General features: G+C 44.6%; 1 protein-coding gene, 2 long non-coding RNA genes and 1 pseudogene across 3 annotated transcripts; 1 reads left to right on the top strand and 3 right to left on the bottom strand.

Annotated features, from left to right (window-relative positions):
• Positions 1-1,718: 1,718 nt before the first annotated feature.
• LOC135271847 (uncharacterized) lies at positions 1,719-12,540 on the bottom strand. The gene is made up of 2 exons (XR_010339979.1): positions 11,922-12,540; positions 1,719-1,787 (listed from the first exon to the last, which is right to left on the bottom strand). It is a non-coding gene; the product is annotated as an uncharacterized LOC135271847 (long non-coding RNA).
• Positions 12,541-18,105: 5,565 nt separating this feature from the next.
• On the top strand, positions 18,106-23,041 carry LOC105727846 (ankyrin repeat domain-containing protein SOWAHC). The gene has a single exon (XM_012467994.3). It carries the CDS (start codon positions 18,106-18,108, stop codon positions 19,708-19,710), a length of 1,605 nt encoding a protein of 534 aa, XP_012323417.1. The 3' UTR covers positions 19,711-23,041.
• Positions 23,042-27,661: 4,620 nt separating this feature from the next.
• On the bottom strand, positions 27,662-95,661 carry LOC135271846 (uncharacterized). Its single transcript, XR_010339978.1, has 3 exons — positions 94,803-95,661; positions 35,947-36,012; positions 27,662-28,431 (listed from the first exon to the last, which is right to left on the bottom strand). It is a non-coding gene; the product is annotated as an uncharacterized LOC135271846 (long non-coding RNA).
• Positions 75,880-93,795, bottom strand: LOC105710145 (trinucleotide repeat-containing gene 18 protein-like; annotated as a pseudogene).
• Positions 95,662-109,203: the final 13,542 nt, after the last annotated feature.

Genomic DNA, 109,203 nt, shown 5'->3' with positions numbered 1-109,203 from the left:
AAGCAATAGCCACTGGATGGACTTGTCACTGAAGATTACTAGTGACTCCGACAGTAGTCTCTGGAGGATTAAACACAATTCAAAAAGTCTATGAGGAAGATGGAATAGACTGTTAGTACAGTGAGAGAAAAACATTAAAAGGAGGGTAGTTTGTCAAATTAAAATTTATCAATATCGTTGATATAAGGAGAAAGGGGGAAAAACAAGAAGAGAGACTACAGTTATTGGAGCACAGAACTAAAGGAAATTATTTAATCTTATTGAATTACTGGCCAGGCATGGTGGCTCATCCCTGTAATCCCAGCGCTTTGGGAGGCTGAGGCAGGTGGATCACTTGAGGTCAGGAGTTCAAGATCAGCCTGTCCAACATGAGCAAGACCCAGTCTCTGATAACAATACAAAAGTTAGCCGAGTGTGGTGGCACATGCCTATGATCATAGCTATTCAGGAGGCTGAGGCACGAGAAATGCTTGAACTGGAAGGTAGAGGTCGGATGAGCCGAGACTACGCCACTGCACTCCAGCCTAGGCAACAGAGCGAGACTCTGTCTCAAAAACAAACAAACAAACAAACAAACAACAACTTGTTGAATTACCCATGTTTGTATTTGTAATTTCCTTTCTAATTGAAGTTTAAAACTCATCTCTTTCAACAAATTACATTTACTTCCTCTTTTTAAACACAAATTTCAGTATGAATTACCAAAGCCATACCTGCAGGCCCTTATAAGCATCAGGTCTAATCTTGCATTAGGGAGGCTTCTGGCAGGACCACCCAAGGGCTCCCTAAACGCTACCATTCACAGGAGTTCTATGCACCCACCATGTTCTGCAGTGTGCTCAAACAACAAATCACAGCCGGGCATGGTGGTTCTACCTGTAATCCTAGCACTTTGGGAGGCCGAAGCAGGCAGATCACTTGAGGCCAGGAGTTCCAGACCAGCCTAGCCAACATGGAGAAACTCTGCCTCTACTAAAAATACAAAAATTAGTCAGCTGTGATGGAGCATGCCTGTAATCCCACCTACTTGGGAGGCTGAGGCATGAGAATTGCTTGAACCTGGGAGGCATAGGTTGCAGTAAGCTAAGATCACACCATTACATTCCAGCCTGGGCAACAGAGCAACACTCTGTCTAAAGAAACAAAAACAAACAAATAACGAATGAAAAAAGAAACAAGGCCAGGCACGGTGACTCACGCCTGTAAACCTAGCACTTTGGAAGGCTGAGGTGGGTGGATCACCGGAGGTCTGGAGTTTAAAACTAGCCTGGCCAACATGGTGAAACCCCATCTCTACAAAAAAATCCAAAACAAACAAACAAACAAACAAAAAAACAATTAGCCAGGCATGGTGGCAGGCACCTGTAATCCCAGCTACTCAGGAGGCAGGAGAATCGCTTGAACCTGGGAGGCGGAGGTTGCAGTGAGCCAAGATCACGCTACTGTGCTCTGGCCTGGGCAAGAGAGCAAGACTCTGTCTAAAAAAAAAAAAAAACAGAAAAGAAACAAAAATATTTCCTTAATGTCAGATTATGGATACTCAATTATTCAATCCATCATCGACTTTTCACTTGAATCAACAGAAAAATTAATTCACGTTCACAGTAAGTACAAACAGAAGTCTTTATCAGAAGAGTCTATGAACACTCCAAACAGTTATTTTAAAATCATAGAAGCATTTAGAGTACAATGTGGTATCTATTTAAGGACATACTCACTCTCTGTTCATCATCAGATCCTTGTGAAGACATACAAGTAGTTTTCGTTGCCATGTGAGACTGAAAGAGCTGAAAAAGGAATACAAAGGCTTAAAAGGAAACAGAAACATTTCCCGCAAAACCCATTATCTAAATAATATATTTACATGAATAAGGTGTTACAATATTGTTGTTATCACCAAGTTTTGACTCGTAGTCTACACTATTGAATTGCGTTTGAAATTGTGGCTTTCTTAATGGATAGGTATCTACATAAGTAAATAACATATAATATTCAACATATGCAGTAATACACTTACACACAAAAAAATTGTAAGAAATTAGTAAACTCCCATTTACAAGTAGGGAGACAAAGAACTTTATTTTTACTTAAGTTGCTTTATAGGATTAAAAAGGGAAAATAAGCTATTTCATTTTTAAAGACACTCTAAGAGCCAAGAAGTCCCTCAAAATTAGGTATGCTCCACTGCAGTGTGGCAGGGGAAATATAAATGTCAAGAATGCTACAATTGCAGAGTGGTGGGGAAAGCAGGGATTTTATAATTTGAACAAGTACCTTAGTCACCAATTAAAATAAAAATAATCATTTATAGAACTCATATTACATGTCCATATCACTATGCTAGCTAGCTCATTAAGTTCATTTTCTTATATAATCCTTACAATACATCTGAGCTATACATATTATCATTCTCATAGCCTAGATGAAAGAATTTGGATTCTCTATTTTTTTTTTCTTCAAATATCTTTTTTTTTCTTTTGTGTTTTAGGTTTTGGGGTACATGTGAAGAACATGCAAGACTGTTGCATAGGTGCATACGTGGCAGTGTGATTTGCTGCCTTCCTCCCCTTCACCTATATCTAGCATTTCTCCCCATGCTCTCTCTCCTCAACTCCCCACCCCCCACTGTCCCTCCCCTATTTCCCCCCAACAGACCCTAGTGTGTAGTGCTCCCCTCCCTGTGTCCATGTGTTCTCATTGTTCAACATCCGCCTATGAGTGAGAACATGCGGTGTTTGATTCTGTGTTCTTGTGTCAGTTTGCTGAGAATGATGGTTTCCAGGTTCATCCATGTCCCTACAAAGGACGCGAACTCATCGTTTTTGATGGCTGCATAATATTCCATGGTGTATATGTGCCACATTTTCCCTGTCCAGTCTATCATCGATGGGCATTTGGGTTGGTTCCAGGTCTTTGCTATTGTAAACTGAGCTGCAATGAGCATTCGTGTGCATGTGTCCTTATAGTAGAACGATTTATAATCCTTTGGATATATACCCAGTAATGGGATTGCTGGCTCAAATGGGATTTCTATTTCTAGGTCCTTGAGGAATCGCCACACTGTTTTCCACAATGGTTGAACTAATTTACACTCCCACCAACAGTGTAAAAGTGTTCCTATTTCTCCATATCCTCTTCAGCATCTGTTGTCTCCAGATTTTTTAATGATCGCCATTCTAACTGGCGTGAGACGGATTCTCAAAGGTTGAGTAATTTACCCAAAATCATACAAGCCAATAGGATTTAGACACAGGTCTGATTTGACTGCCAAGCTGGTGTTCCTTCTACTGCCTCAAATTATAAACCAAATGGATATTCACTGTTCACAACAGTACAGAATGAGGAAAGAGAGGTACAAGAGAAACTGTATTAATTTCAAGGTACTGCTATCCTACTTCTGAATATAGTACAAGATACTGAGGAAATGTGACATTTTTAAAAAAGTAATATTACTATGAATGTAGTAAGAAAAATTGCAAATGGTGTCAATGAGAATACACTCTTGATTCCCTAGTCAGCTCCCTTGATTCCCTAGTAGCTCAGCTCTCTTTCCGAGAGGCATCAGACCCTTAGGCATCCTTCCAGAGAGAGACTGTGCATGTCTAAGCAGGCATCCTTTGTTTATATAAATGGTAGCTGTCTGCTGCTCTGTGCTATGTTTTTCTTTTTCGCTGAATCTCTCCTGGAGACTGTTTCGAAGTACTATTTAGAGCTACCTCATTCTTTCTACAGCATAGTGTTCTCCTCTGTATACCATATTGTGGTATATATGGATGCTCTTCTTTGAGACTGTCCTATTGTCTGTAATTACAATGAACGGTGCTGCAACAAATGTCACTGCAATAAAAGAGAGAACTTGGGTGCTCCCACCACCTTGCCCTGATTGTGTGTGGGCGCACAAACAAACACACACACACACACACACACACAGAGTGAATGAATCCCATACAGATACAACAGTGTACATTGTGACTGCATTTTATATATGCTAACAACAATCTTCTGCTGGTACACTTTGATAAAATAGGCTGACTTTGTGACTGAACACTCCACATAATAGTGTTTTCTTATTTCTTTTTCTTTTTTTGAGACAGAATCTCGCTGTCACCCAGGCTGGAGTGCAGTGGTGCAATCTCAGCCACTGCAACCTCTGCCTCTCGGGTTCAAGCAATCCTTTTGCCTCAGCCTCCCAAGCAGCAGGGATTACAGGCATGCACCACCACGCCTGGCTTATTTTTGTAGTTTTAGTAGAGATGGGGTTTCGCCATGTTAGCCAGGCTGGTCTCAAACTCCTGACCTCAAGTGATTCTCCCACCTCAGCCTCCCAAAGTATTGGGATTACAGGCATAAGCCACCATGCTCAGCCAACGGTGTTTTCAAATCCTAAGTTTTGCCAACACAAAATGATGTTTGTCAGTTGGAAAATACTCCTATTTAAAAGCACACAAAACCTCAGTGAGGGATATCAAGGTCCTGGCTGTATTTTCACAATGTGAAAAGCAAGAAGTATGAATGATACAAAGCACATCAGAGACTAGCCTGATTTTAATTCCTGGCCTCAGGTTTTAGCTTGTAACTACACATATACTTCACTTACACCCTGCCATTCTGAAAAGTCCCCCTGTCTCAGTCACCATGTGGTGCATAAGCAGTATCAGGTCCCTCTACTCTGCAGGATAGAAAGAAAGTGAAAGCCCCTGGAAACAAACAGTCGTGGTTATAGAAATTTGCAGAAAGAGATCACTGAAGGCAAGAGTCAAAGAAGAAAATAACTTTGAGCCAGGTGCCGTGGCTCACACCTGTAATCCCAGCACTTTGGGAGACTGAGGGGGGTGGATCACGAGGTCAGGAGTTCAAGACGAGCATGGCTAATATGGTGAACCCGTCTCTTCTAAAAAACACAAAAATTAGCCTGGCAAGGTGACGGACGCCTGTAATCCCAGCTACGCTGGAGGCTGAGGCAGAAGAATTGCTTGAATCCGGGAGGTGAAGGTTGCAGTAAGCTGAGATCACACCACTGAACTCCTGCCTGGGAGCCAGAGCAAGACTTCATCTCAAAAAAAAAAGTAGAAAGAAAATGACTTTGAACTGAGTCAGGAAAGAGGTACAGCTCTAGATGAGACATTTAAGGTAGAAAAAAATCCCTAAGCACCAGAAGACAGAATTTCACACTTGGAGAAAGTAAACAGTAAGTTTAAGAATTTGATGGAGGCCAGGCACAGTGGCTCAGGCCTGTAATCCCAACACTTTGGGAGGCTGAGGCAGGCAGATCACGAGGTCAGGAGTTCAAGACCAGCCTGGCTTGAAAATACAAAAATGAGCCAGGTGTGGTAGCATGTGCATATAGTCCCAGCTATTCGGGAGACTAAGGCAAAAGAATCGCTTGAACCTGGGAGCCATAGGTGACAGTGAGCTGAGATCTCGTCACTACATTCCAGCTTGGGCGAGAGAGTAAGACTGTGTCTAAAAAAAAAAAAAAAAAAAATTGATGGAAAGAAGCATTCACTGATCTCAGCTGCAAAGTTATAAATGATGTTAAAAGGAACAGATTAGGGACAATACCTTAGTGACAGACTGAGTAAACCGGAAATGTCCATTTAGAGTCTGACTTTCTGGTAAAGGTTAAGAGGTGTCACAGAAAATGTCTGGCTAGGGGCCCTCTTCAGAGCCCTGCATTATATACACTGAGTAGGAAGGTAGAACATTCCATATTTGAGATTAATTCTGGACCTAACATACTACCTGATCGCCTCTGAGCATCTGTGTCTACTACAAGTAATGCACCACACATATAATTCACTGAGGCTGTATTATTTTGACTTGCCAAGTATAGAACTTTAAGGAAAATTAAACTTTCATTTTTATTTTATTTTAGAGACAAGGTCTCCTTCTATTGCTTAAGCTGGAGTGCAGTGGCACAATCACAGCTCACTACAGCCTCCACCTCCTGGGCTCAGGCGATCCTCCCACCTCAGTCTCCCAAATAGCTGGGACTACAGGCATGCACCACCACACCTGGCTGAAAATCATACTTAAAAAATGACTGGTGGCCGGGCGCGGTGGCTCACGCCTGTAATCCCAGCACTTTGGGAGGCCGAGGCGGGTGGATCACGAGGTCAAGAGATCAAGACCATCCTGGTCAACATGGTGAAACCCCGTCTCTACTAAAGATACAAAAAATTAGCTGGGCATGGTGGCGCGTGCCTGTAATCCCAGCTACTCAGGAGGCTGAGGCAGGAGAATTGCCTGAACCCAGGAGGCAGAGGTTGTGGTGAGCCGAGATCGCGCCATTGCACTCCAGCCTGGGTAACAAGAGCAAAACTCCGTCTCAAAAAAAAAAAAAAAAAAAAAAGACTGGTAAGAAAGTAGTTTTTAGTTTTTAACATAATGATGGCAATGATAAGTTTTGGTAAAACGCTGCTTAGTGTTGATAAGTAAAATCTGCTTAGAAAAATATTAGAGGCTTTATACTCATTTACCATTAAACTTCAATAAAATATAGGTTAAACTTCTGTCATTAATATAAGTTCATATCAAATATCTGCTTTTGTTTATTCATTTACTGTGTTTCTGAACATCTGACAAAAAGCCTACTTAAAATATCAGTGGATAAATATTTTGATCAAGAAGTTTAAATGAATCACATACAAGTAATATAAATCATTGTTTCAAATATTTTCCACTAGTACTACTTGGCCAGTTAAATTTCCAAAACAAGTTTAACACTGGAAAAGGTTTTTATTTTTTTCAATTTAATTATTTATTTATTTTTGAAACAGGTTCTAGCTGTGTCAGCCAAGCTGGAATGCAGTGCCATGATCTCGGCTCACTGCCAAGATCCTCCACCTCTCAGACTCAAGCTATCCTCCTGCCTCAGTCTCCTGAGTAGCTGGGACCACAGGCGCATGCCAGCAGGCCTGGCTAATTTTTTTGTTTTTTTTTTTTTGAGACATAGTTTCGCTCTTATTGCCCAGGCTGGAGTGCAACAGCACAATCTCGGCTCATCACAACCTCCACCTCCTGGCTTCAAGCAATTCTCCTGCCTTAGCCTCCCAAGGAGATGAGATTATAGGCATGTGCCACCATGCCCAGCTAATTTTCTATTTTTAGTAGAAATGGGGTTTCTCCATGTTGGTCAGGCTGGTCTCAAACTCCCAACCTCAGGTGATCTGTGTGCCTTGGCCTCCCAAAGTGCTGGGATTACAGGCATGAGCTACCACGCCCAGCCACGCCTGACTAATTTTTTTGGAGAGATGGGGTCTCACTCTGTTGCCCAGGCTGGTCTCACACTCCTGAGGTCAAGCAACTTGTCTGCCTCAGCCTCCCAAAGTGCTGGGATTATAGGCGTAAGCCACCGTGCCCAGCTGGAAATGATTTTTAATAAACTAGCAGGGAAAATAAGAATAGGACAAGAGTTGGCTGAATCCCTCTAATGGCAAACAGAGCTCAGTATAAGGCTAAGAAACACTAAATTAGAAAAAAATTTAAAATCTGCAAATAGAATCCTGGCCTGCTCTATCATTGACCACCTACTTAGTATGTGTAAATCACTCAGCTGGGCTTGACGGTCTCAACAGCAATAAGATATGGCCCTTGATCTTGTGACTGTGTCTCAGAGAAACATGAATGCACAACAGGCAACCACAATCTCGTTTCAATGCACAAGGAGGTAAGGAGACTAACCATCTCAACCCACCTTTGACTACATAGTCAATTTGCTTTTTCTATAGCTTCTATTTTAAAGATATATATACATCAGGCACACACAAATCATATATAAATCTACACACCTACTTTCCAAAAGGAAAAAATCCTATACAGTAATTTAACTCCTAGCAAAGTCTACCATATACTTTTTAAAAAGTTGTATTATCTATGAGTCCTAGAAAGAAGCGCCAAACATGGCATAGCTGGAGGAAGGTCAGGTACTCCATCTTTAAAATCTCAGTTTGGGCCAGGCAAGGTGGCTTATGCCTGTAATCCCAGCACTTTGGGAGACCACGGAGGGTGGATCACTTGAGGTCAGGAGTTTGAGACCAGCCTGGCCAACATGATGAAACCCCATTCTCTACTAAAAATAAAAAATTAGCCAGGTGTGGTAGCACACACCTGTAGTCATCCCAGCTACTCAGGAGGCTGAGGCAGGAGAATTGCTTGAACCTGGGAGGCGGAGGCTGCAGTGAGCTGAGATCGCGCCATTGCACTATACTCTGGGCAACAAGAACAAAACTCCATCTCAAAAACAAAACAAAACAAAAAAAGAGACTCAGCAAGATAAGACAGCGGCAAGTTGACCTCCAGTGCACATGGCCTGTTTGCATCTCCCTGGGAGGCTGTCAGGACAGCAAGGCTTAGGGTTGTCCAATCCCATCAAAATAGTGCCTCCATTATACCATCAAACTCCAACAAACACAAAAGTTAGAAGATAACTGCAAATTCTACTACTTAATCTCAAAAGATCATCAAGATGGGGAAATTCTTGATAGTAGTTCATATAAAACAGAGTTAACAGTCTCAAGCTTAACAAAAGCTTGCACTATAACAATGACAGTTTAAATTGCAAATGCAATCTTATTTTAAAATTACTCCTAATTAGAAAATTATTTATTATAGAAAAAATATCATTTCTAATTTCTGCTGTTTTAGTAACACTGCAATGAATACTCCCATTTGAACTGTTTTACTAACACTACAATGAACTTTCACTCATGGCACCCAAAGAGGTACACCATTCCGATTCTCCCTTCAAGCAATACCTAGTCCTGTGCCTTCAAAGAATGCAGTTCACTGACGGTCTCCACCTGTAGAGCCTTCGGAAACTGCTGCAATATAGACCCAAGACCACTTTCTCCCTAGGCAGCTGGTAGGTGAAGACTGGGCACAGTAGGGATGTCAGGGCTGCCTGGCCCAGACTTTGTCAGATTCGCATTGTTGTGCAGCTCTCACTGCCCAACTGGGCTTCCTCCCTTCTTTCCTTGAACAGCTATCAAGATCTGGATCAGGGCGTGAAAGTTTTCTCCCCGCCACCCATACTTCCTGCTTTCTCCTTCTTCAACTTTCACAGGCAACAGTCCCCCTGCCCCTCATCTCCAACAAATCTCCTATAACTGCTAGCTCCTCCTATGTGTCTGCTTCCAGGAGGATTCTAACCAACTCACCTGTATAACCATTAATTATTCTGTGCATCTGACAATATCTTAAATTCCTAGAAAATAATTCCTGTTCCAAGCATACTGCCAAACTGCCCCTCAAAAAAAGACTGGGCCTGCTTATATTTCTAATATTAGCAATGAGTTGAAAAAACACCACAAACTGTTTTTCCTCTGTTCTCACACAACACAGAATAATTTTGTGACCAAAAGTGGGAAGTTTTCCCCACCCAGCAAACAAGCAATCAGTTTTGCAGTGGCTACCAGCTGGGTGACCTCTAATTTAATTCTGACACTATCTGCTTGGCGATAGAGTCCAATCCCACAGACTGAGGGCAAGTCCCCAAGACTCTACACCCCATCCCAACCCCACTTCTGCTCAACGCAAGCCCCAGGTCATTTTCCAATGCTTCTGACAAATGGCTAGAAACCAGGGTTCCCATAACCCCCATCTCAGGTTCAATTAATTTGCTCATTTGCTCCATTTACCAGTTTATTACAAAGGATATTTTAAAGGATACAAATAAATAGCCAGAGAAAGAGATACACAGGACAAGATCTGGAAGGGTCCCAAACCCAGAGGCTTCTGTCTCCCAACACAGGGATGTGCGCAAGCCTCCATGTTTGGCTAACTACAAGCTCTCTGAACCCAGTCCTTTGCTCTTAAGGAGCCTCCATTATACAGGCATAATTGATAACCACTGGCTACTGGTGATCAATTAACTTTCAGCCCTCCTCTCCCCTCCCTGGAGACTGGGAGATGGAGCCCAACCCTTTAATCTTGCCTTGTTCTTTCTGGTGACCAGCTGCATCCTGAAGCGACCTAGGGGCTGCCAGCCACCAGTCACCTTGTTAGCATATAAAAGACAGCACTTTGGAAGTTTTAAGGATTTCAGAAGTTGTATGACCAAATACATATTTCACAATAATCACAAGTGTATAAAAGGGTCCATTTCATTATATATTCATCAGTACAGGGTATTAACAATTTTTAAATTTTTGTCAATTTGACAGGCAAAACTGACACCTTAATTTGACTTCTGGTATTTTTCAGCTTACTGGCCATTTCTAGTATATTTCCATAAATCACCAATTCAAGTTTTCCCACTTGCCTATCAGGGTATTACTTTCTTTATTAGTAAGAGCTGCTGGGTAAAACTCTTTGCTTGTCACACATATCATAAATATCTTCCTGATTTACTACTGATCTTTTCAGTTTTCATAAAGTCCAATCTATAAATCTTTTCCTATGACTTCTTCCTTAAATATAAAGCTCAAAATATCTTTCTACACTCTGAAGGTTAAAAAAAAGTAAATTTTCTTTTGTGGTTTCATGTCGTACAGATTAAGTTTTCTAATGTTCTAGGAGATACTTTCTAGTACTGTACGAGTCAAGGAAATAAGACTTTTTCCCAATATTGTTAGTCTATTGCAGCATAAGAGGATCAAGGAACAGCAAAGTATATTCATTCTGTCATATGAAAATGAACTTCCCAAGGGAAAAACCTGTACCTCGTGAATAGACTAGAGAGGCAGATTTTGAGACAAGGAAGGGAAATGACTGAAGGACTAGAGCTGCCTAACAGAGAAATGAGCTGCCTAGGAAGCACTGAGCTCAGGCCCTGGAAGGGTTCCAACAGCGGCACAGTAACCACCATCAATGCTACAGAGCTGATTTCTGTACTAAGTGGGTAACAAAGGTAACACTCTTCTAAGGTCTCTTTCAACTCAGATTTTATGACTATACTTGGAACAAACAATGAGAGAAAAGTATGTGATGTGAAGAATGCAAACAACTTACAGAAACTGCATGAACAGAAAGGGAGATTAAGGAAAGACACAATAAAATTGCATCTTATTGATGTGAAAAGACCCCACAGAACTAAATCTCCAGGTTTATTTAAATAAAAAGTAGACCGGGTACAGTGGCTCATGCCTGTAATCCCAGCACTTTGGGAGGCAGAGGCAGGTGGATCACCTGAGGTCAGGAGTTTGAGACCAGCCTGACCAACATGGTAAAATCCATCTCTACTAAAAGTACAAAATTAGCCAGGTGTGGTGGTGCATGCCTATAATCCCAGCTACTTGGAAGGCAGGAGAATTGCTTGAACTCAGGAGGCAGAGGTTGCAGTGAGCCGAGATGGCACCATCGCACTCCAGCCTGGGCAACAAAAGCAAAACTCTGTCTCAAAAAAAAAAAAAAAGTATTACTAGATGGCTCCCTTTCCTTGGAAAGTGAGCATGTTCCATGCAAGCTAGGTGACACAAAAGCCAATGAAATTTGAGAAGCCATTTATTTAACCCAGGAAAAGTAAATGAGAGAGGAGCTGAAAAGGGGAAGGCAGGCTGGGCGTGGTGGCTCCCACCTGTAATCCCAGCACTTCGGGAGGCAGAGGTGAGCGGATCATTTGAGGTCAGGAGTTTGAGACCAGCCTGGTCAACATGGTGAAACCCCATCTCTACTAAAAATTACAAAAAAATTAGCTAGGCGTGGTGGTGGGCACCTATAATCCCAGCTACTCAGGTGTCTGTGGCAGGAGAATCACTTGAACCCTAGAGGTTGCAGTGAGCTAAGATGGTGACACTGCAGTCCAGCCTGGGCAACAAGTAAAACTCCATCTTGGGAAAAAAAAAAAAGGAAAAAAAAAAGAAATGAGGAAGGCACAGAAATAAATACCCATTAAAAGGACTTAAATCTTGGACAACATAGGGAGCCCTGTCTCAAAAAAAAAAAAAAAAAAAAAAAATTTATCCAGGCACAGTAGTGCATACCTGTGGTCCCAGATACTTGGGAGACTGGGGCAGGAGGATCACATGAGCCTGGGAGGTCAAGGCTGCAGTAAGCTGTGACTGTGCCACTGTACTCCAGCCTGGGCAACAGAGCAAGGCCCTGTCTCAAAAACAAAAACAAGAAAACAAAAAAGCATTAAAAGGGCTTAAAGTTGATGAGGAACATTTGGGGAAAAAAGAATATTTAGGAATCAGTGTGAAGTCTATCCAAACTTATTGTTTTTCAATTACTCCACAAATGTACACAATATCATTTTAAAAGCCTTACATTTTAAGGACAGAATAACAGACCCAGGCATTGTGGATCAAAGCTGTATAAATCAATAACCTTGCAATTTAAATTTTAGTACAATTGGGAGACATACATACAACTAAAAATATGGAAAAGACACTCAGGATATAATGAAATCTGCATAGTCAGAGAAGGCACTGGCAAGAAAAGGCTTGAGCAGAGACTTGATGGAGAAACAGGAAATTTCCTAGCAAATAAAGACAAGACAGGCTTGGCCCAGTGACTCATGCCTGTAATCCCAGTACTTTGGGAGGCTGAGGCAGGTGGATCACCTGAGGTCAGGAGTTCAGGACCAGCCTCACCAATATGGTGAAACCTCAGTCTTCACTAAAAACTAAAAATGCAAAAAAAAAAAAAAAAAAAAAAAAATTAGCTGGGTGTGGTGGCATGTGCCTGTAATCCCAGCACCTCGGGAGGTTGAGACAGAATTGCTTGAACCCAGGAGGTGGAAGTTGCAGTGAGCCGAGATCGCGCCCCTGCACTCCAGCCTGGGCAACAGAGCAGGACTCTATCTCAAAACAGTAGAGGAATCAGCATGTGCCAAGCGTGCAAATATAATAAGGGAATACTATAGTCAACCCTATTCACATCAATTTGACAACTTGGAAGGAATGAATCAATTCCTCAAAAACCACAAATTACCACAACTCACCCAGTAAGAAATAATATAAACAGCCTGGTAACTACTGAGGAAATTTAAATTTGCAACTTTAAAACTCCCAAAACATAAATTTTCAAGCCCTGATAATTTCATTCAAGAATCCTGCCAAGTATTTAAAGAATTAACAGCAATTCTATACAATCTCTTTCAGGAAATGTAAAAGGAGGCCAGGCGTGGTAGCTCACACTTGTAATCCCAGAAATTTGTGAGGCTGAGGTGGGTGGATCACCTGAGGTCTCAAGTTTGAGATCAGCCCGACCAACATGGAGAAACCCCATCTATATAAAAAGTATAAAATTAGCCAGGAGTGGTGGCACATGCCTGTAATCCCAGCTACTCCAGAGGCTGAGGCAGGAGAATCACTTGAACCCAGGAGGCAGAAGATGCAGTGAGCCGAGATTTCACCATTGTACTCCAGCCTGGGCAACAAGAGTGAAACTCTATCTCAAAAAGAAAAAAAGAAAAGAAAAGAAAATGGAAAAGGGAACATTTATTCCCAATACATTTTATAAAGCTAGTGTTACTCTGATACCAAGACAAAGATAGTACATAAAACCTACAGAACAGAACTCTCGTGAACTTGATAAAAAGCATCTATAAAAAAACTCCTGCTACGATGAAAGACAGAATCCATTTCCCCAACATCAGAAATAAAGCAAGGAGGTCTGCTCTCATATTGAACATAGTACTAGAATCTAGACAATACAACACACAATACAAGAAGGCTGAAAAAAGGCTGATAGATAAAGGAAGAAATAAAACTGTTCTTATTTGTGAATAATACGACTGTCCATGGGGAAAATCCCAAGGAATCTAAAGGAATCCCAACTCCTAAAATAAATGAATTTAGCAAAGTCACAGCATACAAGATAAAATAGAAAAATCAACTATTTCTATATACTAACAAAGAATTTTGTGAATAATGAAATTAAAAAATAGTATCAGTAATAAATATTCAAAAAATTAAGTACCTAGGTGTAAATCTAACAAAATATACGCAGGAGTTATATGGTGATGACTGCCTAATGACAATAAAAGAAATCAAAGAATTAGCCAGGCGCAGTGGCAGGCACCTGTAATCCCAGCTACTTGTGAGGCTGAGGCAGGAGAATCACTTGAATCTGGGGAAGTGGAAGTTGCAGTGAGCTGAGATTGTGCCATTGTACTCCAGCCTGGGCGACAGAGTAAGACTGTCTCAAAAATAAATAAATAAATCAAAGAACATATTAAAAAATGAGGAGAAATATGTAGATGAGTTGGAAGATTCAACATAGTAAAGCTATCAATTCTCCCTAAATTGATAAACAGATTTAAAGTAATTCCTCTCAAAATCCCAGCAAAATTCTTTTTTTTTTTTTGAGACAGAGTTTTGCTCTTGTTGCCCAGGCTGGAGTGCAATGGCACAATCTTGGCTCACCGCAACCTCTGCCTCCAGGGTTCAAGCGATTCTCCTGCCTCAGCTTCCCAAGTAGCTGGGATTACAAGCATGCGCTGCCATGCTCAGCTAGTTTTGTATTTTTAGTAGAGATGGAGTTTCTCCATGTTGGTTAGGCTGGTCTCATACTCCCCACCTCAGGTTATCCGCCCACCAGTCTCCCAAAGTGCTGGGATTACAGGTGTGAGCCACAGCATCCAGCCAGTTAAGACAATTCTAAAACATACAGAAAGTTCACAGAATTAGAATAGCTAAAAATTTGTGAGGGGAGAAATAAAATGAGAGAAATCAATCTACCTAACTTCAGACTTACACAGCTACAGGAATCAAGACCGTGTGCTAATAGAGAACCCAGAAATAGACCAAAACAGACTCACACAAATATGCTCAACTGACTTTTGACAAAAGTGCATCAACAATTCAATAAAGGAAAGGGAGGCTATTCAACAAATACTGCTGGAGGAACTGGACGTCCACAGGCCAAAAAGTTGCCCTCAATCTAAATCTGACACCTAACAGAAAAATTAATTCAAAATGGGTCATGACTTAAATGTAAAACAAACTACAAAACTTTTAGAAAAAAAAAATAAGAGAAAATCTTCGGGATCCAAGGTTAGGCAGAGTTCTTGACACCAAAAGCACAATCTGTAAGAGGAAAAAATGATCAATTTCAACAAAATTTAAAATTTTGCTTTGCAAAAGACCCTCTTAGAAGATGAAAAGATAAACTACAGACTGAGAGAAAACAAAACCTGAGAAAGGACTAGAATCTAGCATATCTAAAAAACTTGAAAAGCAACAGAAAAAAAAACCTAGAAAACTAGAAAACAGGCAACACATTGGAAGGCTGAGATGGGAGGATTGCTTGAGCCCAGGAGTTTGAGACCAGCCTGGGCAACATGGTCACACCCCTGCCTCTACAAAAATACAAAATTAGCCAGGCGTGGTGGTATGTACCTATAGTCCTAGCTACTTGGGGTAGCCGAGATGGGAGGATCACTTGAGCCCAGGAGGTCGAGGCTGAGGGTGCAGTGAGCCATGCTGGCACCACTGCACTGTAGCCTGGCTGACAACATGAGAAATGCAAGTTAAAATTACCATGACGTGTCACTATACACCTATAAGAATAGCTAAATTAAAAATAGGGACAACACCAAATGCTGGTGAGGATGTGCAGAAACTGGATTTCTCATACTCTTCTAGTGGAGATGGAAAATAATACGGCCATTCTGGGAAAGTTTGGCAGTTTCTTTTAAAACTAAGCATGCAACTACCATATGACCCAACAAATGTATTCCTGGGCATCTAGCCCAGAGAACTAAAGACTTACGCTTACATTATGAGTTACTGTACATGAATGTTCATAGCAGCTTTAGTCCCAATAGCCAAAAACTGAAAACAACCTAGATGTCCTTCAAACTGTGGCACAATCATACCATGGAATACTACCTATCCAGCAAACTAGATACACGCAACAACCTGGATGAATCTCCGGAATTTTGCTGAGTAAAAAAAAAAATCCAATCTAAAAAGGTTACTAACTGGGTGATTCCGTTATATTAAGTCTTGGAATGACAAAATTATAGGAATAAAAAACGAATTACTGATTGGGGTTAAGGAGGAGGTGGGGCAGCAAAGAAGTGAGTGTGGTTATAAAAAGGCAATATGGGATCCTCCTGGTTCTGGGAACATCCTTTATCTTCACTGTACCAATCAATGACAATATCCTGGCTGTGGTATTGTACTATGGGTTTGCAAGATATTGAGGAAAGCTGGGTAAAGGGTACAGGGTTCTCACTATACTGTATTATTTCTTACAACTGCATATGAATGTACAATTAACGAAAAATAAAATTTAATTCGAAAATAAGTAAAGTTAGCCTCAAAGCAAATTAAGTACAATTAAAAAGAAATCTAACATCACCTAAATGAAGTGCTCTCTTCTGTTCAAGTGTGTTTGGATACGATCTCTATGAATCAGAGTTCATAAAACACACCTTCCTCACCAGCACCCCTCAATTTTCCCTTACTCACATGCACACAAACACAGCAACTGATACAAGGCGGTCCAGACTGAAAAACTGAGATTTCTTTAAATACACGATAGAATAAAGAGAGGGAGAAAAATCCTTGTCCAGGCTCTATAAAACAAACCAACGGTGTCACTTTGGACAGATCCGCTACTCTCTCAGCCTACAATCTGAACTGTTTCTACAATTTAAACTTCTCCCGTAGGAGGCTGCTTAGTGGAGTAGTTCACAAACTTTTTGGTCTCCAGTGTCCAAAGAGCTTTTGTTTACATAGATTACAACCAATGATGTTTATAGTATCAGAAATTAAAAGGGAGAATATGTTTTTAAGAATACACAAAGGCATACTCCATCGGCCCTCCAAACGGTGGTGAGATCATTCCACATCATGTAGCCTTTGGAAAACTCGATGTACGCGACCTTGGTACTATTATGAAAATAGCTGTAAACAAACTTTGAAAACCGCTGGCTTACTAGCAAGCAAGATAAATAAATATACAAAGGTAACTGATAAGGTTCAAAACACCGAACAAACGCATTGTTTTAGAGTACAAAAGTGTCACGGCGGGAAAAAAAAAAGGTTCAAAACTGTAATGGAGGAAAACTTGGACCACACCGTTTGGTAAAACGGGAGAGCTTCTGAAAAGCCAGGGAAGCCGGGCTTTCTCCTACGGTCAGGAAGGCTCGGAAATGCTCACAGCTGTAAAAGATGACCGCTACTGAATCCGTCCGCACGCGCCTTCAATACCGTTATCGCCGTGAGAGACCTACAATCACCGTTACGGATTTGACTTTTGGCAACGTCCCGACGCTGGCGCCGCGCCCCTCGAGTCTGGGTCCGACCGCGCCCAGGCTCCGCAGAGGATCCTCTCCCGCCCAACGCGCCCAACCGCCGCGGAAGCCGGGGCGGGCGGGGCCCGAGAGGGCGCGGGTCACAATCCCCGACCGGACGAAGCGACCAGCGGGCCGGGGAAGTCCCGCGGGGGCCGGGGAGCGCAGGACAGGGGCCCCGGCTTCGGCGGGACTCACCAAGTGCCGCGCCACCTCGGAGGATGCCATGGTCGCGGGCGGGGGTGAGGCGAAGCGGCGGTGTCAGCCCGACCCCGAGCTGCTGGCACTTGGCGACGGCGGCGGGAAAGCCGGAGGGCTGCACTAACGGGAGGGGCACGGGGTGGGACCGCCTCGTTGACAGTGAAGGGACAAGGGCGGGACCGAGAAGGCGGCCTCCGGAGGAGGGGGACGGGAAGGGGGGACGCGGGGCGGGGTCGAGGCGGACGCCCTACGGAACACGCTGAGCGTTTGGCGCGCGCGAAGCAAGCCCCTCACAGGGGCTGCCCTAGACGCCTTAGAGGACTGACCGTCAGTGTGGGGCGGGCAGAAGGAGAGCCGCAACTCCAGAAAGAGGGAGCGAGGAATGAAGGCGGGGACTGCAGAGCAGTGATTGCAGCCTTGCAAGGCCGGAAGTGGGCGGACCCTAGAGCGGGACCGCCTAGGTGGGTGTGGCCGAGACCTCGGGGAACGGAAGTGGGCGTGACCTGGTGGCGTGGGCCTGGGGTGGGGGTGCGGGGGGCGTGTCCGCTCGGGCGCGGCCCAGTGAGGCAGTAGCCTAGCCCTTCGGCCGCAGACGTGGAGGCGGGTGGCCAGCTGAGCTCGCCAGCCTCCATCGCCGTCGGGAGCCGGCCTCTGGGAGCCCGCCGCGATGGGACCGGGCTGAGCGTCCCGCTGGCGGGGCAACAGCGCGGTCCAGGATGGAGGGGTCGGTGGAGCGGGGCCCGGAGGCGGACCCGGGCCTGGAGGCGGCGCTGGGCCCCGAGGCGGTGCTGCGCTTCCTGGCAGAGCGCGGGGGCCGGGCCCGGCACGCCGAGCTGGTGCAGCACTTCAAGGACGCCTTAGGCGGCGAACCCGAGCAGCGCGCCCGCGCCCGCGCGCGCTTCAAGGAGCTAGTGAACGCAGTGGCCACGGTGCGCGTCGATCCCGCCGACGGCGCCAAGTACGTGCACCTCAAGAAGAGGTTCTGTGCGGGGCCGCCCGCGCCAGCCGGGGACCCGCCACGAATCCAGGTGACCGCCGAGCCTGAGGCCCCCGACGGCCCGGCCGTACCCGAGGTGCGCGATCAGCTCCCCGACGCAGCGGTCCCGGAGGCGCACCCTGGACGGGGCCTCGAGCCTGGCGACTGGGAGCCCCCGGCCGCTGCTCATAGGCCGCCCCTAAGCGCCAGGGCTCCCTGGAAGAACTCGCGGCGCGACGTGCAGCCCCTACCCCGGACGCCGGCCCCGGGGCCTGGCGAGGACCTGGAGCCCCCGCCTCATGGCTGCGAGGAAGCGGACAGGGGCAGCTCCCTTGGGGGGGCCATCGCGCCGAGGCCAGCCCGCCAGAATTTCCGCGACCTGGTGATGGGCAGCTCCCCGCAGCTGAAGAGGAGCGTGGGTCCCGGGGGCAGCAGCCCGGGCAGCTCCTCCGGGGGAGGACGCAGCAGAGGCGGGGGCGACTCAGACAGCACATCGGTGGCCTCGTCCGTGGAGGAGGAGAGCAGCGGCGGGGGTTCTGTGACGCTGGACCCCCTGGAACACGCCTGGATGCTCTCTGCCTCCGATGGCAAGTGGGACAGCCTGGAGGGCTTGCTCACCTGCGATCCCAGCCTGCTGTTCAAACGGGACTTCATTACTGGCTTCACCTGCCTGCATTGGGCAGCCAAGCACGGAAGGCAGGAGCTTCTGGCCATGCTAGTCAACTTCGCCAACAAGCACCAGCTGCCGGTGAACATCAACGCCAGGACGAGCGGGGGTTACACCGCCCTGCACTTGGCAGCCATGCACGGGAACATAGAGGTGGTGAAGCTGCTTGTGGGGGCCTACGACGCGGATGTGGAAATCAGGGACTACAGTGGGAAAAAGGCCTCCCAGTACCTGAGTCAGAGCATCGCGGAGGAGATCAAGAACCTGGTGGGAGCTCTGGAGGAGGAAGACGGGGAAAGCGCCGCGGGCAGCGGCGGTGGGCGCTGGAGGCTTTCAAAGGTGCTTCCCTCGCACCTCATCACCTACAAATTCTCACACCCCTTAGAAGATGGAGGAGACCATCATCACCACCACCATCACCACTCGGCTGAGGGGTGGGTCGGAGGCAAAGCCAAGGACCCAGGGCGCAAAGCCTCGGGCAGCTCTAGTGGACGTATAAAACCCAGACTCAACAAAATCCGCTTCAGAACCCAGATTGTCCACACCACACTCTCTTTCAGGGACCCAGAACAGCCACTGGAGGATGTCGAGGATGAGGAGGAAGTAGAGGAGGAACGATCTGTTAAAGGCCGCTCGTCCTCCTTCAAATTGAGACCAAAGTCTAATGTATTTGGGTAAAAATGGTTTCTTTTAGAAAGTGCAAAGATTTATTTGTCTTCGGAAATTCAATAGTAGGTGTTGTAAGTAAATGAGACTAGAAAGACAAGGTAAATTATGCATTCTTACTTGAGGGATTGGAATGGATGGGGTGGAGTTCCCTTCAAGCTAGCCTTTCGGGGAAAGTGAATTTCTTTTTCATAGATTCATTATACCTTGATCTGTGCCTCTTCTCTGCCCTGGAGTCCGTTTCTGGAGACTAGAAATTGACCTAAATTGAGGGGACAGAATGAATGAATGAGAGTTCCTTTACTTTAACCATTCCTGGATGCCTGCAAAGTTAAGGAATTGTGCACTTTTATGTATCTGATTTTATAAGGGGTTACTCTTTGAAGAGCAAACAAAAAAACACAAATTGTAATGAAACCGGTAGTATTTGTAAGTGTGAAAACAACTTACCGCCCCGTTTTGTTTTTTTTTTTACTAATTTGCATTTTAAGGTACTACTGAAGGTTAGATCAGAGTTGAAATGCAAAAATACTAATTAGAGAATGTGAATAAAATGAGAATCCCCTTGATATTCTATGTGTATTGTGAGTCACAGTTCAATTTTTTTTTAAAAGCAATTTCAGTTTTAATCACTGAACTAAAGAAACAGGCAACATTCACTTCTGTGGTATGGTTTCCACCGAACTATCTCTAACACCACTATTAAGGTACACCAGTGTTACGTACACTAATAACGGCACAAAATTTTATTTAAGGAAGATGATAGCACTTAGCAACCTATGGTACTTTTAAATAAAATGTTGCCTCTTGTTCTGATTCTCACTAATTTGTGTTACTATTCTAAAAGTTTGAATTTGCTGGGGTTTTTATTTTGAGGATCATATAACTGTTGTTCTATTTGGCATAACCATATTTAATGGTACTTAGAGCTGAATTACCTACAGAAACTGTTTCTGGTTTCAATAATTAGCACAAATTGGCCTAAGAATTCGTGAGCCCCTGTTTCTGTGAAGTAATTATTAAACAACTTAATGATTCTCACGTAAGATACACTTCATTTTAGTACATTAGTTGTTTCTATGACTTGTAGCAATGTTGCATGTGTTTAAAATGCTGAACTTAATTTTCCAACCTTTTCTTGACAATTAGATACCTGTCCTGTAGTTACTGAAAATCTGGGTAGAAAATCTATCGGGTTAAAATGGCACTTTATAAAAGGGAATAGAGAAGAGATGGGACTATTTCTATATTTAAATGCTGCTGGCTATTAAATTCCTTTGTATGTAAATGAAAAATGCCATTCATAAAGACTTATTTAAGTGTGATTCTTAATTATATTTCATTCATTTATATTAGAGTAAATGGCTTCATAATTACTTTAAAATTTAACCCACAAGCATATTAAATCTGTTTAAGATTAGAAACCATTTTTGAGAGGGGCTAATTTAAGCAAGTACTTCTCCTTTAGTCTTTGGGTCCTGCAATTGCAGAAACCTAAGTACCCACAGCCTACAGGATAAAGGAGTTCACAGCCTGCAGGATGAATGAACACATGTGTGAACTGCACAGAGCAATTCATAGAAATTTGTAACAAGTTTGTGACATCTCTGTCTAGATAGTCATTGAATTTGTATAAAGATGGATGAAAGGTCAGGTGTGGTGTCTCACGCCTGTAATCCCAGCACTTTCGGGGGCCGCGGCAGGTCGATCACTTGAGACTAGGAGTTCAAGACCAGTCTGGCCAACATGGCGAAAACCCAGGTCTACTAAAAATACAAAAATTGGCAAGGCTTGGTAGTGCACGCCTGTAGTCCCAGCTACTCAGGAGGCTGAGGCATGAAAATCACTTAAACCCAGGAGGTGGAGGTTGCAGTGAGCCAAGATCATGCCACTATACCCGACCCTGGGCAACAGTGAGACTCTTATCTCAAAAAAAATAATAATAAATGAAAATACAAAATATATAAACTATCCGTTTGTGTGCCTTTTGTAGGATTTTGGATATGAACTGAACTGTGTACATTTGAGAAGCACTTTTATGCATATATGTGGGTGAAAAACCAATCTAATTTTGTATAAATAGACTCCTGGAAGGTGAAAAGCAGTCATTGTTCTAAATCTATACATACTGCCTGTATCTAGTGCAGAAAAAGCTATAATGTCCCATTGAGGAATCTTAAATTTCATAGACATGTATAGCTAAAGTAACTCTAAAGAATAGATGCAGGCCGGCTGCGGTGGCTCACACCTATAATCCTAGCAATTTGGGAGGCTGAGGTGGATCACCTGAGGTCAGGAGTTCAAGACCAGCCTGGCAATCACAGTGAAAGCCCATCTTTAAAAAAACAAAAAAAAGAATAGATGCTTAATTGGCTGGTCACGGTGGCTCACGCCTGTAATCCTAGCACTTTGGGGGACCGAGGTCAGCAGATCACCTGAGGTCGGGAATTCAAGATCAGCCTGACCAACCAACATGGAGAAACCTGGTCTCTACTAAAAATACAAAATTAGCCTGGTGGTGCATGCCTGTAATTCCAGCTACTCCAGAGCCTGAGGCAGAAGAATTGCTTGAAGTTGAGAGGCAGAGGTTGCAGTGAGCCAAGATCCTGCCATTGCGCTCCAGCCTGGGCACCAACAGCAAAACTCCATCTCAAAACAACAACAAAATAATAGATGCTTCAGAATCATCAGAAGGTTCTGGTGAACAGTCAGTATTAATCTCTTAAGTGTATATTTTGGTTACTAATTACATAAAATCTATAATTTGCTAGGTCTTTAGAGATTGAGTCAATATGTCATTTACCATGGTTTTCCCCCCTAAAGGCTTTAACTTTTCTGATAAAACAATATTTTAAATTTTCAAAAACCCATCCCTGAGGGGAACTACTTCTAGCATTCCTGTCATGATGTGCTTGTGTACAGTAAGTAGCATTTTTGGCTACTTAATTCTATATTCCTTATTTTTCAGTTTCCAGTCAAGATTATAAAAAGCAAATGATTGATGTAATTTGATGTTCATAGAGTTGTGCTTACCTTTAATGGAAAAATATATGTCAGATACTTAGATGTTTATTGATATGAGACTATATGGTTAAAAAACCCAAGTATGTCCATATGTTTCTTATAAGGTACACTTGAAACTAGTGAGTGTCACATTTCTCTTTACTTTCATGATATGTAAAAATGCAGCTCAATTATATAACATGAATATCTGGTACTAGTTTTTTCATGCCTGAAATCTTGGAGTCTAGGTTGCCTTGTCTATTGTTTTTTTAAGTAAGTGATATTTGGGAGATTGTAAACTCTGTAAAGTTTGTTTTGTCAAAATAAAATGTTCACAGAATTTTTCTCTGAATTGTCTAAATTTCTGTCTGCCTTCAGGCTTTTTACATACATTGTGTTTTTCAGTTCACAGAATGCTTTTTGAAGTTTCAGTTTGACTTTTTTCCTATCCCTTAAGATTATGGGACATATATTCCTGACTTACAGATAAGAAAATGAAGGTTAGTGGTTGTTCAGTTTGTCACATAGTAAATGGCTGTTAGTAAGATTTTAAGAGTCAGTGCTTCCTCACAATGTTATCTTTTCTGCATGTTGAATTGCCACATTTTTAGCAAAACTCCTGTAGTTTGGCACCAGTGATGGAGGAATCAACTTGGAGAGAAGGTAATACCTCTACCACTACCTAGAAAAAAGCTGTATGGATTGTACACACACCATCTGCCATAAACCCTCCCTACTCAGGGCTGACTTCAAGACAAGTGTAGGAATACCTTTTTTCATTTCTCAACCTCTGTCAAGCTTTGAGAGTTAATGAATTAATTTCCTCATCAAGGCTGCCTGTGATCTGTATTTTTAGCAAAATTCAACTCTTGAATGGCAAAGGGATGTGGTACTCCTTGGAGTAATTGCCCACTGTAGCTCTCTCTGGGAGCTCCCACTACGATGGCTGCTGGGGTTTTTGCTGTTTTATGACAACACATAAAATATTTTTCAGGTTAACTGAAAGACTAGATAAGTATCTTGTTTTTCTAGAATGACTTCTTTCCTTAGAAGTACATGTCTTGGTTGGGCGTGGTGGCTCATGCCTGTAATCCCAGCACGTTGGAAGGCTGAGGTGGGCAGATCAAGAGGGCACGAGTTCGAGACCAGCCTGGCCAACATGGTGAAATCCCGTCTCTACTAAAAATACAAAATTAGCTGGACATGGTGGCGCATGCCTGTAATCCCAGCTACTCAGGAGGCTGAGGCAGGAGAATCACTTGAACCCAGGAGACGGAGGTTGCAGTAAGCCAAGATCATGCCATTGCCCTCCAGCCTGGGCAACAAGAGCAAAACTGTCTCAAAAAAAAAAAAAGTACATGTCTTAAAAGGATTTATTAAGCAGTTACAGATTTTTTTTAATTTTCCTAGTAAAAATTATTTTTGTTTTGCTAAGTCAAATAGTATTTTGGAGGATTTTTTTTTTGAGACGGAGTCTTGTTCTGTTACCAGGCAGGAGTGCAGTGGCACCATCTCAGCTCACTGCAACCTCTTCCTCCTAGGTTCAAGCAATTCCCCTGTCTCAGCCTCCTAGCTAGCTGGGACTACAGGCGTGCACCACCACGCCCAGCTAATTTTTGTATTTTTAGTAGAGATGGAGTTTCACCATGTTGGCCGAGATGGTCTCAATATACTGACCTCATGATCTGCCCGCCTTGGCCTCCCAAAGTGCTGGGATTACAGGCATGAGCCACCGCACCCGGGCTGGAGTTTCTTACATGGTTAATTCCAGAATTAAATACTTGGAATTTGCTATAAACCAGTATTTCTTCCATGATTACTCAAGTCTTCATAAATCACTGAATATTAGAGGGCTGGAAGATGACTCTACAGGAACTTGTTTCTCAAGATACAGGAGTCATGTGGTTCACATAACTACCTGCTTTTTCCCTGAAGAACACTATACTTTTTTTCTCAGTCTTTAAATGTCAGTTTCATATCAGTAAGTAGCTTTCTCATTCTGTTAATTTATAGCCTATTTTTGCACATCAATGCATTGGTAAGGAATGTGTAAGAAGTGTTCTACCCTTATACAGTGCCTGGCATGTTGAAGGTACTAAGTAAGGGTCTTTTAATGGAATACAGTAAATATTTTTATAGTGTTACATAATATGGATAATTCAATAACATGCATTTATGCTATGTGAATAAAATTTTTTTTTTCTGTTTTGTCTTGTTTTGTTTTCTGAGACAGAGTCTTGCTCTGTCACCCAGGCTGGAGTGCAGTGATGGGATCTCGGCTCACTTGCAACCTCCCCTTCTCAGGTTCAAGCAATTCTCTGCCTCAGCCTCCCGAGTAGCTGGAATTACAGGCACCTGCCACCACGCCTGTCTAATTTTTGTACTTTTAGTAGAGATGGGGTTTCACCATCTTGGCCTGGCAGGTCTTGAACTCCTGACCTGGTGATCCACTTGTCTCTGTCTCCCAAAGTGCTGGGATCATAGGCGTGAGCCACTGCACCTGGCCAATAAAGTTATTTTTTATATAACATGGCTCCTAAATGCCAGCCAATGAGTTCATCTGCAGCTCAGCCAAAAGAACAGCAAGTTATTCCAATCCTAAAGATAAAATCGGCTTTATTAGAATTTTACTTCATGAGAGATTTAAGAGATTTTCAAGAGTAAATTTGATTATAAGAAAGTTTCAACCAGGTGTGGTGGCTCACTTCTGTAATCCCAGCACTTTGGGAGGCTTAGGTGGGTGGATCACAAGGTCAGGAGATCTAGACTATCCTCGCCAACATGATAAAACCCCATCTCTACTAAAATACAAAAAATTAGCTAGGCGTGGTGGCGTGCGCCTGCAGTCCCAGCTACTCAGGAGGCTGAGGCAGGGGAATCGCTTGAACCCGGGAGGTAGACATTGCAGTGAGCCGAGATCACGCCACTGCAACCCAGCCAGGCAACAGAGCAAGACTCTGTCTCAAAAAAAACAGAAAGAAAGAAAGTTTCACCAGGAGTGGTGGCTCATGCCTATAATCCCAATACTTTGAGAGGCTGAGGTGGGAGGATCACCTGAGGTCAGGAATTCAAGACCAGCCTGGCCAACATGGTGAAACCCCGTCTTTATTAAAAATACAAAACTTAGCTGAGCATGGTGGCCCATGCCTGTAATCCCAGCTACTCGGGAGGCTGAGGCAGGAGAATCGTTTGAACATGGGAGACAGAGGTTGGAGCCGAGATCGTGCCATTGTACTCCAGCCTGGGTGACAGAGTAAGACTCCATCAAAATAAAAGAAAGCCGGGTGCGGTGGCTCACGCCTGTAATCCCAGCACTTTGGGAGGCTGAGGCGGGTGGATCACGAGGTCAAGAGATCGAGACCATCCTGGTCAACATGGTGAAAGCCCGTCTCTACTAAAAATACAAAAAAATTAGCTGGGCATGGTGGCTCACGCCTGTAATTCCAGCTACTTGGGAGGCTGAGGCAGGAGAATTGCTTGAACCCAGGAGGCGGAGGTTGCGGTGAGCCGAGATCGCACCATTGCACTCCAGCCTGGGTAACAAGAGCGAAAACTCCGTCTCAAAAAAAAAAAAAAAAAAAAGAAAGAAAGAAAAAGAAATTCATCTGGAAGAATCAACTGCTTTCACTATTCTGACCATTATTCTGGACCATGACACATGCTTTCAACCAAACTTGCCCATCTCACAAACATGATTTCGCTCTCAGACTGTTCCTTCAGGTTTCCATCTGCAGTCATCTGTGAGTTGTCTGGGGAATGTTGCTTGAGGTCTGTTCCTCTTTTTCTTCCCTTGTAGAGAAGTAATGAATAATCTAGATATCTGAGAATCTTATGATCTTGGTCTGATCATACCAAGTGCTGCTAAAGATGTGGTGCAAAGAGAACTCTCATATGCAGTAGGGGTGTAATTAGTGCTACCCTGGAGAGTAATGTGGAAAAACTACTTGGAAACTCAGTTGAAGACACACATACCCTTTCACTCAACTATTTCACTTCTCACCATGTACGCTGCTCCAACGGTAGCCTTGGGAGCAGCAGCATCCACTTCTTAGAAATGCAGAATCTGGCTGGGCATGGTGGCTCACACCTGTAATCCCAGCACTTTGGGAGGCCAAGGCAGGCACATCACCTGAGGTCAGGAGTTCAAGAGCAGCCTGGCCAACATGAAACCCCTTCTCTACTAAAAATACAAAAATTAGGCCAGGCACAGTGGGTCACGCCTGTAATCCCAGCACTTTGGGAGGCTGAGGTGGGTGGATCATGAGGTCAAGAGATCGAGACTACCCTGGCCAACATAGTGAAACCCCGTTTCTACTAAAAATACAAAAATTGGCCGGGCATGGTGGTGTGCTCTTGTCCCAGCTACTCGGGAGGCTGAGGCAGGAGAATTGCTTGAACCAGGGAGGCAGAGTTTGCAGTGAGCTGAGATCGTGCCACTGCACTCTGGCCTCGTAACAGAGCAAGACTCCGTCTCAAAAAAAAAAAAAATTAGCCTGGCATGGTGGTGGGCACCTATAATCCCAGTTACTTGGGAGGCTGAGGCAGGAGAATTGCTTGAACCCAGGAGGCAGAGGTTGTAGTGAATAGAGATTATGCCACTACATTCCAGCCTGGGTGACACATCTCAAAAAAGAAAAAGAAAAGAAAAAGAAATGCAGAATGTCAGGCCCCACCCACTGAATTGGCATATGCGTTTTAACCGACCCTGGGAACTCCGGGCACCAGCCTGGAGCTCTCAAGCTTGTGTGCATATGTGTTTGTTGCAGCATTGTTTGTAATAACAACCGATAAGGGAACAACCCAAAAAGCCAACGTATGGAGAACAGATAAATTGCGACGCTGTCATACAATGACATGTATAAAGCAGTTAAAAATAAAGGAACTAGAGCCATATATACCAGCATGGATTGCATCCAAAATCATAACATGAAGGGAAAGAAAAGCAAATTGCAGACTGAAATATAGAGTAGGATATACTGTATACGAAATGTAAAAAGAAAACAATATTTTGTTTCGTTTGGGGATACAAGCATGCTTAGACAGAGTATTGACCACAAAGACAAAATTAAGGACATGGTTACCTCTGGATAAAGGGGAGTGAAGTGGAGAAACTGAACTAGATCTGTGGTGTTTCCTTTCTTTAAGAAAAAAATTAGAGGCCGGGTGCGGTGGCTCACACCTGTAATCCCAGCACTTTGGGAGGCCGAGGTGGGTGGATCACAAGGTCAGGAGATCTAGACCATCCTGGCCAACATGGTGAAACCCCACCTATACTAAAAATACAAAAAATTAGCTGGGGGTGGTGGTGTGCACCTGTAGTCCCAGCTACTCAGGAGGCTGAGGCAGGAGAATCACTTGAACCCAGGAGGTGGAGGTTGTAGTGAGCTGAGATCGCATCACTGCACTCTAGACTGGGCAACAGAGCAAGACTCTGTCTCCAAAAAAAAAAAATTAGGGCCGGGGGCAGTGACTCACGCCTGTAACCCCAGCACTTTGGGAGGCCAAGCAGGCAGATTACCTGAGGACTGGAGTTTGAGACCAGCCTGGCCAACATGGTGAAACCCTCTCTCTACTAAAAATAAAATACTAGCCAGATGTGGTGGCAGGCGCCTGTAGTCCCAGCTACTTGGGAGGCTAAGGCAGGAGAATCGCTTGAACCTGGGAGGCAGAGGTTGCACTGAGCCGAGATCGCACTACTGCATTCCAGTCTGGGTGACAGTGAGACTCCATCTAAAAAAAAAAAAAAAATTAGAATGAAACATAGCAAGATGTTGAAATATGATTTTCTATGGTATGTATTTTCTGTGTTAGAAATATGGAATAAGGGGAAAAAAGAATTAAAATGACAGGCAGACCTTGGTCTCCCTTGCCATGACCTTCCTGTTCTTTTTTATTTTGTTGTTTCTTGACCTCACTGACAGTAGCATCTAGATGATAACATCCAACTGCCCCTGAGAGGGGCTGGGCGAAGTGGCTCAGGCCTGTAATCCCAGCACTTTGAGAGGCTGAGGTGGGCAGATCATCTGAGGTCAGGAGTTAAAAACCAGCCTGACAGACATGGTGAAACCCCATCTCTACTAAAAATACAAAAAATTGCCGGGTGCGGTGGCTCACGCCTGTAATCCCAGCACTTTGGGAGGCCGAGGCGGGTGGATCACAAGGTCAAGAGATCGAGACCATCCTGGTCAACATGGTGAAACCCCGTCTCTACTAAAAATACAAAAAATTAGCTGGGCATGGTGGCGCGTGCCTGTAATCCCAGCTACTCAGGAGGCTGAGGCAGGAGAATTGCCTGAACCCAGGAGGCGGAGGTTGCGGTGAGCGGAGATCACGCCATTGCACTCCAGCCTGGGTAACAAGAGCAAAACTCCATCTTAAAAAAAAAAAAAAAAAAAAAAAAAAAATTAGCCAGACGTCATGGCACACGCCTGTAGACCCAGTTTAGGCAAGAGAATCACTTGAACCCAAGGGGTGGAAGTTACAGTGAGCTGAGATTGTGCCACTGCACTCCAGCCTGGGCAACAGAGTGAGACTCCATCTCAAAACAAAATACAAAACAAACAAACAAAATGCCCCTGAGAAGGCTTTCTTTCCATTCTTAACATATCAGACAGAACTGGACTAAAGAGGTGGACATTGCTGGGCGTGGTGGCTCACGCCTGTAATCCCAGCACTTTGGGAGGTTGAGGTGGGCAGATCACGAGGTTAAGAAATTGAGACCATCCTGGCCAACATGGTGAAACCCCGTCTCTACTAAAAACACAAAAATTAGCTCGGTGTGGTGGCGTGCACCTGTAGTCCCAGCTACTGGGGCAGCTGAGGCAGGAGAATCTCTTGAACCCAAGAGGCAGATGTTGCAGTGAGCCAAGATTGAGCCACTGCACTCTAGCCTGGTGACAGAGTGAGACTTTCATCTCAGAAAAAAAAAAGAGGTGAACATCAGCAACATCGGCCAGTCAATGGGGAGGTGAGTCATTGGGGAGGTGAGGCTGCTGTGCAGCCTGGCCACTCGACTCCATTCCAGCCCACTTGTCCAGGGGCTCCTTCCAGAAGCTGGTACATTTCTTAGGCTTACAAGGATGCTACTCAGACCTGACTTCTAAGGATTTTCACTAGACTGGCTTCTGCCAAGCTGCCTTGCAGATGAGGGAGGTAAAAGTAAAGTGCATTTGCTGCCATTGTCACTCCTGCAGGCAAGTTGGCAATAGGGCCTTTCCTGAGAAGGGGAGCCCTTGTTGGGATTTTTTTTTTTTTCGGTTGAGATGGAGTCTTGCTCTGTCACCCAGGCTGCAGTGCGGTGGCACGATCTTGGCTCACTGCAACCTCCACCTCCTAGGTTCAAGCAATTCTCCTGCCTCAGCCTCCCAAGTACCTGGAATTACAGGCACCCATCACCATACCAGGCTAATTTTTGTATTTTTGCTAGAGACGGGGTTTCACCATGTTGGCCAGGCTTGTCTCGAACTCCTGATCTTGTGATCCACTCGCCTTGGCCTCCCAAAGTGCTGGGATTACAGGCGTGAGCCACCGCACCTGGCCCTTGTTGGGTCTTTAGCTTTGGGGTGTCCAGAATGGTGTGCAAGTGTCCAGTCTGCGGGAGTGGGCTGCTGCTGGGTGGTGTGTTCCCAGACCTGTGGTGAAGGGAGTAGTTAAGGAGTAGTTGTGACTTAAAAACAAACAAACAGGTCTGGGTGTAATGGCACACACCTATAATCCAAGCTACTTGGATTACTTAGTGATTCTCCTGTCTTAGCCTCCTGAGTAGCTGGGATTACAGGCATGACCCACTGTGCCCAGCCTAATTTTTGTATTTTTAGTAGAGAAGGGGTTTCATCATGTTGGCCAGGCTGCTCTTGAACTCCTGACCTCAGGTGATATGCTTGCCTTGGCCTCCCAAAGTGCTGGGATTACAGGTGTGAGCCACCATGCCCAGCCAGATTCTGCATTTCTAAGAAGTGGATGCTGCTGCTCCCAAGGCTACCGTTGGAGCAGCGTACGTGGTGAGAAGTGAAATAGTTGAGTGAAAGGGTATGTGTGTCTTCAACTGAGTTTCCAAGTAGTTTTTCCACATTACTCTCCAGGGTAGCACTAATTACACCCCTACTGCATATGAGAGTTCTCTTTGCACCACATCTTTAGCAGCACTTGGTATGATCAGACCAAGATCATAAGATTCTCAGATATCTAGATTATTCATTACTTCTCTACAAGGGAAGAAAAAGAGGAACAGACCTCAAGCAACATTCCCCAGACAACTCACAGATGACTGCAGATGGAAACCTGAAGGAACAGTCTGAGAGCGAAATCATGTTTGTGAGATGGGCAAGTTTGGTTGAAAGCATGTGTCATGGTCCAGAATAATGGTCAGAATAGTGAAAGCAGTTGATTCTTCCAGATGAATTTCTTTTTCTTTTTTTTTGATGGAGTCTTGCTCTGTCACCCAGGCTGGAGTACAATGGCACGATCTCGGCTCACTCCAACCTCTGCCTCCCGGGTTCAAGCGATTCTCCTGCCTCAGCCTCCCAAGTAGCTGGGATTACAGGCATGGGCTACCACACCCAGCTAAGTTTTGTATTTTTAATAGGTTTTGCCATATAGGCCAGGCTGGTCTCGAACTCCTGATCTCAGGTGATCCACCCACCTCAGCCTCCCAAAGTGCTGTGATTACAGGCATGAGCCACTGCCTGACCAGAAACCAATTTATAATGGAAGAATATAAAATGCTTACAACAAAGCACATACGTTCTGTTTATATAATGATGATTTTTCATAAACTAAGCACACCTGTGTAAACAGTGCCCAGAATAAGACAGGAAACATTGTCAGCTCCCCAGAAGCCTCTCTTGTGTCCCTGCCAGGAGTGATCTTCCTCACAAGGGTGACACTATCCTGACTTCTAACACCTTAGGTGATCTTTCACACTTTCTGTATGTCCACACAAATGGAATTATGAAGTATATACTATGTGTCTGACTTTTTTACTCAGCAATATTTGTAAGAGTTATCCATATTGTTGCTTATAGTCTTAGTAGACTGTCTATACTCATTGCTATATAGTTGTATGACCATAACACAATTTATCCCTTCAACAGTTGGTAATCAATTGAGTAGTTTCATTCAGGGAGCTGTCATGTAGGGGTGCCACTATGAACATTCCAATGAAAGGTTTTTGGTGAACATATGCACAATTTGTGCATTGCTGGGATGGAGAGGGTGCATATGTACATCTTTGAGGGACACAGGGTAGTGAGTTCTGAATTCTCTGTCTTCTGGTTGGTAACAGTGGTGGCTGCTCCTGTGGCCCATCTCGTGGACATCTTCTAGGAGGATTCTGAGAGCTAGGCCTGCAACCACCCTCCATTATGCAGAGATGCTCCAGGCTAGTAAACCACTGCAGGGAATCACATTTAAAAAGACAGATTCCAGCTGGGTGTAGTGGCTCACACCTGTAATCTGAAGGTCAAAGTAGGTGAATCACTTGATGCCAGGAGTTCCAAACCAGCCTGGCCAACGTAGCAAAACCCTGTCTCTAATAAAAATACAAAAATTAACTGGGTGTGGTGGCTTGCACCTGCAATCCTAGCTACCTGGGAGGCTGAGGCAGGAGAATTGCTTGAACCTGGGAGGTGGAGGTTACAGTGAGCCAAGATCGTGCCACTGCACTCCAGCCTGGATGACAAAGTGAGACTCTGTCTCAAATAAAATAAAAAATAGATTCCCACTATTCCCAGTATGGTCACTTTCCATTTATACCAATTTAAGCCTCCATCATTTATATCCTCATTTACATTCTAATACTTTCCCAGGTAGATACATATTTTTTCACTAAACTCTTCTCCTTTTCTTAAAGCTCTCTGCTTGTTTATATACATATTCCGACCTATCCACATTGTACTTTAAGGCACTTCGCCAATAAGATGACATGCTACTTTTTCTTTTTTTTAATTTTAATAGAGATGAGTTTTCATCATCTTGGCCAGGCTGGTCTTGAACTCTGCCCTCCAGGGCCTCCCAAAGTGCTGGAATTATAGGCCTGAGCAACCTCGCCTGGCTGACATGCTACTTTTTCAAAGCACATCCCAGGTAGCATGTTTATCTACTTTTATTTAGTAGATGTCTTTTTATCCTTACCAAAAAATACTCAAGTGAGTTGCAATTATTTTTCCCTTCCCTTTTGAGGAAGTTTGTGCTCTGGGCATGCAGGCTGGCAATCATTTAAAATGTCTAACTAGGTGTGAGTGCAGTGGCTCACACCTGTAATCCCAGCACTTTGGGAGGCCAAAGCGGGTGGATCACCTGAGGTCAGGAGTTTGAGACCAGCTAGCCAACATGGTGAAACCTCGTCTCTACTAAAAATACAAAAATTAGCCGGGCTTAATGGTGCATGCCTGTAATTTATCACACCACTGCACTTCAACCTGGGTAACAGAGCAAGACTCCATCTCAGAAATAAATAAATTAATTAATTCAATAAATAAAATGTTTATAACTAATATATAAAATACTGAAGAGCTGCCAGCAAGTACAAATGTCACTTGGCCTAAAGTTGTATATATATTTTATATATATATATGCACACACACACACACACACACACACACACACATACATTTTTTTTTTTCATTTTCTTGGGGCTCATTTTCACAAGCTTGAAAAATGGTAAATTTCCACCTTAGTATAATAATTAACTCACAAATATTTACTAAGTCGAGACTTGATTTTTAAAATCTCAACACCATTCTGTACTAAGTTGAATAGTAAGTATGAAAATATGTGTATGAGTATGGTTTGGTAAATACACATATACATTATGTACCCTGCTGATATTTGTTTATTAAAAAGTAATTTCTAGAGCTCATACCAGGAGCAGCAGTGCCTCCCCCATGGAGAACACAGTGAGCTAGATGTCCCAGGCTCTGCCCTTAAGGCACTCCCAGTCAGAAGTAAAACACGACATGCCCACACATAACCGCAGTGCAAGAAAAAATGAGAAGAAAATACATGTGGGCTAGACAGACAAGGTGATGATACTAAGGTTTAGGAGACAGGAGAGATTTCAGCTGGAGGGTTGCATATATTATGTGTGTGTGTGCAGGTGTGTATAATTACAATCCTCTAGCTGGAATACATATGTGCATACATATATATTTATGCATATTATGATGTCTTGACATCTTTAAAAAAAATCCTCCCTCTCGGGAGGCTGAGGCAGGAGAATTGCTTGAACCCGGGAGGTGGAGGTTGCAGTGAGCCAAGATCATACCACTGCACTCCGGCCTGGGCAACAGAGCAAGACTCTGTCTCAAATCAAACAAACTAACAAACAAAAACCAAGAAAAATCAAATGAAATCAAAACAAAACAAAACAAAAACTCTCCCAGGGGCAGCCAATTCTTGGAGATAAGAACGAACAGGCTGAGATTGGAGCATGCCTTTGATAGGCAAATTAACCAATCCAGAGCCAGCACTCCTCTACATGGCCTACAAATTCTAGGAGAAAGATCCTTTATCTCAATTATCCCAAGGCCAAGTAGTACCAGGCAGCCAACGACCATCCCTAGAGTCTAGAGCCCACCAGAATTATCCACACTATCCAGTCCTGTACTGTCCCCCCTGCCCTGCCTTGCCATTCCTGTGAAAACCACCATAAAGGCCATGGCCTGACCCTTCCCTGGCTCCTGGCTGTGTGGCCTGTGTGGCGGTATGCCTCCTTTCTCTAGGACCCATGAGTATAATGCACTTTGTTCTCCCCAGCCTCTCCTCTGTTACCTCTCATAGCCACACCTGACTAATGATTTCCTAAAAGAGTACAAAACAAGAATCAGGAAAAACTTTGTGAAGGTAATGTTGAGAGATGTATAGTACAAGTATAGAAAGTTTCCAAGGTTGAGGCCAGGCAGGTGGCTCATGCCTGTAATCCCAGCATTTTGGTAGGCTGAGACTGGTGGATCACTTAAGGTCAGTGTTCGAGACCAGCCTGGCCAACATGGGGAAAACCCGTCTATACTAAAAACACAAAAATTAGCCGGGCATGGTGGTGGGCGCCTATAATCCCAGCTACTCGGGAGGCTGAGGCAGGAGAATCACTTGAACATGGGAGGTGGAGGTTACAGTGAGCTGAGATCACAGCACTGCACTCCAGCCTGTGTGACCGAGCAAGACTTTGTCTCAAAAAACAAAAAACAACAAAAAAGAAAGTTTCCAAGATAAAAAAACTTGAAAAGGAAAGAGAGCTAGCTGTTTATGATTAAACAGACATGACGTGATTGCTCTGTGACATGGATCTGACTGTGGCAGTCACAGAATTGCAGTGGTCATCTCATCCAGCTCCAAGATAAGGGATGAGTCATGCTGTGGCAGAGCCAGGACTTGTACCTACGACTGTAGATGCTTGACCCTACACTACTGCTTCCATGTAGACTATTTCCTATGAATTGGAAAAATTATACTTTCTTGTCATATGGAATATTTTGAAAAGAAGTCTTACTTGTAATCCCAAGTCTTTTTGGAAAGTGAGTTAAGTATATAGATATCAATTAATAGTTTGAATGATGACATCTATAATAATTTGTCAAATTCTTATTTTGGGAAACTCTAATTGCAAACAATGTCCAAAGTTAAGTGTGTGCTGATTTGTGTCCTAAGTTCCCATTACCAATAACATGAGTTTGAATAACATGCTCCTGAGAGAATATACATTTCATTAAGAAATCTCACTATCAGCTGTTTCCAGTGGCTCATGCCTATAATCTTAGCACTTTAGGAGGCCCAGGCAGGCGGATCATGAGATCTGGAGTCCAAGACCAGCCTGGCCAACATGGTGAAACTCCGTCTCTACTAAAAACACAAAAAATTAGCCAGGCATGGTGACAGGTGCCTGTAAGCCCAGCTACTTGGGAGGCTGAGGCAGGAGAATTGCTTGAACCCAGGAGGCAGAGGTTGCAGTGAGCTAAGATGGTGCCATTGCACTCCAGCCTTGTTCTGGGCGACAGAACAAGACTCCATCTTGAAAAACAAAAACAAAAAAAGAAATCTCATTATCTCTGTTGTATAACAAATAATTTGTCTAGTCTTTGTCCTGAATTCCTGGTATGGAGACTCTAAAAATCCTTTGGGTTTTTTAATTGATAAGGCTTTGCTATGCTATTAATGGTGGACCCCTAGACAGCCTCAAGTTGGGAGCTGGTTACCGAAAGACCATCCCAGCCTGGTGATTAGAGGGTTGAGGAATTTGAGTCACCTTACCTTGAAGAGAGGAGGGGGTCTGGAGGTTGAGATTAATCACAGGGTTGGTGGTTTAATCACTTGTGCCTACAAAAGAAAAACTCAGTAAAAGCTCTGGCACTGGAGGCTTCCAGAGCCTCCTGGTTGGTGAACATGTTGATGTGCCAGGACAGTGATGTGCCCTGATTTCACGAGGAAAGGCCACTGAAGCTTTGCATTTGGGACCCTCCCATATTTGTATACTTTACAGTGAAACTGTAATCGTAAGCATTGTGCTTTCCTGAGTCAGCCAGTTGTGCTAGCAAATTATCAAACCTGAGGGGGTCATGGGAACCCCTGAATTCATAGTTAATCAGAGTGCAACTGCCATGAGGACTCTCTGATACTTGTGACTGATGTCTGAAGGGGACTGAGGGTCTGTAGTGACCTTTGCCCTTAATCTGTGGCATCTGCACCAGCTCCAGGAAGTTAGTGTCAGAATTCAATTTCGGTACACCCAGCTGGTCAGGCCAGTTTGGGTGGAAACAGGATGTCATATTATCTATTTAAAACTTGATGTCCAAGATGAAATTCACAGTTATCATTCTAGATTTTCTTCCCTTCAAATTCCTTTCAGTTCCCAAATTGTACAAGTTACCACAAATGTGATACCATCTTTGTATCGTACTCATGCTCTTTGGAGAACAGCGTGGCTTGGGAACTGCATTAGGCAGGGTTGTGATGGGAAATAGAAGGCACATCCACTAGAATTTTAAAAAATTTTTTGAATGAAGATATGATTTCATTTTATTTTTATTATTATTATTATTTTTTGAAACAGAGTCTCGCTCTGTTGCCTAGGCTGGAGTACAGTGACATGATCTCGGCTCACTGCAGCCTCTGTCTTTTAGGTTCAAGCGATTCTCCTGCCTCAGCCTCCTGAGTAGCTGGGACTACAGGTGTGCCCCACCAGCCCTGGGTAAATTTTTTTTTTTTTTTTTTTTTGAGACGTCTTGCTCTGTCACCCAGGCTGGAGTGCAGTGGCTCACTCTTGGCTCACTACCACTTCTGCCGCCCAGGTTCAAGCAATTCTCTTGTCTTAGCCTCCTGAGTAGCTGTGATTACAGGCTCCTGCCACCATGCCCGGTTAATTTTTTTGTGTTTTTAGTAGAGATGGAGTTTCACCATTTTGGTCAGGCTGATCTTGAACTCCCGACCTCATGATCCACCTGCCTCGGCCTCCCAAAGTGCTGGGATTACAGGCGTGAGCACCATGCCTGGCCAGTTTTTGTATTTTTAGCATAGACAGGGTTTTACCATGTTGGCCAAGATGGTCTCTATCTCTTGACTTCGTGATCTGCCCGCCTTGGCCTCCCAAAGTGCTGCAATTACAGGCGTGAGCCATTGCACCTGCCAAAGATAAGTTTTTTTTTTTTTTAAAGAGACAGGGTTTCACCATGTTGGCCAGGCTGGTTTTGAACTCCCGACCTCAAGCAATCCACCCGCCTCGGCCTCCCAAAGTGCTGGGATTACAGGCGTAAACCACCATGGCTGGCCAAAGATAAGAATTTAAAAAGAACAGACAGGGACTGGCATGATGGCTCACATCTGTAATCCCAGCACTTTGGGAGTCTGAGGCAGGTGGAATCACCTGAGGTCAGGAGTTCAAGATTACCCTGGCCAACATGGTGAAACCCTGTCTCTACTAAAAATACACAGATTAGCCAGACATGGTGGTGCTTGCCTGTAGTTCCAGCTACTCAGGAGGCTGAGGCAGGAGAATCACTTGAACCCAGGAGGTGGAGGTTGCAGCGACCCAAGATCGTGCCATTGCACTCCAGCCTGGGCGACAAGGGCAAAACTTTGTCTAAAAAAAAAAAAAAAAAAGGAAAAAAGAACTTATCTAGAGTGCAGCTAAGCAGTTGTTTTTTTTTTTGTTTGTTTTTTGCAGTGAGATCTAAGTGTAACGATTTTTTTTTTTTTAACACAAAAAAGATGTTGGCCTGTTGCAGTGGCTCATGTCTGTAATCCCAGCACTTTGGAAGGCCAAGGCAGGTGGTGAATCATGAGATCAGGAGTTTGAGACCAGCCTGGCCAACATAGTGTAACCCCGTCTCTACTAAAAATACAAAAAATTAGCCGGGCATGGTGGCAGGTGCCTGTAATCCCAGCTACTCGGGAGTCTGAGACAGGAGAATCGCTTGAACCCAGGAGGTGGAGGTTGCAGTGAGCCGAGATCATGTCACTGCACTCCAGCCTGTGTGATAGAGCAAGACTTCATCTCAAAAAAAAAAAAAAAAAACAAAAAATACAAAAGTTAGTGGGTGTGGTAGTGCACGCCTGTAGTCTCAGCTACTCAGGAGGTGGAGGCAAGAGAATCACTTAGACCCGGGAGGCAGAGTTTGCAGTAAGCCGAGATGGCACCACCGCACTCTAGCCTGGGCAACAGAGCAAGACTTCATAAAAATAAAATAAAATAAAGAAAAGAAAAAAAGATGTTTAGATACATAAAGGATAGGATGGAGTCAAAAACATATACATTTGGAGTTCCAATAGAAGAGAATAGGAAGGAGGGGGAAGAGGCAATATTTAAAGATATAAGAGCTTTGATTGAATACATTCAAAGATATAATAGCCAGGAATCTTTGCTAGTTGATAACAAAACCAATCACTGATCAGGAAGTCCAACAAATTGCAAGCAGAATAAAGAAATAGAAACCAATAGAAACCCACACCTACACACATCACCATAACGTGTTAGAACACCATTTACAAAAAGCCATAAAGAAAAAGATTATCTCCAAGAAAGGGTGATTCAACTGAGTCAGTGTCTGAATGAGAGCTTCAGAGCATGCACAGAATTAGCTCTCAGCTGTTGCAGAAAGTGGAGCTTCCAGAACTTTCAAGATGGAGGGCAAAATAAAGATATCTTTCAGACAAATAAAAATGGAGAGAGTTTGCCTCCAATGCAGTTACTCATTTTTTTTTTTTGAGACGGAGTTTTGTTCTTGTTGCCCAGGCTGGAGTGCAATGGCGCGATCTTGGCTCACTGCAACCTCTGCCTCCCAGGTTCCAGCGATTCTCCTGCCTCGGCCTACCAAGTAGCTGGGATTATAGGCATGTGCCACCATGCCCAGCTAATTTTGTATTTTTAGTGGAGATGGGGTTTCTCCATGTCGGTCAGGCTGGTCTCAAACTCCCAACCTCAGGTGATCCACCGATCTCGGCCTCCCAAAGTGCTGGGATTACAGGCCTGAGCCACTGTGCCTGGCTGGCATATTCTATTTTAAGCATATATTTGTTCAATAATCCAACACCTGTCAAGCACTGGAGTGAGTGGCAGATTCTTGCTGTGAGAGCATTTTCCTAGTTCATGAAGGGAGCCAGTTGCCATATCCAAAAAGGGAGCTGAGCCCGAACTGGGTTGTCTGACCCTACCTCATCTCAGATAGTCAGTGGGGGACACAGAGCAGATGCCGGAAAGCTGGATTGTGCAGATGAAGTGAGAGTACTCTCTCTCTCTCAAAAATAATTCACTCAACAAGTATTATTGGATACCAATTAGGTGCCATGCACTTTGCTGGGTGCTAAGTTGTAAACATGAATAAGATACGCTCTCTAACTTTTCCCACTACTGGAAAGTGGTAAGTAAACACAGAACTGTATTACAGTTATTAAGTGCTATGGCATGAATGTTGGTGTACCCCCAGCATTCCTATGTTAAAATCCTCACCCCAAAGTGATGATGTTAGGAAGTGGGGCCTTTGGGAGGTGATCAGGTCACAAGGGAGTCCTTATGACTGGAATTAGTGCCTCCACAGAAGAGGCCCTGAGAGCTCCCTCTCCCCTTCCTCCATGTGAGGACACAGAGAGAAGGCACCATCTGTGAACAAGGAAGTGAGCCCTTACCAGACACTGAAGCTGCTGGCACCTTGATCTTGGACTTCCATCCTCCAGAACTGTGAGAAATAAATGTCTGTTGTCTGTAAGCCACCAAGCCTGTGACAATTTGTTCTAGCAGCCCAAATGGACTAGGACATTAAGAATCTGATGACGATTTAGAACTCTCATAGTTTTTTTCACTGAGAAGAGCATACCAAGATACTTTTTTTAAATTAAAAATAATATGCCTTCTGAGAGGATGCACATTACTTCATGTATCAAAAGATGGAAACAACCCAAATGGATGGATGAATGGATAAGCAAAATGTGGTCTACACACACAATGGAATGTGATTCAGCCTAAAAAAGAAGGAAATCCTGTCACATGCACAACATGGGTGACCCTTGAAGACATGATGCTGAGTAAATAAGCCAGTCACAAAATGTCAAGCACTGTTCGATTACACTTATAAGAGAAGCCTAGAGTAGTCAAATTCATAGAGACAGAAAGTACAGTGGTGGTTGCCAGGGGCTGGAAGGAGGGGGCAAAGAGGAGTTATTTTTAATGAGTACAGAGTTTCAGTTTGGAAGGATGAAAAAGTTCTCCAGATGCATGAATCCAAATTAGGTTCATACATTGCATCTGGCTAATGTATCTCTTAAATCTCTTTTAATTTATAGTTCTTGCTCCACTTCATCATCATCTTTTTTAATACCTTGCATTGCACTGTGACAGTTGCACAATGCAAATGTATTTTATTTTATATTATTTTTATTTATTTATTTTTGAGATAGAGTTTCACTCTTGTTGCCCGGACTGGAGTGCAATGGCGCAGTCTCCACTCACTGCAACCTACGCTTCCTGGGTTCAAGTGATTCTCCGGTGTCAGCCTCCTGACTAGCTGGGATTACAGGTGTGCACCACCGCATCCGGCTAATTTTAGGGTTTTTAGTAGAGATGGGGTTTCGACATATTGGCCAGGCTGATCTCAAACTCCTGACCTCAGGTGATCCACTCACCTTGGCCTCCTAAAGTGCTGGGATTCCAGGCATGAGCCACCGCACCTGGACATAAATGTCTTTTATATCACTGAACTGTGCAGTTAAATATGGTTAAAGAGGCTGGGCATGGTGGCTCACACATGTACTCTCACCACTTTGGGAGGCCGAGGAGGGTGGATCACATGAGGTCAGGAGTTTGAGACCAGTCTGGCCAACATGCTGAAACCCTGTCGCTACTAAAAATACAAAAAAAATTAGCCTGGCGTGGTGGTAGTGTGCCTGTAATCCCAGCTACTCGGGAGGCTGAGGCAGGAGAATCGCTTTAACCAGGGAGTCAGAGGTTGCAGGGACTCAGAGGCTGCAGTGAGCCGAGGTTGTGCCACTGCACTCCAGCCTGGCAACAGAGCAAAACTCTGTCTCAAAGAAAAAAAAAGAAAAAACTGGTTAAATGGGTAAATGTTATGCTAAATATACTTTATCATATTTGGAACAAGCCATGTGGAATGGAGAATAAAGGGACAGTGTTCTAGTCAGTCATGTAAGTGGCAGTGATAGGCTCTTCCTTTCTCAAATAATCTTTCCCCTTTGGCTATTTGAAATGCATTACAGGAATTAAGATTAAAAAAGAAAACCAAGTAATAGCCGCTGAGCAAGGAGTTCAGATATTTCAGCAGATGATGTGCTGGGCCACTGACCACTGGTGGCAGAATTTGTGTTGCAGGCAGGAAATAAAAGCCCCTTGCATGTGCAGGAAACAACAGTTGGTTTAGAGTCCAGAAGGAAATCTGCTCATATCTGTTAGATTCTGTCTTAGGGTCAGAAGGCAGAATCTTCCCACACAGAATCTTTCCATTTTATTATTTTTATTTTTATTTTTATTTTTTGAGACGGAGTTTTGCTCTTGTCACCCAGGCTGGAGTGCAATGGCGCGATCTCGGCTCACCGCAACCTCCGCCTCCTGGGTTCAGGCAATTCTCCTGCCTCAGCCTCCTGAGTAGCTGGGATTACAGGCACGCGCCACCATGCCCAGCTAATTTTTTGTATTTTTAGTAGAGACGGGGTTTCACCATGTTGACCAGGATGGCCTCAATCTCTTGACCTTGTGATCCACCCGCCTCGGCCTCCCAAAGTGCTGGGATTACAGGTTTGAGCCACCACGTCCGGCCTCCATTTTAATATTCACAAGAAATCCATGTACTGCGTGATTTTGTAGTCATTTTACAGACAAGGAAATTGAGATTCAGAGAAGATAAGCAATTTGCCAAGAGATCGTGAAGCCAGGATGTGGCAGAGCTGGGAACAGGAGTTGCCCTGTAAGCCCAAAGTATTCAGAAAGCTGCCACCAGGTAATGCTATATTCTTCTAAATGTTCAGTTTTCTTTTTCCTAACTTTACTTTCAGATATCATCATCTTTTTCCTCCCAAGCTTTCAAAGCTCTACCACTAGCATTTAACTGATTATTAACACTTAACTAAACCACATTTATTGACCACTTACTAAGGACTATGGTGCTATGTGTGCCAAAAAGTGCGAGACAAAGTTCTTGATCTTGGTAATTATAACCTAGATGGGTAGGAAAGTCATGTGCACATAGAAAGGTAACTAAGAATATCAGTGCTGAAGGTGAGACATACACACATGTGTGTTGATGACCACAGAAGGGAAAAATGTTATAAGATTGAAAGCATTGGCCAGGCACAGTGGCTCAGGCCTGTAATCACAGCACTTTGGGAGGCCGAGGTGAGTGGATCACTTGAGGTCAGGAGTTCGAGACCAGCCTGACCAACATGGTAAAACCCCATCTCTACTAAAAATACAAAAATTAGTCAGGCATGGTGGCAGGCACTTGTAAACCCAGCTACCCAGGAGGCTGAGACATGAGAATTGCTTGAACCCGGGAGGTAGAGGTTTCAGGGAGCTGAGATTGCGCTATTGCACTCCAGCCTGGGAAACAAGAGTGAAACTCTGTCTCAAAAAAAGAAAAAAGAGGCCAGGCACAGTGGCTCACGCCTGTAATCCCAGAACTTTGGGAGGCCGATGCAGGCAGATCACGAGGTCAGAGTTTGAGACCAGTCTGGCCAATATGGTGAAACCCCATCTCTACTAAAAATACAAAAATTAGCTGGGTGTGGTGGCGTGGGCTTGTAGTCCCAGCTACTCAGGAGGCTGAGGCAGAAGAATTGCTTGAACTCGGGAGGCGGAGGTTGCAGTGAGCCAAGTGAGCGACAGATCAAGACTCCTTCTCAAAAAAAAAAAAGAAAGAAAAGAAAAAAAAAGAAAGCCAAGTGCCAATGTCAATCCATAGTTACACACCCAGCCCTGGTACTCAGGGAAGAGGTTGGAGCTGGCATAAAGTTTAGGAGCCATTAGCCCTTGGATGATGGTGAAACTGCTTTGCAAAAGTACAACTGAGACAGTGAAAGAGATCTAACTCAACTGACTCCATCTTGCTTCTAACCTACCAGCTGTACTGTTCATTCCTGGGAGTAGGCTGAATTAACGTTGGAAGAAACTTAGTTTATAATTTAAACGGAGAGGGTAACAGACCTTTCCCAAAGCAGACCTCCTTCTTGCCTGGGGACTAGACTGCCTTTGTAGGACTAACATGAGCCACAAGATTAGAAATTATGGTTCCAGTCATGGAGCCAGAGGCTACAAGATTCTGACCCTCCCAATACTGCTCTTAAGATCAGTGTTTGAGATATTTCACAGACTCTGCACTCAATGGATCAGCCGACACCACCTAGATCAGTAAACTGGCTCATCTGATCTTGTGGCCCCCACCTAGTGCGGACAGCTTATGGGGATAGCTTTGACTCCCAATAACTTTATCTTTGACCAATCAGCACTCCTGACTCACTGGCTTCCCCCATCCACCAAGTTGTCCTTAAAAACTCTGCTCCCCAAATGCTTGGGAAGACTGATTTGAGTAATAATAGAACTCCAGTCTCCTGCCCAGCAGACTCTGCATGAATTACTCTTTCACGAATGCAATTTCCCTGTCTTGATGAATCTGCTGTCTTGGCAGTGGGCAAGATGAATCCCTTGGGCAGTTACAGTGGTATTTAAAACCTTGGCCTCTTATCAGATCACTAAGGTAGAGAATATCCTTAAAGAAAAGTAGTTTGTGTTAGAATTGGAGTTTTTCAGAATCTAAAGAAAAATTGCTTAAAAACCATCTGCAAAATAACTCCAAGGCAGAAAAAAAAAGGGGAAAGTGGGCTTTTGTAGTAACCACATTCAGAACTGTGAACTGGCTCCTGTGTTCTCTTATCCCCAAGGGCATATGAAACACTGTTTCCCGGGCAGTCACAGCAACGCTGCCTGGATGCAGCCAGGACTGGAATTTCAGCCGGTGGCCTGCCCTCTGCTTTCCTTAGTGGAGCTGTCATCTAAACCTGGACTTTGTTTTCTGCCCTGCCTCCCCCTGGCTGACTGTCAATATTTGCTTTCTGGATCACGAGACCCTAAGTCCCAAGGCCCATCAACGACAACCACTCTGGTGAAACTGTCTACTTCAGGGACTTTTCCCTAGTTGGTCTGCTCCTGCAAGTTCCCACCCCCGGGAAAAGCACCGCATTGCTGACTGAGCAGCTTTTGTTTGCCTCTCCACTGTGTGGCCCCCCAGCAACTATGCCAAGATTCACAAGCCAGCGGAATCCTAAATGTCAGTGTGCATGCCAGAAAGGTTGCTCTTCGGCTTGTTGGCAAAATTCTTCCACAGCACTTTTATTTCTCAGGCACGCCTTCATGGACCCGAGGACTTAATTCCTTGACGGCTGTTGTGGTGCCGTGGTTGCCAATCGAGTGGAGGGCGGGTGTTAAAATGTAAATTAGCTTACAGAGCAATGGGAGGTTGCAAATCCCCCTCCATTTAGTAAGTAAACTCAGCGACCTTGGTCTAGAATAGCAAGGAGTCTTAGAATTGGCACAGAGTGGGCACCCAGCCCCTTCTGGCCAAATCCCTGATGAGATGCCTGAAATTTACCCTTTCAGCCTGAGATTTTGTTCTCTGTGTAAAGCCAATTTTTTTTTTTTTTTTTTTTTTTTTTTAGATGGAGTCTCACTCTGTTGTCAGGCTGGAGTTCAGTGGCGTGTTATCGTCTTACTACAACCTCCGCCTCCCTGGTTCAAGCGATTCTTCTGCCTCAGCCTCCTGAGTGGCTGGGATTACATGTGCCCACCACATGCCCAGGTAATTTTTTTTGTATTTTCAGTAGAGATGGGATTTCACCATGTTGGCCAGGATGATCTCGATCTCCTGACCTTGTAATCCGCCTACCTCGGCCTCCCAAAGTGCTGGGGTTATAGGCGTAAGCCACCACTCCCAGCCTATAAAGCCAATTGCTGCTGTCATTAGTAAGCGAAACTACACTTTACAGAAATAAATGCGGGTCCTCCTAAGTTTGCATCTGAAAGAAGGCTTTCCAGGGTCTGGGAAGGTGTGCTAAACTGAGCCTGGCTATGCCTGCAAGCTCAGGCTGCCACGTGGTCTGAAGCTTGGATTGCTGAGAGGTGGGACAGGCTCAGGGTCCCCTGCCTGGACTCAAGAGTCAGCCTGTCTAGATTGGAATGCCCAACCCATCACTTAAATATGTGGACAAACCTCTTTCTGCCTCAATTTCTTCATCAGTCAAAAATAATTATTACTAGTGCCTACCTCCTAGAGCTACTTGGAGGTTAGAATTAGTGAACATAGATGAGGCTCCTAGACCTGTGTTTGCACCCAGTAAGTCCAGCATGAGTTTTCATTGTAATTATTTGATTATGGCTGTCACCCACATACTGGCTCTCAGGGGTTCGTCATTTCCATTTTAAACTCTATGCTCAGAGTGTGAACAAAGCTCTCAACAAAGCTAAAAAAGGCTGGAATGCTCATAAAAACTTCACAAAGACACCAGGGAGAACTCAAGGGAGCTAAAGTAAAAAAAAACCTGAAGCCTGACACCAGCTGAACTCCACTGGCTGGGGCTGGCGTGCTGTCCCCAACCTTCTCTCCTCTGGCATTTGGTCCTTCTGAGGCAACCATACTCTTGCCCTAGGCTCTGTTCTGTTAGTTGCTTTTATTTCTGGTCTTCTCCCAGGTGACTGACTACCGAGTACTAGCTCGGTCGGGAGACCCCCACCCAGGCAGCACTGAAGGTATTGAGAGGCAGACACCCAGATAGAACAGCAGAGTGGATCTATCCAGGGAACCACAGCCTGCGAGTTGAGAGGCTGACAGCTTTCCAGGCTGAAGGCCCTGAGCAGATTCTCGTCCACATATTTATTTGCTCTTAGGTGATTCTTATTAATGCACAGGTGTTCTATATTTACTCATAACTCAAGAACACACCAAGTAGGCAGCTGTTACCCACCTACCGCTAATTATAAACTAAAAGATATCCTCCACAGAGGAGCCATGGGCACAGGGTCAACTTAATGTTTCTTAACAACTGACCCTTACTAGTAAGGTGAGAGCTGACCTACTTCACCCAGAAAGTGGCTCTGGCTTCAGACCAGGACCAGAGTCAGGTGTGTGAGATGCTCGGTTCGGGTGCAAAATGGAAGGGGGCAGAAGGCAAAAAGTCATCCAGTTAAATGATATTTTAATGCAATATTTTAAAAAATTAAATGAGTTCAAAAAAAATCCATCACAAATAAAATATTGCTATTTTAAATGCAGACAGACTCTCACTGCACCATGCCCAACCACAATGGAGCTGGAGGCAAAAGGAGTAATGCGCTCCCGTGTTTGCATGTATTTGTAAACAGCTAATATATTTTTTTCTTTTTCTTTTATTTATTTATTTATTTATTTATAAAGACGGGGTTTCAGCATGTTGGTCAGCTGGTCTTGAACTCCCAACCTCAGGTGATCTGCCCACCTTGGCCTCCAAAGTGCTTGGATTACAGGCGTGAGCCACCATGCCAGACCTAATTTTTTTTTTTCAGATGGAGTCTTGCTCTGTCCCCAGGCTGGAGTGCAATGGCACAATCTCCGCTCACTGCAACCTCCACCTCCTGAGTTCAAACTATTCCTCTGGCTTAGCATCCTGAGTGCTGGCACTACAGGCACATGCCACCACACCCAGCTAATTTTTTGTATTTTAGTAGAGACTGGGTTTCACCAGGTTGGCCTGGATGGTCTCGATCTCCTGACCACGTGATCTGCCCTCCTTGGCCTGCCAAAGTGCTAGGATTACAGGCATGAGCCACCACAACGGCCTTTTTTTGTTTTTGTTTTTCTGAGACAAAGTCTCACTCTGTCGCCCAGGCGCAATCTCGGCTCACTGCAACCTTCACCTCCTGGGTTCAAGTGATTCTCCTGCCTCAGCCTCCTGAGTAGCTGGGATTACAGGTGGCTGCCACCATGCCTGGCTAATTTTTTTTTTCTATTTTTAGTTCAGATGGGGTTTCACCATGTTGGCCGGGCTGGTCTTGAACTCCTGACCTCAAGTGATCCACTCACCTAGGCCTCCCAAAGTGCTAAGCCCAGCCATAAATGGCTAATGATTTTAAGAAACTATTGTTGTGACTAGCAGCTCGGGCTCGTAGCTCCCAGTGAAAGTGCAGAGAACGAGAGGATGCCACACTTTCAGACAAATATTTGTTGCTCACAGACCAAGAGATTCCCAGCGGAGGAGCCCCACAGGTCGCCAGGGCGACTCTTGTGGCCAGCGAGGCGGTTTTGCTGGTGCCTTAGCGCAGCAGTTCTTGGTGCAGAGTCCGGAGATTCCCAGGCAGAAAAGCACCATCAATCTTAACACCGCTGTTTTGGCCAGCGCAGTGGATTGCTCAGGTTTCGGCGCTGGGAATCAACAAGTTGGATGTCCGCTCAGAGCCCTAGTTAGAAAGTCGGTAATTACAAAGACGACAGAGGGATAAATATATAATGAAGGGAAGAAACCAGCCTAAAAAGGCAGAGAATACTCAAAATCAGAATACCTCTCCCTCTACAGGGGATCGCAATTCCTCATCAGTAACGGAACAAGCCTTAATGGAGAACGAGTGTGTTCCAATAACAGAAGCAGGTTTCAAAAGGTGGGTGATAAGAAACTTCTGTGAATTGAAAGAACTTGTTCTAACCCAATGCAAAGAAACTAAGAACCTTGAAAAAAGGTTTGACGAAATGTTAATGAGAATGGACAATTTAGAGAGGAATATAAGTGAATTGATGGAGCTGAAAAACACAACACGAGAACTTCACGAAGTATGCACAAGTTTAAACAGTTGAATTGATCAAGCAGAAGAAAGGATATCAGAAGTCGAGGACCAGCTCAGTGAAATGAAACGAGAAGACAAGATTGCAGAAAAAAGGATAAAAAGGAATGAGCAAAGTCTCCAGGAAATATGGGACTATGTGAAAAGACCTAATTTACGTTTGATAGGTGTACCTGAATGTGACGAAGAGAGTGAATCCAAGTTGGAAAATACTCTTCAGGATATCATTCAGGAAAACTTTCCCAACCTAGCAAGGCAGGGTAATATTCAACTCCAGGTAATACAGAGAACACCACAAAGATATTCTTCAAGAAGACCAACCCCAAGGCACATAATTGCCAGATTTATTAGGGTTGAAATGAAGGAGAAAATACTAAGGGCAGCCAGAGAGAAAGGTCAGGTTACCCATAAAGGGAAACCTATCAGACTTACAGCAGATCTCTCAGCAGAAATCTTACAAGCCAGAAAAGAGTGGGGACCAATATTTAACATCCTTAAAGAAAAGAACTTTCAACCCAGAATTTCATATCCAGCCAAACTAAGCTTTATAAGCGAAGGAAAAATTAAATCTTTTGTGAACAAACAAGTACTTAGAGACTTCACCACCACCAGGCCTGATTTACAAGAGCTTCTGAAAGAAGCACTATACATATAAAGGAACAACCAATATCAGCCTTTCCAAAAATATATCAAAAAGCAAAGAGCATTAACACAATGAAAAATTTACACCAACTAATGGGCAAAACAGCCAGCTAGCATCAAATGCCAGTATTAAACATATATATATTCTAATTAGATAAAAAGCCAAAACCCATTGGTATGCTGCATCCAGACCCATCTCACATGCAACGATACACAAAGACTCAAAACAAAGAGAAGGAGGAAGATTTACCAACCAAACAGAGAGTAAAAATAAACAAATAAACAAAAAGCAGGAGATGCAATTTTCGCCTCTGATAAAGTAGACTTTAAAGCAACAAAGATCAAAGAGGCAAAGAAGGACATTACATAATGGCAAAAGGATCAATGTAACAAGAAGAGCTAACGATTCTATAGATCAATGAGACAGAAAATTAACAAGGACATCCAGGACTTGAACTCAGACCCGGAACAAGTAAACTTAATAAACATTTATAAAACTCTCCACTTCAAATACACAAAACATACATTACCACCTCACACCTATTCCAAAAGTGACTACATAATTGGAAGTAAATCACTCCTCAGTAATCGCATAGCATTTCATAGGTTTAAATGAAATATTGGTTGGCTGCTTGTTTGTTATTTTCTTCCCTTATTCCTTCCTGTCTACATCATTAAGTATAATTATTGGTATAAATGAGGTTTTCAATACCCATTACTAAACTGCATTCTAGCCTGGGCAAGAAAGCAATACTCTCATTCTCTCTCTCTCTTTCTCTTCCTTTTTATTCCTCTTCTTCATTCTTTTTTTCTTTCTTTCTTTAAAAAACAAAAAGAAAGAAAAGAAAATATTGTTGTGAAGGGTTTGCTTTCATCAAAGCCAGGAAAGTAAAATGGTAATTCTCTTTTGGGTATAAGCAAAATGTTTACATAGAAAACTATACTAAAGGCTGGGCATGGTGGCTCACGCCTGTAATCCCAGCACTTTGCGAGGCCGAGGCAGGTGGATTACCTGAGGTCAGGAGTTCGAGACCAGCCTGGCCAATATGGTGAAACCCGTCTCTACTAAAAATACAAAAAAATTAGCCAGACGTGGTGGCATATGCCTGTAATCCCAGCTACCCAGGAGGTTGAGGCAGGAGAATTGCTAGAACCCCAGAGGCAGAGGCTGCAGTGAGCCAGGATTGCACCACCACCACTCCAGCCTGGGCAACAGAGCAAGACTCAGTCTCAAAAAATGAAAAAAAGAAATCAATACTAGGAGTTTTAATAAACTTACTTTTCAAATTTTCAGTATTTTTTCACTACTTCAGCATTCTACGAAAGTTTTTAAAATCCTAGAAGAAATACTACAGATGAGATGCAGTTTTCTGTGCTTGACCCTTTCTGGAAGTGTCAGCCAGTCAACAGCTCTTCTCACTTAAATGCCCTTCCTTCATCCCATCGTGGCCCTGGAGGTCCCATCTGCAGATGTGACCCTACTGAGGACATCTGGACTGAACCTCTAACCCTGGATGTCCCAAGCAGAGTAGATCTCACTTAAGAGTTGGGAACCGGGAGGCCGGGCGTAGTGGCTCACACCTGTAATCCCAGCACTTTGGGAGGCCGAGGCAGGCAGATCACCTGAGGTCAGGAGTTTGAGACCAGCCTGGCTAACATGGTGAAACCCCATCTCTATTAAAAAAAAAAAAAAAAAGAAGAAGAAGAAGTAAAAAAGAATTGGGAACTGGGACCAGAGAAGCCAGTCTATACTGGAGATATGTTGGTTGGAAGCAAGGGCACGGCTGTAACCACCTGCGTAAACAGTCTCAAGGACAACGCAGGCAGATGTGCAGAGGAGAATGGAGATGAGGCCATGGGATGGGAGCAGAACTTGGAAACAACTGTACAGGTCTTGTTTGTTTTCTCACGAGGTGGATGCACACCTGGCATGAGTAGATTTCTTACACTGGCTATTACTTAGAGTAAAAAAATCCTTGAGGCAAATTTGGTGAGTCAAATAGGATAGTGGAGGCCTAATAGCAGGGCTACAACTTAAAGGGTTGGCATTGACGATGACCAGATTCTACATAAATCCAGACAATATATGCAAAAGGTTAGAGAAGGAAGATTCTAACAGACTCATACCCAGGTAGAAAGTAATGTGGGCTATACCGGGGTGGCCATTCCAAGCAACTGCAAAAAGCCTGATGGACTAAACCTCAGGTTGCAATTTAAACACTACTTCTTCAGGGGATCCTTCCTTGATCCCCAGACTAAAGTGAGTTCCCCCAAAATTAGTTAATTAAATATGTGTAAGACCGGGAGCGATGGCTCACGACTGTAATCCCAGCACTTTGGAGAGGCCGAGGCAAACCAATCACCTGAGGTCAGGAGTTTGAGCAGCCTGGCCAACATGGTGAAACCCCATCTCTACCAAAAATACAAAAATTTAGCTGTGCGAGGTGGCATGTGCCTATAATCCCAGCTACTTGGGAGGTAGAGGCAGGAGAATCACTTCAACCTGGGAGGCGAAGGTCGCAGTGAGCCAAGATCATGCCATTGCACTCCAGCCTGAGCAACAGAGCAAGACTCCGTCTCAAAAAAAAAGTGTAAGAATGTTTTAATTTCTGTCTTCTCTGCTAGAATGGAAGCTCCCTGAGGGTGGATGCCTGCGTCTGTTTGCTCATAATTTTACCATCCCCAGGACCTAAACACTGGGGAGAAGGGGCATGTCAGGGGCTTAATAAGTACTAGTTTACTAATGCAGATTAACAAATACTAGATTACTAGTGCTTAAGTAATACTTTTTCTGTGCCAGTACTATTAAAAGCACTTACAAAGTTAATATTTTAATACTTAGAACAGCTCTACTGGAGAGCCAAGCAGGGCCGGGGTTTGGATCATCTCCTCCAGCTTCAGAGACTACATCACCTCTCTTTTTTTTGAGACAGAGTCTCGCTTTGTTGCCTAGGTTGGAGCGTTATCTTAGCTCACTGCAACCTCTGCCTCCTGGGTTCAAGCGATTCTCTGCCTCAGTCTCCAGAGTAGCTGGGAATACAGGCGCCTGCCACCACGTCACGCTAATTTTTGCATTTTTAATAGAGGTGGAGTTTCACCATGTTGGCCAGGCTGGTCTCAAACTCCTGGCATCAAATGATCCACCCACCGCAGCCTCCCAAAGTGCTGAGATTATAGGCATGAGCCATCATGCCTGGCTTGCGTCGCCTCTTTAACTGGATGAATCGAATGCATGAATGCTGAAACAGAAATCATTAAGGTCCAGTGTCAATCCTCACTCACACCTTATTGTGAATGGAGCGTCTGAGAAATTACAACAGGGAGACCAGAAGAGGCTTCGCAGGCCCTAGCCTGTGGAGTGGGTGTAGCCATGTAAGTCAAAGCCGCTTGCATAGAGAAAAGGACATTTGCCACTCCCCAGATTCACTACGTTAGAACCAGAGAAGCAAAACTAGACTTGCTTGTATGTCCTTCCTTCTTGAAAGCCTTTGGCAGTCTGGTCTGACCAAGAATTTGAGAACAAGCATCATTCCACAAATGCTCATTAGCTGCCTCACTCAGTGCCAACTGATGCCTGGCCCCAGGTCATGCATCACACACCCTATTCCTTCCTTGAGCTGCTTAAGTATGTTGGAGGAGGCAGAAAATAAATGAGTTTAAGTGGGCAAATTAGCAGTAATCACACATTAGGAGGGGTTACAGGATGGAAACAGAGAGGGTGCAAGAACCAAGTGGCCAAGGCTGGCCTCGTTGAGATCATGAGAGGCACAGCCCCACAGAAGGGATGGTGACCTCTTAGGTCCTGGGGTGGGAATGCTTAGTGTGGGCTGGGAGCTGAAGGGAGAAGAATATGAACACTGAAGCACTGAACCAACAGCAGGGGACTCAGGCAGGAAAGAGGCTTGGCTGGCCTCAGCCTGGCAGGGATCTGTGGATAACATTCTCTGTGCAGTGGGAGTCTCTGGAAAATTTTAAGCAGCAGAAAGACATCATCTGATTTACATCTTTTTTTTTTTCTTTGAGACAGAGTTTCGCTCTTGTTGCCCAGGCTGGAGTGCAGTGGCACAATCTCAACTCACTGCAACCTTCACCTCCCAGGTTCAAGCAATTTTCCTGCCTCAGCCTCCCAAGTAGCTGGGATTACAGGCATGTGCCACCATGCCTGGTGGCAGACTGCCAAAGGCTTTCAAGAAGGAAGGACATACAAGCAAGCCTAGTTTTGCTTCTCTGGTTCTAACGTAGTGAATCTGGGGAGTGGCGAATGTCCTTTTCTCCATGCAAGCGGCTTTGACTTACATGGCTACACCCACTCCACAGGCCAGGGCCTATGAAGCCTCTTCTGGTCTCCCTGTTGTAATTTCTCAGACGCTCCATTCACGATAAGGTGTGAGTGAGGATTGACACTGGACCTTAATGATTTCTGTTTCAGCATTTATGCATTCAATTCATCCAGTTAGAGAGGTGATGTAGGTCAGGCACAGTGGCTCATGCCTATAATCCCAGCACTTTGGGAGGCTGAGGTGAGTGGATCATTTGATGCCAGGAGTTTGAGACCAGCCTGGCCAACATGGTGAAACCTCACCTCTACTAATTTTGTATTTTTAGTAGAGATGGGGTTTCACCATGTTGGTCAGTCTGGTCTCTAACTCCTGACCTCAGTTGATCCACCTGCCTTGTCCTCCCAAAGTGCTGGGATTACCTGTGTGAGCCACCACATCCGGCTGATTTACATCTTAAAAGGAGGATAGCTGTCTGCCATCTGGAGAATGGACTGGTTGGGGGTGAGAGGGCTGGAGGTAAAGGTGGGACAGCCAGGTAGATGGCTACAGTCATAACAGTGACAGAAACCTGGACCCGTTGATGGCCTGATGCTCCGTAACTGCTTCACCCCAAAAAGACAAAAAAGTAAGAAATAATGCTCACTAAAACTTATGATTTTACAGTCTTTATTGAGAACTAGGAAATAAACACCCGATTGCCAAACCATTTAAAGAATGAGAAAAAGTAAGATTCATCAAAGCTCGTAATAGCAAAACTGAAAAATTGCTTGCAAAACTAGAGTAGTTTGACTGGCTCAATGACTCAGGTCCTGAAGACTAAATGAACGAAGCTTAAGTTGAAGCTTTCTAATATGAAGTATGTGTTCCTGAAAATGATACTTTAAATCTATTGTAGGGATTTAATATTTAAAGGTATTATCTTTTTTTTTTTTTTTTTTTTTGGAGACAAAGTCTTACTCTGTTGCCCAGGCTAGAGTGCAGTAGTGCAATCTTGGCTCACTGTGACCTCTGCCTCCCGGTTCAAGTGATTCTCCTGCCTCAGCCTCCCAAGTAGCTGGGATTATGCTTGCCTACCACCATGCCCGGCTAATGTTTGTATTTTTAGTAGAGATGCAGTTTCACCATGTTGGCCAGACTGGTCTTGAACTTGTCCTCAGGTGATTCACCTGCTTCGGTCTCCCAAAGTGCTGTGATTACAGGCATGTGCCACTATGCCCAACTGGTATTATGAATTTATACCTTCCTAAAATGAAGAAGTTTTTTTTTTTTTTTTGAGACGGAGTCTCGCTCTATTGCCCAGGCTGAAGTGTAAAGGCACAATCTTGGCTCATTGCAACCTCCGCCTCCTGGGTCTAAGCGATTCTCCTGCCTCAGCCTCCTGAGTAGCTGGGACTACAGGCACCTGCCACTGCACCTGACTAGTTTTTTTTTTGTATTTTTAGTAGAGATGGGGTTTCACCATATTGGCCAGGCTGGTCTTAAACTCCTCACCTTGTGATCCACCCACCTCGGCCTCCCAAAGTCCTGGGATTATAGTCATGAGCCACCGCGCCCAGCCTAAGAATATATTTTGTAATGTATGTGATTACTTCCTTGATTACCTATTGAGAAAGTTTCAAGATTTTGGTATCTCATTTTCTTAAGACCTGACTTTTAAATTTTCTTTAAGAAAAGTTTACTTTTGATGTGTTTAAAGGAAAACATTGGCTACTTCTATAAAAATGAATCTTGGAAAGCCTTTGCAAGAATAAGTTAGCCCACTGGAGGCCACGGCCCCACCCTCACTGGCACGTTTTACTAAACATAATGAAATGATAATTCTAGGCTGTAACCACTTGTTGCAAAACAGTTGTGACTTATCTGAGGGCGAGGCTGCAATGATCCTAAAGTTTCCCAGAACAGTCTCAGTTTTGGACATTCCTCGTGGAATAGTAATATGGGTGACTTTGTTTTCTCAATTGACCCACAGATATTTGTGCTCCTTTGTGTTGTGTGGGAGACAAAAGTCGCTGAGATGATGAAAATTCATAAGGCTCATCCTCATACATTCTGGTGAGGCTCCAGCACACACAGCATGAATCAGGTTTGGAAAATGGAGCCTACGCCACAGATAGGAGTTTAATCTCGGAATTCGGAACAAAGTCAGCAGCTGACACAGCAAACAATGGAAGGTAAGGCATCCCAGAGGTTAGTCATTGCAGGAAGCCACTAGTCTCCCAAGGCAGAAAGACAAAAAGAGGAGGTGAAGGTGTCCAAAAGCCAGGACCACTTATGTGAGCCAGGACCAGGGAACAGGGCCTGCTGGGGCAAAGCTAAAGTGCTGAGGAGAGACGGCTGGAGATGCTGCCTGAGCTGGGAGATGGGGGAGGGGTCCCACTACCCTCCTTGCCAATCTCTCGCCAGTGCCGCCCACGGGACAACTGATGTGGTTTGGCTGTGTACCCACCCAAATCTCATCTTGAAATTGTAGCTCCCATAATCCCCATGTGTTGTGGGAGGGACCCTGTGGGAGATAATTGAATCATGGGGGCAGTTTCCCTGTACTGTTCTCATGGTAGTGAATAAGTCTCATGCGATCTGATTTTATAAGGGGTTTCCCCTTTTGCTTGGCTCTCATTCTCTCTTGTCTGTCACCATGTTAGATGTGCCTTTCACCTTCCACCATGATTGTGCGGCCTCTCCAGCCACATGGACCTGTGAGTCCATTAAACCTCTTTTTCTTTATAAATTACTCGGTCTCCAGTATGTCTTTATCAGCAGCATGAAAACGGACTAACACAACAACCTAGCTAGAAGCTGACAGTAGAGTCTGGGAAATGCGGTCTGCAGGGACAGTCCCCAGTGGCACAGGACAGAGAGTGGCAGTAAATAGCCAGCACAAGCATGCCCTTGCTGCCCAGCATCCATTCTTGTGGTCCTACCCAAATTTAACTCCTGCCAGGACCAACTTCTCCTTCATACATCCTCTCCCCACAAAGGGAGAGACAAAGTCCCAGCAACCCCTGGGCTCATCTCAAAATGAGTTACAAGGTAATGATGACAGGGTTCACTACCATTTCCACCCCTTGATTCCTTGCCGTGTGACTTTCTTCTGTGGAAGAAACAGTAGAAGCACAGCACCATTCCTGAGAGCAGGTGGTGTGTGGCAGCTCCACGGCAGGGGGTTGCTTACATGAGACCCTTCCATCATTGGCATTTGTCTTCACTACATTAGATAACCTCACTGTCTGTGAGTTTGCTTCTCCTGCCTGCTGTGCTTCTGCTAGCCCCACTATCCATGGACTTAAAAAAGGTTTTGTCTCCCACCACTGTATCCTGAGAAACCTCACGCTGACCAACGGCCCCCTACACAACAAAAGAAGGAAGGCACGTTTCATGGGACGATGGATTCCTCCTGCACATGTACAGCCATGTGGCTGGATAGGTCAGACAACATCCAGTTCATGGTGGCAGTTTGAATTACCTACCGATCCAGTGTCCCATGGCCAGGCCTTCAGTCTACCAGAGACCAGGGGGAAGCCAGAGATGTTTCTCAAAAGCATGAAGTATAGATCGCTGTAGAAGAAGCCGTGGATTTTCTCTGACTGGTAGAACACAGAGGTGTTTGGCTTTTTAGAGATTAGCATCAATATATATTTAGTGTTCAATAAATCCCCAATGTCTTAGTGTTTCCCTTTGCCAGATGCACAGTCAACCTGGTAAGAAGCCTCCTCCTCCTTTAGGGGAGGGCTTGGAGGAAGATTTCTAGATGATGTTATTTCAGACAGGACTCAAGTTTCCTTCCTAAGCCTCCTGGCTCCTCTTCAACAAGGGATCAGTGCCCCTGTGAGCTGGCAAAGTCCTGGAAATTGAAAGAGAAATAATTGCCCTTTGTGGTTACTCAGGGCAGCTTCCGCTGATCAGCCTAGAATTTCTCTGCTTCTTTTTTTTTTTCTTTTTGAAATGGAGTTTCCCTCTTGTTGCCTAGGTTGGAGTGCAATAGCGGGATCTCAGCTTACTGCAACCTCTGCCTCCTGGGTTCAAGTGATTGTCCTGCCTCAGCCTCCCAAGTGGGTGGGATTACAGGCCTGCGCTACCACGCCCAGCTAATTTTGTATTTTTAGTAGAGACATGGTTTCGCCATGTTGGCCAGGCTGTTCTCGAACTCTTGACCTCAGATGATCCACTCACCTTGGCCTCCCAAAGTGCTGGGATTACAGGCATGAGCCATTGTGCCCGGCCTAATTTCTCTGCTTTTATAGATGAAGTAATGCTTTAGGAAGGTGCCAAGTTAGGAAGGTGCCAATTTGTTTCATTTCTTTTTTTTTTTTTTGCTCCCTCCCCCAGTTTGTTCCATTTCAAAGGTGACTGTGATCCCTGTCATTCACCCCTGTTGTGCATGACAGGCACAGCACCCCCTTGTCTGCTGGCAGAGCTGCTGGCTGCTCACTGCTGCTGTAGCTTCTCATCCTTCCCACTGGATCAGAAACCCCATTTCACAGAAGTCTCCCACTGTCATTCTCGCAGGGCTGGCCAAGGCTGCTGGCCCTCCCCTCACCAAAGCACTTCCCAAAGCCTTCGGAAAGGGTTCTCTGAGTCCTCCTGGGTGGGATAGGTGGGGGGTAAGTGGTTCACACGAAATAATTTCCTCTCAGTTTTCTCATATTCCTAAATCTTTGAATTCCTTCCTTGACAATATGCCAGGGAAGTCCTGGCCTCCCTATTTTGTTTAATGGAGTCCACTGTTGGGCCTACGTTTCAATCAATCAAACAAACAAACAAACAAACCACTAGGGCCTTTTCCAGCTCTTCAGGTAGTGCACCTCTCCAGAATCTTCTTGATAAATGTAGTCCAGTCCAATAGCAAGGTCTGGCAGTTGCTTCGGCATGTAAGCTGTGTTCTCTGGGAATAGACCCAGGAGGCATGTATCTGACTCTATGGGTCTGGAAGTAATGAGCAGAGGTGATTAATAAGTCTTCAGGAGAACAGAAACTTCCTAGCAAGGCTATAAATCCAAGTGAGGTCCTTGAGCAATGAATGGTATCCTCAGACAGTGTGGGAGGGGATATTTCCGCTGGTTAGGAAGTCGGGGTGGATCTGGAGTTCAAGGTCTCAGATTCATGGAAATCCATCCAAATGTCTCCGTCTCAATCTCCAGGTTCCACTACCCCCACTAACAAGGTTCTGTTCCCCCACCTAACCTTAAGAGACCTGACAAGACTGAAGGCTGAACTCATCTTGTAATGTAGAAGTCTGCAAATCTAGGTTTGGGACCTAGTCCTCTGCTTGTGATATAGGAATAAAAAATGTTGTTAGGGCCACCACGGAAATCCTTAATTTCTTTGTCCATGCCTTGACTTGAGCTAAGAGTTTAAGGCCCTGAGCTCAGCTTTCTTCCCCCTTTTCATTATGAGCTCTCTAGTGCATAAAGAAGCCAGTCCTTCTTCATCACTACCATATCCTTCATTACTACCATACACCTCATTACCACACCTATCCAGTGCAGCAGCTTTAATGTCCCAAAGCCCTGCTTTTCACTAGCCCTTAACTGAAGGCAAAGATGACAATTTAAGTCATTGTGATGTCTTAGAATTGATAGAGCTCATCACTGCTTTCAAGCTCAAATAGGTAAGCAATCCCAGAATTCCTCGGACTGCTTCTGGGATCATGAGTTATGCCAGTTAGGAACCAATCAGGGCCAGAAATACACCTGAGACTGACCAGACACATCTGGCATAGCAATGGGGCACACAGTTTGCACTTGATGACTTACCAGCTAGGTGATCCTTGGAATGTGGTGTGACCTCTCAGAGTGCTCTAACTTGTAAAAGGAGGTGATCTTAGTTCTCTCTCTTTATCTCTCTCTCTCTTTTTTTTTGAGATGAAGTTTCACTCTTGTTGCCTAGGCTGGAGTACAATGGCATGATCTCGGCTCATGGCAACCTCCACCTCCCAGGTTCAAATGATTCTCCTGCCTCATCCTCCCGAGTAGCTGGGATTACAGGCATGAGTCACTGTGCCCAGTCTTCAGCCACAGTTCTTTGGAACTGAGACGACATCAGAACACAGTCGATAGGTGACTGGCCTTGAAGGGCTCTGTCCAGATAGAAAAACTGGTCCAATCAAGCCTCTCACTCAAGAATTAAAATGGGCAAGGCCTAGGAGCTTCATGGGTTTGGGAAAGTTTGGGGGCCATGGATGAGCTGATGAAAAAGCAGAGGTGACTCATGCACAGGAAGAGGATGGGAGGGGAGCAGACTTGGAGGGGCAGAGACTGGGGAGACTTCGGAGACAGTGAGGCCTCCATCGAGGGCCAGCACCCACCAAGTGTGCATTCGGTTCTGCCCTGTTCCTTCACTTGGGGTCCCTGAGAGGCCCCTGCATCTTTATTTCAAAGCAGAAACAAACAAAAGCAGAAACAACAAAACAAAATCCTCCCTTTCACTTGCACTGTTTGTGTGATCTCTCTTCCTTAAAACCAAAAGATTCTGGCCTGGAAACAAAAAGAACATCTCTCCTACATCGTGTTAAATGAGGAAGCTTGTGGGCAAGCACAAGTGTACTGAAACAAAGTAAGCAACTCATTTTCAGAACCAGACAGCTTAGGGTTCAAATTCTTGATCTACCACTTATTATCAACCTAGCCTTGGATAGCTTCACCTCCCTTTGCCTCAGTTTCCTCAACTGTAAAACAAAGATAATTCCCTTGGAATGCCCTTCTAGACCTGTCAGTTTTGATTTGTATTCTTCTAAGTCTAGTTCAAGTGTCATCTCCACAAATCCTAAAAGTTCGTAAGGGGAGTCACCTCTCTTCCCTGCCTCAGCAGGATGATCCTATTCTGCCCACAGAACACTGTTTTATGCATCTGCAGTGTCTTTGCTACTGCACCATGAGCCACAGCAGGGGCCATGCTAATCCCCCTTATCCCAACTGGGCATGGCAGAGAGCCTTTCTGAGAGGAGGTGCTGGATAAACATTTCTTGACTGAGTAAAGTATATACCATCCATTGGAACCACATTCTATCTTTCTTTTAATTTGCAACTGCTTTTCTTAGAATTCTGGGTTTTTTTTGTTTTTGAGATAAGGTCTCACTTTGTCACCTAGGCTGGAGTGCAAAGGCACAATCTCTGCTGACTGCAACCTCCGCCTCCCAGGTCCAAGCAATTCTCCTGCCTCAGCCTCATGAGTAGCTGGGATCACAGGCATGTGCCACCACGCCCAGCTGGGTTTTGCGGCATTGGTCAGGCTGGTCTCTAACTCCTGACCTCAGGTGATCCACCTGCCTTGGCCTCCCGAAATGCTAGAATTATAGGCATGAGCCACCATGCCTGGCCTTTTTCTTAAAATTCTAAAGGAATCACAGACTGATTTGCTCAGGTGCTTATTATATACGATTATTTCTGAAATGTATCCCACATGATAGTTAGCAATTATAAAAGTAATTTGCCCTTTGGCGTTAATGAACATCATGTGAGTATTCTGAGTTTCCTTCAGCTAAAACATTAGTGAATGCAGAATAAGGCCTGGAGAATGGAAAGAGATAAATGGAGAGTAGATAAAGCATGGTCTACTATGATTCTGCTAAGATGAAGAAAGTAATTTAGAAGAAGTAGAATGGTTTACAGGAGAAATCAACAGGCCCCAATGGAAAAGGGAAAAATGCAGATGGTAAAAATTAACTATAGGTTGGAGATAATATTGTGGTCCATTTTTTCAACAACCAGGCCATGAAAATCCATGATATGATTGGAAATATGAAGTCATTTCAGTCAATTAGAAACAACCTCTGGATTCCCCAATTTCACGAATAGCCCAACCCTAGGTATTACCTGAGTGCCCAGTGATTACTGACACTGCTCTGTAGGGGACAGGCCAACATCCTTGCATTTCAACATGCCAGACACACTTTGGGAGGCTGAGGCAGGCAGATCGCTTGAGCACAGGAGTTTGAGAGCAGGCTGGGCAACATGGAGAAACCTGGTTTCCACAAAAAATATGAAAAACTAGCGAGGCCTGGTGATGTGTACCTGTAGTCCCAGCTACCCAGGAAGCTGAGGTGGGAGGATCACCTGATCCCAGGAGGTTGAAGCTGCAGTCAACCGTGATTGTGCCACTACACTCCAGCCTGGGCAATGGAGTGAGAACCTGTCTGAAAAAACAAAAGCAAAAACATGGCAGGGTGGGTGGATTATTTGTGAAGCAGAATTAGGATGCTCCCAACCATGTTTTCTATATTCTCATAGAAAGAAAATGATAAAAGCATAATATTTATTTTAAGTTGGAGTGAAGTTTAAATTGGCTAGAAATTCCTCAGTTGCATTTAACTAGGAATAAGATTGATATCTTTTTTTTTTTTTTTTTTTTTTTTTTGAGACGGAGTTTCGCTCTTGATACCCAGGCTGGAGCGCAATGGCGCGATCTCGGCTCACCGCAATCTCCGCCTCCTGGGTTCAGGCAATTCTCCTGCCTCAGCCTCCTGAGTAGCTGGGATTACAGGCACGCGCCACCGTGCCCAGCTAATTTTTTGTATTAGTAGAGACGGGGTTTCACCATGTTGACCAGGATGGTCTCGATCTCTTGACCTAAGATTGATATCTTTTAAGGGGGAGGAGGCAATACATTCCCAGAGGGAACTGAATTGACTGAAAGCTCCAAAGGCATGAATTAGGTGAGGTTTTTTTTGTTTTTTTTTTGAGACAGAGTCTCACTTTGTTGCCCAGGCTGGAGTGCAATGGTGCAATCTCAGCTCACTGCAACCTCCCAGGTTCAAGTGATTCTCCTGCCTCCTCAGTAGCTGGTATTACAGGCATATGCCACCATATCTGGCTAATTTTTGTATTTTTAATAGAGATAGGTTTCATGATGTTGGCCAGGCTGGTCTCGAACTTCTGACCTCAAGTGATTCACCTGCCTTGGCATCCCAAAGTGCTGGGATTACAGGCATGAGCCACTGGTGCCCAGTTTGAGTTTGTTATTATAATAGTTATTTGATGAGGGGATCTCACCCCAAGTTCATAACTTTGAAATTAGCCCACATCAGAGTTCACAGTATAGAAACTGATGCTCACTTTTTTCCTCAATATAATGATTTCATTCTTAATAGGTATAAATCAGAACCACAACATTCTCTTTTTATTTAAACAGACACCATGATATCTAGAGATAAGATCCTTTCAGAACAAGGTTGAGTCAGGGGAAAGGATCTTATTAAAACCGTCAGAGATTGGCAAATGACATCAGTGATATTCCAAGAAGGAAATTAGTTAAGAAAATCAGTAAACTCTGGCCAGGTGTGGTGGCTCACGCCTGTGATCCCAGCACTTTGGGAGGCCGAGGCAGGTGGATCATCTGAGGTCAGGAGTTTGAGACCAGCCTGGCCAACATGGTAAAACCCTGTCTCTACTGAAAATACAAAAAAATTAGCAGGGCATGGTGGCGCGTGCCTGTAGTCCCAGCTACTCGGGAGGCTGAGGCAGGAGAACTGCTTGAACCTGGGAGGTGGAGGTTGCAGTGAGCCGAGATTGCGCCATTGCACTCAAGCCTGGGTGACAGAGCAAGATTCCGTCTCAAAAAACAAAAATGAAAAACAACAACAAAAAAAGGAAAATCAAATAAACTCAAATAACAGCACCCCCATGGCCTGGGTTCCTTTCCATCTAATTAGAGCCCTGTCTTCCTGTGGGGGATGTACTGTGATTTATCCGGGGCTGCAGTGCAGGTGGTCAGTGGCTCGCATGGATGGTGAGAGCAGCTGTGGGTGGGACAGATGTTGGGCTAGGCTGGGGCTCAGCAGTCCTTGCAGCAGCTGCCAAGCAGAAGGAAGGTTTTATCTGGCAGACAAATCTGAAAGCCCAGGGCCAGAGAAAAAACAGTTCCCAGGTTAGAAAAGAAAACAAATAAACATAAAACAGCAGGGGGCTACAGATGAGGTATGGACTCTAACTGAGGGGGCCAAGGGGCCAGGAGCCCTGAATTAGAGTGCTGTCTGTAGGCCCCCAGCCCGCGATGCCTAGAAGGGGAACAGCAGCAAAGCATATCTCCAATCTGGGAGGGCTGATGGTCCAGGCAGCCAGGCCCCCACCAGGTATGAGTGTTGGGGCACCAGCTATGGCTCAGTGTCAGGCATAAGCAGATGCCCAGATAGCAAAGCTGGGACAAAAAAAGAGGGCCCATGCTCAGCTCTTGTCTCAGGCTGGGATTGGTCTCAGTGAGACAGGAGAATAGGGTCTGGAGGCAGAGTACTAAGGTTGATTTGTGCTGACTTCCTAGAACTGAATCAAAAGGAAAGCTCCACTTCTCCACACCCAAGCAAGGAAAGAAAGGATCAGAAGCTACTCCCTTTGTACTGCATCACAGATGAAAAATGTAACGTACCTCTGATTGGTCCCCTCCTGCAACCAATCAGACTGGTTGGGCCAAGTCTTCATGTGTAACTTTGTAACTTCACTTCAGCCTCTGGTTGGTCACCTCCCGAAACCAAGCAGGCTTGTTGCAGGCCATGTCTTCATTTACATAGGATGTAACCAAGTAACCAACCAATGGGACGTCAGGAGGGTAAACCCCAGAAAACTTTGTAACCAGCTCTCTTGAGCAACTTGCTGCATCCTGATCCCAACCTGTGGAGTTTACTTTCCTTACAATAAATCTCTGCTTTTATTCCTTCGTTCTTTCATTGCTTTGTGTGTTTTGTCTAATTCTTTGCTCAAAACACCAAGAACCTGGATGACTCATAGTCAAAATCCTGCATCAGTAACACCAGAAAACAAAAAGGAGGAAAAGCTGAGCCTACAGGGAAGGGTCAAGTAGTCCCCATGCCAGGAGGCAGAGGTGGAATGTTGGATGAGCAGCCAGTTGTCCTGGTGTGGCCCAGGGAGGGACTGATGGCTGTGGCAAGCCTGAGCCACAAAGTGCTGGTTCTGGTTCTGCCACCATATGACCTTAGCCAAATCTCTTGGAGCCTCCTTTTCCTTTTCGGGAAAGCAGTGAAAATACCTACAACTCCTCCTAACAGTCTGGGTTAAGGTCTTGGTTTCTTTCCCCAGGTCCTGGTGATCCATCTGGCCCTTGGGTGTAGAAAAGGTGCTAGCTGAGTGTCTGTCGTAAGCTCTTTTCTCTCATTTTGTGCTTTCTCCTCGATTATCTCTACTCCTATAGTTACAGTTCTAGCCTTGACCTCTGTTTCAGACCCCAATGTACTAATTAGGCATCCTTAGAGAGGTTGGTTAGGGTTGGCTTATCTGCTATAACAGATATGTGATAAAATAGATAACAGCCTGCTCATCTTTCCTGCTCAGCTAAAAAGCCCAAGGCTAGGGGCAGAGGGACTCTCCTCCATGCAGTCACTCAGGGACCCAGGTTTATGGAAGCTCTGCCACCTTTAACACATAGCTTTCTGTTTGCCCTGTCAATGCAGACTAATGGAAAGTGAAGGGGCATGAGTGGGCATGAGTAGAAGGTTTTGAGGGCCAGAAATGGGAGTGTTACACACTTTTGCTTATATTCCACTGTGGAGATCAGTCATATGGCCACACCTACCTGCAAGGAATACTGGAAAAGGTAGACAGGTTTGGGCCTAGAAAGTGCAAGACATGGGGCACAGTGAGTAGCTAGAAGTCTGCTGCATTTGTTCTTGACCTTCAGCTGTCTTCAGCATATATGCCTTGGATGCCCCACAGGTACCTCAAACTAAACCTGTTCAAAGTCTAACTCATTAATGTCTCCTGGAAAGCCTGCTCCTTCTATTCTATTTCTTCCTCTGTTAATGGTATTATCACCAACCCAGATGCCCAGCTACAAACCTTTGAGTAAGCTTAATTTCTCCCTCTTCCCTACATCCATCTTCCAGTAAGTTTTGGTGGTGGCTATAAAGATGCACAGTTCACATCTCCTGCTGCAGGGACTGTAATTGGTTGAAGGCCCCAGCTACTGCCCTTCAGGGTCTGTCTCTGTATCTGCTTGCAGACCACCCTTTCCAGCCCATGACTGAGCACACACACCTGTTTCTGCCACATACAGGACTTTTTCCAAGGGAGACTTTGGCTCAAGGACTCTCAATCACCTGGCAGAAATTTCTTAGGTCTGTATTTAGTCTGAGCCTTTCCTTTGTCCTTCCTTCCTTTTCTCTCCTTCACCAAGGTCAGATCTGCCTTGCAGTCTGAAAGCTCTTCCCACCTTCTTTGGTTCACCCTCTATATTTCTTTCTTTCTTTCTTTCTTTTTGAGACAGAGTTTCGCTCTTGTCGCCTAGGCTGGAGTGCAATGGTGCGATCTCGCTCACTACAACCTCTGCCTCCCGGGTTCAAGGGATTCTCCTGACTCAGCCTCCTGAGTAGCTGGGATTACAGGTGCCTGCCACTAAGCCTGGATAGTTTTTGTATTTTTAGTAGAGATGGGGGTTTTCTCATTTTGGCTAGGCTGGTCTTGAACTCCTGACCTCAGGTGATCCACCCACCTCAGTCTCCCAAAGTGCTGGGATTACAGGCATGAGCCACTATGCCTAGCCTCACCCTCTATATTTCACAAGTGTTTCCTTCAATAAATCTCTTGCATTTAAACCTAATTCCTCATTGGTATCTGCTTCTCAGCGTATCTGCACTAAAGCAGTTTTCAAAGTTGTCCTCTTTTCTGTTCCCACCGCCTTCTCCCTTGTCGATTGCCATGGCTCCCTAATGATCCCTTGCCCTCCAATCTGGTTCTTCTCAAGTAGAGCATCTGTACTGCTACAGTGCTCCATTTCCAAAATAGATATTAACCCTTGGCTGATCAAAAGCCTTTCATTGCTCCCACCTGCCATCTATGGACTCCACCTAAGTTTCTTGGAACATCATTCAATTCAACCTTCACAATCTCTCCTCTGCCTTACCCCCACCCCACGTCCTTCCCTCTCCCACGCTTGGACAACTAGCTTTCCCCTGAAGGTACTATGTTCTGACTTTGGGGTACTCCCTCTACCTGAAATACTTCCACCGATTTCTCATTCTGTGAAAATCCTATTCATATTCTATTCATTAGAGCCCAACTCAAAATCCTCCTTAATCCTCAAAAACCTTTTTCCTCCCTCTTGTGGGCTCTCACAGCACTTTGCACATACCCTGTTCCTTGTATATCTCTATTTAAGTGCATGTCTATCTCCTCCGCCAGCTGGGGATCCTCAAAAGCAAGGAGGGTGTTTCATTCATTCGTGCATTAATTTCAGCAATTGATTGTTGAGCACCCACTGTGCCCTGCTTCTTGTCCTGGGTGCTAAAAATAGATCAATAAAAGAGATTAAAATTCCTACTCCTATAGGCTTCTTTCTAGTGTATACCCAATGTTGAGTTGTGCTCTTGCATAGAGCAAGCGCCTCATAATTTGCTAAATAGCTGAAAAGGAGATCATCATTTTAAATCCCCCTACTGATCATACACAGAGCTCATCGCAATGCTGAAACTCGCAACTATAGTAGGAAGATAAAATGGAATTATAGCTGGAATGTCTGCAGAAATTGCAGAAGAACTATATAAACAGAAGTTAATTTAGCCTGAATTAAGGCCAGGAACACTTGAGGCAAAAGGTGGGAAGGTTGATAGAACACCCAAATTAAAGGGAACAGCCTCTGTGTTTGAGGCTAACAAGAATCTACATGTCAGCAAAGAGAACAGACATGTCTAGGAATCATTTCCAGAAATAACCCCTAGTCCAGTTGGCTTTGAGTGAAAGCCTCTAATGAGACCAGTGTCTCCCGAATGTCGCTGGACTGTGGCCAGCTGCAGCACAGTCATGGCATCAGACACATAGACTCAGGACTGGAGGCACAGGGTGAAATCTCTGCAGAGACAACCGTTCATTCTCTTCTGTAGGGGTACTTCCAAAGCAAGCGGATCACTCCCTTGTAAAGCAGACTGCGCTGTTCTGTTGCTGGATAGCCCTAATTACATTTATTCCTCTTCTAATACCTCTTGGTTTTTACCCATCCTTCCATTGAACAAGATCTTTTTACTTTGTAGCAAAATGCCATTGCTCAATTTCTGTAGATATAATGTATACATTATAGAAATTCAAACAATAATATGAATTTTAACTCACCTTAAATAAAAAAAAACTTCACCTTAAATTCATAAAACTCATCAATATTTAGCAAAGATCCTTATAAAAATCTCTCAATGTGGGCACAGTGGCTCACTCCTGTAATCCCAGCACTTTGGGAGGCCAAAGCAGGTGAATCACCTGAGGTCAGGAGTTCAAGACCAGCCTGGCTATCATGGTGAAACCTCTTCCCTGAAACGCAAAAATTAACTGGGTGCGGTGGCAGACACCTGTAATTTCAGCTACTTGGGAGGCTGAAGCAGGAGAATTGCTTGAACCTGGGAGACAGAGGTTGCAGTGAGGCGAGATCACGCCATTGCACTCCAGCTTGGGCAACAAGAGGAAAACTCCATATTAAAAAAAAAAATGCTTACCTACACATAGAGAAAAATAATTATACCAAAATGAGATATCACAGTTCAGCTTTTAAATTTTAATTTTAACCTTATTATCAAAAAAACTTTTATGGAAGTACAGCCTACATACATGCTACCAGCTTGGGAACAAATTAAAACCGAAAATGCAATAATTATCACAAAATGGCTTTCTCTGCTCATGCAGAGTGGTGGCAGCAGGTGCAGCTTAGAGATGCAGAATGACGCTGGTGAGTTCGTGGACCTGTATGTGCCATGGAAATGGTCCAATTGCAACTGCATCATTGATGCCAAGGACCACCAATGGATCCAGAGGGATGAGGCCTAGGTTGATGAAGTCGCAGACAGGTGTTTGTTTTGTTGTTGTTGTTTGTTTGTTTGTTTGTTTCTGTTGTTGTTTGTTTTTTCTGACAGAGTTTTGTTCTTGCTGCCCAGGCTGGAGTGCAATGGTGTGATCTCACCTCACTGCAACCTCTGCCTCCTAGGTTCAAGTGATTCTCCTGCCTGAGCCTCCTGAGTAGCTGGGTTTACAGGCATGTGACATCACACCTGGCTAATCTTGTATTTTTAGTAAAGACGAGATTTCTCCATGTTGGTCAGACTGGTCTTGAATTCCTGACCTCAGTTGATCTGCCTGCCTCAGCATCCCAAAGTGCTGGGATTACAGTTGTGAACCACCGAGCCAAGCCTGGTCGCAGGCAGGTTTAACAGCCACTTTAAAATCTATGCTATCTGTGTGGCCATTCACAGGATGGGTGTCACATGACTCCATTCTTCGACTGGCCAAGGCCAACAGATTGTATTAAATAACTTTTGACAGGAGAGAATCATGGATGTGGAATATTTGTCATAAATAGTAAAAACCTAAAAAAGACCGGGCATGGTGGCTCACGCCTGTAATCCCAGCACTTTGAGAGGCCTAGGTGGGTGGATTACCTGAGGTCAGAAGTTCAAGACCAGCCTAGCAACATGGTGAAACCCCATCTCTACTAAAAATAAAAAAATTAGCCAGGCATGGTGCATGCCTGTATTCCCAGCTACTCAAGAGGCTGAGGCAGGAGAATCATTTGAACCTGGGAGGTGGAAGTTGCAGTGAGCCGAGATCACGCTATTGCACTCCAGCCTGGGCAACAGAGAGAGACTCTGTGTAAAAAACATTGCCTGCATCCCAAAAGCTCCCCTTCTCTCCCTGACAAAGCAAAAGTCCTCCTAATCATAATTCCCTCCTTCTTCCCAGAAGTATCAATTATCAATGTTCAGACTTCTTCTTCTTCTTTTTTTTTTTTTCCCCCTGAGACGGAGACTTGCTCTGTTGCCCAGGCTGGAGTGCAGTGGCATGATCTCAGCTCACTGCAACCTCTGCCTCCCAGGTTCAAGCGATTCTCCTGCCTCAGCCTCCTGTGTAGCTGGGATTACATGCACGCAACACCATGCCGGGCTAGTTTTTGTATTTTTGGTAGAGACAGGGTTTCACCATATTGGCCAGGCTGGTCTCAAACTTCTGACATCATGATACTCCTGCCTCGGCCTCCCAACGTGCTGGGATTACAGGCATGAGCCACCATGCCCAGCCACTTTCATCTTTTCATTTTCACTTTTTATAAAACGAATTAAGTCACTGGGTGTGGTGGCTCATGCCTGCAATCCCAGTACTTTGGGAGGCCAAGGTGGGTGGATCACGAGGTCAGGAGATCAAGACCATCCTGGCCAACATGGTGAAACCCCATCTCTATAAAAATAAAATAAAATAAAATAATAAAACAAAACAATTTTTTTAAAGGAATTAAGTATTTTTTGTCTGGCTTCTTTGGCTCAAAATTGTCTTTGTGAGAATTATCAGTAATATTGCACATATCTGTTCATTTTTGTTGCTATGTAGTGTTCCATTTTAGCTACAATTTTTCCATTTAACTCCAATGAGTATTTGGATTATTTCAGTTTGGGGCTTTTCTAAATAATGCTGCTATGCATATTCCTGTCTATGTTTTGGTACACATATGTATACATTTGTTAGGTATTAGCCTAATAGAATTGTTACCAGGAGTAGAATTTTTGGGTCATAAAGAATGTATACACTCAACTTTAATCAGAAAAGGCCAAACAGCCTGGTGAAACACCATATGCCTCTAGTCCCAGTCACTTGGGAGGCTGAGGCGAGAGGATCATTCTAGCCCACATTAGCCTGGGCAACATTTGTGAGTCCCAGAAGAAGGAAGGAAGGAGGGAAGGAAGGGAGGGAGGGAGGGAGGGAAGGAAGGAAGGAAGGAAAGAAATGAAAGAGAGAGAAGAAGGGAGGGAGGAAGGGAAGGGAAGAGAGGGAGGAAGGAAGGAAGGAAAAAAGGAAGGAAGGAAGGGATGGAGGGAGGAAGGGCCGAACAGTTTTCCCAGATAGCTGTACCCATTTACCCTGTTACTAACAATGCCTGAGAGTTCCAGGGATCTCTATTGTCTATACTTGATATTGTCAGATTTTCCCCCCCTTATTTTGGCTATTCTAAGTGTGATGCCATAGCTTCTTGTGGTTTTAATTTGCATTTCTCTGAAGACTAATGACGTTGAGCACCTTTCCTTGTATTTATTGGCTGATTGAGATACTGTTTCGTGAAGTGCCTGTTCAATTCTTTCACCCAATTTATTTCTACTGGGTAGGTTTGCCTTTTCCTCACTGGTTTGTTAGGATTATGTTGCAAATACCTTTCACATCCTATTGGCTTTCCCCTGAACTCCTTTAATGTCGTTTCTTTTTTTTTTTTTGAGACAGAGTTTTGCTCTTGTTGCCCAGGCTGGAGTACGATGGCCCAATCTCGGCTCACTGCAACCTCTGCCTCCTGGATTCAAGCAATTCTCCTGCCTCAGCCTCCGAGTAGCTGGAATTACAGGCATGCACCACCATGCCCGGCTAATTTTGTATTTTTAGTAGAGATGGAGTTTCTCCATGTTGGTTAGGCTGGTCTTGAACTCCTGGCCTCAGGTGATCTGCCTGCCTTGGCCTCGTAAAGTGCTGGGATTACAGGCATGAGCCACCATGCCCCATCTAAAATGTGTTTTAATTACAGATGGTATCTACTAACTCCTTGTTATGAATAAGGAAAATAACACTCTTACATTTCATTTTCCCTCCTCTCCTCAGCCCCCTGAGTTTGCTAGCTTTCTACTGTCAAGATTTACATTTTATTCTGAAACCCCAATTTCTTCCATAGTCTAGCTTTAACTGTTTGCTTACATGGAGTCATCTCTCTCACCAGTCTTCCCCGTGGCTTCTCTCTCACTTCATTTCTTATTTTGCATCATCTCTTGGTTGGCCAGACTTCATTTTCAGCTCTTTTTTTTTTTTTTTTTTGGTTAGAGCCAGGGTGTCTCTGTTGCCCAGGCTGGAGTGCAGTGGTGCAATCATAGCTCCTTGTGATTCTCAACTCCTGGGCTCACAGGATCCTCCCACCTTAGCCTCCCAGTCAGCTGAGACCACAGGTATTTGCCACCACACCCAGCTAATTTTTTATTTTTACTTTTTGTGGAAACAGGATCTCATGACATTCAACTACATTTTTAAAGGACATTGGGGTGCTGTCTCCCTCTAATCTTGGAGAATGTTTGTCTGTCACCTTCATACTTGAAGGATAGCTTGGCAAAATGCTCGGGCTGGGCTCACAGGCAAGGTCATCTTTATGCCTCCCACCGTTAACAAGGAAGCCAGCCTTCTGGCATACAAGTCCCATGAGTGTGAATTAATTTCCCACAGACATTTTTCTTCCTGGTATTCTAAAAGCACCACTTTCTGAATCGAATCCACAGAGGCAGAGGCCAGACCCTGAGCAGAGACAAAAACCATGGCAACCTCAGTTGTAGCCTAGGCCTCCTTCCTTCCTTAGTTGTCTGTTTGACAACTATGGAGCAGAACAATCCCAGGTGGCCCTGGCCTTAGAGCACACTCCTGTCCCCACCCTGGGGTACGTCTGGGAAGGCCCAGAGAGCTGTTGTGAGGTTCCACCTTGAAATGGACTGTTTGTTTGGTTCCTATAAGTAAAATTTCAATGCCACAAAAGAAATAGCACTCAAAGATAAATCCTCTCAACAAGGTAGTTTAATTCTATAGAAGGATGCAGCTCATGGATGAAGCAATGGTGGCCGCACACCTGGACAAGGAGGGGAAGGGGTACTTATGCCTGATGGAGGTCCCACTGGGTTGTTCCCCTATTGGCTAGGGTTAGACTGCACAAGCTAGACTAATCCTGATTGGCTATTTTAAAGAGAGCAGGGGTCTGAGCTGGAGTGGCAGGGTGGGTGGTTTGGTGGGAAGGATGCTTACAGGCGGGTCAGAGCAGGTTAGCCAGGGGTGACCTTGGTCAAAGAAGGTGACCGGAGCAGGTGACTGGAGCAGGTGAATGAAACAGGTGACTGGGATGAGCCTGGGGGAGGGGGAACAGATGTGAACTACTGATTAGAACTCGTGGAGAAGGTTGTTTACTGGAACTACAGAACTACAAGAAAGTTAAACTTTAAAACAGAGAATTAAAGAATAAGAGAGCTGAACACACTGACATACTGATTCTTTGAAGAGAAACTTGGAGATCACTGTATCTAACACTGTAAGAACAAAGGGGCATGTGGATCAGTGAGATCTATGCACCCACGCTGTCCACACATTCATTCCTTCAACAGCATGCAAGGTGGCTCCTCGTAACATCCGTCAGTCTTGCTTTGTGTGTGAAGTGCTCATGAGAAGCCTTTTCCAAACAGCTGGTAGGAGCAGAGCCCATGCTCTGGGAGAAGCCCCTGCTTTTTGCTGACTTCCACGTCCACCCACATGCCTTGGAAGGTGCGGGTGAGCCTGGGAGCTGGGCTCTCTGTTAGCACCTCCATCGCTCTTTAAAGGGCAGCCTTTCCCAGCGCCTGCCTCCACTGTCACAACGGAAGTGCTCTCAGGCCCTCTGACTCAGTAAGTAATTTTGTAGAGTGCCCAGTAATTGTCCTGAACGCAGAAGCCGGATGTATCTGACAAGTGCAGACACATTGAACGCACCCATCCCCGGGGCGGGCTGCTCAGTGTTGTTAAGCAAACTTTTTCCCAATTGAGCACTGCCAGGTAGAAGGGCTGGCTTTGCCTGCACCCTGAGATAACTGAAGCAGGGCAGACACAGGGAAGCTGGTAGGCCGCCTCGGGGCAGCCACCACAGGCCAGGAAACTTGCTGACGAAGGGGTTGTGTACTGACAGGGACAAGAAACAGGTGTTTTTCTCTGTGAAATAAGGGGGCAAGCCAGATACTAACAACGCAAGTGCTTTGCAAACTGATTCAGCAGGCCAGATAGCACAGTGTGAATTTTGAAAAGTTTAGTCCTTTGGTGAGCTCTGCCATGCCCAGCATCAGAGGCTGCTCTGCTCTTAGACGATCTTCTTGAGAGAGAGTAATGGGTTTCTCTTTGGTGTCTGTCCATCCATCCATCCATCCATCCATCCATCCTCTGTTTCTGGATACAGCACTACTTTTGAAGGAAGACAGGGCCATCCTGGTGTGAGATTTGAATTTGAGGAAAAAATGTAGTCGTCTTTTTCCGAGCTGGGATGTCATGTCGGAGGTTTTTTACCTTTGCCCCACACCTCACTAAATGACAACTTCTCTGTGTTCAGAGGTTTGACACCCGATGGGCAGATGGGCCTTTGCTCCCTTTGCTTGGCTGGAGCCCTCTCATCAGCACCTCCTCCCATCTCCTCCTACGGGAGTTTGCTTGGCATCACCTCCTCTGTGCACCTTTCCCTGACTCCCAAGCAGAACTGGAAGCTCCCCCCATCACTTTTGTCACCAGACAGACAGGAGTCTGTGGGGCCTCCCCATCCTTCGGACCTAGATAGTGTCCGTTCAGATCCCACAACCTAGCTTCTCAGACTGGAGTCAGTGGCCTGCCCCACGCTTCTCTGAATTTGAGGGGCAGGGGGCTTGTGTTCTCAAGGTTGCCTTTGTGCCAGTTTTCAGCCTTGGCCAAGCTGTTCTTTGTCCCTGTCCGTGGCTTTTCCTTGACCTCTGCCCTGGCATGCACCCAACAGAGCCCCTTCTCTTTGATCACCGCTTCCGTGGTAACAGTGAACAGATTCTGCTGGGAGCCACAAAATGTTTACTGAAGCTTTATGGGTCACTGGAGGTACTTTTAAAAGCAAAGCACTTAAAAATCCATATCACTCTTCAAAGCGGTCCTCCAGCCAGGCTTTCTCACAGCTGGGCCACCTTTGCAGGTCCTGCCTTCTCTTCCCTTCTCTTTCAGGAACTCCAACCACCAATCCCTGTCTCTGACAACGTCCATGCCCTCATGAACAAAATTGTTGTGCTCCAGAAGTTTATCAAGGTCTTTCCTACATAAAGCCAGTGCCCTCCTGATGAAGAACTCTGAGGCCAACTGTTGAGATGATACAGTTTTTGTTTGTTTCTATATCTCGCTCTAAACCAGGCTGGACTCCCGCTGAAGGCAGAGGCCTCATCTTTGGATTTCTGATCCCTGGTTCCTGGTAAGGTGATTTGTAGGCACTCAAGAAGTCCAGCTGTCACAAGAGTGAATGCCTGTGACAGAGGGGAGTGAAACAGGCATCAGGCAGCGCACCTGCCGTGGCTCCCGCAGCAGGGGGTCACACTCGGCAGCCTGTTGCTAGGAGATGATGGGCTTTGGAAGGATGTGCAGTGTTGCTTAGCAACACCTCCTCACTGCTCTATCACTCAGAATGGACAGCACCAAACAGTTCTTACAACAAGAGTCTTTTGAACTATTTCAACTAAAAAGAGGAAAGATCTTTCTGTCTCAGCTCAGAGTACATAATTTTTTTTTTTTTTTTTTTTTGAGACGGAGTTTCGCTCGTTACCCATGCTGGAGTGCAATGGCGCGATCTCGGCTCACTGCAACCTCCGCCTCCTGGGTTCAGGCAATTCTCCTGCCTCAGCCTCCTGAGTAGCTGGGATTACAGGCACGCGCCACCATGCCCAGCTAGTTTTTTGTATTAGTAGAGACGGGGTTTCACCATGTTGACCAGGATGGTCTCGATCTCTTGACCTCGTGATCCACCCGCCTCGGCCTCCCAAAGTGCTGGGATTACAGGCTTGAGCCACCGCGCCCGGCCAAGTACATAATTTTTTAAAGGATCACAAGAACAAAAAATATGGAGGATCTCTGATATTCACACCAAGAACCACTTTGTTAGCAGGTTAACTGTGTATCAGAGGGACATTAAGAGGATTGCCAAGAGTTCACAGCCTGCCTTCTGCTCCCTGCAGGGACCCTTCACTTAGCTGTAGCCAGCTATTCAGTGGGCCTGGGGTGCTCCCTGTACCCCTCCTGCATGCTGGCTTGACCCTGCCAGGGATGGCAAAGCCCAGCTGGTCCCCTAGGACAGAGGTGCTCTCTCCATGTGGCTTACATTTCTCTAACCAGCTTAGCCCAGAAAGAACATTCATATTCATTGCCCATCTGTAATTCAAAACACTTTCATATGAACTTAAGTTCCTTGAAATATTTGCTCTGAAAAAGGCACACATGAATTAAAGTGCACGACTGACTGAAGAAGAGCTCCCTGTTCTTCTTTGAGTACAGGAAAGGCCCATGTGGACATAGAACCCTTAGAAGTTCAGCCTGCTGAGAGCAGGGCTCAGCAGGTTCCACTGAAGCTAAACAGACCTGGCGCTATGAATGCAGGAAGGAGGTGCTGCCCACACCTTGAGCGGCAGTAGCTGTGTCCTATAAAGGCACCTCAAACACTGGACAACACTGTAGCTCATGCTTGAATGAAGGTTCTCTAACAAGTGTGTTTCCTCTGAAAGGCACATCACAGCCTTCCTGCACTTAGGAACAATTAGACAGCACTTCAGCACTATGCCTGGGGCCAAGTTAAATGCAAAATTATCAGCCAAAAGCACAAAATGCAAAAACTGTGTCACTAAATGGACCAAGAAGAGACCATATTTGTAGTGTGCAAGCTGGAACAAGAGAAAGAGCCTTGACTTGTTTGACCTTGGCAGGGAACTGTTTGTCAGGCAACTCACATTTTTCACGGCTTTGCACATGTCTGCCGATGACCACAGAAGCACCACGAGTACTCAGTTTTGAGGTTACAAATGTATTTGGGAGAGTAGGTGACTTTGCAAATGGGTAACCTACAGAGAAAAAATAAATAAATAAAAATGAAAGAATTGTGTGTGCTTCATTTAATGAGAGGGAAAAAAATTAAGCTGGGAATCCAGGGAAGGTTATATAATGTTCCTGTGTCTCATCTCATGTGTAAAGTGAAAGTAATAGTAGTTATCTCTCTCTCTTTTTTTTTTTTTTTTGACATGGAGTCTCGCTCTTGTTGACCAGGCTGGAGTGCAATGGCACGATCTTGGATCACTGCAACCTCTGCCTCCTGGGTTCAAGTGATTCTCCTACCTCAGCCTCCTGAGTAGCTGGGATTACAGGCATGCGCCACCACGCCCAGATAATGTTTTGTATTTTTTTTTAATGAACCTCGATATGTTTAATAAAGCTTGGTATTACCAAAATCGCGGTACAAACATCAAGTCACACGCTCACACGACAGAATTCCATTTACAAAATGTTCCTTGGGAAGCCTCCACCGGGCCGTGCCCAAAGAGAGTCCGAACCAAGCCTGGGATCTCTGGGTGGGCAGAAAAGGTGAGTGCAGGGGTCCGGGGTGGAGGGGGAGGATCTTGAGCTGGGGGAGGAGGGCAGAGAGAAGGGAAAGTGGAGAAAGATGCAGACTCAAAGCGGTCCACGTAACAGCTCCAAAAGAGCTAGCCGGTGAGATTATCACAATGATAGAGTCCAAATAAAAGCAAAAATATAAATCATGCGGCTGATACAGCAGGCTACGCTGCCAAGAACCCAGATGGCGGCCTTCCTGCGGCCATCTCCGCGGGCCTCCTCACCCACCATCTCTCCTGCGCGCCCACTCGCTTCCCTCTCGCTCACTCGCACGCACTCTCTCGCTAGGAAACACGGAAGGTATTTTGTGTTTAGAGCTAGTAACCTTGGTCAAACGATTCCTCCGAAGAGTCGCTGAAGGAGGGCCGCGCCTCGGCCTCTCGAAGCAGCAAACAGAACGGCTACTTCCTGCTAGTGGCCGGCTTGAGTTTCAGAGTCCGGGGGGCCGCCAGGCCCCTCTCGGTCAGCTTGGGGCCGCCAGTCGCCTTGCTGTTCTTTGCCACCATGCCACACAGGAGGGAAGGCGTCAGTTTCGAGCTGGAGGGGCCTTGGGCGGGCCACTCGTCCTTCAGGAATTCTTCGTCTTCCTCTAAGTCTGTATTGTAAGAGTAGCTGCTCACTTCCGAGGCGAACGGGGAATGGGCCGATTTGGGCTGGCCTCTGGCCTTAAACCCCACCTCCGTCTTCCTGGCTTTGGCGGCCCTTTTGTGTTTACCTTCTCTGGAGGATTTCAGAGACAGGCCGAGGCCCTTGGCCAGCGCCTTCCTGTCCTTGCCCAGCAGGCTGTCGTAAGGAGTCAAGTATCTGCCGCAGCCCCTGCCAGTTTTCGATTTCCCCCCAGTACTGTCTGAAAACTTGAAGGGCAACTTCAACTTGTCCTGCTTGGTGAAGGAGAGGGCCTTGTCGAGCTTGCTTGCCAACTGCTCCTGATCACTGGCCATCTTCTTCTTCTTAATCTTTAGCTGACTTATGAAGTCACACGGGGCCTCGTGTTCATCCCAAGTCTGGCTCCTCCCCCTGGCTTTCCCCATTCCAGTGAGGGCATCGTGTTCCTTCTCGGGCCCTTTGTGTCTCTTCCCTATCCCTGCTCCCAGCTCATAGTCATCTGATGTCAGCAGAGACTTGCTGCTCAGCTTTCCGCCACTGTTGTGGCTCTTCCCTCACTTGCGGGTGGGCGACAGGGCGCTCGGGGCGTGGGTCCGTTTCCGCGGCCTGCCAGGGCCTCTGCATGCCAAGCTTCTATGGGGTTCCTCGCGCCTGTCCTCGGAGTCCCGGAGCCGCTGCAGCTTCACCAGCTCACACTGCTTCTCCTTGTACTGGCGCTGGACCTCGGCCAGCCGCATCCGGAAGTCCAGCTCCAGGGCATCCATGTCCTCCAGGGAGGACTTGATGGCGTACATCCGCTCCTCCTTCTTGCGCATCCAGCTGTACTTCTTGTTGGGCTTCAGCTCCCGGGGCAGCTGCAGGTTCTTGAGCCAGTCCACCACAGGCCCATCCAGCACCTCCCTAAGCATGTGGCTGCCGGCCGCCAGCAGGCTCTCCAGGAAGGGCTGTGCCACCAGGGCCCACTCCACACCTCCCAGCTCCTGGCTCCTCCTCTCCAGCTCCAGCTCTGCAATCTCGCTCAGCTGGGTGATCCCATGCAGGAAGCTCTGCTCCAGGACAAGGCTCTCGGCCACTTCCAGCTTCTCCACGGCCTGGGCTCCAGCAACACCCGGGGAGGGCAGAGGCCGCCAGGGCATTCATGCCAGCCAGTGGGTCCTCCAGGTCGGGCAGGAACTGGTCAGAGCTTCCCTCTTCCAGATAGCAAGTGCTGCCAGGCACAGGCACGGCCTCCTGGGGCTCCAGGCTCGGGCACTGTCCCTCCCCAGCAGGCACGTCGCAGTCCATTTGAAGGCTGAGCTGGGGCTCGCTTGGGGTTGCCTGGGCCAGGCCTTCCTCAGGCATGCCTCTGCCATGGGCACTGCCACAGGCACCTCCACGGGCTCCTCCTTGGTCTCCACCAGTATCTCGGGTGCCCGTTGCACCCTCAGGTCCAGGGCGGCCGTGCAGGGTTCTGTCTGGCCTGGGGAATCCACCCATGCTTCAGGCCCCTCTGCAAAGTCTGGGCACTGGGAGGGCTCCGCGCAGCCCTGCCCGGTGGCACTCAGCACCTGGGCCTCCAACAGGCCACCTCCACAACTGCCTACAGGACTCAGGGTGGCCATGGCTTCTGCGGCAGGCAGTGGCAGTGGCATTGGCGACTCCAGAGGCAGCAGCTTTGCGGGGCCCTCGTCTATGTCCTCCACCTCTGCCTTCACCTCCCGCTGGGCCAGTGGTTCTTCCTCCAGGCCCTCCCGCAGTGGCTCTGGGATCTTGGAGGAGGACAATCAGATGGGCTTGTCTTCAGGCGAGAGTGCCAGGTGCTCGGACCCATCAGCTGGGAGTGGCACATCAGGGACCAGGCTATCCACATCAGCAGCCGCTGTGGGCTGCAGCAGGAAAGGGTAGGGCCTCCCGTAGTGCAGTGGCAGGGCTTGGAATGGGTACCTTGTCGGGATATCTGAGAAAAAGGTCTGGAAGGGGCTGGGGGCTTCCTTCTCCAACTCGAAGTCTTTCTTCTCGACCACATTCTTGGGGGCCTCCTCCTTGCGGGTGATACCCGGGGTGGGCGGCGGGGAGGCAGGCGGTGGGCTGGTGGGGTGGGAGCAGGGGGTGGGAGGGTAGGCGTAGGCGGGCAGCTTGGACACATCCTCCAGCTTCTGGATGACCTTGGCTTTCACGGCAGCCACAGGGGACGCACAGGGCGATGGTGGCGGGCACACGGCATTGCCATAGGTGACCGCAGGGCCGGCGGCCAGGCCGGGGGGCTTCCGAGGCAGTAGCCCAGGGCCGGCAGTGGCCAGACCAGCCTTGCCTGCTGCCTCCAGACCCCGTTTGCTCCCCTTCTTTTCCATATCCGCCTGGTGCTCCTGTGCCTTCAGCCGCTCCTGCACTAGCTGGGCACTCCTTTGCAGTTCCAGGGCCTGGGCTGCCTGCTACTGCAGGTACAGGAACTCCTGCTGATGCAGGAAGTGCTGCTGTGAGAAGAGCTGCAGCTGCTGGGCGTGGTGCAGGGGGCTGCGGCCCGGCGGGTACAGGGCGGGCCAAAGGGGTGGCATGGTGGCCCGCTCCATCAGCTCCACGAAGTGAGGCAGATGATCGCTGGGAATGACCACCAGCTGGCCCGACTGGGGGTCCTTGACAAACTGGTAGGCTGAGGGCAGGGAGCCCCCCAGACCGGGTGGAAACACAGGGGCCATGCCCTGGTGCAGAGATGGGGGGCCCAAGCCATAGGGGTGTCCGGGGAGCCACATGGGCTTGCTGCCTGAGCGAGGCAACCAGGGGTGCATGGCCAGATGGGCTGCAGGGTCGGCAGACAGCGCCCTGAGCTCTCCAGCGCCAGGCCCCCGGTCACCATGAGGTTGGGGTTGAAGCCGTTAGGAGCACAGCTGGTAGGGTGCAGGCGGGCCAGGTCTGCCAGCTCCTTACTCTCTCTGAGCAGCTTCTCCTGATCCCGGTCCAGCCGCGCCCCCAGCAGCCACTCCTCCTGGTGTCTGGCCCGGTCATCCACACAGTCCTCATCTGCTTGGCCGTGCCCTTTGACGTCACTCAGAGACAAAGAGCGCTCCTGGTCTGCCAGTTCAGGCCCTAGCCGGCTGCTACCACTGTCCTTCTGCCTCATCCTGGGCACCAGAGCCCTCACGCCCAAAAGCCTTGGCACTCTCGGGCCTCTCGGGTCCCGCTTCAGCTGCCGGCCACCACCTGCTGCAGGTCCTCCCGGGTGTGGGAGTCGGGCCTGGGCTCGGGGGGTACCCGCAGAGGTGGGCGCAGGCTTAGGTTTCATGGTGCCCAAACCTCCAAAGGGGCTCTTCTTGCCACAGCCACCAGGGTGCGTGGCCACGGCCTTCCAGGTGAAGCTGCCACTGTACTTTATAAGGCTCTGCATGGCCAAGGCCTCTCCAGGTCCATGGGCTGCAGAGTGCATGTCGGCAATGGGCCGGCCGCAGGTGGCCACTGAGCAGGGCAGCACGGCCCCGGGATCCAGGTAGGCCTTCTTGGAGGAGGCGGCGGCGACCACAGCAACCTCCTCTTCTGCGCGGCTGGCATGGTGGTGCTGCGCGGCCAGCACGGCCATCTGCGTGGTAGCGAAGTTGCCCAGCTCGAAGGGTTTCCATTTGTGCTCGGGGCGGGGCGCCCGGGCTCCAGGCCGAAGAGCTTGGCGGCCTGTTGGGACGCAGGACCGGCTGGCCCGCGGGTTGCACGTTCACAGGGCCGTGGATCCGCCTCCGGCTTGAGCAGCTCCTTGGCAAGCAGGTAGGCGCTGGGGTCTGGGGAGGCGCGTGCAGCCCGCACTGTGGGGGCGTCCGTCTGGGGCAGCCGCTTGAGCGAGCGGAAGACTGAGTTCTTCTCGCGCAGGCCCTTGGACCGGTCCAGAGGCAGCGGGGAGCCACGGGGCGCCTGCAGGACCCCCGGTCTAACCGCCTCGCGCTCACGAGCCCAGGCATCGAGCACCTGGGATGCGATCTGGATGGGTCCCGGGCGCTCGTCGAAGGCCTCCACAGAAGGCACGAAGGTGGGCGTCACCACGCGGTGCTCGAGGCCTGGCTCGCGGAAGACGGTGTAGATGCCAGCAGGGGTGGCCGCGGGGGGCGCAGGCGGCCCTTTGGGCGGCGCAGCCGGTGGAGACCACCGCGAGGGGCAGGGGCGTGGCCCGGGCAGCAGGGCCTCCGTGCACCGCAGCCGTGTGCCCTAGTCCTGCTGAGCGGTCTCCTTGGCGCCGCCGCGGCCCGCCTCGGCCACCAGCGCGGGCAGCCCCACGCCCCGGCGCCGTTGCACAGGGTCAGCACCGACGGCTGCAGCGCCGCGTTCTTGGTTTTAGACTCAACCAGGATGTTTTGTATTTTTAATAGAGACGGATTTCTCCATGATGGTCAGGCTGGTCTCGAACTCCCAACCTCAGGTGATCTGCCTGTCTTGGCCTCCCAAATGCTGGGATTACAGGCATGAGCCACCGCGCCCGGCCATAGTTATCTCTAAGGTTGTCAAAAATGTTAAAAATGTGTGTTGAGCAGCACATCCTATGTAGGAACAATCAACAACCACTTCTTATTATCACCATCACCTGTTGTCCCCTGGACCTGAGCTGAATAAATATTTCCTTCTCTTTTTTGATATCTATTAATATTATTACTCATGTGAATTTAACAAAGAAAAAAGAACACAGGTCTTCCTCAAATATCTACAAAAATGCATTTAATCAGCTGCTATGGATTGAGTGCCTACTATGTTGCAGAAACTGTCCTAAGTACTGGGGATGCATAACTTAAAAAACAGAAAAATCTCTGCTCTTATACAGCTCCTATTCCAGTAAGGAAAAGACAGACAAAAATCTAAGTAAAATGTACATCTTGCTAAAGGACAATAAATGAAATTAAAAAAAAAATAAGGCAGGAAAAGAGGATAGGAAAGGTGGAGGTAGCATGAGCAAGGGATGGGCACCTCTACCCTGTGTTTACTCGCTTAGGGGAGCATAAGAAGGAGAGGGGCTGAAAACTGAAAAGGTGGGGACTAAAAGGATAATCTATGCAGATGCTGAAATCATCCAGAATTCTGACAGGTCTAATGTTACAGAATTATAGGTAGCCAGTAGCTAAACCATCAGGCACCAGGGGAGGTGGGGGTCTCAGATGAATGCAACAAAGGCATGTGGTTAGCAGACAGTATTGACAGCTGGGTGTTGGTCAGAACTGTTAGCTTACTAACAGAGGAGGATGATCTGGAAAGTGACAGGAGGTGTGTGGCAGTCAACTACTCCATTTACAGATTCTAGGACACAAGGTGAATCCATTAATGACAGAAGGTTCCTAGACAACCCCTCTGAGAAAACGTTCAGTCAACATAAAAGTAGTCAAATATTTCTGTATTCTGACTAAAATCACAAATATATATAAAGGAAGGCTTGACCTGTTTTATTTTGTTTTGTTTGCGATGGAGTCTTGCTCTATTGCCCAGGCTAGAGTGCAATGGCACAATCTCGACTTACTGAAATCTCCGCCTCCTGGGTTTAAGTGATTCTCCTGCCTCAGTCTCCTGAGTAGCCGGGATTACAGTCACTCGCCACCACGCCAGGCTAATTTTTGTATTTTTAGGAAAGATGGGGTTTCGCCACATTGGCAAGGCTGGTCTCGAACTCCTGACCTCGTGATCCGCCCACCTCCGCCTCCCAAAGTGCTGGGATCACAGGCATGAGCCACTGCGACTGGCCTGCTTGACCCATTTAAACCCAAGAATAGCAGTGGGCAAAATTTTCTAGGAAAATTTTCTAGGAATCTGTGGAATAAGACACAGGTAATAACTAACTAAAAATTCTCACTAATTTTTCAGCCACACTGACAAACACTGTCATGCTTTGATGATGTCCTGTTCCCACTCTGAGGCAATCCTTTTGTCCCCAGTCATAGCCTCCTCTGGTTACCACGGCTGCACCAAGGCCCTACAGGGTCTGGCCCCACCTACTCTCCAGCTTCATCTTGCTACTGATGTCCTCCTCTAGCATGTTTCAGACATGTCAAAGCTCCACCCACCGGCCCTTTACAATAGCCATTCCCTCTGCCTGGATGTCCTTCCCATCCTTTGTACCATACAAAGGTTCTTTCCCTCCAAGGGCTTACATTATAGTGAGGAGAGAGAGTCAAACAAGAAAACAAAATGTGTAAGTGCTGTGAAGGAAAGAAATAATGTGATAGAGTGTAACTGAGGTGGCAGTAGGGAGGAGATTTTCACAAAGGTTCAAATGCAACTCAATAGAGAAAGGACAGTTAAAAAAAAACAAAAACAAAAAACAGGACTGGAACAATTGGACGCCCATATGCTAAAACAAGCAAAAAGAACCTCGATTCATACCTGGTACCATACATAAAAATAACTCAAAATGGAACACTGACCTAAAAACTTCTAGAAGTATAAAATCTTTGTGACTTTGGGTTAAGCAAAGACTTTTTAGCTACAACACCAGAAGCACAATCCATTTAAAAAAAAAAAAAGTGACGAACTGGACTTAAATAAAAATCTTCTGCTGTTCAAAAGACGTACTTAAGAGACTGAACTGGGCACAGTGGCTCACACTTGTAATCCCAGCACTTTGGGAGGCCCAGACAGGTGGATGGCTTGAGTTCAGGAGTTCAAGACCAGCTGGGCAACATAGTGAAACCTAGTCTCTACAAAAAAATTTTAAAAATTAGCCAGATGTGGTGGCACATACCTGTAGTCCCAGCTACTCAAGAGGCTGAGGCAAGGGAGACAGAGGAAGACCTGGGAGACAGAGGAAGACCATGTCTCCAGCCTGGGAGACAGAGGAAGATCATGTCCCAAAAAAAAGAAAAAAGAGACTGAAAAGACAAGACAGTCTTTTATCCTTTTATAGAACACCTGTAAATCATCTGCATCTGTCTCATAAAGGACTTATATAATAACAACAAATATACATATATATATATATTTAAAACTTATACAACTCAATAATTAGACAATAACCCAGTTAAAAATTGGGAAAAGACTCAACACTTGACCAAAGATATACAGATAGCCAATAAGCACGTGACAAGATGCTCAACATCGTGAGTCATTAGGGAAATGCAAACTAAAACCACAGTGAGATATCACTACATACCTATCAGAACGGCTAACAAAAAAAAACTAACAATATCAAGTACTGGCAAGGATGCAGAGCAAGCAACACAGACTCTCACTCATCACTGGTAGGACTATAAACTGGTACAACCACCTTGTAAAACAGTATGACAGTTTCTTTTTTAAGTTAAACCCACACTTACTATACCACTCAGCAATCCTACTCCTATATACTGACCCAAGTGAAATGAAAACTTAACATTTGGCTGGGCATGGTGGCTCACACCTGTAATCCCAGCACTTTGGGAGGCCAAGGCAGGTGGATCACTGGAGGTCAGGAGTTTGAGACCAGCCTGGCCAACATGGTGAAAACCCGTCTCTATTAAAAACACAGAAATTAGCCAGGTGTGGTGGTGCACGCCTGTAGTCTCAGCTACTCAGGAGGCTGAGGCAGGAGAATCACTTGAACCCAGGAGGCAGAGGTTGCAGTGAGCCAAAATCAGGTCACTGCACTCCAGCCTGGGCAACAGTGAGACTCCATCTCAAAAGAAAAAAGAAAAGAAAAGCCGCTGGGCACAGTGGTTCATACCTGTAATCCCAGCACTTTGGGAGGCTGAGATGGGTGGATCACCTAAGGTCAAGAGTTCAAGACCAGCCCAACTAACACGGAGAAACCCCGTCTCTACTAAAAATACAAAAAATTAGCCAGGTGTGGTTGTGCATGCCTGTAATCCCAGCTACTTAGCAGGCTGAGGCAGGCGAACAGCTTGGACCCGGGAGGCAGAGGTTGCAGTGAGCTATCGTGGAACTGCACTCCAGCCTGAGCATTAAAAGCGAAACTCCATTTCCAAAAAAGAAAAAAGAAAACTTACATTCACACAAAAACCTGTAAAGGTATACAGTAGTCTCGTTCATAATTGCCAAAAACTGGAATCAGCCCATATGCTTTTTAAAGGGAGAAAGGTTGAATAAACTAATTGTGGCACATCAATACAATGGTATATGACTCAGTGATAAAGGTGAGTGAAAGAAGCCAGCACAAAGGCTATGATAATTCCATACAACTGACACTGTGGAAGGCAAAACAATAGGGGCAGAAAACTGGACAGTGGTTGTCAGAGGATAGGATAAGGATAGAGGGTAGGATAAGAGGTTGACTACAAACACCACAAGGGCATTTTGGGGGGTTATGGAACTAGTCTATATAGCTGGTGGTTATACAGCTGTATGCCTTCACCAAAACCCATTGAATCTTATACTAAAAAGGGTAAATTTATTGTATATAAATTGTACGTGAATTTAAAAAGTTAATTCATAAGAGTTTAACAAAATTTTCTGACTAAAAGGTAGGTAAATGAGAAAGTGTAGCTAACAAAAATGAATCAGAATATCTGCGGATGAACTAAATAATATATGTATAATTTTTATTTTTGAGACGGAATCTCGTTCTGTCACCCAGGCTGGAATGCAGTGGCACTATCGGCTCACTGCAACCTCCACCTCCTGGGTTCAAGTGATTCTTCTGCCTCAGCCTCCTGAGTACATGGGACTACAGGCCCGTGCCACCACACCCAACTAATTTTTTGTATTTTTAGTAAAGATGGGGTTTCACCATGTTAGCCAGGATGGTCTCGTTCTCCTGACCTAGTGATCCATCGGCCTCTGCCTCCCAAAGTGCTGGGATTACAGGTGTGAGCCACCACGCCTGACATATATGTATATTTTTGTAATCAACAAAAAGAAAATATATAGCAAAATATGCAAATACAAAACAAAATTAAAATATTTTCTCCAACTGTTCAACTTGTAATGCTGTAATAGGTTCTTTGGCCTTCAGAGTTACATGGAAACTATAATTCTTTGCTATACAACAGAATCTCTGTTACTATATGACAAGCAGCCTATCTTCTATCAAAACAGAGAGCCCCTAGAAATTCTCTCAATGACCCATGTCACGAAGAAGAGTTAACATGACGTCATTATAAATGTATGTTAAGAAGGCTGTTAGAATTAACTGTTTATAGTAGCAACAGATGCTGCAACATTAAGAACTGCCAAAGCCCAGAATGAGATCTGGGGCAAGGAGGTACAAAGACAACATGGAAGAAACAAGAGATATTTTGTGCAAGCGTGTCTGACAAAGTTGCATCTCATCCAAAAAACTGGAGATAGCAGTACTCACTCAGCTCATGGGCTGGGAAGTACCTGCCATGGTTAATGCACTTCAGCAACTGGTAGCATTTAATTACCGTAGTAAACATAGTTACAGCCACAAAGGACAAGTCCACAGAAAAATATATCTTGACTACTTTATTACCTGCAAAGATCTTTAGAGATGGCCCGGCATGGTGGCTCACACCTGTAATCCCAGCACTTTGGGAGGCTGAGGTGGGTGGATCACCTGAGGTCAGGAGTTCGAAACCACCCTGACCAACAAGGTGAAACCCCATCTCTTAAAAACAAAAACAAAACAAAACAAAAAAACAAAAACAAAAACAAAAAAACCCAGATCTTTAGAGATTACTAGACCACTAAAAACAAAAATATATCCAAGGAAGTTGAAAATAATAGCTAAAAAGTTCCCTTTCATTAAAAAAATATTTGCTCTAAGGAAAAATTTAAAGCTGTTTCCTTCATGAATGGTAACTCAGAACTGAAAGGCTACTCATGTTAAGGTTGAGCATATCAACAGTGTGAGACAGTGAATCTTCTTCCTGTCTAAAATGTCTAGCTAGCTCTTCTCCACTAACCCGTGCCCATCTCTATCTTTACTACTTAGCACAATATTGAGCTTTTGTAAAAAGCTTTCATTCTATTTATGTAAAGGTAGTATAAACCATAATCACACAAATAATTTGTATTTTCCAAAAATTCATATTAGTAAGCTGCATGGATTAAGAATACAGTTTCCACAGAAACAGTATTACAGCTAATCTCCTGAGCAGGTTCCCAAATGCCTCATTTACGCTATAATGTACAGAGTATTTACAGTCTTAGACTGTTTTCAAATCTAGTAGCAGACTAAGAAGGAAGTTGCCCTATTTCTAGAATGGTTAACTACAGATCATGCATTCTCAATGGGGGCAGTACCTGTATTCTCTCTCCCCATAAACAAAGCAGAAATTGGTTCTTGGGAGGACAAAAATAAATGAATGAATGAATGAATGAATGATTGGTGTCCCTCACCAAAGCTCAAGCTTACCTGAAAAATGTTTATTCTTTAGTACTGGATTCCTCCAATTAGGGAGAACTTAAAGTTAAATTAATTACTTGGGCTAATCAATTTAATAAAAATTAAATATGTTATTAATTACATTTTCTTTAAATTTAATTTTTCTCCTAAGAGGGCAATAATGAAAAAAAAGGTTGAGAAAAACTGTTCTAGAGAAACCTTGAAACAGGCAAAGTTTTTTCCCACCTCCTTTTTGCAGCCCTCCCCTTCCCTGATTCCCCACCCAGATTACCCTAAATCAAAACTACCTACCTGTGTTCACCCCTAGGGAAACTCTGACTTCCTTGATTCCCAGGATCTCACTAGGTGTTAGGAAAGTCACCCACTGACTAACCTGACTGGGGGTATCTATACTTGTATAAAAGGACAAAAGGACTTTCTATAAAGTAGATTTCATGCAGTGTAAATGGGAAAAAAAACCTTAAGATTATGCTGGAAATAAGGAAAAGTTCAATGTCTGTTTCTGAGGCCCTGACTCAGGTTGAGCAGAACTAGCCACTAAATTGTCAATGGGAACATTTCTCATCTACACATAGAACTACCTTAGTCAACCATTCCTCTTTTTTTTTTTTTTTTTTTTTTGATGGAGTTTCACTCTTGTTGCCCAGGCTGGAGTGTGCAGTGGCGCGATCTCTGCTCACTGCAACCTCTGCCTCCCATGTTCAAGTGATTCTCCTGCCTCAGCCTCCCAAGTAGCTTGAATTACAGACATGTGCTATAATGCCCAGCTAATTTTTGTATTTTTAGTAGAGAAGGGGTTTCACCATGTTGGCCAGGCTGGTCTCGAACTCCTGACCTCAGGTGATCCACCCGCTTTGGCCTCCCAAAGTCCTGGGATTACAGGTGTGAGCCACCATGTCCAGCCAAACCATTTCTCTTAAAATGAAGGTCTTTTATAACAAAGGCAGCTTTTTATTTTAATTTTTAAAAATCATCTGAGTAATTCTGGCCTAATTTAGAGCTCAAAGTGATATTCCTGCCAAATAGTATATATGCAGCTAAGGAAAAATTTCACCATGCACAGCTTCTATTTGTCCATGAAGAAACTGGGATACAGACTACTCACAAAACATTCAAGGTATCTCTCAATATACTCCCTACCTAATAGTTCACAATTTATTAACTCTTTCTATGTAACATGCACTCTAAGACAATAGGACTTTCTTGCTATTCCCATAAAAATGGACCACACAGAGGGCAGGATAAACTTGATCTGATTCTTAAGGGAGGAACGTGAAGGAAATCAGAGAAAATAGACACACTTCTACCTTATTTTTGGTAAGCTCCTTGGTCATGTGATCCTAAGCTGATGAAGCTAGTGTAGAGGGGTCGGGGAGCCCATCCTACCTGGCACAGACCAGTAGCCTATTTACTAAAAGTAATACCAACAAAGTATAAGTGCTATATCCCAAGCTACTAAATCACGATATTCGTTTTTATCATATTTAACATCAGAATTTAAAATATTTGTAGTAGACATAAATTCTACAAAGTGTTAAATTTTCTAAATAAAGCATTATCTAAATCAACTTTACAGATATAATCGGAAGAAAATGTAAGAATTAAAGTTCTCATTACAAAAACTTTCAGCATCAAGCATTTTATAGTAGAAATGCTCAAAATCTAAAGCAGAGACAAATTAGATTAACATGGTTGAAAACAAGGGTCCAATATGTATTCTTGAAGAGAGGAATCTATCCTGTAGTAGATTATAAAAATTTAAGAGCATCTTTCTCCTTTTCTCCCACACACCAAAATATATCAATCAATCAATCAGTCCAAAGAGAGTTTGGGACCACGTTATAATGAGAATCAGTCTGGGAATATCTGAAAAGCATGACACTATCAGTGTTACAGCCTAGGGAAGTTGGGGTTTCATTAGAACATACATGTAGATGAACAAAAAGCTCCTGGCTGGCTGCAGTCATTTATAATTTATTCATTTAACATTCAACAAGAATAAAATTGTCCAAGATTATGTACTTTCCATACAAAAAATAATCAACACCTGTCCTCAAAGATGTATGAGTATGGCTATGGAGGATACTAAGAATAACACAAGTTGCTCTTCCTGAAGACAGATCATTTAATTAAGGATGAAAAAATGCAGAGCTTACTAGATGCAAAAGGTTAACAATGCAAAACCATAAATTAGGAGGTACCGCAAGGTAGCATATGACCAAATGCCAAATAAGCAGTATCCCTAGCGTTGGGGGCTGCGGTTCTGTGGGAAAGCTTCAGAGGAAGTGGCATGGGAACTGAGTCTTTCATTATACAACAATTATAGGATCTCCAGATGAAGAGATGGGAATATCCAAAGGCGCGGAGGTTGTAATTACTGGGACATGAAAGAAAATTAAGAATCACAACTTCAAGACAGAAAGTATACTAATGAGGGAAGCCTCTGAGATACAAAAGTTATCCTCACTGAAGAATATCTGAGAAGGAAAGAGAAAAAAAGAGTTCAGAAGCATTGTAGCTAAAAAACAGGAAATGACAAACTCAGACAGGAATTGCAAAGATTTAGACACAACGTTAAAATAAAGGTAAGGATAACTGAAAAAGTGGAAGATTATGGCTGTGTTTTTCGGGATAGGAAAAGGCAGTCAGTAGACTGTACTTAACACTACTTCAAGATGCACTATCTCAGTCAGCAATAACAAACTATACCGTCAGGATCACCTGAATCATAGAACAGATGCAATTCCTAATGGGGTCATGGTGGAGATAATGGCAGAGACAATATGGCACAGAGCAGATATCATGATCACCAGCTGTGATTCCTTGAGCAAGACATTAAACTTCGATGAGTTTTAATATCCTCTTTCTATCAAAAAAAAAAAAAAAAGTCTGAAAAGGGCCAGGTGGCTCACGCCTATAATCCCAGCACAGCGGGAGGCTGAGGTGGGTGGATCACCTGAGGTTGGGAGTTCAAGACCACCCTGACCAACATGGAGAAACCCTGTCTCTATTAAAAATACAAAAGAAATTATTCTGGCGCATGCCTGTAATCCTAGCTACTCAGGAGGTGAGGCAGGAAAATCACTTGAACCCAGGAGGCAGAGGCTGCAGTGAGCCAAGATCGCCCCACTGCACTCCAGCCTGGGCAACAAGAGTAAAACTCTATCTCAAAAAAGAAAGGTCTGAAAATCTGTTGAGTATCAAATGAGGCCGGGCGCAGTGGCTTACAGCTGTAATCACAGAACTTTGGGAGGCCGAAGTGGGCATATCACGAGGTCAGTAGATGGAGACTACCCTGGCTAACACATTGAAACCCATCTCTACTAAAAATACAAAAAATTAGCCAGGCGTTGTGGCATGCACCTGTAGTCCTAGCTACTCGGGAGGCTGAGGCAGGAGAATCACCTGAACCCTAATAAAAGTGAAAATAAAACATATCAAAATCTGTGGAACAAAACTAAAGCTGTGCTTAGAGGAAAATTCATTTTTTTCTTCATCACCTAGAATTACCATACAGCATGGATTACCCTTGTGAATATACTTAGTCATTTTTTATTTTTCAAGCCAAGTCTCTGATACAATATGCATAGACTTTGATCTTTAATTTACACCATGTTATAGAACTATTGCTGCAGTCAAGTTATATTTAAATTAATAAAGAATTATCAGGCAAAAAAAAAAAAAGCACATATTAGAAAGGAGAAAATTTCAAATCAAGCATCCAAGCTCCTCCTTTGAGAACGCAGAACAGAAAAAGGGCAAAATAAACCCAAAGCAAGCAAAATAGAAGAGGAAAATATAGAAGGAAATAATTCTTAAGAATAAAGATCAGAAATCAATGATATTGAAAACAAAAACAATAGAAGTCAATGAAATGAAAAGCTGGTTCTTTAAAAAGATGGATTAAATTGACAAACTACTAGCAAGATTGACAGAAGCAGACACACAAATTACCAGTATCATGAATGAAATAGAGATACCACTATAGATCCTGAAGACATCGAAAGGATAATAAGGGAATACTATAGTCAACCCTATTCACATCAATTTGACAACTTGGAAGGAATGAATCAATTCCTCAAAAACCACAAATTACCACAACTCACCCAGTAAGAAATAATATAAACAGCCTGGTAACTACTGAGGAAATTTAAATTTGCAACTTTAAAACTCCCAAAACATAAATTTTCAAGCCCTGATAATTTCATTCAAGAATCCTGCCAAGTATTTAAAGAATTAACAGCAATTCTATACAATCTCTTTCAGGAAATGTAAAAGGAGGCCAGGCGTGGTAGCTCACACTTGTAATCCCAGAAATTTGTGAGGCTGAGGTGGGTGGATCACCTGAGGTCTCAAGTTTGAGATCAGCCCGACCAACATGGAGAAACCCCATCTATATAAAAAGTATAAAATTAGCCAGGAGTGGTGGCACATGCCTGTAATCCCAGCTACTCCAGAGGCTGAGGCAGGAGAATCACTTGAACCCAGGAGGCAGAAGATGCAGTGAGCCGAGATTTCACCATTGTACTCCAGCCTGGGCAACAAGAGTGAAACTCTATCTCAAAAAGAAAAAAAGAAAAGAAAAGAAAATGGAAAAGGGAACATTTATTCCCAATACATTTTATAAAGCTAGTGTTACTCTGATACCAAGACAAAGATAGTACATAAAACCTACAGAACAGAACTCTCGTGAACTTGATAAAAAGCATCTATAAAAAAACTCCACACAAGAACTTATGCATCAATGTTCACAGCAGTTTTATTCCCAATGATCAAAAACTGGAACCATCCCAAATATCCAACAAGTGGTGAATAGACAGACAAATTGTAGTATACTAAACTACTGATACATGTTACAACATGGATGACTAGCTAGGTGTCCCAATAGTGATTTATTTACTGGGATTTGAGTTTTTAAAAATATGCATTATGTACATTTTTTACATAATCATATATTCTTATATAGATATAAATGCAGATATAAATGTCTTGAAGGGTAATAACAGACTATTGAGAGTGGTTACCAGTTAGCAGTGGACTTACAGGTTGGGGTGAGAGGGAATTGCTTTTTATTGTATATAGCAGGCAGAATTCTGAGACCGCCCCTAACACTGATGCCCCTGGTGCACATGAACTTTCTCCGACTTATTTCAAATGCTAACCTAGGTGTCGCTGAGAAGAGATTTTACAGATGTGATTAAGGTCCAAACCAGTCAACCTTAGAAATGGAAAGTATCCTGGGTGGGCCTGACCCCTCAATGAGGTAAATCCTTTTTTTTGAGGCAGAGTTTTTGCTCTGTTGCCCAGACTGGAGTGCAATGTGTGGTCTTGACTCACTGCAACCTCCGCCTCCTGTGTTCAAGCGATTCTCCTGCCTCAGCCTCTCGAGTAGCTGAGATTACAGGCACACACCACCATGCCCAAGTAATTTTTGTATTTTTAGTAGAGACAAGGTTTCACCATGTTGGCCAGGCTAGTCTCAAACTCTCGACCTCAGGTGATCCACTCTCCTTGGCCTCCCAAAGAGCTAGGATTACAGGTGTGAGACACCATGCCCAGCCATGAGGTAAATCCATAACAGGGCCTAGGCACTTCCTTGTCAAAAACCTGAAGCATGAAGGGAACTCCATCTGCCAGTTCTCCCTTGCTGGCTTTCAGAACGGAATGGTCTCTAGGAGCTGACAACCCCCAGCCAGCAGTGAACTGAAGTCTGCCAACAACCGGGAAGAGTATGGAAGGAAAGCCTCCAGATAAGAATCCAGCAGCTGACTCCTTGAGCGTGAAATCCAGAGCAGAGAAGGCAGATGGGCCATGCCTGACCTTCGACCTACAGAATTGTGAGCTAACAAGCAGATACTGTTTTAAGCAGCTAAATTTGTGACAAATTGTTATGAAGCAACAGAAAACTAGTATACTATATTCTCTTTTGTGCCATTTGAATTCTTTTTAGTCATGTAGGCATGTTGTCTTCATATTTTTTTAAAGATCGTGAAGAAGCACTAGGCTTCCTCCTCATGCAAGTATTCAAGATGATAAGAATTTCATAACTTGTTAAAGTTGTTATCTGACAGGCATATGCTTATTATATAACAGTTGAACTAAATGGCCTCTAGGATCCCTTATAGTTCTACAATGACAGGATTTTAATGTAACTGAAAAAAGAAGCATTTCAAAAATGAATGTGTGGTCCCCATGATGTAACACAGAAGAGGGGCCAGGGAAAAAGAAAGTAAGCAATAGCCACTGGATGGACTTGTCACTGAAGATTACTAGTGACTCCGACAGTAGTCTCTGGAGGATTAAACACAATTCAAAAAGTCTATGAGGAAGATGGAATAGACTGTTAGTACAGTGAGAGAAAAACATTAAAAGGAGGGTAGTTTGTCAAATTAAAATTTATCAATATCGTTGATATAAGGAGAAAGGGGGAAAAACAAGAAGAGAGACTACAGTTATTGGAGCACAGAACTAAAGGAAATTATTTAATCTTATTGAATTACTGGCCAGGCATGGTGGCTCATCCCTGTAATCCCAGCGCTTTGGGAGGCTGAGGCAGGTGGATCACTTGAGGTCAGGAGTTCAAGATCAGCCTGTCCAACATGAGCAAGACCCAGTCTCTGATAACAATACAAAAGTTAGCCGAGTGTGGTGGCACATGCCTATGATCATAGCTATTCAGGAGGCTGAGGCACGAGAAATGCTTGAACTGGAAGGTAGAGGTCGGATGAGCCGAGACTACGCCACTGCACTCCAGCCTAGGCAACAGAGCGAGACTCTGTCTCAAAAACAAACAAACAAACAAACAAACAACAACTTGTTGAATTACCCATGTTTGTATTTGTAATTTCCTTTCTAATTGAAGTTTAAAACTCATCTCTTTCAACAAATTACATTTACTTCCTCTTTTTAAACACAAATTTCAGTATGAATTACCAAAGCCATACCTGCAGGCCCTTATAAGCATCAGGTCTAATCTTGCATTAGGGAGGCTTCTGGCAGGACCACCCAAGGGCTCCCTAAACGCTACCATTCACAGGAGTTCTATGCACCCACCATGTTCTGCAGTGTGCTCAAACAACAAATCACAGCCGGGCATGGTGGTTCTACCTGTAATCCTAGCACTTTGGGAGGCCGAAGCAGGCAGATCACTTGAGGCCAGGAGTTCCAGACCAGCCTAGCCAACATGGAGAAACTCTGCCTCTACTAAAAATACAAAAATTAGTCAGCTGTGATGGAGCATGCCTGTAATCCCACCTACTTGGGAGGCTGAGGCATGAGAATTGCTTGAACCTGGGAGGCATAGGTTGCAGTAAGCTAAGATCACACCATTACATTCCAGCCTGGGCAACAGAGCAACACTCTGTCTAAAGAAACAAAAACAAACAAATAACGAATGAAAAAAGAAACAAGGCCAGGCACGGTGACTCACGCCTGTAAACCTAGCACTTTGGAAGGCTGAGGTGGGTGGATCACCGGAGGTCTGGAGTTTAAAACTAGCCTGGCCAACATGGTGAAACCCCATCTCTACAAAAAAATCCAAAACAAACAAACAAACAAACAAAAAAACAATTAGCCAGGCATGGTGGCAGGCACCTGTAATCCCAGCTACTCAGGAGGCAGGAGAATCGCTTGAACCTGGGAGGCGGAGGTTGCAGTGAGCCAAGATCACGCTACTGTGCTCTGGCCTGGGCAAGAGAGCAAGACTCTGTCTAAAAAAAAAAAAAAACAGAAAAGAAACAAAAATATTTCCTTAATGTCAGATTATGGATACTCAATTATTCAATCCATCATCGACTTTTCACTTGAATCAACAGAAAAATTAATTCACGTTCACAGTAAGTACAAACAGAAGTCTTTATCAGAAGAGTCTATGAACACTCCAAACAGTTATTTTAAAATCATAGAAGCATTTAGAGTACAATGTGGTATCTATTTAAGGACATACTCACTCTCTGTTCATCATCAGATCCTTGTGAAGACATACAAGTAGTTTTCGTTGCCATGTGAGACTGAAAGAGCTGAAAAAGGAATACAAAGGCTTAAAAGGAAACAGAAACATTTCCCGCAAAACCCATTATCTAAATAATATATTTACATGAATAAGGTGTTACAATATTGTTGTTATCACCAAGTTTTGACTCGTAGTCTACACTATTGAATTGCGTTTGAAATTGTGGCTTTCTTAATGGATAGGTATCTACATAAGTAAATAACATATAATATTCAACATATGCAGTAATACACTTACACACAAAAAAATTGTAAGAAATTAGTAAACTCCCATTTACAAGTAGGGAGACAAAGAACTTTATTTTTACTTAAGTTGCTTTATAGGATTAAAAAGGGAAAATAAGCTATTTCATTTTTAAAGACACTCTAAGAGCCAAGAAGTCCCTCAAAATTAGGTATGCTCCACTGCAGTGTGGCAGGGGAAATATAAATGTCAAGAATGCTACAATTGCAGAGTGGTGGGGAAAGCAGGGATTTTATAATTTGAACAAGTACCTTAGTCACCAATTAAAATAAAAATAATCATTTATAGAACTCATATTACATGTCCATATCACTATGCTAGCTAGCTCATTAAGTTCATTTTCTTATATAATCCTTACAATACATCTGAGCTATACATATTATCATTCTCATAGCCTAGATGAAAGAATTTGGATTCTCTATTTTTTTTTTCTTCAAATATCTTTTTTTTTCTTTTGTGTTTTAGGTTTTGGGGTACATGTGAAGAACATGCAAGACTGTTGCATAGGTGCATACGTGGCAGTGTGATTTGCTGCCTTCCTCCCCTTCACCTATATCTAGCATTTCTCCCCATGCTCTCTCTCCTCAACTCCCCACCCCCCACTGTCCCTCCCCTATTTCCCCCCAACAGACCCTAGTGTGTAGTGCTCCCCTCCCTGTGTCCATGTGTTCTCATTGTTCAACATCCGCCTATGAGTGAGAACATGCGGTGTTTGATTCTGTGTTCTTGTGTCAGTTTGCTGAGAATGATGGTTTCCAGGTTCATCCATGTCCCTACAAAGGACGCGAACTCATCGTTTTTGATGGCTGCATAATATTCCATGGTGTATATGTGCCACATTTTCCCTGTCCAGTCTATCATCGATGGGCATTTGGGTTGGTTCCAGGTCTTTGCTATTGTAAACTGAGCTGCAATGAGCATTCGTGTGCATGTGTCCTTATAGTAGAACGATTTATAATCCTTTGGATATATACCCAGTAATGGGATTGCTGGCTCAAATGGGATTTCTATTTCTAGGTCCTTGAGGAATCGCCACACTGTTTTCCACAATGGTTGAACTAATTTACACTCCCACCAACAGTGTAAAAGTGTTCCTATTTCTCCATATCCTCTTCAGCATCTGTTGTCTCCAGATTTTTTAATGATCGCCATTCTAACTGGCGTGAGACGGATTCTCAAAGGTTGAGTAATTTACCCAAAATCATACAAGCCAATAGGATTTAGACACAGGTCTGATTTGACTGCCAAGCTGGTGTTCCTTCTACTGCCTCAAATTATAAACCAAATGGATATTCACTGTTCACAACAGTACAGAATGAGGAAAGAGAGGTACAAGAGAAACTGTATTAATTTCAAGGTACTGCTATCCTACTTCTGAATATAGTACAAGATACTGAGGAAATGTGACATTTTTAAAAAAGTAATATTACTATGAATGTAGTAAGAAAAATTGCAAATGGTGTCAATGAGAATACACTCTTGATTCCCTAGTCAGCTCCCTTGATTCCCTAGTAGCTCAGCTCTCTTTCCGAGAGGCATCAGACCCTTAGGCATCCTTCCAGAGAGAGACTGTGCATGTCTAAGCAGGCATCCTTTGTTTATATAAATGGTAGCTGTCTGCTGCTCTGTGCTATGTTTTTCTTTTTCGCTGAATCTCTCCTGGAGACTGTTTCGAAGTACTATTTAGAGCTACCTCATTCTTTCTACAGCATAGTGTTCTCCTCTGTATACCATATTGTGGTATATATGGATGCTCTTCTTTGAGACTGTCCTATTGTCTGTAATTACAATGAACGGTGCTGCAACAAATGTCACTGCAATAAAAGAGAGAACTTGGGTGCTCCCACCACCTTGCCCTGATTGTGTGTGGGCGCACAAACAAACACACACACACACACACACACACAGAGTGAATGAATCCCATACAGATACAACAGTGTACATTGTGACTGCATTTTATATATGCTAACAACAATCTTCTGCTGGTACACTTTGATAAAATAGGCTGACTTTGTGACTGAACACTCCACATAATAGTGTTTTCTTATTTCTTTTTCTTTTTTTGAGACAGAATCTCGCTGTCACCCAGGCTGGAGTGCAGTGGTGCAATCTCAGCCACTGCAACCTCTGCCTCTCGGGTTCAAGCAATCCTTTTGCCTCAGCCTCCCAAGCAGCAGGGATTACAGGCATGCACCACCACGCCTGGCTTATTTTTGTAGTTTTAGTAGAGATGGGGTTTCGCCATGTTAGCCAGGCTGGTCTCAAACTCCTGACCTCAAGTGATTCTCCCACCTCAGCCTCCCAAAGTATTGGGATTACAGGCATAAGCCACCATGCTCAGCCAACGGTGTTTTCAAATCCTAAGTTTTGCCAACACAAAATGATGTTTGTCAGTTGGAAAATACTCCTATTTAAAAGCACACAAAACCTCAGTGAGGGATATCAAGGTCCTGGCTGTATTTTCACAATGTGAAAAGCAAGAAGTATGAATGATACAAAGCACATCAGAGACTAGCCTGATTTTAATTCCTGGCCTCAGGTTTTAGCTTGTAACTACACATATACTTCACTTACACCCTGCCATTCTGAAAAGTCCCCCTGTCTCAGTCACCATGTGGTGCATAAGCAGTATCAGGTCCCTCTACTCTGCAGGATAGAAAGAAAGTGAAAGCCCCTGGAAACAAACAGTCGTGGTTATAGAAATTTGCAGAAAGAGATCACTGAAGGCAAGAGTCAAAGAAGAAAATAACTTTGAGCCAGGTGCCGTGGCTCACACCTGTAATCCCAGCACTTTGGGAGACTGAGGGGGGTGGATCACGAGGTCAGGAGTTCAAGACGAGCATGGCTAATATGGTGAACCCGTCTCTTCTAAAAAACACAAAAATTAGCCTGGCAAGGTGACGGACGCCTGTAATCCCAGCTACGCTGGAGGCTGAGGCAGAAGAATTGCTTGAATCCGGGAGGTGAAGGTTGCAGTAAGCTGAGATCACACCACTGAACTCCTGCCTGGGAGCCAGAGCAAGACTTCATCTCAAAAAAAAAAGTAGAAAGAAAATGACTTTGAACTGAGTCAGGAAAGAGGTACAGCTCTAGATGAGACATTTAAGGTAGAAAAAAATCCCTAAGCACCAGAAGACAGAATTTCACACTTGGAGAAAGTAAACAGTAAGTTTAAGAATTTGATGGAGGCCAGGCACAGTGGCTCAGGCCTGTAATCCCAACACTTTGGGAGGCTGAGGCAGGCAGATCACGAGGTCAGGAGTTCAAGACCAGCCTGGCTTGAAAATACAAAAATGAGCCAGGTGTGGTAGCATGTGCATATAGTCCCAGCTATTCGGGAGACTAAGGCAAAAGAATCGCTTGAACCTGGGAGCCATAGGTGACAGTGAGCTGAGATCTCGTCACTACATTCCAGCTTGGGCGAGAGAGTAAGACTGTGTCTAAAAAAAAAAAAAAAAAAAATTGATGGAAAGAAGCATTCACTGATCTCAGCTGCAAAGTTATAAATGATGTTAAAAGGAACAGATTAGGGACAATACCTTAGTGACAGACTGAGTAAACCGGAAATGTCCATTTAGAGTCTGACTTTCTGGTAAAGGTTAAGAGGTGTCACAGAAAATGTCTGGCTAGGGGCCCTCTTCAGAGCCCTGCATTATATACACTGAGTAGGAAGGTAGAACATTCCATATTTGAGATTAATTCTGGACCTAACATACTACCTGATCGCCTCTGAGCATCTGTGTCTACTACAAGTAATGCACCACACATATAATTCACTGAGGCTGTATTATTTTGACTTGCCAAGTATAGAACTTTAAGGAAAATTAAACTTTCATTTTTATTTTATTTTAGAGACAAGGTCTCCTTCTATTGCTTAAGCTGGAGTGCAGTGGCACAATCACAGCTCACTACAGCCTCCACCTCCTGGGCTCAGGCGATCCTCCCACCTCAGTCTCCCAAATAGCTGGGACTACAGGCATGCACCACCACACCTGGCTGAAAATCATACTTAAAAAATGACTGGTGGCCGGGCGCGGTGGCTCACGCCTGTAATCCCAGCACTTTGGGAGGCCGAGGCGGGTGGATCACGAGGTCAAGAGATCAAGACCATCCTGGTCAACATGGTGAAACCCCGTCTCTACTAAAGATACAAAAAATTAGCTGGGCATGGTGGCGCGTGCCTGTAATCCCAGCTACTCAGGAGGCTGAGGCAGGAGAATTGCCTGAACCCAGGAGGCAGAGGTTGTGGTGAGCCGAGATCGCGCCATTGCACTCCAGCCTGGGTAACAAGAGCAAAACTCCGTCTCAAAAAAAAAAAAAAAAAAAAAAGACTGGTAAGAAAGTAGTTTTTAGTTTTTAACATAATGATGGCAATGATAAGTTTTGGTAAAACGCTGCTTAGTGTTGATAAGTAAAATCTGCTTAGAAAAATATTAGAGGCTTTATACTCATTTACCATTAAACTTCAATAAAATATAGGTTAAACTTCTGTCATTAATATAAGTTCATATCAAATATCTGCTTTTGTTTATTCATTTACTGTGTTTCTGAACATCTGACAAAAAGCCTACTTAAAATATCAGTGGATAAATATTTTGATCAAGAAGTTTAAATGAATCACATACAAGTAATATAAATCATTGTTTCAAATATTTTCCACTAGTACTACTTGGCCAGTTAAATTTCCAAAACAAGTTTAACACTGGAAAAGGTTTTTATTTTTTTCAATTTAATTATTTATTTATTTTTGAAACAGGTTCTAGCTGTGTCAGCCAAGCTGGAATGCAGTGCCATGATCTCGGCTCACTGCCAAGATCCTCCACCTCTCAGACTCAAGCTATCCTCCTGCCTCAGTCTCCTGAGTAGCTGGGACCACAGGCGCATGCCAGCAGGCCTGGCTAATTTTTTTGTTTTTTTTTTTTTGAGACATAGTTTCGCTCTTATTGCCCAGGCTGGAGTGCAACAGCACAATCTCGGCTCATCACAACCTCCACCTCCTGGCTTCAAGCAATTCTCCTGCCTTAGCCTCCCAAGGAGATGAGATTATAGGCATGTGCCACCATGCCCAGCTAATTTTCTATTTTTAGTAGAAATGGGGTTTCTCCATGTTGGTCAGGCTGGTCTCAAACTCCCAACCTCAGGTGATCTGTGTGCCTTGGCCTCCCAAAGTGCTGGGATTACAGGCATGAGCTACCACGCCCAGCCACGCCTGACTAATTTTTTTGGAGAGATGGGGTCTCACTCTGTTGCCCAGGCTGGTCTCACACTCCTGAGGTCAAGCAACTTGTCTGCCTCAGCCTCCCAAAGTGCTGGGATTATAGGCGTAAGCCACCGTGCCCAGCTGGAAATGATTTTTAATAAACTAGCAGGGAAAATAAGAATAGGACAAGAGTTGGCTGAATCCCTCTAATGGCAAACAGAGCTCAGTATAAGGCTAAGAAACACTAAATTAGAAAAAAATTTAAAATCTGCAAATAGAATCCTGGCCTGCTCTATCATTGACCACCTACTTAGTATGTGTAAATCACTCAGCTGGGCTTGACGGTCTCAACAGCAATAAGATATGGCCCTTGATCTTGTGACTGTGTCTCAGAGAAACATGAATGCACAACAGGCAACCACAATCTCGTTTCAATGCACAAGGAGGTAAGGAGACTAACCATCTCAACCCACCTTTGACTACATAGTCAATTTGCTTTTTCTATAGCTTCTATTTTAAAGATATATATACATCAGGCACACACAAATCATATATAAATCTACACACCTACTTTCCAAAAGGAAAAAATCCTATACAGTAATTTAACTCCTAGCAAAGTCTACCATATACTTTTTAAAAAGTTGTATTATCTATGAGTCCTAGAAAGAAGCGCCAAACATGGCATAGCTGGAGGAAGGTCAGGTACTCCATCTTTAAAATCTCAGTTTGGGCCAGGCAAGGTGGCTTATGCCTGTAATCCCAGCACTTTGGGAGACCACGGAGGGTGGATCACTTGAGGTCAGGAGTTTGAGACCAGCCTGGCCAACATGATGAAACCCCATTCTCTACTAAAAATAAAAAATTAGCCAGGTGTGGTAGCACACACCTGTAGTCATCCCAGCTACTCAGGAGGCTGAGGCAGGAGAATTGCTTGAACCTGGGAGGCGGAGGCTGCAGTGAGCTGAGATCGCGCCATTGCACTATACTCTGGGCAACAAGAACAAAACTCCATCTCAAAAACAAAACAAAACAAAAAAAGAGACTCAGCAAGATAAGACAGCGGCAAGTTGACCTCCAGTGCACATGGCCTGTTTGCATCTCCCTGGGAGGCTGTCAGGACAGCAAGGCTTAGGGTTGTCCAATCCCATCAAAATAGTGCCTCCATTATACCATCAAACTCCAACAAACACAAAAGTTAGAAGATAACTGCAAATTCTACTACTTAATCTCAAAAGATCATCAAGATGGGGAAATTCTTGATAGTAGTTCATATAAAACAGAGTTAACAGTCTCAAGCTTAACAAAAGCTTGCACTATAACAATGACAGTTTAAATTGCAAATGCAATCTTATTTTAAAATTACTCCTAATTAGAAAATTATTTATTATAGAAAAAATATCATTTCTAATTTCTGCTGTTTTAGTAACACTGCAATGAATACTCCCATTTGAACTGTTTTACTAACACTACAATGAACTTTCACTCATGGCACCCAAAGAGGTACACCATTCCGATTCTCCCTTCAAGCAATACCTAGTCCTGTGCCTTCAAAGAATGCAGTTCACTGACGGTCTCCACCTGTAGAGCCTTCGGAAACTGCTGCAATATAGACCCAAGACCACTTTCTCCCTAGGCAGCTGGTAGGTGAAGACTGGGCACAGTAGGGATGTCAGGGCTGCCTGGCCCAGACTTTGTCAGATTCGCATTGTTGTGCAGCTCTCACTGCCCAACTGGGCTTCCTCCCTTCTTTCCTTGAACAGCTATCAAGATCTGGATCAGGGCGTGAAAGTTTTCTCCCCGCCACCCATACTTCCTGCTTTCTCCTTCTTCAACTTTCACAGGCAACAGTCCCCCTGCCCCTCATCTCCAACAAATCTCCTATAACTGCTAGCTCCTCCTATGTGTCTGCTTCCAGGAGGATTCTAACCAACTCACCTGTATAACCATTAATTATTCTGTGCATCTGACAATATCTTAAATTCCTAGAAAATAATTCCTGTTCCAAGCATACTGCCAAACTGCCCCTCAAAAAAAGACTGGGCCTGCTTATATTTCTAATATTAGCAATGAGTTGAAAAAACACCACAAACTGTTTTTCCTCTGTTCTCACACAACACAGAATAATTTTGTGACCAAAAGTGGGAAGTTTTCCCCACCCAGCAAACAAGCAATCAGTTTTGCAGTGGCTACCAGCTGGGTGACCTCTAATTTAATTCTGACACTATCTGCTTGGCGATAGAGTCCAATCCCACAGACTGAGGGCAAGTCCCCAAGACTCTACACCCCATCCCAACCCCACTTCTGCTCAACGCAAGCCCCAGGTCATTTTCCAATGCTTCTGACAAATGGCTAGAAACCAGGGTTCCCATAACCCCCATCTCAGGTTCAATTAATTTGCTCATTTGCTCCATTTACCAGTTTATTACAAAGGATATTTTAAAGGATACAAATAAATAGCCAGAGAAAGAGATACACAGGACAAGATCTGGAAGGGTCCCAAACCCAGAGGCTTCTGTCTCCCAACACAGGGATGTGCGCAAGCCTCCATGTTTGGCTAACTACAAGCTCTCTGAACCCAGTCCTTTGCTCTTAAGGAGCCTCCATTATACAGGCATAATTGATAACCACTGGCTACTGGTGATCAATTAACTTTCAGCCCTCCTCTCCCCTCCCTGGAGACTGGGAGATGGAGCCCAACCCTTTAATCTTGCCTTGTTCTTTCTGGTGACCAGCTGCATCCTGAAGCGACCTAGGGGCTGCCAGCCACCAGTCACCTTGTTAGCATATAAAAGACAGCACTTTGGAAGTTTTAAGGATTTCAGAAGTTGTATGACCAAATACATATTTCACAATAATCACAAGTGTATAAAAGGGTCCATTTCATTATATATTCATCAGTACAGGGTATTAACAATTTTTAAATTTTTGTCAATTTGACAGGCAAAACTGACACCTTAATTTGACTTCTGGTATTTTTCAGCTTACTGGCCATTTCTAGTATATTTCCATAAATCACCAATTCAAGTTTTCCCACTTGCCTATCAGGGTATTACTTTCTTTATTAGTAAGAGCTGCTGGGTAAAACTCTTTGCTTGTCACACATATCATAAATATCTTCCTGATTTACTACTGATCTTTTCAGTTTTCATAAAGTCCAATCTATAAATCTTTTCCTATGACTTCTTCCTTAAATATAAAGCTCAAAATATCTTTCTACACTCTGAAGGTTAAAAAAAAGTAAATTTTCTTTTGTGGTTTCATGTCGTACAGATTAAGTTTTCTAATGTTCTAGGAGATACTTTCTAGTACTGTACGAGTCAAGGAAATAAGACTTTTTCCCAATATTGTTAGTCTATTGCAGCATAAGAGGATCAAGGAACAGCAAAGTATATTCATTCTGTCATATGAAAATGAACTTCCCAAGGGAAAAACCTGTACCTCGTGAATAGACTAGAGAGGCAGATTTTGAGACAAGGAAGGGAAATGACTGAAGGACTAGAGCTGCCTAACAGAGAAATGAGCTGCCTAGGAAGCACTGAGCTCAGGCCCTGGAAGGGTTCCAACAGCGGCACAGTAACCACCATCAATGCTACAGAGCTGATTTCTGTACTAAGTGGGTAACAAAGGTAACACTCTTCTAAGGTCTCTTTCAACTCAGATTTTATGACTATACTTGGAACAAACAATGAGAGAAAAGTATGTGATGTGAAGAATGCAAACAACTTACAGAAACTGCATGAACAGAAAGGGAGATTAAGGAAAGACACAATAAAATTGCATCTTATTGATGTGAAAAGACCCCACAGAACTAAATCTCCAGGTTTATTTAAATAAAAAGTAGACCGGGTACAGTGGCTCATGCCTGTAATCCCAGCACTTTGGGAGGCAGAGGCAGGTGGATCACCTGAGGTCAGGAGTTTGAGACCAGCCTGACCAACATGGTAAAATCCATCTCTACTAAAAGTACAAAATTAGCCAGGTGTGGTGGTGCATGCCTATAATCCCAGCTACTTGGAAGGCAGGAGAATTGCTTGAACTCAGGAGGCAGAGGTTGCAGTGAGCCGAGATGGCACCATCGCACTCCAGCCTGGGCAACAAAAGCAAAACTCTGTCTCAAAAAAAAAAAAAAAGTATTACTAGATGGCTCCCTTTCCTTGGAAAGTGAGCATGTTCCATGCAAGCTAGGTGACACAAAAGCCAATGAAATTTGAGAAGCCATTTATTTAACCCAGGAAAAGTAAATGAGAGAGGAGCTGAAAAGGGGAAGGCAGGCTGGGCGTGGTGGCTCCCACCTGTAATCCCAGCACTTCGGGAGGCAGAGGTGAGCGGATCATTTGAGGTCAGGAGTTTGAGACCAGCCTGGTCAACATGGTGAAACCCCATCTCTACTAAAAATTACAAAAAAATTAGCTAGGCGTGGTGGTGGGCACCTATAATCCCAGCTACTCAGGTGTCTGTGGCAGGAGAATCACTTGAACCCTAGAGGTTGCAGTGAGCTAAGATGGTGACACTGCAGTCCAGCCTGGGCAACAAGTAAAACTCCATCTTGGGAAAAAAAAAAAAGGAAAAAAAAAAGAAATGAGGAAGGCACAGAAATAAATACCCATTAAAAGGACTTAAATCTTGGACAACATAGGGAGCCCTGTCTCAAAAAAAAAAAAAAAAAAAAAAAATTTATCCAGGCACAGTAGTGCATACCTGTGGTCCCAGATACTTGGGAGACTGGGGCAGGAGGATCACATGAGCCTGGGAGGTCAAGGCTGCAGTAAGCTGTGACTGTGCCACTGTACTCCAGCCTGGGCAACAGAGCAAGGCCCTGTCTCAAAAACAAAAACAAGAAAACAAAAAAGCATTAAAAGGGCTTAAAGTTGATGAGGAACATTTGGGGAAAAAAGAATATTTAGGAATCAGTGTGAAGTCTATCCAAACTTATTGTTTTTCAATTACTCCACAAATGTACACAATATCATTTTAAAAGCCTTACATTTTAAGGACAGAATAACAGACCCAGGCATTGTGGATCAAAGCTGTATAAATCAATAACCTTGCAATTTAAATTTTAGTACAATTGGGAGACATACATACAACTAAAAATATGGAAAAGACACTCAGGATATAATGAAATCTGCATAGTCAGAGAAGGCACTGGCAAGAAAAGGCTTGAGCAGAGACTTGATGGAGAAACAGGAAATTTCCTAGCAAATAAAGACAAGACAGGCTTGGCCCAGTGACTCATGCCTGTAATCCCAGTACTTTGGGAGGCTGAGGCAGGTGGATCACCTGAGGTCAGGAGTTCAGGACCAGCCTCACCAATATGGTGAAACCTCAGTCTTCACTAAAAACTAAAAATGCAAAAAAAAAAAAAAAAAAAAAAAAATTAGCTGGGTGTGGTGGCATGTGCCTGTAATCCCAGCACCTCGGGAGGTTGAGACAGAATTGCTTGAACCCAGGAGGTGGAAGTTGCAGTGAGCCGAGATCGCGCCCCTGCACTCCAGCCTGGGCAACAGAGCAGGACTCTATCTCAAAACAGTAGAGGAATCAGCATGTGCCAAGCGTGCAAATATAATAAGGGAATACTATAGTCAACCCTATTCACATCAATTTGACAACTTGGAAGGAATGAATCAATTCCTCAAAAACCACAAATTACCACAACTCACCCAGTAAGAAATAATATAAACAGCCTGGTAACTACTGAGGAAATTTAAATTTGCAACTTTAAAACTCCCAAAACATAAATTTTCAAGCCCTGATAATTTCATTCAAGAATCCTGCCAAGTATTTAAAGAATTAACAGCAATTCTATACAATCTCTTTCAGGAAATGTAAAAGGAGGCCAGGCGTGGTAGCTCACACTTGTAATCCCAGAAATTTGTGAGGCTGAGGTGGGTGGATCACCTGAGGTCTCAAGTTTGAGATCAGCCCGACCAACATGGAGAAACCCCATCTATATAAAAAGTATAAAATTAGCCAGGAGTGGTGGCACATGCCTGTAATCCCAGCTACTCCAGAGGCTGAGGCAGGAGAATCACTTGAACCCAGGAGGCAGAAGATGCAGTGAGCCGAGATTTCACCATTGTACTCCAGCCTGGGCAACAAGAGTGAAACTCTATCTCAAAAAGAAAAAAAGAAAAGAAAAGAAAATGGAAAAGGGAACATTTATTCCCAATACATTTTATAAAGCTAGTGTTACTCTGATACCAAGACAAAGATAGTACATAAAACCTACAGAACAGAACTCTCGTGAACTTGATAAAAAGCATCTATAAAAAAACTCCTGCTACGATGAAAGACAGAATCCATTTCCCCAACATCAGAAATAAAGCAAGGAGGTCTGCTCTCATATTGAACATAGTACTAGAATCTAGACAATACAACACACAATACAAGAAGGCTGAAAAAAGGCTGATAGATAAAGGAAGAAATAAAACTGTTCTTATTTGTGAATAATACGACTGTCCATGGGGAAAATCCCAAGGAATCTAAAGGAATCCCAACTCCTAAAATAAATGAATTTAGCAAAGTCACAGCATACAAGATAAAATAGAAAAATCAACTATTTCTATATACTAACAAAGAATTTTGTGAATAATGAAATTAAAAAATAGTATCAGTAATAAATATTCAAAAAATTAAGTACCTAGGTGTAAATCTAACAAAATATACGCAGGAGTTATATGGTGATGACTGCCTAATGACAATAAAAGAAATCAAAGAATTAGCCAGGCGCAGTGGCAGGCACCTGTAATCCCAGCTACTTGTGAGGCTGAGGCAGGAGAATCACTTGAATCTGGGGAAGTGGAAGTTGCAGTGAGCTGAGATTGTGCCATTGTACTCCAGCCTGGGCGACAGAGTAAGACTGTCTCAAAAATAAATAAATAAATCAAAGAACATATTAAAAAATGAGGAGAAATATGTAGATGAGTTGGAAGATTCAACATAGTAAAGCTATCAATTCTCCCTAAATTGATAAACAGATTTAAAGTAATTCCTCTCAAAATCCCAGCAAAATTCTTTTTTTTTTTTTGAGACAGAGTTTTGCTCTTGTTGCCCAGGCTGGAGTGCAATGGCACAATCTTGGCTCACCGCAACCTCTGCCTCCAGGGTTCAAGCGATTCTCCTGCCTCAGCTTCCCAAGTAGCTGGGATTACAAGCATGCGCTGCCATGCTCAGCTAGTTTTGTATTTTTAGTAGAGATGGAGTTTCTCCATGTTGGTTAGGCTGGTCTCATACTCCCCACCTCAGGTTATCCGCCCACCAGTCTCCCAAAGTGCTGGGATTACAGGTGTGAGCCACAGCATCCAGCCAGTTAAGACAATTCTAAAACATACAGAAAGTTCACAGAATTAGAATAGCTAAAAATTTGTGAGGGGAGAAATAAAATGAGAGAAATCAATCTACCTAACTTCAGACTTACACAGCTACAGGAATCAAGACCGTGTGCTAATAGAGAACCCAGAAATAGACCAAAACAGACTCACACAAATATGCTCAACTGACTTTTGACAAAAGTGCATCAACAATTCAATAAAGGAAAGGGAGGCTATTCAACAAATACTGCTGGAGGAACTGGACGTCCACAGGCCAAAAAGTTGCCCTCAATCTAAATCTGACACCTAACAGAAAAATTAATTCAAAATGGGTCATGACTTAAATGTAAAACAAACTACAAAACTTTTAGAAAAAAAAAATAAGAGAAAATCTTCGGGATCCAAGGTTAGGCAGAGTTCTTGACACCAAAAGCACAATCTGTAAGAGGAAAAAATGATCAATTTCAACAAAATTTAAAATTTTGCTTTGCAAAAGACCCTCTTAGAAGATGAAAAGATAAACTACAGACTGAGAGAAAACAAAACCTGAGAAAGGACTAGAATCTAGCATATCTAAAAAACTTGAAAAGCAACAGAAAAAAAAACCTAGAAAACTAGAAAACAGGCAACACATTGGAAGGCTGAGATGGGAGGATTGCTTGAGCCCAGGAGTTTGAGACCAGCCTGGGCAACATGGTCACACCCCTGCCTCTACAAAAATACAAAATTAGCCAGGCGTGGTGGTATGTACCTATAGTCCTAGCTACTTGGGGTAGCCGAGATGGGAGGATCACTTGAGCCCAGGAGGTCGAGGCTGAGGGTGCAGTGAGCCATGCTGGCACCACTGCACTGTAGCCTGGCTGACAACATGAGAAATGCAAGTTAAAATTACCATGACGTGTCACTATACACCTATAAGAATAGCTAAATTAAAAATAGGGACAACACCAAATGCTGGTGAGGATGTGCAGAAACTGGATTTCTCATACTCTTCTAGTGGAGATGGAAAATAATACGGCCATTCTGGGAAAGTTTGGCAGTTTCTTTTAAAACTAAGCATGCAACTACCATATGACCCAACAAATGTATTCCTGGGCATCTAGCCCAGAGAACTAAAGACTTACGCTTACATTATGAGTTACTGTACATGAATGTTCATAGCAGCTTTAGTCCCAATAGCCAAAAACTGAAAACAACCTAGATGTCCTTCAAACTGTGGCACAATCATACCATGGAATACTACCTATCCAGCAAACTAGATACACGCAACAACCTGGATGAATCTCCGGAATTTTGCTGAGTAAAAAAAAAAATCCAATCTAAAAAGGTTACTAACTGGGTGATTCCGTTATATTAAGTCTTGGAATGACAAAATTATAGGAATAAAAAACGAATTACTGATTGGGGTTAAGGAGGAGGTGGGGCAGCAAAGAAGTGAGTGTGGTTATAAAAAGGCAATATGGGATCCTCCTGGTTCTGGGAACATCCTTTATCTTCACTGTACCAATCAATGACAATATCCTGGCTGTGGTATTGTACTATGGGTTTGCAAGATATTGAGGAAAGCTGGGTAAAGGGTACAGGGT

This window comes from Aotus nancymaae, unplaced genomic scaffold (genome assembly GCF_030222135.1).
Source record: "Aotus nancymaae isolate 86718 unplaced genomic scaffold, 86718_ANA_hifiasm-v0.15.2.pri h1tg000093l, whole genome shotgun sequence".
Taxonomy (NCBI): Eukaryota; Metazoa; Chordata; class Mammalia; order Primates; family Aotidae; genus Aotus; species Aotus nancymaae.
This window is presented reverse-complemented; position numbering and strand designations above follow the sequence as displayed.

Coding starts and splice junctions, on each gene's coding strand:
- LOC105727846 (XM_012467994.3), top strand. CDS start 18,106: ATGGAGGGGTCGGTGGAGCGGGGCCCGGAGGCGGACCCGGGCCTGGAG.